Consider the following 109137-nt stretch of genomic DNA (forward strand, 5'->3'; position numbering starts at 1 on the left):
TAATCCAGAAGTGACACCTGTAGGCAGGCTGTGCTCCACTCCCAGGCGGAGTAGGGCTTGGGTTTTGTTTATTTTGCTTTTTGTTTTTTGGTTTTTTTTTTTGAGACAGGATTTCTCTGTGAAGCCCTGGCCGTCCTAGAACTCACTCTATAGACCAGGCTGGCCTCGAACTCACAGGGATTCCCCTGCCTCTGCTGGGATTAAAAGTATGAGCCACCACACCCAGCCAGAGTAGGGGTCCTGAAGCTTATATAGATTTAGTGACGTTTTAAATATTAAGAAAAATCTTTGTTTTGCAAATTTCCCCAATTGGAGCAGGAAGAACAAACTCCTGGTGGTATATATAGCTTGAAGCCTAAGGTGCACTCTTGGTCTCCTACAAAAATGATAATTCATCTGTCTGTGGTCAGTGACTGTCACTTCTGCAGAATGACCGCCTGGTGGCAGTAGGTTTACACAGACCCTTTTCATCTACTCACAACTCCAGAAAGTCACAGTTTTCCTCTAGCTGGCCCAGACCAACCCAACACATAAATCTGTGCTGTGATAAGGGACATAGGACTCTGTGAGCTTCTCTCTCAGGCTGCAGACGCTAGGAGATTGTTTTTAAATCTAGATAAAGAATGTTAATGGTGTGGGTGGTGGTGGTTTACATCTTTAATCCCAGTACTCCAGAGGCAGAGGCAGGTGGATCTCTGAGTTTGAGGCCAGGCTGGTCTACAGAGTGAGTGCCAGGACAGGCTCTAAAGCTATGCAGAGAAACCCTGTCTCAAAAAACCAAATAACTAAATAACTAAAAAACGAAATAAATACAAATTTAAAGAATGTTAATGGGGGGAGTTCCGGACAGGCTGCTGGATCCCAGCTATCCCTGGGAGGTGTTGCTGAGCAGGTAGGCTCTTCCTGTTCTTCACAAGGTTGTATCCACGTGGGGAGACTGGATTTTATCACCTGTCCTCTGTAGTGATATTGTTTCTGTTTTAACAAATAAAGCTTGCCTGAAGATCAGAGTGCAGAGCTAAGCCACGAGTGGCCAGGAGTGGTGGCGCACATCTTTAATCCCAGAATTCTGGAGGCAGAGGCAGAGGCAGAGGCAGAGGCAGAAGGATCTCTGTTAGTTCAAGGCCATTCTGGGCTTCACAAGATTGAACCTGTCTAAAAGAGAAACGGGGCTCCCAAGTGCTGGGATCCCATGCCTTTAATCCTAGCACTATGGAGGTGGGGAGAGAGGAGTGGTATGGTTGGGTGGAGAGAGGAGTATAAGGCAGAAGGAGACAGGAGCTCAGTGAAGTCTGAAGTTTGGTAGAGACAGTTGCAGTCTGAGGATGAAGCTAATCAATTCTGTGATTGATCTGTGGTAGATCACTTAATTTTTTTTTTTACCTGTAGAGTGGTTATTGGGCAAGATCAACTCCGCCCATGAAAACACCTGACTGTCAGCCTGGAGCCCCAGATCTGACTTGCTAACAAACTGAACCTCCCTGGGCACTTTGAACAACTCAAAGTTGTTGATTTAATTAGTGTGGAGCACAGGAATTTTGAAAAAGCATTTGGGAAGTAGTAGCCTAACACCATGGCTCCCAAACTCTAGTGTGTATAGAAATCACAGTTGCTTGGTTACATCCTTAATTTCTGATGCAGAAGGTCTGGAATAGGGCATTTCATTTTTAAAGTTTTTTTTTTTTTTTTTTTTTTTTGGTTTTTCGAGACAGGGTTTCTCTGTGGCTTTGGAGCCTCTCCTGGAACTAGCTCTGTAGACCAGGCTGGTCTCGAACTCCCAGAGATCCATCTGCCTCTGCCTCCCGAGTGCTGGGATTAAAGGCGTGTGCCACCATCGCCCGGCCATTTTTAAAGTTTTAATTTAAAAATATGCACATATGTATATAGAGATGTCAGAAGTGAGCTTCAGATCTGCTATTACAGGCAGTTGGGAGTTGCCTGGTGTAGGGTCTGGGTCTTGAACTTGGTTCCTTTCAGGGCCAGTGTGAGCTTAGCCACTCCGTGAGAACAAGCATTTCTGTTAAGCTCGCAGCCCTCTACAGCTTCCCTTCAGTAAGGCACAGCTCTAAGATATTGCTGAATAACTGGCCTGAGGCTGGAAGAGAATCTTAGTTTCCTTAGTACAGCATGTCAGTGTCTCAGGGATGCCACCATACCAAACTACCTGTATCTGCTCCGTCAAGACAGGACCCTGATGGAAGGGCATGGGGGGCTGTTGTTTTTTACCCTAGTGTGAAAAAGTGAAATTGAGGGAAAGAGGAACACCCTTGGCAGGATGAACCTGAGTTCAGAACAAGAAAGACGAGCTGTTACATTCCAGAAGGAAGCCTTTGGCTCCACACAAGGTAGAATTTTAAACCTTAAGAATTGCCTGCTCTGAAGACAGCAGGTATCATTTCCTCTTTCAGAAGCCAGAGTCCTGTCCCTGCCTGTGTAGAGGTGAAAGGGAGTCCCGCTGAGTTGGGGGCACAGGAAGTTGAGATACTTCTAGAGGAAGACGGTCGTGGTCCCTCTCAGGTGGGAGATGCAAGCCTCTAGGGTGTACATCTTGGAACCTCCAGTCGGTCGGCCGTCGTCGTTAATCCAGAAGCTTTTAATGCAGGGAGGCACGGCGTGACGCTTTTGCAACAGGCCGGGTTTCTCAACGCTGTTCTGTTGCCTATCAGCAAGCGGTTTTTTTGTGTGGCAAAGAGGAAGAAAGGAGCAGCGCTAGGCAAAGCCGGCAGGTCGCACAGGCAGCAGATGTCATCTCCTGAGGCGGTGTGCAGGAAGCCTGAGTCCTATGGACCCTAGAAACAACCCTGAGGGTTAACCGGGAGGGGGTTGGGGGAGTGGAGGGTGGTAGCGTGTGTGGGGGCCGTGAAGGCAGGTGGCCCAAGGATTTGGCACTTCTCCAGAGGCCAAAACCTATCCCCTGAGGAGGGAAAAGGAGGGAGGGTCCAGCCCACATCGCCAGCCACATCAGAGCACCAAGAGAACACCAAGTCTTTATTACCGGAATTCCTATGAAACGGCTCCAAGGAAAAAAAAACCACACACAAGAGGGAAAAAAATAACAAAGTGACACACACACAGACCTACAGCTTTCTCTTCGTGCGCGCCTGGCGCTGGAGCAGGGAAGGCCCAGACGCGTCTGGAGCACAGTCTAGCCGCCCGGGGCTCATGGTGGGCGGGAAGGCGTCCTTCTCTTCAGGGGTCACAGGACTGGCTCTGTGCCAGAGCGGTCTCCCACCCCCACCCCGTCCTGCCTACTTTCCAAACTTGGTCACTCTGTGTGCACCGCTCTCCCGAGCCCGGGGAAGCTCGACCAGTAGCAGGTTCCGTTTCCTACCAGTCCCTAGCAGCCCCCGACACCCAAGCATCGGATCCCATTCTCAACCAGGTCCCCGCGCCTCCCCGGACTTCCCAACTTTCTCTAAAGGTCAGCGAGTTCCCAGATCATAGAACGAGTGGTACACAATTGCGACCACCACCCCCTTAGCAGTGGTTGGTGCCGACTGAGAGTTCCTAGAATCACCAGTGTTCTTCGGGTCAGCTCTGGTTCTCCACCCGAGGCACCCAGCTAGTTCCTGTCCTAGGTGCTTCCCCAGGCTGCTAGCCTCTGCAACGTGCGCTTCAGCCTACACACACCTTCTCAGTCGGGGTCACCCTCCCTCCAGCACCTCCCTGCCTTACAAAACAGCAGGACCAGTCCAGCCCCTGAGGAGCCCCACTGTGATGTAAATCAAGATTACCCGCTTTGGTCTTCAGCCAAAGGAAAGACCAAGCTTAGAGAGAGTCCTCCAGCTCCGGGGTCACCCTCCCCATCCCTGCTGGGTCAAGAGGAGGCTGCTGGAGGTGACAGCCAGCCCTTAATAAGAAGCAGCCCTGTAAGCTAGACCCCGGCAAGGCCACAGCGTCCAGAGTTCTGTGCAGGTCCGGGCCAAGAGTCAGCAGTTCCATCCAAGGCTGAGATGTCGGAGACCTTTAGAAAGAAAGGCGGGGAGGGGGGGGGTGTGGGGGGGGATGGGATAGGGGACAGATCAGACCCGTTGTGGCACGCCAGGAGTGATGGGAAAGAGAAGCAGGAAAGCCCTCTTTTCAGGCCCAAGGGGCCTCCGGATCGGTCATTTTGCCAGTTCCTTAACTGCAACCTTGACGCTTCCTGGGACCTTTCTTTTTCCCTTTTTCTTTTTCTTCTTCTTCTTCTTTTTTTTAACGTGAGGGGTGGTTCCTGTATTTCTGCTCATCCTCGACAGAGGAGCCAGATTACAAACCAGGTTGTGGTTAGCTGCTGTCTCTAAGGTTCCAGGTCCCTCCTCCAATCACAAGCAACTCTGAAAGTCCGAAGTCCCTTGGAAAGTGGCAGTGTCTGGGCTGGACTGTGGCCGAAGAAGCCTGGGCGCTGGTACGCAAGCACCATCTGTCTCAGCTGCAGCTGGAGGGCACTGCTGTTCCCCTGGTTTCCTCCACCCGGTCAGAGCATCTCTGGCAAGGTGACGCTGCTGGCACCTGGGGAGTAGGGAAAACGGGTGACGTTTTCATTAAAGGAGCTCTCTGGTCTTTCCCTGCCACTGGTTCCTGGAGAATATGAGGCACCTCCTCCTTTCTCCAGAGATTCTAGATCATGCTGGAACTCTGGTTAGGATCACACCCATTGCTCAACGGCAGATCTCGTTAGTGGGGTGCGTGTGTGTGTGTGCGTGTGTGTGTGTGTGTGTGTGCGTGCGCAGCTACACTAAGGAAGAAGACCTAACGGGGCAGAAAGGTAATCCCAGGCTAGAATTTGGTGGGCCTCACCAAGCTGAGTTCCTAAGAGTTTTTTTGCTCAGAAGACCCATGAGAAAAGCACGGGAGAAGTGGGACCACAGCGATGTGCAGTGACGGGCTTAGCTGGTGGGGCAAGGAAGACATGCATGCTAAATTTGTCAAGACTGTGATGGGAAAAGCTAGAAGGCAGGAGAAGGCAGGGAGGCGAGAATGGCTTGCAGTGAAAGACCACGGGATGCAGCAGGGACCCAGCAGAGCTGGTAGAGCAGTTACTATGAAGAGGACAGTTGTGCGTTTAGAACAGGAAGGGGGAAGACTGAAAAGGGTTGGGGGGCAGAGCAATGAACAGGCAGAGGGAGAGGTACGAGTGACAGCCTCCTAGGAGGGAGGAAAAAGAACCAGGACTCTTGAGGTCACAGGCAAGCCAGGAAGAGTTTCAGCCCAAACCTGGGCAGAGCATGTGGAAGGGAGCACCGGAATGCACCACAGGCCCTGGACCTGGACGGTGACCTCCTCGGTTAGGTCCCTTTCCAGGGGGGCGGCCACTCTTCCTTAGATGCAGGATCTCGGGTTTTACAGTGGGGAGCTGAGAGGGAAAATGCTGGAGATGCGAAAATGATGAGAAAGTTCTGAGTTGGAATGGCTTTGAGAAGTGCACCTTTCTCCTGGGGACCAGTGGGATGCAAGAATGGGTGGGAGTGGGGGTGTTTCCTTAGCTCCTCTTCCTTGGTTATCCCAGAAAAGTAGGAAGCTGGGGTGCAGGTGTGTGGGTGAGGAAAGCCCAGGGAAACATGGAGAGAGCTGAAGAGAGGATGGCGAGAAAAGGAAGAGTGTGGTGCCTGCATCTGCTGCCCCTGCCCTCTGTGGCCTTGGCTTGGCTCGCTGCCGGAACTATCATAAGAGGGGCTTCTGTTCCTCCATGGTTGGACATGGGCCAGACCTGACAGAGGACAGCTCAGGAAAGCCTAGAAGATGCTGAGCACTGAGCCCAGGACAGCAGCCGGGCAAACAAAGTAGGTGGGTGGGTGGGCAGTTCTTCATTGGGGGGTGGAGCACCTGCAGAGGGACAGGCATGCCTCCTTTCTGCAGGAGATGCTCGCATTTTCTGTGTATGTCCCCCACTCCAGGAGAGTACATAGGGAGACAGGAGGAAAGGCAAGCTACCCTGAGGCTCCAGATAGAAGCAGCCATTCCAGGGGCTATTTCCAGACCCCTGACCATCAAACCTGAGCAGGGCGCTGAACACAGGACTGCATGTGCATGACCGCATGCTTCTTACACCACCCTCTTAATATTCACTATGGGTCCCAGAACGCCCTCTCAACAGGGCTGCAAACTATTCAAGGTCAAAGCTGATTTGGTTTTCCTGTTCAGGGCATCTGTGATGATGATGATGATGATGATGATGATGATGATCTTGATTCAGGCAGGTGTGATTATTGTTTGTCAAATTAATAAATAAGCAAGTTTTTAAAAGCACAAAAGCCAAGTGTGATACAGCAAGTCCGTACTCCTGGCATTGGAAAGTGGAGACAGAAGGATCTGAAGTTCAAAGTGAGCCTCATCTACACAGCCAATGCATTCAAGGGTAGCAGGGTTACAAAAAAATATGTATGGATTCTTGGGAGGACACATGGTGGGTTCGCCAAGCTGTCCCTTCGCCCAAGCTGCCCCTGAGAGCTGTGCCCCAAGCCTTACCTCTTACTGTCCTTCTCTTAGGGCCTCTTCCACCTTAGGTACCTCCTGCCGCCTTCCCCGGAAGTCTTCATCTGAAAGGCAAAGGGAAGCTGCCTCATCTTCCACCCTGCAGAACCTCACCTGGGCCTGTCCCCAGACTGTTCCTTAGCGTGGATCCTGATGCTCAGGTAGCAGTATGTGGGTGTGGTGAGAGAGGCAAAAGGTGCTGTCTTGACTCTACCACTGAACTCAGCCTGAGGCCTTGGACAGGTCTTACCCTGCTTGGGTCTCAGTTTTCTCATCTATCAAATGGGATAGGGACAATGGACTCAGTTTTCCCATCTATCAAATGGGATAGGGACGATGGACCATTCGGATGACCTCTAAGACTTTCTAGTCCTTGTATCTGGTGTCTCCTGACCCTCCTTTTTTTTTTCTTCTAGACGGATTTCCCTATGTAGCTGTGGTTATCCTGGAACTCACTCTATAGATTAGGCTGGCTTCAAACTCAGAGATTCACCTGCCTCTGCCTCCCGAGTGCTGGGATTAAAGGCGTGTGCTATCGCCTGACTCTTTAAGAGTGTGGTGATGGGAGTTCATCCATGGGTGGCCTAGCGAGATCTTTTGACCCCTGTGGCCTTTGGGAGGGACTGAGTAAAAGGTTCAAGGCTCTCAGACTAAAGCTTTCTTCCTTTCTTTCTTTTTCCTTTCTTTTCTTTTTTTACACAGAGATAGAGTTTCTCTGTGTAGCCCTGGCTGTCCTGGAACACACTCTGTAGACCAGGTAGGCACTGAATTGTTAGAGATCTGCCTGTTTCTGCCTCTTGAGTGCAGAGACTAAAGGTGTGAGCCATCACCACCTGGCTAGACTGGAATTTTCTAACTTGTGGTTGTCCGTGTATGAGGCTTGCCTCTTTGTGCCCCATTCCCTAAAGAACACTCCCTAGGAACAGCACCTGGCTCGCTGGCCATCCCTTCAGAGACTACGGGTAGGGAGGGGCATTGTGTGCACCACACAGCAAAAGTTCACATTTCTGTGGGTTACCTGCCTGCCAACCCTTAACATGTCTCCCAGACTGAGCGTCCCCTTGCTGAACATTAAACACTAAGGACCTCCTCTCAAAAGGTCACCCATCACAAGGAAGTCAGAGCTGAAGGCTCCCCGCCCTGCCTCACCATAAGCATGGCCTTCCACGTCATCCAGGAGGTTGGCTGTCGATGCAGCAGCTCCCAGCCTGCCAGCCCGTTCAGGAAAACTCCCCCAGAGAGGAACGGGAACTGTCACTGCTCGTCCAAAACTGTGCTGTCCTGCCAGGCCACCAGCCTCAAGAGGCTTCTACCATCCCTCTGTCCCCAAACTGCGTAACACTGCCCCTTTCAGGTCCCACTCCTGGGATCCACCAAGCACCCAGCCAGACCCTAACCTCCTTAGTCTTCCCCCATCTCTAGGGACGGAGAGTGACATTCTCCCCGCTCCCCTTTGGTTACTCAGCTTTCACTGTCTTGGGCCCCATTGTTGGCTAAGCATGGATGGGAGCTTGGATGAAGACAGGGAAACACCTTTTCACTTGAAGAACCAAAAGTGAGAAAGCAGGCTTCTAGAGACAGGGCTGCCGGGCACCTGGGAACCAGTTCAACTAGCAAAATGAGGGAAAGGTTTGCTGCTTTCAAGGGGAGGGCTACTGTTTTCCCCCAACATGCAGATGGCTCAAGGTCAAAATCAAAGAAGTCACAGGAATCATCGGAAGGACAGTGTCCAGGGAGCTGATGATGGGGTGTCCTGGTTTGCAAAATGAGGAAGGGAAGCTACAAAGCCAGATCGCACTCCCCAGGAAGGTCCAGTTTCAGGGGGTCCATTCGGGACCTCCATCACCCTTCCTAGCAGTCATCACCCCATCCCGGTGCCAAGCAGAAGGATACGACTGAAGCTTCGGCAAGTGTCTCCTCTTTGACTTCCTCATTTTGGTCTTCTCAGAGAAAGCTCGCGCGAGTTCAAACAGCTTCCTACGCGTGGCTGGGGCAGAGAGACTTGTGAGCCCTTCATGCTCCAGACAGCCAGAGCGTCAGATGGCTTCCCGCCAGGTTTGGGGGCAGCCAGGGCAGCACCAGGCCCCTTGGGTGGGGACTGGGAAGAGGAAAGTGACAGGAACTGCAGACACCGTGCCACCTAAGGAGCAAGTGTGCCATCCCAGGTCGGCCTCCAGGGGCAGCACAGGCCACCACTAGCCAAGTACACAGCCTGCTTCCAGTCCAAGATCCGGGTATTCCTTCCAGAGAGGCGAGAGCCACAGATCTTGGCTTTCTTTCCCGCCGGCTGCCAAGGCCTTCCCGCCCCTCCCCAGCCACCTCCACAGTTGGTCCTAGGATTTCCATGACTCATCGGAAATTTTTTCCCTGAAATAAAACCTTGAAAGTATCCCAGCCTCATTCCTACTGGTTATGGGTCTCTGAGATCGGAAAGGGGATTATGACGAGAAGCAGACGGTGGGAAGAGGTCTCCTGTACCCCCAAATGTCTCCCATTCCCACAGAAAGCAGACTCGGTCAGGCTCCTATCTCAGCCAAGCCCTCACACCACAGAGAACGTGAACACTGACACACATTATTTTGCAGCAGACAGCTGGCTCAAGAGGATTTAAACTTAATTTGTCCCCAGACTCAGCTGCAGAATAAAGTAAGGCAGGAAGGCTGAGGGAGTTAGCCTGTGATTAAAATGTCACCCAAGTTCACCAAAAGTCAATAGCATTAAAAATCCTCAGGGGTGGGGGCCCCTTGCCTCTCATGAGGCCACAGGGCCTGCCTCAAGAGAGCTGGGACAGGGAGGGGACGGGAGCAGGACTCACATTTTCCCATGTGTTTCAACTTGTCCCTGAATAAGGCATCTTCTGACACAGTGGGGTTGGTGTCACTGGTTCCTGGAAGGAGGAGACACCTGCTGAGGGACCAGGCCCATTGGGTCTCTGAGGTCCCACTAAGAGAGAGAGAGAATGAGCAGCTGCCATGGCCCCGGGAAAGCCGATGAGTTGGTGCCTCTCCATGGTTGTTTAGGTCTGTCCTTTCACTACAGGACAGGCTTCTTCCCTAGCCCCTGGAGTTTAAAGCGAGTTGCAAGAGTACTTCCTTCTTGCAAGATGCATTTTCCTCTTCTGAGCCAATGGGGGCAGTCTTAACTGCTGCGAGTGTGGGAAGGCAGCTGGCAGAAGGTTTCGACTTCTGTGAACAATCCCATACTCTCAAAGTCATGGTGGTAGTTTGAAAGGAGCTGGGTGGGGAAGATGCACATCACGGAAATCTCTAGGGATTGCACACCAGGCTTCTGCACCCAGAGCGGGGCAGAACACAGTGTTAAGCACTTGCCAGCCCATCTGTGCTGTGCTGGCCCTCCGTGCATCCTAACTCCGGTGGGAGGGAAGCAGAAAGGACACAGAGCCAAGAATTCCGGGGAGATCTCGGCCTCCTTCTAGGTTCAGCTGCTCCGTTATTCCCTCCCAGATGTTGAACAGGAACAGAGCAGGGCTCAGCCAAGGGTCAGAACCCAGTGAAGCTCCTGAAGGGAGCGTCTAACTCTCTCCTCACTGTGTGAGTCTCTCTTGCCATTCATCTGCTGCCCACCACCCTGTAACTTGGCTCATCCTGAGTCACCTTGGCTGCTAGGTCCCCTTTGAGTCACCCTGATGTGGCTCAGCAGCCCCAGTGTCCTTCATTAATTTGGGATCAAGGACAAGAAGCTCTGTAAAACTCCCAGACGAACATCTGGTGGGGCCTAAGCTCCTGGCCTCTCGCTTATGAACCAGTTCTATGGGATTGTCTCTCTCTGAGCGGGGATTAGCAGGACGCCTTACCCTTCTGCTCCTGCCTTCCCGGCTCAGCTCTAGGATGGAGGTTCTGCTCCCAGAAAAACGGCTGAGCCTTTTTGTATATGTACATGGGGAGAGGGCAGTAACCGGTCAGGGATCCAGGGGCCAAGTACTAAAGCAGGGCCTCTGTTCCCACTCCCAACCTCAGCTCAGCTAGAGTCTGTGCATCAAGCCGTATTGACACTCGCCTTGGAGGAAGCCATGGGGTAGTCTGACATGAGTTCGGGGTGGGGGTGGGGAAGGCAGTTATATTAGGGACTGCAAACCGGGCTTCTCTGGCCTTCCTGAGGCAGTTCTTGCTGAACCACCTAGAATTCAATGCTCAGAATTTCTTTTCCTCACCTATGGCACGGCAGGGGTCTGAGCAGGCAGTCCTCAGTCACTTAAGTGAATGAATGAGCCCTTCCCAGACTAATGTCACCCTCTTCCTCTCCACACACCAGATACGGTCAACACAGGTGTCTTGCCTTTGCTGGTTTGCTATTAGGCAGTAAGCCTCATTGGGCCAAACCTCATCAGACTCCAAGGCCTCCCTATTCTCAGTTGCTATTAAGGGACATTACATGATTCAGTGTGTCCTCTGGTAGCTCAAGATCCGGAAATAGTTGGAAGGTCAGCCAGCCTGTGGTGACCGACAGCTCCCAGGACAGAAGGACCTAGGGACACTTACTGAAGGGGATATCTCACCTCACAGGAGGCCTCCCATCTGGTCTGTTGAGGGGCCTCAGATCCCACCCTTGGTCTGTTTTTTTTTTGTTTTTTTTTTGGTTTTTCGAGACAGGGTTTCTCTGTGGCTTTGGAGCCTGTCCTGGAACTAGCTCTGTAGACCAGGCTGGTCTCGAACTCACAGAGATCCGCCTGCCTCTGCCTCCTGAGTACTGGGATTAAAGGCGTGCGCCACCACCGCCCGGCCTGGTCTGTTTCTTCTTCCTACCCCTAAACTCTCAAAACTGAAGGTAAAGTTGGGATGTGGGCCCACTGAGCCCACCAGGTTCTCTCTCAGGAAAGCAAGCTTACCTGGGACAGAGGAGGGAAGGGCGAAGTCATTTCCAACAGCCACATTGCTGGATCTGGATGTCCGGGATTCATGCTTCAATCGATCTGCAAAAGGATATGGTTTCTATCAGGGAAGTGAGCTCCAGGGCACCCAGGGGCACACTGGAGGCTGCTGGAGGCTGAGCCCCCGAAGCACACATAAATCACACACACACACACACACACACACACACACACACACACACACACTATGTAAGCACAGTGTCTATCAGCTCCTGAAGAACTTGTGATAATAGAAACAACTGCCTAACAAGCATCTGCGATGTTGGGATGTCAGAACTAGCAGCTTCCCGAGAGTCCAAACCTATTTTATTCTATTGCTTTAGGGTTTCAAGATGGAGCCTAGGCTCTCTTGGAACTCCCGGTTCTCCTGCCTCAGCCTCCTTAATGCTGGGGTTGCAGGTGTGCAGCTGTGTGCCCAGCCAAGTCTCGTTTGTGCCACCTGTGTGTCTGCTCTCTCCAGCCCAACACCCTGGCGGGACAACTTGTTCCATCCTTCCCAAACATATCAGACTCCCTCCTTCCCTCCGCCCCCTCCTTCTGTGACCTTTACAGGTCTGCTTCTGCAGCCCTGTCTCCAAACCCTACCTCAGAATAAAAGGCAGCCAGGTTGGGGACCAGGGTAACCCACCCATAGATCATGCAAATACTCTGCTCTCACCTCTTCCATTCAGGAAGCCTCCCATCCTGGCACCCACGGAGCCAGTCACCCTGTTCGCAGGGCTCAAGACATGGTACCTCCGTCTGTGGCTAGAGGTTGGTGGGAATGCAAGGCAGCATTCCTTCCTGGCATCCAAGCCAAGGCTAATGCAGGGCAGAGGAGAAGGCCCCGGTGGGCACACCCCTCTTCCTCTGAGTTCCCAGGTGTTCCCAAACCCCCATGGCTGAACCCTGGGGCTCCTACATGGCTCAGAAAGGGCTACACTTATGCAGGTCAGAAAGCACCTGGCATGGTGGCCTTCAGCACAACCCTCTCCTGAGGCCTGAGGCCACTGCCCACATCACTCTCTTCTTTGGTGGTGAGGCTTGGTGCCTACCTCTCTCCAGTGCGAGGAGAAAGTCACGGTTGCGCTGTAGTTCCTTCATGAACTCCTCATTCTGCAGGAAGAGGGCAATCCTCTCGTCCTCCAGGTACTGCTTCCAGCGGCTGTCCTGGTCGCAGACACCGGGTCCTGGCACTGGAGGTAGGCCTCCCTCTCCACCCATAGGCTTGGAAGCCCCAGGGTGACCCTGAGGAAGAGCGAGCATACAGATCACCTGCTTAAATCCATGCACGCCTGTAGACACATGTGTGCTTTCCCAGAATCCTCCAGCCCCACCCTGGAGTCCCCTCCTCCCAATAGGATCCAGTTATTGGTGCAAACTCACTGGAACAACTCAGAACTGTCTCCGCAGGAAAAAAAAAAGCAGGGAGGACATGAAAAGGACTCCCCCCCCCCCGAATCCAGGGCCACCTTGTTCCCTCTTCTGGAACCCAAATCATCTTGAGAAGCGATATGCGAAGAGTTCAACCACCGTCCGCAGACTCCCAGTCCCATACTGCTCCCTTCATCGGCTGCATGTCTCCTCCAGCAGGGGCACCTTCCCGGAGGAGTCCTGGACCCCACCATTGGCTACCCCATTTTTCTCCCTCCAGCTTGAAGCTTCCTCAGGCTGCCACCTTCCCTGGGCCACCTAACCCTAACCCTAACCATCGGGCCAGATGAGAAGCAAGGCCATGGGTTCATTTCTCTTTCCTTAGAAACTTGATTCAACAAAAGCGGCTCAGCCAGGGCTTGGAAACCAGGAAGCAAATCCGGCTGACATTGAGTGTGTAGCGCAGATGAGACACTCGACGGGCAGGCAGGCGTGGGGATCTGAGGGCGACCGGTTACCTGAATGCTGTCCATCTGTTGGGGCAGGATTCGGAGAAAGTCATCAGGAAGGTTGCCCAGCAGGGGTGGGTTCCAGTTCCTGTAGCGACTCTGGCTTGCAGGTTGTCCAGAGCCTAGGACATCAATCCTGGGGGGTGGAAGGTGAGGAGAGCAAGGAGCTGTCAGGCCTTGAGCCACAGCTCTGTGGGCCTGTCAGGGGTTCTCAGGTAGTCGGAGGTCTAACTCAGAGCATCCTGCGCCCACGCTGCGTTCAGAACAAAGGTATAGGCCTTGTATTCTGCTGGGTGAGGGAAATGGCATACCAAGAAGGAAGGCGGCCAGGCCAGGAGCAGTGGGGACCTCTTTGTCTCCTGCTCTGCTTTCCTTATCTCCTCAGCCTTGGCCTTGGGCTGCTTCCCTGTCACTCGGTGCCTCTGGTGCAAATATCAGTGTTGTGGATTTAGATACAACTTTATGAATATACCGACAGACTGGGGTGGGGGCCATATGTTTCTGTGCCTGTGTCCCTAACAGCTGGCACAATGCTGGACTATTAAGTAGCAGATATTCCTCCCACTCCACCCAACAGCAGACGAATAGCTTGCCAACAGCCCATCCTGTCTTTGGTTTGTTGGGGAAGGGAGCTCCCAAGATTCCTGGACAATAGAGCAGATCTGAGTTCCCATTCTGGCTCAACTACAGTCAGCAAAGGGTGGGGGACATTGGGAAAACCCCAATTCAGGCCTCTGGTGCTTCATTACCAAATCTAGACCTTGCTGACCTCCTTCCAAGGTACTGGGTGCTCCCCTACCCCCCATGAGCTGCAGCGTGGACTGCTGGGAGGCCAGGGTTACATTCTTGTTTCCAAGGGGTCTATGGGACCTCTTCTTATGCAAGGTGTGCCTGTGTCAGGAGAGGAACAAGGCTTGGCTTCTCTGACCCCCGGGCTCCATCTCTAAGCCCAGGACTGAAGGAAGCCTGGAGCTGGGCCAGGAGTTCCACAGCTCCTCAGCAGCCTGCTGCGTGGCAACCGCAGGACACGTGTCCTGCTGAATCAGGGAAATGACACACGGAGAAGGCAGGCGGCTGGGGGTGGTGGGGGCCATGCTGGGCTCAGCCTGGCTTTGATTTGGCCTCCAGCTTCAGGAATCCCTCCACCCCCTCACTGGAGGGGAGCCTTTCCGTCTGCTGCTAACTTGTGGAAATAACTTCCTTTCCTTTTCTATTTTGGGCTGGTGGCCCGGTGGGTATGAGGGGAGGGCGGGGGCAGGAGCAGACGGATAACCAGCTGCTAAGTGCTAGGGGGAGCTCAGCTCGCTGCTTGAAGACATACAAGGATCCCCAGAGAGGCGCCCGCAGGGGAACCCAGGACGCTCATTCCTAGGCCAGGTTTCCTCTGCAATGCTCTGCCACTTAAGGCCCTGTCCCAAGTTCTGTTTTCCTCCCAGGGCCCATCTGTCATTCTCACAGACACCACTTCCAGCCACAATGGGAGAAGGCTTATCCAGGCTTCCTTAGGGGTGAAGTGGACACCCCAACTCAGTCACACCTGGAAGCTACCCAAGATGGCTGCAGAGGGAGTTCAAAGCCTGACCAAGACCCTCCAGCCATTGTTTCTGGGATGCCCACGGGGTAGGGGCTTACACAGGGAGACCTCTTCTCCTGGGGTTTCCCCGGCTTCTGGACAAGGGTCCTGGAGAAAGAACCCCACTCAGCCTTCCCCAAGTGCTGGGATGAAGTCACCTTCAGCAGCAGGCGGATGGCCCGCCTCGGCAGCCCAGCCACTCTATTGTGGTTGGAAAGGAATGTCAGAAATGAACTTTAAGGCAAAACTTCCGAGGCTGCAATTTCAACACAAAAGCAGCAGGCGGCCTGTGTGGAGGGGTCTCTCCTGGACTTCGGAGACTCAGGCAGATGAAGCCAAGGACTCAGTAGGGGAGGGGGAAGGAGACAGAGGCCAAGAAGATCTTCAGAGACTGAGCCTCTGGAGCCCCAAAACTAGAACTTCAAACATAGGTTGGGGGTGGGGGTGCACTTACCACAGCATGTTGGACCTGGCTGGGAAGGATTTCATAAATAGGCTTTTCCAAAAGAGTTTGTTTGTTTGTTTGTTTGTTTGGTGTGTGTGTGTGTTTGAGGCCATGTCTTAGATAGCAAATTTCTGGGCTCCCATGTGGTTCCCCTAAATTCTGATCTACAGGGGAGGGTCCCAGAAGACAAGCAACACACCACACACAGAGACAGACAGACAGACAGACAGACACACATGCATGCATGAATAAATAAATAAATGTGGTTAAAGGGATCTAGGTCCTTGGGACTCAATGCTATGGCTTGGGTCTGCCATGTCCCCACAGGCTTGTATGTTTGAACACCTGGTCTCCAGCTGGTGGCACAGCTTTGGGAAGTTATGGACTCTCCAGGTGGGATCTGGATGTGGAAGCAGGTCACTCGGGGCAGGCTTGGAAGGTTCCACCTGCCTCTGGCTCCGGGCCAGTCCTTTCTGCTTCCTGATGCACGGTGATGTGAAGACCCACGCCCCTGCTGCCCTCTTGCTGACAGGACTGCTCTACCACACCCTCCCTGCCATCCTGGGATAAAACCCCTCTCAAACCACGAGCAGAAGTAAATCTTTCCTCTCTCAGCTCCTCTCCTTCAAGCATTTTGTCACAGCAAACACAAAGGAAACACTGGAAACAGCAACAAAACAGAAGCCACAGGAAAGTCACTGACCCCTGAGCTCAGTACGCTTCCACAGGTGTGGCCTCCAGGTCAGTCTCACCCAGGCACCTAACTCCCACCTCCTAGCCTGCACCCCCTGTACCAAGGTGATAGGTCCCTGCTGTGTCCTGTCCCTCACCAGATGGATGACATCTGTCCTGCCCAGCTAACCTTCCAGCCTCTCAGCTCCCTAAGCCATAGCCTGATTCCTCAGCAGGGAGCTGATGGCATAGTATGAAGAGCCTTGAGGTCACACCCCAGCTCTGAGCCTTGGATCAGCATCTTCATCTATGAAACGGGTGACGGCAGTGTTCACCACATAAATCGCCAGGTAAAGAGCCACGGCAGCCTCTGGCCTTTGAAGGGTATGTGGCAAATGGCAGCTGTTCTTACTGGTTTCCAAGTTCCCCACTACCACTGTTCTGGGGTTCCTAAGATGCCTAGAATCAAGGAGATCACTACAGCAAGTCCCTATTATATCATCCCCTCCTGCCCAGTCTGTCATTCTAAGAAATGGCAGCTTCCGGGACAAAGTGACCACACCTAGGCTCTAGCAGCCACCAAACCCAGGGCCCAGAAAAGCAAGCACCTCACATACAGTGGACACTGCTGGCAGCTAGCTTCATTGTAAGCTTCTAAATCACAAGAATCTCGAAGCTGAGACAGTCTCTGGGGACCTTGCAGTCCACTCTCCTGTCTCCAGTCAGGAAACCAGCCCAGAAAAAGATGCATCTTCACATCGCTTTAAAACCTCTCAGCATCACCAGCCCAGGGGTGACTGATGGCTTCTGGGGGTGCTGGGCTGGGAGGGATTCTGGGGTTCATCTTGCCTCAGCAAGAGACAGCACAATGATTAATTTCTAATGTGTCCATGGGCCGGGGAAGAGAAGGGACTGTACGATATTTCATGAGCTCATCTCCCTATCCTGCCTCTCCCTTGATTACACATTCCAAGAAGCTGGAAGCTGAACCATAGTTAATTAACTGTGTCCGCTAGGCATAGGCTGCTACGCCAACTTTTTACATGGGATCCAAACTTGGGTCCCTGTGTTTACTCTGCAGGTACTTGACAGACAGACAGACAGCCATCTCCCTAGCCTTCCACTTGACTTTTAGGAGGGTTTCCTCACCGAACCTGGAACCTACTGATTGGTTAAACCAGCTGGCTACTGAAATCCAGGGATCTGCCTATCCCTGCTGCTCTAGCTTTGGTGTTCCAGATGTGTGCTGCTGTGCCCTGCTTTTATGTGTAGAGGGCTAGGAATTCAATCCCAGGCCTCTATGCTTAGAGCTATTTCTCGAGCCCCTCATTGCTGAAGTTTTGAAAGTTCTCCCTGGTGTCTGGATAAAATGTACCTTGCCATGGTAGAAGTCTGCTGTGGGGGAAGCCACTTTCCCACGGTGTTTAATACAACCCCAACCCCTGTCTCCATCTCTGCGTGCTGTGCTCTGAGGTCAAATGGATTCTCACCGGGGAGGTGGAGTTGGAGGAGCCATCGGGTAAGGTCTGTCGAACACATGCATGTGGTAAGCCGGTGGTGAGTACACAGGCGGAGGCTCTTCCTCAGAGCTATCCGGCTCCAGAGTCCTTTCCAAGATCTGAACCAGAGACAACAGAGAGATACATAGTAATAATTATTGACGATGATATTAATAACCTATCCTTGAAGCTCAGTGACATTCAGATGAGACCAGGTACGGGCGAGTTTTGTGCATTGATGCCAGAAGTTGTTTCTTCGCAATCCCAGCCTCAGGTACTACTAACACTAACGTGTGGCTCCCACGGCCCCTCAGTTATACTCGGGAAAGAAGACAACATGCAGCCTCAACAGCCTCAAAGGATGATTTATGGCAGCGGCACCTACCCGGGCAGTGCTCAAGAGCAGCAAAATGAACACAGGGTGGAAGAAAGAGACAGTGAGGGTGGGGAGCTGGGGAAGGCGGGCCTGTGGGAGAGGTTTATCGCGCTTGGTGCCCAGCGCGTGTACTGCAACACCTCCCTGGGCTGCACCCTTGAGACCAGTGTCCTCTGGACAGCTGTGCTATTATCTGATGATGACATCATTCATATCTCCTCCTCTGTACTTCCGCATCTGTCATCTGAACCCTACCAGTCTAGCAAGTGAAATCCCATTTTACGGAGGAGGAAATTCAGGCCCGAGTGTGTCTTAGTCTTATTTGTTTTGTGGTTGCCTGAGATTGAACCCGGAGCCTCATACACATGAGGCAATTGCTCCACCACTGAGCCACAGCCCAACTCTTTTCACCTTGAATTTCTTTTTTTCTTTCTTCCTTCCTTTCTTTCTTGTTTATTTTTGGGGGGGTTGTTTTTTGCTGTTTTCATTTTTTGGGTTTGTTTTTTTTTTTTTGAGACAGGGTTTCTCTGTAGTTTTGGAGTCTGTCCTGGACCTCTGTAGACCAGGCTGCCCTTGTACTTACAGAGATCTCCCTGCCTCTGCCTCCCAAGTGCTGGGATTAAGCCACCACTACCTGGCTTTTACCTTGGATTTTGAAATAGGGGCCCACTATGCTGCCCTTGCTGGTCTCCAACCTGTTTCCTTACTTCTGGGGAGGTGTGAACAAGAGAGGATGCCAACGACAGGCCTAAGAAGTGATCCTGCCCAAGTCTAGGAGTTACTGAGAGGGAGCGACACCTCCCCCAACAGCTGTATCACCTTCATAGAGTCCCTGATTCAGCAAACCTCTTATGGACTCCAGCGTCTCTAACCAGCTGCAACTGGAGCAGAAAAGCAGACAGCTGGTGCAGGAGGGCGTGGCTAAGAGCTTAGGTGCCGGTTTGCTAGTGACCCTCCCTGCCTTCTGTGAGGGGACAGGCCCAAGCTTGCTGCTGTGAGCTGCTCTAAGATGGTAATGGCACCACATGGGCACCACATCGCCACAGAGAGGACAGCAGCCCTCAACACTTCTGACCCTCCTGCCCCAGCCTGCTGAGGGGCTCAGATTACAGGCCCTGTGCGGCTAAGTCTGGTTAAGTAAAATGACAAAATCACTTGCCGGCTTTAGATAGGAATCTACAACATGGACGGGGTCTCCACAGTCGCGACCTCCCCTCAGGCAGTCTGCACACCCAGCCTAGTTTTCTCACTGCCCCTCTAGACCCTTCTCTTTACCCAGGAGGCAGGAAGCAGGGCAGAGAAAGGTCCAGGGTAGGGCATGGCTGAGTTCCTAATATCCGGTAGATATGAATCTGCCCCCAGAGGCATCTGGGCAGAGCTCTGTCTCCCGGCCACACACCGTGCCCCACCCTGGCCTCACAGCTCTGTTCCCACTTTCTCAGAGACCAAAGAACCTGAAAGGGGCTCAGGAGGCCCTAACTGACTCAGCCCCTGACTCCTCCAGCCCCATCTGAACTCTGAGTTTGTAGAAGCTGTGTCTCTCTCTGCTTCTGTCCACCCAGGTTCCACAGACACATCTGAGCCCTAGGCCAGCCGTGCCCAGCACAGGGAGGCTGGCAGGGATGCCCTGGTAGAGAGCGTGCACTTGTCCTGGTAGTGACTGTGCACACGCACTCAGTGCTCTGCACGCCAGCCTGACCCTAGGAGGCACCCGCCCTGGAATGCGGGCTCTTTCCTGTGAGGCGGAAAGTATTTAAACAGATGCTTCTGCAGAAAAAAAGAAGAATGAGGCCGCCTGGCTGGCTAGGCCACCATGCTGCTCACCCCACATCCTATCAGGAAGGAGAGAGATGCCAGGGAAAGGGAATGGTGCGAAGAATGGGTCCTGGTCCCTGGTGACTGACTCCCTGTTGCCTAGTACAGAAGGTGCCAGCCAAGATCCCAGGGTGCCCAGAGGACTCGCTGCCTCCCTCAGCCACACGCCCCCGTTTCCCACAGTTCTTGGCTCTGAGGGACAGGGTCCAGGCTAAACTTGGTCTGGTGGGAGGGAGAGGAGAGTTCTGTGGGTTTCCTCTGAACTGTGCCATGCGCCCAGACTCAAGGATGGCAGGGATGTGGGCAGCCCCTGTGTGCTAGAGTGCAGCTTCCTGGAGCAACAAACCTAGCCTCAAGAGAGGATTGTGTCAACAGTGGGGAGAAGGCAGGTGGTGGGCAGGTCAGCTCCAGAGATCTGTAGTCCCAGAGAAAGAACCCCAGCATCCTCCTGCCCCCGCTCCATCTTCCCAACCACAGGAGCTTGTTCTGGCTCTAGAGGTGTTGGAGGTTCTGTGGCCTCCTGGCCTAACGCACTGTGGGAGATGGATGCCTGCCAGTTGTTCCGGAGGCTAGTAGGGAGGCAGGGTCTGGCCATTTATCTGACAGGAGCTGTTTCTCTGTGACAAGGATACCCCCTGGGCCAGCCCACCATCCATCAGCCTCTAGAGAGGGGGGCTTTTTCCAGTCAGCAGTTATTGTCATTCTGACTGCGGCTCATAAATTTTCTGCAGCACTTTACGCTGGCTCAGGAGCTGCCTGCTGATGGGCCCAGGCAGGGCTCCAAAGGTGGGGGCTGGGAGAGAGCCAAGGAGAGCTGAGAAGGGGTTCGACTGGGACAACAGACTGCTTGGGAACAGAAGTGCAGCACGGGACGGATGCCTGGGGCTGAAGAAGCCTTGCAGAGGCTTGCGATGCCACGGGCACTGTGGGCAAGGCAGGAAACGCCCCGCCTGCCAGACCTCCAGCACCAACAGGACCATAGAGAGTCAAAGCATGCAGGGAACTTCCAGCTCACACTGAAAGAATGCACCTACACGTGCACCATGCACACCTCCTTTCAACGAGAAGGGTCTGGATTTTCCAGTGCTCTCCCCGTTGACCGATGCAGACAGGTCAAAGGGGTGTAAGACAGAGGAAAAGGTGACAGAAAGCTGTGCAAGGACAGCATCAATAGGGCTGGGGAGGTGGCTCGGTCAGTAAAGGGCTTGCCACACAAGCTTGGGGACTTGGGTTCAATATACAGCACCTGTGTTAGAAGCTGGACTGGGGTTCACACTAGTAAAGCCAGTGCAGGGGATGCGGAGTAAAACAGTAATTCTCCCTGCAGCTTCCCAGTCGGCCAGTCTTGCCTAATTAGAGAGAGACTCTGCCTCCCAAAACCAAGGGAGCTGGCTTCTGAGGATTAACATCCGAATCAATCTCTGGCTTATATGTACGTTCGTGCGCGCGTGCGCGCGCACACACACACACACACACACACACACACACACACGTATATACATACATACTCTCACACACACACACAACATCTCATTGCAAAACTTCCCCTTGTACCTGCTATCTGCCTGGGGAGAGCATACCACACTGACACAAATCATTGTTACCCCTACAGCTTCTCCTCCATGGAGCGAGAATCCTAGAAACATTCACTAAAGAGGGAAGAGGGAAGTAGGAGGAGCAAGAAGGCCAGGTCCTGAAGTCGAATCTGGTCCAGAGTTCTTATGTAAACAAAGGTGCCGGTTCTCATCAAGTTTGAGAAACAGAAAAGATGTATTTCTGAAGCAGCTGAGATACCCGGCACAGTATGGACTGTGGGAACAGTGGGATTCAGCTGGGCCTGGTGGAGCGCGCTTGCCATTCCGGCAAGAGAATGGAGAGTTCACGGTCTGCCTAGACTCCAGAGCAAGCACAAAACTCACCTGGATTGCACAGAGAGAGCTTATGTAAAAAGAAGGCTGGGGAGTGGCTGGGAGACAGAGGGCTTGCACGGCATGTATGAGGTAGGTTCTGGGTTCAACCCTCAGGATGGGAAAGAACAGAGTGGAGCGTGTTCCCATCTTCTGGTTCTTGTTTCATCCATGGCTCTTGTACTAACTGCATGCCTCACCCTTTGCCCTGAGAACTTCATGTCCTTTTAGGCTAGGGGTTAGCTGGACACTGAACTCCTGAATGAGGCCATAGAAAACCGGCTATTCCCCAAGGGTGGGGTGGGCCTTGATTCACTGTGGTTGGATGTGCCCTCCACCCTGGGAACGGCTCCCTCCTTATGAGGATCTGAGGACGAGCTGACAAAGGCCGGCCTCACTCTGCAAGCACCCCCAGCTCCCAGTCTGTAGTGGCGCTCCCCAACTCTTCTGAGTGGAGGGTGTGGCCAGCCTTACTGATCACTCGCCCTCTCTCTGGTCCTGGAGCCAGGACATCTTTTCCCTGCCCTTGGTGTGAGTCTCTCCTCTGCTCCTGCTTCTCTCATTCTGGTCCAACTCCTGTCTCCAATCCACACTAGCCCGGGAGCTCCAAAAACATTGTCTGATTTGGTTGGCTAAGGTGATACTCTACCATTCAAGAGCCTTTCTTGAAAAATATACACCAGAGACTTCAGGCTTGGAACTGAGGGGTCAGGTGTTGGAGTGGAACCTACATACCTACATTTTTCTTTTTTTTTTTTTAAATATTTATTTATTATGTATACAATATTCTGTCTGTATGCCTGAAGGCCAGAAGAGGGCGCCAGACCTCTTTACAGATGGTTGTGAGCCACCATGTGGTTGCTGGGAATTGAACTCAGGACCTTTGGAAGAGCAGGCAATGCTCTTAACCACTGAGCCATCTCTCCAGCCCTACATTTTTCTTTTCTTTTTTTCTTTTTGTTTGTTTTATGAGACAGAATTTCTCTGTGTAGCTTTGACTGTCCCGGAACTTACTCTGTAGACCAGGCTGGCCTCAAACTCTCAGAGATCTGCGTGCCTCTGCCTCTGGGATTAAAGGCATGTGCCACCACCACCCAGCTTTGTTTTTTTGTTTTTTGATACAGGGTTTCTCTGTATCTTCGGGGCCTGTCCTGGAACTAGCTCTTGTAGACCAGGTTGGCCTTGAACTCACAGGGATCTTTACCTACATTTTAAACGAGCACCTTCCTTAGTTCGGGGGTCTTGTCCTATCCCTTAGCATACCAATGGGTAGGTACTTGCTTGCTGGGTGTTTGTTAAACTACTGCATGGTTGCTACCCATATTATAGGTCACTGCCTGATCAAAAGTCTCAAGAGAGATAATTGCTGGTTAGAAGCCAGCTGCCCTACCACCCCCTCCGGGGAGGGGGTTAACCCAGAGCCGCTAAGAGAGACTGAACCACTATTGGTGGTGAATTGTCTAACCGTGCCTCTACCTCTGGTGGGATGCTGTCCTCCGAGTCCGAGCTGTCCTCATAGGTGCTGCCACCACCCGCCTCCAGGTTCATCTGCAACAGCTGGTCGATGGTGGCGTCCACGGCGCCGCTGTTGGCACGCAGCACGCACTCAATGATGTCGTAGTCCATGTTGGGGAACATCGTCTTGAAGTCGTCCATGGCCTGGTTGAACTCGAGGCGGCGCACCTGGCGGGCCGGCCGGCTGTTGTTGAGCTCTTGGGGAGCTGCGCTGCCATCCCCGGCCCCAGCTCCGGCCCCGGCCCCGGCCCCGGCCCCGGTCCCGGTCCCGGTCCCAGTCCCGCGAGCCCCGGTGGCTCCGCCACCGCCGCCGCCGCTGCCGCTGCTACTCCTGCGGAACAGGCTGGTCATCTTGTGGAGCCGCTGTGGGACAATGTTTCTGACAAGCTAAGAAACCGTAGGCGGGGGGTCCCTCTGTCAGCCACTTGCTTGCTCCACAGGCTCAGAAGACTTACTCCTGTGCTTCCTGCGTCCACAAGGACGCCTGTCGGGAATGCACGGTCCAGGCTAGGGGACAGGGGCCGGAGTGGTGGCGGCATGCGGACCTTGGTCAGGCTGTGGCTGTACCGCAGATCATCCACATCCTCAAGTCATCCTGCCACAGGGGGCTGCAACTGCGCTGATGGCGTCACCTGTAAAGAGGGACAGAGTCAGAAGTAGAAGCAAACATACTTGAAGTCTTTAGTGGTGGGCTGTTAGGAAACGAGGTGCCACCTACCCCGCCTAGGGAGACCTGCTTCACTCTGTTTTCTCTCTCTAGCTGTCATATCTAGCCTAGTTTGGGTGCTGGGGAAGAGCCTAGGTCTTTGTGCTTACTAAGCATGCTAACAGGTAAATAAATAAGCCTATGAAAAAACATATATGTATTCTTTCCTATTCATTTCTTTGTTTTGTTTTTATTTTTGTTACTTTGAGTTAGGGTCTCATCTAGCCAATATTGACTTCAAATTTGACATGTGGCTGAGGCCAGTCTTGAACTCTTAATCCCCCTGTCTCTCCTTTCACTATCCTACCTCAGACTCCCGAGGGACAGGATTACAGGCACAAATACCATCATACGCAGCTTCCCGAAACTGTCTCGAGGAACCCTATATGTCTAGGTTTTATTCATATTCCATCTCAAACCAAGTTCCCTGATGCAGTCAACCTAGCTGGTACCCAAGGTTAGCACGAGGTTATGCATAGACAGGCCTGAAAGTCAAGCATGCTTAGGAACTGAAATCTACCACAGAACACCACTCAGCCCTCTCAGCGGAGCACTGAGATGGTCACCAAGGTGATGTCGCTGTAAGTGTAGACAAAGGCGGGAGTACAGTGTCTGAAATCCTTTGGTAAGGGGCTGAGGATCAGCTCGCGGGTGGAGTGCTTGCCTGGCATGCACAAAGCCTCTCAGTTCACTCCCTGAAACTGAATAAAACCTGGCCTGGTGGAGAATGTGGAATAATCCCAGCACTTGGGAGGCACTGACCAGAGGATTGGGAGTTTTTGGCCAGCCTGAACTAGAGAACTCGTCTCCCCAAACCAAAGCCTGCAGCCAGTGAGATAGCTCAGTGGATAAGGGGTTGCCACCAAGCCTGGTGACCTGAGTTCAACCCCTGGGACCTCTGTGCTAGAAGGAGACAATTGACTCCCACAAATTGTTCTCTGACCGACCCCCCTCTCTCACACACAAATCTGGCTCTGACTGTCTCCATTTTATCCCAAGATTGAGTCCAACAGCTTGTAGGAAGGTCGCAAGGTCTCATTCTGCAGCCCTGCTGACCTCAAGCTCACAATTTCTCCGCCCCTGCTCCCCAGTACAGTGCTACCGCATGCAGCTCCTCTAAAGGTATTCTCGAGCTCGAGGAGCCAAATGCAAGCCTCTTTTTTATTCTCCAGGATGGGAGCCAGGGCCTTGACTGCGGATAGAGAAACTGTCATGTGAGCAAATCCTCGTCACACTCGGAGAGCAGACACACACTGACTGTTATGAAGGGAAAGACAGGATCAGAGGGGAGTAGGGAAGGTGCGGTAGCGGAGGCCACCCCCTTGGGATGAGAAGGCCATCAGTGCCATTAATGTTACTACTTCAGGTCAGATCTCATACTCTGGAAGTGGTTTCAAGTATCTATCACATTGAGTTCCAAACATCTTGCACCCTCTCTTTCCTCAAGAGAATATGAGCATTCTCAAGGAGCCCTATTCTGGTGTCTGCCTATTTCCAGAGAGGTGGATTAGGCACAATTTAAAACATTTTTTAAAATTATATTTATTTTGTGGTAAGGGGTGCACAATGTGCTATAGCATGCATGTGGAGGTCCAAGGACCAACTTGTGAGATTAGTTAGCTTTCTCCTTCCATCCTGTGGGCCCTGGGTGCAAACTCAAGTCATCAATCTTGTCTGTAAGTGCCTTCATCTGGTGAGCCATCTTGCTAGCTTTTTGTCCATTTGGCTTTTGTTGGTATGGTTGTTGTTGTTTGGCTGGTTGGTTTTTTTGAGACAGGGTTTCTCTAGCTTTGGCTGTCCTGGAACTCACTCTGTAGGCTGGCCTTGAACTCATAGAGATCTGCCTGCCTCTGCCTCATGCTGGGTACATTTGTGTTTAAAGACAGGTTCATGTAGTCCAGGCTAGCCTTGAACTCACTATGTAGTTAAGGATGGTCTCAAACTCCTGAGCCTCCTGCCATCACCATCCAAGTGCTGGAATTACAACCATGTACCACTATGCCGAGCTAGGAGATGAATTCGGAAGTGGAAAATTACAGGCACACAGGTTCTGAATAGCTAGCGGACACTGAAGTCCCTTTCTGTCCTGAAAGAACTTACTTAATGAGATCATGTGCCCACATCATGTGTAGGCATTGGATCCTCGTACAAGCTACCATGCGTGAGCTTGCTTTACCATGTGATTAAACCATAAATTCCACTATGCCGTTACTTTTATCTACTTATCGACACAGTGTAGGCATCTTCCCACATCACAACACACATGTTACATACTTGAGCAGTGGCTGGTCAACTGAGAGAACCATGATTTACCATCCCACTCCTTTACTTCCTGGTTGCCCAGAAGAGCAAGTCATAGCCAGGGAGGCCAAAGCCATGACACAAGGAGAAAGAAGGGTAGCCTCGGGTGTTCAGTCTGGGGCTTTGGTTATGAGGATGAGCCCAAGACAATTGCCACATATGTGTGGCTTCCTGCTGCAACACCCAAGCCCCCCTCCCTTCCTGCCCTCCCCTCCAATAGGAGGTGTGAGGCAGCTCGGTGGTTCCATTAGGAGTGCTCCACTCTGGAGGCCTCTAACCTCTGGGCCTCCAGGCCCCAGAAGCCAAGACTCCGATGTCATTACACATAGGGTCAGAGGCTCTGGTTAAGGCCCTTGAGAGTATAGCCACCATCACCCCGCCCCTAGTGTAATTCAGCTGAAAGATTAGAGGCCAGGCTTGTCACTCTGCCAAGGGCAACTCCATGAAGAAAGAAGCCAGGGCCTGGTCCACAAAGAGAAAGAAGAAAAAAGATGAGTTTACATCCATCCTATGAACTCCTTCACACGGGTCCCTTGGGTGCTGGGTCTCTGAGTGTTGAGACACACTAAAAGGCCTTCTAGAATCAACTGTAGGCTCTTGTGGGAATGTCTGTCCCTCTCTTGCTAATGAGACAAACTAGCTTTCAGCCTGTGCCAAAATGTGGCAGTCTGCTCCATGAGGCTGAAGTAGGGGTGCATGCCTATACTGGCCTATTGGAGGAGGGAGGCTATGCAGGTTCTCTCCCAGTCCCCTGGCTATCAACCCAAGAATCCCTCCAGATCACTGAAGGATATGCGGATTCTCCTAGCACAGGCCGGCTCCTGAAGCCTAGGGAGCAGGAGACACCCCAGTTCAGGTGACCACCTAAAACTGTCCCCCCAACTGTACCCTCCAAATACAGTTGAAGAGTAGCTCAAGAATATGGAATGAGCAACAGAAACGCCTAGATCTTTCCACCAAAGCAGCTCTGTGGGTTTGGAGAAAGTGGTTCAGAAATAGGAAGCCAGGGAAACAGGATTTGATGGACAGCCAAGACTCAGAGACTACTGGCAGCCAGGCTGTTAGGACTAGCACCACATAGGGTCTAGGTTTTCAGTGGATTGCCCTCTCAGCTCCTTGTTAAACTTAAGCCAGCCTGAGGCCAGGGCTGAGGTAGCAGCCTGGGGAAAGACTCACCAGATCAGGCTGCCTTTTGTAGTAAACCCTGCTTAAATGAAAAGCAGTTTAAAACTCATGGGGGTCATGAACTTGTGAGGGGCACTTTTGCACGTCACCTTTGTCAAAGCCCCTTTTACCTTTATTACAACTTTCCAGTCCTACCATTTTATAATTCTCCAATTCCTACCATTTTATAATGGTAGGAACGAATTCAGAGAAGTCAAGTAACTTGCCCAAAACCACACAGCTAGTGGGTAGGAAGAAAAACCAGAATTAGCATCCCACCTCCAAAGAACTAAAATGCCAAGTAAGGTTTGCAGGGCTGCAAGCCAAGGAGCCCGAGAAATGCAGTCATGTGTGCCCGGGCTTAGGACATTCCATCAAAGGAAACATGACCCAGACAGCACAGGGGAGGTCTTTCGGCACTGTCCCAGACCTGGCTAGGTGACCTTGGAGAGAGCAGGACGCCTCTGTGAACCCACTGCTAGTGTGGGCATGAAAACAGGAAGGGAAGTCCTGATGAGCTTGTGGTGGAGGAAGTGAATCAAACTCGCCAGGCCCGTTAGACCTCTCCCTGAGCGAATGGGTGTGGGTAACCTCAGGACCTGGAAGCAGAAACTCCATACCTGTCCTCCCCCAGGACCCAGGGAGCCAGGCCCAAGGCAGCCTGCTGCCAACCGCCAATTGAAGTGAGAGAGGCTTCAAGCCCTGAGTCACTTGGAGCCTGGCCCAGGGAGGTAGGCAGACTGCCCCAGTGTGGCTTACCCAGCCTTGTCCAAGGTCAACTCAGACAGCCTCCTGCCTTAAGAAGGCCTGTTCCTGAAGGCTATGGCCTGCTCTGCACTAGGGGTGAGACAGTCTGAGGACCAGAGGGGCTGGGCTCACAGCCGACCCCAGGAAGGTCATGTGACTTGGGAAAGGGATTTCAGGTTTCTGGACCTCAGCTTCCTCGCTGGCAGAAGCAGTGTGTACACTGAGGGATGCCGGGGTGGGACTTCAATGGGTTCCCAGGTTAGAGGAAGTCCCTGCGGGGACAGGCTGGGGTGGTCTGGTCACAGGCCTTGGGTACCCCATGCTATACTTGCTTCCTGAGTAAATTCTGCATGCTGGCTTCTGCTCTTGAATTTCCTACAGGCATTCCCTCCACCCCACACCTATACAACTTACTATGGCCTCCACTAGGTGCCCACCAGCACCTCTGACAGAGCGTCAGTCCAACCCAGACTGTGTCTATGTGCCACCTCTGCCCAACCAGCTTCATGGGTGAGGTCGAAGCTTTGGGAACATCTTTAAGAACATATCCTTACGCTGTCCATTCGATCTACAGCAATCCCTACCTTCTTTGCCTTTAAACGGTCCCTCAGGACATGGTTGCTTCTCACCCCTTGCCACCTCCCTGCCTCTCCGTAGACTGCATGTTAAGGTGGTACGGCTTTCCTTATCTCCAAAGTCCCTGGTGGCTAGTCCTCAGGCCATACCCCAGAGTTTCACTATGGCCCAGCAGGCCCCTTGTGCTCCTGCCATCAAATGCGTATATATGGAGCTCAGTTGGTGGGGCGCTTGTCTGTCATGCAGAAGGCCCTGGGTTCCATCCATGGCACTGGACAAAGCAGGTGTGGTGGTGCACACTTGCAATCCCAGCACTCAGGAGGGAAAGGGAGGCGGGAGGAACAAAACTTCAAGGTCATCCTCATAGCAAGTTCAAAGCCAGCGCGGGACACAAGAGACCCTGTCTCAGGAAGGAAAAGAAAATGTGCACATGTATGTCCACAGGTACACGCCCACAGGGAGACACAGGTAGACACTGACCCGGACAGCGGCCTTGAGCAAGCCACGTGCTTGTCACTCCACGAGCAAGCCTACCCTCTTCTCCAGGGCCTCGGGCTCTTAGGACCCACTGTGTTGCCATCCCACAAAGCCCCCACAGTGCCTTTTCTCCCTTCCTTCTGGTCCCTGCTGCAGCATTATCAGGGGAGCAGCTCTGCAGACCACTCGGTCCTCCACAGTTCCTTGACCTTTGCCCTGCTTCGCCATCCTCTGTCACAAACGCCATATATGGTCCACTTGTCAGTGAGCGTCTTCTCTACTAGACCAGAGCTCCCAAGGGTGGCCTTGCTGTATCTGGTGTGGAGTCCCTGCTGCCGCAGCGGCAGCAGCCAGCACGGTCAGCCTGTGCTAGCTAAGTGGGCAAGCAGAGAAGCAACCAGTGGAGGAACACGAGAACAAACAGTGGGCGTTTAAATCCCTTTCTCCTCCGCTTTCTTATTCCCCGTTGCAAACAACAAGGCCCAGAGGGAGGCTCTATGACCCCATTTCCCAGACGGAGTGACTGAAGCTAAGATGCTTCCTTTCTTGTCTCCTAAGCTCTCTCTGCCTGTCTTCAGGGCTATCTCTTTGGCACACAATTCTGATGGCTACACCCATGCCAGCTCCAGGGGTCAGAGGACAGTCCCACTCCCATGGCTGACTTGATTTGCATTTTCCCCCAAGCAGGCACAGGGTCAGCCTTTCTTGTGGGGGTTAGAACTGGAGACCCCAGGAGGAAGAACGAGGCTGTGAAGCCAGCACTTTCTTCTGCCTCTCTGGGAAGAAAGGGAGGGATCACCCCAAATCAGCTCTGTCCCCACCTACCCCAGACTTCCTCTCTAGTCCTGGCTGAGGAATCTGGAATTTCTGGTCTACCCTTAAGGGCCTCTTTTTCGCTCAGGAACTGAGTTCAGTCCAGTGACACCACCAGGCCAGGCCACTAGGTGGTGTCCCAGGGCCCAGGCCACAGCAGTCCCGGGAAAGGGCTAACCGCAGCTGCCCTCCCAGAACCTTGTTGTGCCCTGCCCCCCACCCTGGGGCTGCCTGCAGGACAGCAGAGCCACCCGATAGCACAGGCATCTTAGAAATGAGGGGGGGGTAATGTGTGGCAGGCGAGACGCCAGCCACTTTCTATGCTCTGACCTCAGCGGATGGAATTAATCCACTCAGGCGTCTTGTCCTCCAGTGCCCACCCGGACTAGGGACCCTGTGCAGCCAAGTGCTGTGGCAGAAACTCAAGGCAAACCATCAAACCCGAAGGGTGACATCTGTTTTCTGCCCACCCGGGAGGGGAAGCAGGACTCAGGCTGACTGCCTCAGCGAGACTCCTGGATACCAGGGCCAGAGGGGTCAGAATGAGGTCATGTGTAAACGTGGCTAAGTCCCGGGGAAACCTCAAGAGGGTGAGGCGGTGTGAACCGAGAAGCTGCTGGGCCCCCTGGGCAGCTGCATCCTCACCCAATTGTCACCTCGGACACCGTGGGGGTGGGTGCAGGGCAGTCTGCCGAGTTCTAAAGCTTCTGAACTGAAGAGGCCCAAAAAGAGAGAAGCGGGAGGTGGGCGAGCAAGAGGCAGAAGCTACCGGGGGTGTGTGAGCGTGCGCGGCCAAGCACCCTGGGGAGGAGGGGCAGCGCTGACAGAGCCGCCTTGTCCTCCAGCCCCTGCACAGACTTGTTTTCTTCCCAAGCTATTAATGTCGCTGCAGCTTCAAAAGCCGGGTGACCTTTAAATGCCGAGCCTTCTGCTCCAGCCCAAGGCTCGGAAACGGCTTAATGGATGGATGCTCGGCCCCAACGGTCACAGCTGCTGGGACGACAACAAAGCCTGCCTCATTCCCAGAGCCCCCAGTACTGCGGGGCAGTCACACCTGTGCCCATTCTTTAACCCTGGCACAGTAACCGCAGCAAGAGGCCAGGTTGGACGCGGGAGGAAGAGGGAAACCCGGTGGGGGGGTGGGAAGGGAACGACACTTGCCACGCCCTGCTGTGTGACCAGGGTTGGCCCTTCATCTCTCTGTGTTAACTCATTTCTCTTTCGCCTGTTAAACATGAGGATTTTTGAAAGAGGGCTGGAGGGGCTGGGGGTTGGGGGAGTGAGAGGGTGTGGTGGGTCCAGGAGAGATGGCTCAGCAGTTAAGCCTGCTTGCTGCTCTTGCAGAGGACCAGAGTTGAGTTTCCCAGCACCCAGTGGCTGGCTCACAAGCGCTTGGAACTCCAGCTCCAAGGGATCCAAATTCCTGGCCTCTGTGGGCACCTGCACAAGCAAGGTATACACACAGGTACATGCACACACACATATACCCATAAATAAAAATAAATTTAAAGAAGGAATAAAAAGAAAGAAAATAAAGGAACTCCGAAACTCGTTGCTACAAAGACCCATGGTTTCCAGGCTAGACAGCTAGCAGGGGTGAGGAACTGGAGGTCCCTACCCACAGGGCTACACAAGGCAGAGCTCCTCTACATCCACATGGATTTAAGGGGCTCTGGAAGGCTAGGGCATTGGAAAGAGTTTTTGCTGTTGCTTTGTTTTGTTTTTAAACTCTTTAAAACATATGAAGAAGACACGTGGAGGAGAACAAGCAGGGGGAGGGAGAGCTTTTCCTTTCCCTCATTCTTCCCTCTCCGGCGTCGACATTAGTAGCCAAATGGACATGCCAATGAGGCACCAGGGCAAAAGGTTCCAGAGGAGGTTAATGGCCCTCCCCCACGGGAAGATCTGGCCCTAGATCCTCGGTCCTTAGGACACCATCCTTCATCTCGGTCCTGACACTTAGTTGCCATAAAAGGCGCCCTGAGGAGTCCAACTCTGCTTCCAACTGTGATAATTGCAGATGAAGATCCCCAGGCCTTCATACCAATCCAGTTCCGGTGCTCAGCTCATGCGTGCCTCATACCTGGAATCCCAGGAGGATGCTAAATGTTCAAAGCCAGCATGTGCTACTCTGGGAGAACTCAGTACCAAAACATAAAACAGAAGTGCCTGTGGGGAGTGCCTTTAATCCTGGCACTCAGAGACAGAGGCAGGAGGATCTCTGTGAGTTCAAGACCAGCCTGGTCTAAATGTGAAACCTTGTCCCAGAAATAAAGAAAGAAAGAAATAGGGCCAATGAGATAGCTCAGTGCAGTACAAGTCCAGGCTCTTGCCACCACTCCTAATATCCTGAGTCCTGTCCCAGGAAGCCACACGTGAGAAGCAGACTGATTTCCACGGGTTGTCCTCTGACCTCCACATGTGCTTTGGTGAACTATAGCACACAAACAGTAAAAATAAATTAAGTGTAATAAAAAATGTATTTTTAAAGTCAGCCGTCAGTGTTCACACCTGCAATCCCAACGGCTAAGGTTGAATCAGGCAGACGTCTGTGTGCATTCAAGGACAACCTGGTCTACATAGTAAAGTGACAGGCCAGCCAGGGCTACATAGTGAGACCCCGTGTCAAAATCATGATAATGGCAACATAGCCACAATGACTGGCTCCCGCTGCCTGAGCCTCTTTCCTCACCGGGCACCATGGCAAGGGCCTCATGTGTCTTAATGCCCCTTCGTGCTCTCGGCAGGCCTAAGCAGTGTGTGCTCTCCAACGGTAGGGTGGTAGGGTTACACAGAGTGTGAGCACTTGTTCAAGGTCACACGGCTAAGTGGCCACGCTGAAATCTGAAGCCACACTGTCCGATTTCAGATTCAACACAACATCCGTCAGGCTAGAGAGCAACTCTGTGTTCCCTGGCACAGGCCACAGACCGGGCACACAGCAAGTACTCCGGAACTGGGGGTGGCACAGAATCCTAGGAGGCAAGCTAGCCCTGGAGGAGCTGAGGAGAGCAAATGGGGGGTCTTCCAGCTCTGAAATAGTGCTCAGCTCCAGGGATCAAGGAAAGAGAAGCCTGCAGTAAAGTTTCACCCCGAAGAACAGAAAGCTTGGAAAAAAACAGTTTCCTTACAAAGCCCGTGTTCCCCATCCCACCAACGTTGTCAAGTTGCCCGAGTAACAGGCTGTTTAGTACCAAAATCTGGGCGGGCTATGGAATATTTCCACAACAATTTTTCCTTCTATCAACAAACCCCACCAGCTCCGGCAAGAGTTCAACTTAGGGCTGGGGAGATGAAACCTCATTGGGTAGAGAGGGGCTGCTCCCCACTCCACCCAAGGAACTAGCAGGAACATGTGTGTGTCTGAGATCAAATCAAACAGTCCAAATCCAGACCTGGAGAAGGGGCCACCAGGAGCTCAGGTGCAGGGCCGGGAAGCTAGGCCAGTGTCAGGAGTGAGCTCACACTGGCGTTGGTCCAACAGCTTGGACAGAGAGGGACCAGCTCCCCTGCCGGTTTTCCCACTGGTGGAATCTGCAAGGTCTTATAGCAGGAGCCGTCTCTACAGTCAGCTCAGCCCCTCACAATTTAGCCTGGAAAACTAAGGCCAAGTCACGTAAGATCCGCTGGGGTGCTCAACTCGAGATGGCAGAGGAAAGGCCAAGGAATGACAACCTCAACCCCTGCCTCCACTGGACACATTGATGTGCATTGTGCCTCTACCCACAGAGTCGTGAATCCCACACCTCTGTGGAGTGTTCCTATGCTTTAGTTTGTACCTATGCCCCATACGGACAGAAAGCCGAGCCTTGCAGTCATGGGACAACAGAGGATTGGACCTACTCTTCCAGGAGGAAGCTGGTGACGGATGTGAGGGTATGTCATCACCAGCCACAGAGACGTCATGAGATACTAGTCAATCTTAAGCAAAACCAGGGCATTTTGATAGGTCTCTTTTTGCTGAAGACTTAACGGCACAACGAAAGGCGCCCACAAGTTTAGTCGGAACCACTACAGTGTGCTGTGGGCGGGGTTGGGAAGGTGAATGTGTACACGTGTGTACTGAGAGGGACAGGGAGCTGTAGGGTTTTTTTTTTTAATATACTTTCAAAATGTTTGCTCACGTTCATTTATAAGCTTGAAAATAAGCCAGCAGCCCAAAGAACATCAAAAGCCTAGCTGCGTCCGTAATTTTTCAGGTTCACTGTGTGTATGTACATTGTCTACAATGACCAGCAACCACTCGGGCCTGACAGGCACATGCTCTGTCAGGGAGCCATAATCCTGGCCCCCTGAGTTGTCTTTTGATAGTTATGATACCAGCATCTATAATTACTCGCTGCAGGCTTGCTAAGCACCTGGTAGCCATTACTCTACCCATCTTATAGGTAAGGAGACAAGCTCAGAGAGGTTGACTGACTTACATTGGATCACACAGTGGCGGGCTAAGAATCTGAATCAGCGGTCTCGTCCCAAAGGCCATATTTTGTTGTCTCTAACCTGCTCTATAAACTGAAGATGACCTTAAATTTCTCATCACCCTGCCTTCCCCTCTTAAATGCTGGGGTTATAGGTGTGTACGACCACTCCCATTTTACACGGGGATGAATGAACTTAGGACTTCCCGCGTGGTAGACAACACTCGACCAACTGAGCCGCCCCTATACTGTCTTTCTAATGAACAGAAAACAATAGCGCCTGATGCGGTGGCTCACGCCTTTAATCCAGCACTCAGGAGGAAGAGGTAGGTGGATCAGTCTCTGAGCTGGAGGCCAGCCTGGTCTACAGAGCGAGTTCCAGGACAGCCAGAGCTACACAGAGAAACCCTGTCTCAAAATACAAAAGAAAAAAAATTCAAGCAGCCTAGAGTTTGTCTGTCCAGCTTTAAGAATGCCAGGCTTTAGACTCCCCACCAGTCTTATTTGCTGGCATTACTTGGGCAGACTTTCTTCTGGAAGAGTTTGAGTTCCCCACTCCCATCATGCATTTCCCCCTCTGCCCCAACCCTGGTTAGGGACCCATGCATTCCTAGCAGAGGACAGCAAGGGAAAAATGAAGGCCCTAGTGGGCAATGGGGTGCACGGGTCCCCAACAGTGAGGAAGCAGGACCTTGGCTTGAGGGCCTGACGTGGTTGGCGGCTACTGAGCTGAGCTGGAATAGGAGACCAGAGAACAGAGTCAGTAAGCGTATAAGTCCAGCATGGGTGCAGCAGATCTGGGCTCTGCAGCTGTCTGCGTGACTTGCTTCTCGCAGCAATTCTGTAAAGCAAGGAGACCTACACCTCTCAGGTGGGCCTCCGGAGCAGGACTCCTGGTGAACTTGGTAGGCGTAGGGCTGACATAAACCCTGCATGCTCCAAAGCCACACAGCTGGGACAGAGCCAGAGACAGCTTGTGATCTTGGGTCCAGTCCAGCCCTGCAGTAGAACTGTGTGTAGCACAAAGGCCTCAGGCTGGGGGAACCTGCAGCCCTGTGTGTGTGTGTGTGTGTGTGTGTGTGTGTGTGTGTGTGTGTCTGAGCCCATAGTCCCTCTGCCTAGAACTGGACCCCAGAGAAGTCTGTAAAGTGTGAATAACTGGAAAAGTACCTCAGCCTGGGTGGCCTAGCCTTTCTAAGACAGGAGGTTGGCTCCCAGGGAGCCTGCCCTCTGATAGGGGGTTAGGGTCAGGGCAGGGGTTCAGGCTCTGGGAGGTAGCATACAGGCTTCCAGGCACTTTCAGAAAATACTGCATAGGCAGCCCAGGAATGACAGGCCAGGCTGAGGAACTGAGGCTAAGAGAGGGGTGGCTGAACTTCAAAGGAGCAGGCAGCAGCTGCAGCAGAGAGGGACACACACACACACACACACACACACACACACACACACACCCTAGCCGGGACACCGTCAGAAATTCCACCCAGAGAGGCCCAGCACAGATGGCTGATGGGATTGTCAGAGCAAGCGCCTGCTTCTTTTCCAGCCGCTGGCTGCTCTGGCTCCTGTGGGCCCCCTCCCCCACCCGGCCAACTTTCCTCCCTCCACAGTTTAGCGGTTGCAGGACTCAGATTCCATAGTTAGGGGAACCCAGCATCCCTCCCCACCAGATAGCCTCAATCACCCCCAACACACACATAACGCTGAAGTCCCTCTGGTCACAAAGGGAGTGGCCACCTCACGGGATCACCTTTAGAAGGTACAAGTGGTTGAAGGCCAGAATGTACTAACTGAAGAGATGGGACTCAGGTCCTTAGACTCCTGAGCCAGGGCTCCCCTGGACACATTCCGTCTCCCTCCGACATACAGCTCCTGGGCCCGGGTGTGCTAACAAGTTCTTGTTCATTGCTACATTCTCCAGTGCACTTAAGCCGAGTCCCATGCTTATTCCAGGCCAGCAGTCACAGACAGACACCCTCTTCACTTTTTAAACCCTTCTCACCCAACCCAGGTATGCAGTCTGCTTCTCTTCTCACCCAGCTCTGAAGCTGGTTTGAAATATACCCCTTGGGTACCACTAGCTCTAGTACTCCCCAATGCCCTGCAAGGCTTTCCCTTCACAAGACTGATGGCGGGGCCACCTGAGGACCCAGAATCCACCCCCCCCCGGCATCCCCTCCCCCAGCAGCCATCTGTGCCTGCCATGTTTATAGCATTGGTGGGGTCAGGCTGACCTGACTCGGGGTGGAACTGGCAGAACCAGGCAGTGGCATGCCCAGCCAAGGCTCCACTTACAGCCTGCAAGCCCAGCGCCTGGCAGGACTGTAGGGTAGGGCCTCGGGCCAGCTGGGCTTTTAGTTCTGTCTCTCAAAGTTAATAGTCAGGGAAGGGGTGGGTAATAATCAGGGAAGGGGTGGGCCCTCTGGTGGGCCCTCCCAGGAGTTCCTTAACCAAGGGTCTTGACCTCTCCAACTTCCAGAAAACAAAGAGCAAGGGTCCCTATTTGATCAGAGGGCTGAAACCCCCTGGGATGTATGGATGGGGGTGGGGACTGCATCAGAGCCAGGGAAAGACACCATGTGCTAGGGACAGACCATAGTGACACCTCTGAGCCAGAAGAACCAGGATATTTTCATCACAGACCCAGAACCCCTTTCCCTCTGCTGTAGCAGTCAATAAGAGCTCACTGGTCTTTAGCAGCAGTCTGACCTCACCCACACTCAGCAATTACTCATGTTCCAGAACCTGTCCGTGAATGCCTGCTTGGCAGACCTTCCTGACACATCCTGTCATCTGATGCTCGTGCCAATGGATCCAATAGATCATGACCTTGCACTTCAGTCTTGGCATTTTTCACAGGTAGGAACAGTGAGTCAGGTGTGCGCTACAAGTTGTCCAGAACTGGGCCACATCTAACCACAGGGCAGAAAAGAGACAGCGAAGTCTCCTAGCACTCTGGTCTCCTGCAGTATGCTTTGAAGCCAGACATGGGGCTGGTGCGATTGTTCAGTCGGTAGAGTACTTACCTAGCATCCATAGAACCTCAAGGCCCCAAGCTTAAGCCTCAGTATTTCATAAAACAGGTATGGTGATGCATACCTGTATTACCGACACTATAGAAGTAGAAGCAGGAGAATTAAAAGTTCAAAACCATCCTAAGTTACATAGCAATTCAAGGCCTGGCTGACATGAAACCTTGTCTCAAAACAGGCTAAATAATGAAATGACTACAGCTTGGCTCAGCCTTTCACCTCCTGAACTGACTACATCTCTGGCTTCAGAGGATGCACAGTGCCGTCCTACAGGCCTGGGAAGCAAATACATTTGTGTTCTAGTAGCATCAGCAGATAGTATGACATGCACGGGCATCAGGTGTCCCTAGTGGTTTGCTAAGAACACATCCTCCACCCTGCTATTAAATCAGAACTGCTGGGAATATGTGTCCAGGGGACCCGCATTTCCAAGCTCCAGGTCATTCTGGTCCAGTCATGTGGCACTGTCTTAAAGGGAGATGTAGTTTGGAGGCATGAATGCTAATTTTAACTTCATCACTAAGTAGCCAAGTGACCTCAGGTTGGACCTCCTTTTGGAACTTCGGGTTAGTGTGGAAATGGACGAGGAAGACCGTGTGAACCTAAGAGCCCTCTTCCCTCCCTGTGCATCTCCGTGGGCTCTGGGAGCCCAGATGGCTCACATGTGTAGGAAGTGAGTGTGGAGGACTATTAGGTCAACATACATTGAGGGCTCATTACAAAGAGTTCCTGTCTGGTTGATTTAGGAAAATCTGCAGAAACGGCTTATCTCTGGCTCCAAGCCCTAAACAAATGGCTTTTGGATTATCCACACCCTCTCTCTCCTCCCCTGAACATCTATTTTCTTCATTCCAGCTCCAGCCCAGAGCCAACCAGGATTCTGTAAACACTGGGTCCGCACACCTGGGCTAAGTCAACAGTCATCAAACAAAAGCACTGCCAAATCGCTCCACAAGCCCAGACTTGTACAGGCTCTATCTCTCGTGGGAAGCAGCAGTCTAGGGTGTGTGGACAAGAGGTTCTCCCTAGCTCAGGACAAAACCAGGGTGCTGAGAATACAAATAGGTTTCAAGGTTATCCAGATATCACAGAGATGGGTTGAGGAGCGGCCAGCAGCTCTTAGAACCTTCCAGAAGGAGCAAGCCATTTCTCAGTCCTTGAAACCTTTCATAATTAGCATCAAAAATAGGAGGTAGGAAGCTGGGTGTGGTGGCCCATGCCTTTAATCCCAGAACTCAGAAGAAGACAGAACTCCATGAGTTCAAGGTTAGCCTCACTTAATTGGAGCGTTCTAGGCCAGCCAGGGCTACAGAGTAAGCCCCTGTCTCAAACAAACAAACCAAAACAGCAGCAAAACACCCACAGTGTAGAGGCTGGGAAGATGGCTCAGCTGGCAAAGTGGTGGCTCTGCAAGAATGAGGCGTGGACTTTGAGTCTCAGAGTCTAATTTTTGCAGCCAGGTGTAATGGCTCACACCTTTAATCCCAGCACCTGGGAGGTAGAGCCTGGCTACAGAGAGAAAGAGAGAGAGTTCCAGAACAGCCCAGGGATACTCAGAGAAACCCTGTCTCAAAAAAAAAAAAAAAGTTCAGTGTTGGGCATGTGATTGTAATCCTCGTACTGGGCTAGCGTAGACCCTTGGGCTCGCTGACAGGCTAGGCTAGCATGGTTAGTGAGGTCCAGTTCAGTGGAAGACCTTGTCTCAAAACAAAACGAAAAACAGATTGACACCTGACTTTCGCCTGGCTTCCATGAGCTATACACACACACACACACACACACACACACGAGAGAGAGAGCTAACACTATATATCCAGCTGGTGATCAAACACTGCTTAGATGTCCACTCCTCATGAATCCTTAACCGAGCAGCTGTGGGGATTACCAGAGCTGTGTGGTGAACAGAGGAAGGCCCTGAGTGTGTGAAGTTGTCAGTGGATGTGAGTTGTTGACGTGAGTCAGCCAAGTCAAAGGCCAAAGCCTCAAACTCAAGGGAAACCGGCAAAGCCTCCCTGTCCCCTGAGGCTCAGAGGGATAAAGCTGTCCTCTGATCCAAGTGGGGATGTTGATGAGAGTGTGTGGAAAAAAAAAATGTCTACCATAGCTTTCTTCTCCACGCTGCCTACTAGGGCCTAAAGACTGCACCTACCAAGCTAAGCTAAGCCTGCCTCCTCTATTCAGTTAGAAGCAATGACTCTGCTTCCCTCTTCATCTGGATGTAATAAACACGCAGAGCTTCCAGGGTGCTGGGGCTTCTCCATCAGAAGCACACACAGTTGACTACGAGGCAGACTTCAGACTTCCACTACTTTCACCTGTGGTAAACCTGCACAAACAAAATGACTAAAGGGGGAGGGGCTGCAAAGAAGGCGCAGATGTTAAAGGCATAGGCTGCTCTTACAGAGGACCTGAGTTCAGTTCCCAGCACCCACATCAGGTGGATCACCACAGCTGTAACTGCAACTGCAGGGAACCCAACACCTTTGGCTTCAGGCACCCGAAATCCTGTGCACAATACCCATACACAGACACACACATATGCCTGTGCACAATATCCATACGCAGACACACACATATGCCTGTGCACAATACCCATACACAGACATACATACACATACGCCTGTGCACAATACCCATACACAGACATACATACACATATGCCTGTGCACAATACCCATACACAGACATACACACACATACGCCTGTGCACAATACCCATACGCAGACACACATACACAGATGCCTGTGCATATGCCCATACAAGACACACACATATGCCTGTGCACAATACCCAGACACAGACACACATACACAGATGCCTGTGCATATGCCCATACAAGACACACACATATGCCTGTGCACAATACCCAGACACAGACACACATACACATACGCCTGTGCACAATACCCAGACACAGACACACATACACATACGCCTGTGCACAATACCCAGACACAGACACACATACACAGATGCCTGTGCACATGCCCATACAAGACACACACATACTCCTGTGCACATGCCCATACAAGACACACACATACTCCTGTGCACATGCCCATACACAGACATACCTACACATACACCTGTGCACATGCCCATACACAGAGACACACACACACGCAATTAAAACAGCTAAAGGGAAGAACAAATGTGAAGAAAATGAAATGGGAACCAACTAAACTTCCACAGTGAGAAACACCTGTGGATTATACCAAGATCTGCTGAGCCTTGTCATTTAAGAAAGCCAAAGTAAATCAGGCATGGTGGTGCACGCCTTTAATCCTAGTACTCAGGAGGCAAAGGCAGGAAGGAGGATCTCTGTGAGTTCGAGGCCAGCCTGGTCTACAATGAGAGTTCAGGCTAGCTAGGACTGTTACACAGAGAAACCCTGTCTCAGAAAATAACAAAAAAAGAAAAAGAAAGAAAAAAAGAAAAGAAAAGAAAGAAAGAGAGAAAGAAATCCAGAGTGAATCATTTGCACTTGGGGAAACTGAGGCACATGGTAATTCAACAGTTTGCCTAAGGTCTCACAGCCAGGAAGCAACCAATCAGGATTCTGCCCCAAATCTTACACTCCTGCTTAAAATAATTGAAACTCTGTATCTCTGCCTGGGGTGAAGGAGAGGTGGGGGACACTGGCCCAGGAGGGCTGAACACATGCAGTAACCTGGCAACCGTGTCTCCTCCAGTCCTCTGAGAGGGGAGGGAGCAGAGGCCCGATGAGCACGAGCGTTCCAGCTCACAAGCTAGTGGGCCATTTCTGCCACCGAGGTCCCAGGCTCTCGCACTCTCTGAAGCAGGGCCTCCCCGCCCTGCCCTGGGCCCTCTACCTATTACTATTGTAGTCACATTTCCACCCCTGGCAGGGCAAGTCAGGCGAGGCAAGAGGAAGTGGCCACACTTGAAAATCATTAACACAGGCAAGGCTAAGCTGAGGGCCTTTGTTCTTGAGCAAGGACTGTATAGCATTTTGCTTTCAGAAAGGAGGAGCTGAGAGGGTGTGGCAGGCTCAGAGTTGCACAACCAAAACACAGGTCCCCTGTGAAAGTTGGCACAGACAAGCCACCTTTAAAATACAGACAAGCCTGGCACGGTGGCATCCACTGCTAATCCCAGCGGGAAGAGGCCATGTGGATCATGAGTCTAACTAAGGCCAGCCTGGGCTATATTGTGAAATCCCATTTCGAAAAGGCCAAGGGTAAGGAGCGTAGCTGTGTGTAGAAAGCTTGCCTGGAACACACACTGTACACTGGCTCTGGTCCCCCGGACCGACAAAGTAAACAAAAAACAAAACCAGAAAGCGCAAGCAAGCCATGGGGCCTAGTATGTACAAAGCAGATGCAGGGACAGAGCTAGTGTACAAATCAGGCCAACTCTAAAACTTTTTAAACCAGAGAGGCTTCAGTAAAGGGTAGCATCAGGGCTCCCACGACAGGGAGGTCAAGCCCACATTAGAAGGCAGGGTCTTGAGCCAACAGCATGAAGGAGCAGGCATTTGAGAGTTGTAGGAGAGCCCCCGCACACCGGGTCTGTGTCCAGGCATCCCTAAAGAGGGCATTCCTCTCCCAAACCGTGCAGGTCTCACACTCTGTCCCCTTCCGGTTCTCAGATGAGAGGAAAACACCCAGCAGAGTCCTCCTCACTAGCATCAGCAGCCCTGGAACTGCACCCGGGGCTGTAACTGTTCCCGGGAGTCACATCTGCACTGGGTGGGCCCTGGTGAATGCCTGGGACACCTGTATTTAGAAGAAGTTGGCAGGAGAATCAGGAGTTCAAGGTAGTCTCCACTACAAATCAAGTTCCAGGCTAGCCTGAGCTACTTAACACCTTGACCAAGAGGAGGAAGAAGTGGAGAAAACAGCAAAAGGTCCTTGAGACCCACGTGATAAAAAGGAAACCAACTCCCAATGCCCAAAAGTTGTCCTCCTGACCACACATGTGCCCAGGCATATCCCTACCGCTGCTCCCCAAAGCCACTGAACACACAGTAAATAAATAAATATAATAATAATAATCAAATTCTTTTTTTTAAAAAAAAAGCAACAATATAAACTACAAAGTCGCATGTGCATCTCAGGCCATCAGCCCTGGTACGAAAGGCATGAGGTGTCGTTAATCCTGAGGAGGGAGGAAGGGAGGGAAGGAATGTGGTTACCAGGGAGAAAAGTCAGTGAACAAGGGGGAAAATCCGTTCTTAAAATGCAATGCAAACATTAAAAAGACAGGCTTCACTAGGGCAGGGTGGTGCATGCTTGCAATCACAGCTACACAGCAAGTTCCAGGGCAGCCTGGATTACATGAAATCCTGTCTCAGACAAACTTTGAGACAGTCCCATAAACCCTTGAACCACAACAGCCCACAAGCCCTAGGGAATGGCCACCCATTTCCCCACTCCCCACTCCACCTTGCAGGGTTCCCAGTGGGTAAAGCCTTCCCTCTGCTTCTGCCTACCCCTCATCAGAGCTTAACCCTAGGGACCTGATGGAGAGAGACCCTTGCTTTGGCGATGACAAAATAGAAGGCTCTGTAGGGCGCTGCCTTCCTTTAGGGTAGGTTCCTAACGCTCTCAGATACCACACCCCTCCTTTTAGCCACCCCCATCCTCCCACTCTGCTCCCTGGAATCTGCTGGGTGGTAGTAAAGGAGAACAGTCCGTAGGCTTGTTTAGGGACACTCTTCTCTGGGCACTCTGGTCACCCAGCGTGAGCTGGCCACCCACCAGGTCCCAGTCACCCCCCCTCAAAGTGGCTGTGTTTGGAAAGGGCTTTCCGGGGCAGGAAGCAATAAACAGAGTCAAAGGGCCAAGACGCAGGGGCTGATTACTCCGTTTATGGGTTTTCCAGGCCTCTGTGTCCTCTCTCCCAGCAGCTGCCCCGGGCTCTGCAGAGAAAGGTACTGGCAAAAGACTGGCTGGGTCTTGGCTTCTCAGGTGGCCTTTTGCCAGGCCCAACTAGGTCTTGCTAAGCATGTGACTCTGTGCCACAGGGGCCCCCTAAGCCACCATAGTGAATGCCCTTCCCCCAATACTACTAGAGCCTAGAGTGAGAATAACTACAGCTTCACACACACTTGTGTTTGTCTGCACTCTGACACACACACACACACACACACACACACACACACACACCAGCCTGCAGCTCGCCTCCCCACTCAGTCTGAGTGGGCTGACCTGTCTGCCAACTTCCCAGGGCTAGGTGGGTGGCCCTCCTGCACAAGGGAACTCGCAGCTCTGCTTACTTGAGCAATTTGGGAGACACTGAGGCCAGGGGAAGGTGGCTTTGGGATCCCAGCTTCCAGCGCAAGGCTCAACTGACGGCATTCCCCACACAGACTGCAATCTGGCAGAGTATGTGTAAGCAGAGAGGGCATCAACTTCTTATGTCTCACTGGCAGAAAGTGGATAAATAACAAGGGGTGCTGCCACATAAGGCCACCTTGACTTTTTTAAACTTTTATTTATCTAATTGTTTTGTTTTGTTTTTTGAGACAGGGTTTTTCTGTACTAAAGCCCTGGCTGTCCCGGAACTTGCTTTGTAGATCAGGTTGGCCTCAAACTCACAGAAATCTACCTGCCTCTGTATCCGGCGTGCTGGGATTAAAGGTGTGCTCCACGACTTTTTTAAAAAAAAATTTTAATACAGATCCTCAGGTAGCCCAGGCTAGCTTCAAATTGGCTATGCAGCTGAAGGATCTAAACTGATCCTCCTCCTTCCATCGACTGAGAGCTGGGGTCAGAGGCTTGTGCCATCGCACCAGGCTCCTTGCATTATTTCTGTAGTTTAAAAGGGCTTTAAAATATTAAATGCGGCATTAGTAGGAATATAAAATGGTTCTGGATGCTGAAAAAATTGGTATAGCCTCAAAAAGTGGAAAACAGGATTCCCATGTGATTCAGTCATTCTGCTCATGGATATCTATACAAAAGACCTGAAACAGGGAATAACAGGATTGATACCACCATTGTTCATGATAGCCCACAGGTGGAAACAGCTCAAGTGTCCATCAAATGAGTAAACAAAGGGTAGTAGTACACACACACACACACACACACACGTATATACACACACACACATATACACATACACACACATACACACACAATGGGACATTACTCAACTAGAGAGAGATTTTGATAAATGCTATAAAATGGATGAACCTTGAAATATAATGTTAAATAAAATAAGACAGACCTGAAGGACAAATGGTATACGGTTTGTCTCCTATGAAATGCTTAGATCAGGCAAAATCAGAGGTTTCTGGGTCTCAGGGCCTGGGACTTTCTAATGAGCACACGGAGCTCTTTGAATAACGATCGGGTTCTGGCAGTGGTAGTGACTCCACGACAGAGTAAGGACTAAATGCCATGGAGCTGTGGTTAATGGGGCTGGGCGTGCAGCTCAGAGAGCAAGTGCTTGCCTAGCATGCATGAGGCCCTGGGTTCAATCCCCAGCATGTGTGTGTCAGGATACACACCTGCAATCTCACTACACGGAAAGTGAAGGCTGGAGGATAACAAGTTGGAGGTGATCCTCAGCTGCCCTGCATGTTTGAGGCCAGCCTCGGCTATATGAGCCCTAACTCAGCACAGAAGAGACAAGGGGTCAGAGAGATAAAGTCAGAGGGATAAAGTTGCCTGTGGCCAAGCCTAACTCTCTGCGTTTGAACATGGAATCCACATAATGGAAGGAAAGAACTGATTCTTGCAAGCTGTTCTCTGACCTGCACATGCTTTCAAACACACACATGTACACACACACACACACACATCAATATAATTTAATTTTTAAAGTTAAAGTGGAAATGTTTGTATTGTGTATGTTTTACACACAGAAAGAGGTGAACCCTATATACTCAGGTGGAATGAAACGGTAAGTTTTAGAGGGCAGGGAACCGGGGCGGAAGGGGACACTGCTTGGGCAATTCAGAAAGAGCAATTGGCACACAGGAAATCCTGGCTAACACAGAGGGGCTCTGTCTCCATCTGCACAGAGTGGCCTGGGATACAATGGCACTCCTGTTGCTGAGGTCTCTTCACATGGCCTGCAGAGTCCCACATGCCACCAGGCCGGGGGAGGCAGAAGTGAAGGGGTACTTCCTGGACATTTACGATTGTTGGGATGTGAGACACTGGGAGACTTAACATTTGTGTGCAGGAAAAGGAAGCTTGTATCTGAGAGCCTTGGGCAGAGGGACAATCTGACATGGGAAGGAAAGGGCAAAGCCTGAGAGACATCGGGGAGTCCACCTGGAGGCTGTGGCAGTGGCACAAACTACTCCTACTCAGAGGAAGGATGGCAGAATGTTGCCAGGCTCAGGCATGGGAAAGGAGGGGGATGCAGAATAAGAGGAAAGCTTGGTGAATACAGACTCTCCCCACTGCTCGAGTGGCAGCCTGTGAAGCCCACTGTGGAGTGGAAATATGTCACAAACACACTTCATACACCTTCCAGACATCACAGCGCTGCAGGCCTTGAATGAACTCAGATCAATTATGTTAGCCTATGGCTGGCAAAGGAATCTGGCACAGAGGCCGCTTGTACTGAGTGTTGACAACCTCGTGAAATGTGGTGAAACTGAGGCACAGACCCGCTGTGTGGGTACAATTTCACCCCATCTTGAACTTGAAAAGTCCACAGTGGAACCGTAAGTCGGCTTGTCTGTACCCCAATGTACCTCCAGTCACCTGCCCCCCGCCCCCCGTCTTGCTCTAATACTTACACATCTAGGCTGGGTGGTGATGGTGTATGCCTATAATCCCAGCACTTGGGAGGCAGAGGCAGAGGCAGGTGGATCTCAGTGAGTTAGAAGTCAGCCTGGTTTACAAAGTGAGTTTCAGGACAGCCAGGACTGTTAGACAGAGAAACCCTGTCTTAAAAAATTAAAGTAAAACAAACAAACAAACAAACAAATCTTACCCATCTATAAAACATGAGGGTGAGCTGCCCTCTCCCCTCTCAGTCTCGCAGCAAACTTTCAGCAGGGCTGAGCACTGCGATGGCTGGGCCTCCCACAAGCGCCCTGTCACCACCAATCATGGACTGACGCTGGTTCCTCTTTCCTAGAGGGGATGTGTGAGGGAGCCTGGGCTCGCCCGAATGGGATGCCACACTCTGAGGCCGGGACTGCACAAGGAAGACTTGCTGGAGCACGGCTTCCTGCTTGCTTATCTCCACCACACGCGGACAAGGGAAAGTATGTGGTGGGGGGCGTTTGTGGTCGGTGGCAGCTCTGCTTCACTTGAGATAAGATTTCAACAGTCAACATTTTTTTCCAGACAGGGTTTCTCTGTGCAATCCTAAAGGCATGTGCCATCACAGCCCGGTTCTTTTTTTTTTTAAATGACTTATTTTTTGTTTTATCATTATGTGCATTGGTGTTTTCCCTTCCTGTATGTCTGTGTGAGGGTGCTGGATCCCTGGAACTGGAGTGACAGACAGTTGTGAGCTGCCATGTGGTTGATAAGAATTGAACCTGGGTCCTCTGGAAGAGCAGCCAGTGCTCTTAACCACTGAGCCATCCTCTAGCTCTCAACAGTGAACTTTCATAAAGAGACAGAGCATGGAGAGCGTCCTGTCGTTCTAGGCAACATTTGTTCCTCTGTGTGTGTATGTGTATGCACGCATGCGTGCATATGTATACATATGTGTGCAAGCACACATAAGAGGAGAGCAAGCAGTGTTGGAAGATTTCTGGCACAATCCTATGGCCTTCTAAGAAACCCACTTCTAGAACTTTCCTAGCCAAAAAGGTAGTAGTCACTTGTCACGTGTGGCAATAAACATTGCCCAACCCAGTTCTCTGTGTGTGTGTGTTATGCACATGTGTGAATGTGTGTGTGCTCACATGTGTGCACATGCCTGCGGAGGCTCATGGTTGATATCAGGTCTTTCCTTGGCACTTTCCACACATTCCAGTAAGTTCTGTCACTTGAACACAGAGCTTGCTGGATCAGTCTAGTCTACCAAGGCAGATACCGCATGTCTCTGCCTCCCAAGCTCTGGGATTTATATCCAGCATTTATGTGGGTGCTAGAGATTTGAACTCTGCTTCTCACGCTTCTGCTGACACCCTTGAGGTCAACGGCCATCGTGCTGAACGGTACATACGTTAGGGTTAGGGCATTTCCACAGGGTGTTCCATCAGGCAGCCTTGTTCTAAAACCTATGGGAAAACCCAACTCTATGAATGAAGCCTTCATTTAATCTATCTGCAAGTAATCTATCCCAATTAACAGGGCAGATAGTGGTCTATGGGTAGCTATTTCCAAAAGAGGAGCCTTCCTGTCCTCTGTGTCCTTTGGCCACCGGTGGCCCTAGCCTCATCCTGGCTCCTAGGAAACCCGACACCCAGGCAGAGGGAAGCAGAAGCCCAGAGGAAGTCTGAAATTCAGAAAAGGCCTTCCAGCTAGCCTTAGGTAGGTGGGGAGAAGTTGTCTTAGTACCGTCAAGACTCCCCCACTGTCCCTCTCCTGGGAGTGTTGGACACGGCCCTGCCTTCTCAGTGCAACAGAAAGGAAAGAATCAGAGAAAATGGACAGTTGGGGCCGGCAGATGATGGTGGGGTGTGTGCTTAAACACACACACACGAACACACACAAGCTGCCCAAGGAACCCATGATCAAGAGAAGGAAATGAAGGCAAAGAAGTTTCAACAACACAGACCATAACTGGGTGTGTCGTCCTATATTTGACCAGAGAAGGGGGGAGGGGTGTGGCACTCATATACCCAAGGGGCCATTGTCACCTTCCAGTGGTGTCCATCCCAGACATCACTACCCTCATCTCACCGGTCTCCTTGAGAACTTCCCCCTCTGAGTCAGCGCAGCTCTCTGGCATCAGCTTTTCTCACCAGCTGGTCTCAGCTTAGCCTGAATGTCAACCCAACTGACCTATAAATCTGCATTTTTCATGCTAGTAATAGATTGTGGCGTGGGCGGATGAGGGGACAACACACTAAACGTCAGCACAAGGGATTATAAAGACCCTGTGAGCCTGGCTCTACGCATGGATTTGAGCAGGCTTCTTTTTCACTTTTTTTTTTCTTTTTTGATTTTTTTTGAGACAGGGTTTCTCTGCATAGCCCTTGCTGTTCTGGAACTCAATCTGTAGACCAGACTGGCCTCAAACTCATAGAAATCTGCCTACTTCTATCTCTTGAGTGCTGGGACTAAAGGTCTATACCACCACCGTCCTGCTTAAGAACATGTTTATTAATGTTTATTATGATGATGTACATATGTTATGGAACACAAGTAGCACTCAGAGAACAACTTCTCAAAGTCAGTTCTCTCCCACTTGTGGGCTGGGGACTCAAACTCAGGTTGTCAGGCTTGGTGGCAACACTTTCTGATCTACTTCACCAGCCTATGAGCGAACTTGACAGCCCTCAACCTTTCAAAAAAATTAAATAGAGAAAACTGGGGGGAAAAACATAAGCCATAATGAATAAGGCAAACACCTTGTAACTACCTATGTCAAGAAACATAGCTGCATGAGCTGGAGAAATAGCTCAGTGGTTAAGAGCACTGGCTAAGGGGGCTGGAGCGATGGCTCAGCGGTTAAGAGCATTGCCTGCTCTTCCAAAGGTTCAATTCCAAGCAACCACGTGGTGGCTCACAACCATCTGTAATGGGGTCTGGTACCCTCTTCTGGCCTGCAGGCATACACGTAGAAAGAATATTGTATACACAATAAATAAATGAAAAAAAACGAGCACTGGCTAAGCTTCCAGAGGACCCAAGTTCAATTCCCAGCACCCACATGGTAGCTCACAACCATCTGTAACTCCAGTTTCAAGGGATCCAGTGTCTTCTTCTGGCCTCTTTGGATATTGCATGCATCTGGTACACAGGCACATAGATGCAGGCAAAATACTCATACACAGAAAAAAAAATCTTAGAAAAGAAACAAAACTACAGCTGCTCCCAAGCCCTCTGCATGCATCACAACGTGGCTCCTGACAGGCCTGCACTTACCACTCCAACGTGCACCTCAGGGTGCAATTCCTTTTGTCTGTTCCTTTTCTTTGGGGAGGGTATAGGGAGAAAACTATATTTTAGTCTTTCCATTGGTTGCCTTGTTTATTTGTTTCTTTGCTTGCTTGCTTGAGATAGGGTCACCTTTAGGCCAGATTATCTCTGAACACGAGAAGTAGCTAAGACTGACCTTGAACTCCTGAGCCTCCTATACCTCTGTCTTGCAAGTGCTAGGATCACCACATGGTGGGTGTCAACTTCATTGCTTGTTTTGAAGTCCACTTTAATTTGCTGCTTCCCCTCCATCTCTTTTTATCCCTTTAATTTGTCTGTTGAGGAGCCTGGCTGCTGAGCTTTGTCCCTACCCCTCCTCGAGCCTGAAGTTCAGGAGACCATCTTGGATCTGGTCCCCGGCACTACCACAGATAACTAGCCAAATAAAGTGGTAAATAAATAAAGTAACACAGTAAATAACATTTAAAATGTGTTAAGTAGAAATTTCTTTCTTCCCAGAGAGCAAGCATTACAGAACATGAGTTATGGCAGCTACAGAAAACACTCTGTGAAAATCTTCCCACCCTCAGTCCTACACACACACACACACACACACCTGTGGCCTGAGACACGGGTGTGGGTACCCATCAACAAACACACACAGTTGTGGTCATACATTATGTAACCACAGTGAGGGTTAGCGCTGGTTATGGACTCCACTGTTCCCCAGCTAAGCCACCCTGCACTAGGGGACAGGATTTACGAGCAAACATTAAAGGAGAACAGATGTCTAGGCAAATGGGAACAGTGGCTGGGACGACACAGGCCTGGGTCTAACTAAAGAGAGGAAAGAAAACCACGACTCCTAATCAAAAGGCAGTAGATATCTAAGTAGACCTGGCCCCAATTCTTCACACATCTGGGGCCTCACGCCCTCAGGCCTTCTGCCCAGTGAAATTTTAAGCAGGCGGAGGAGACCAGATTCCAGGAGACAGGTGGGTTTCTCCTAGACCTTGGACAACTTTCAATTCTCATGACTGAGTTTCACTATCTGCTAATATTTCTTACTAAGGCTGAAAAATAGTAAAATCAAAGCGTAGAGGAACAAGGATTCCCTTTGGTAGAAAAAAAGAAGAAGAGATTAAAACATAAGCAACAGCCCTTAGCGGACTGAGACAAGAAGAGGACAGGTAGGACTGGAGAATCGGCTCAGTGGTTATGAGCACATATTGTTCCTGCTGAGGACCCAGGTTTGGTTCCTGACACCCACACAGTGACTCATAACCATGTGTAACTCCAGTTCCAGGGCATCCAGTGCCTACTGACCTTTGTGGGCGCCAGACACACACACACACGATGCGCAGGCATGCACGCAGGAGCATACACACACAAGAAAATAAATAATATGAGCACAAGTTCAAGGCTTGCTTCGGCTTAATAGTAATACTCTGTCTCAAAACAAAACAGAAGTACAAGGCCACCTCTGGTCTATAGATTGAGTTCTAGGACAGCCAGGGCTACACAGAGAAACCCTGCTTTGAAAAAAAAAAAAGAAAGAAAGAAAGGAAGGAAGGAAGGAAGGAAGGAAGGAAGGAAGGGAAAAGAGAAAAAAGAAGGGGCTAGAAAAATGGCCCAGTGGTTAAGAGCACTTGTTCTTTCAGAGGACCCGGGTTATATTCAAAGCACCCACATAGTGGCTTACAACTGTCTATAACTCCAGTTCCAGGAGATCCACGCCCTCTTCTGACCTCCACAAGCACCAGGTACACTCAGACTGTACAGACATACATGCAAGCAAAACACTTATACAGTTAAAAATAAATAAATCTGACCGGATGGTGGAGGTGCATGCCTTTAATCTCAGCACTTGGGAGGCAGAGGCAGGCGGATCTCTGTGAGTTCGAGGCCAACATGGTCTACAGAGCTAGTTCCAAGACAGGATCCAAAGCTACAGAGAAACCCTGTCCTGAAAAACACACAAAATAAATAAAGAAATAAATATATATTTCCAAAATCATAAAAAATAAAACATCTACAACAATAGCTAAGGTAGGGGGCATCCTGACAAGTTCAAAATCAACCTCAGCTACACGGTGAATTGTAGGCCAGCCTGGGTTACAGCCTGAGACCCTACATCAAAACAAATAGACAAAAAAGATAACGATGTCCAAAAAGTAAAAGAAACTCCGAGGGATTGGACAGGAAGCCCCATCAGTATATTCAAGATAAAATCCTAACACTCAACAGGTCTCTCCTGACTAGAAAGGGAATCAGAATCTTCTAGTACACTCATTCCTGCCCTGAAGGTCCCAATTAAGTCAAATAACTTGGGGAGTATTCCAGGCCACACTAGCTAAGAGATAGCAGCAGAGGATGAGGCCCTACCTGGCCTTTCTAGTACCTGAAGTTGTCCCTATGCCTAAGGGGCTTTACCCAGGAGAGGATGGAAAAAACAAAAATAAGAAAGCAAGAGGTCTCAGTGGCATAAAAGGCAGGAAATAAATCTACTCAGACTCCGATGGCGTAATTGAAAACGGACCATATGCCAGGCTCTTGGCAAGGTGCATCTCACAGCCTTTATTTGATTTTCACAACAGCCCGATGAGGCAGCTACTGTTTTCCTTGTTTAACCAACAGGAAACTCAGACGTGGGGAGGAGAGCCGCCGAGGAGGCAGCCCTCAAACACTGGCTGTGCTTGGCAAAGGCTGAGGAGAGATTGCCCGGTCTTTGAGGGAAGCCTGGAGGATTCTCACTCCTTATTAGCTCTCTTTCTAAAGGATGGAACAAAATAAAAAGGATTTCAGCTAGACTCCAGAAGAGATGTTAAAGGGCCGAGTTTATTTCCCAGGATAGACCTGGGAAAGCTGCTGCTTCAAGTGGCCATTCTTCAGGCAATGGGTGACTTGATTTTTTTTTTTTTTTGAGTTAGAGTTTCTCTGTATAACAGCCCTGGCTGTTTTGGAAACTCACTTTGTAGACCAGGCTAGCCTCGAACTCACTGAGATCCATCTACCTCCAACTCCCAAGTGCTGGGATTTTAAGGCGTGCAACACCAGCACCGGGAGGTTTTCACTACCTGCCCCACTTAGAGGTCTCTTCAGGCAACATGGCCCCACCTCCAATCTCAAGGGAGGCTTTTGAACAATGCAAAATCTGAGGTCACATGTATCCTTTGCTAAACTTAACAAGCAGATGGTCTGAGGTTAGATATTAAAATGAAGTCTTTTTAGAATAATAAGGCAGGGTTTCCCGAGGTTACTGGAACTGCATCAAAATTAGCACCTGACTTCCTACTAAAAGTGGACGCGACCATTGCACCTGTTGGGTGGTGACGTTCACCACAGGGACACAGCAAGGACAGGCAGGCAAGCAGCTCAAGTAGAAAGCTGGAAGCTACCCCTCGGGAGCCCCTGACTGCTGCCTGCCCCTGCTTGAAACACTGGGGGACACAAAGCAGACCCTGGCTACCCAGTAGCACTTGAGCCATGGCCTGGAACAGAAGGTTCCCCGACAGGCTGTCATCAGTAGAGAAGACAGAACACTCTGGGCGGGCAGGGGTGAGGCAGAAGCTGTATTTTAACCAAGACGCTCCTCTGGAGAGACGTTCCCATTTTGAGTATCACTAGTTCAAAGCAAACATAGAATTTACTAGAAAAGGAGACAAAACCGGCAGCTGCCCAGATGTGGGTTTTCCTAAGGGCAAATGCAGCCCCACTACAGAAAGTTTTACTTTCTCCCCGGCTCCAAGCTTCTCCAAAGTCTTCGGAGCCAAGACCTAGAAAGGTCAAAGGCTTTGCCCTCGAGGTCACACCAAAGAAACAGAGCTGGTGCCAGCAAGCTGACCCCTACTCAGGAACCCACCCCAGGTGGCCAGCAGCTGCCTCTGAGAATAGGGAGAGCTTGGGGGGAGGGAGAACACATTTATGAGTCACTACACACCCTACTGCAACCTGATGGCCTCTGGAGGCCGAAAAGAGGCTGTCTGGACGAGGCAGCAGTCACCCTGTGGGGAAGCTTGGCTAGAAGACTGATCCCTGCCCCCCCAGGCCACCACAAGGCTCCCTGTCAGTCCCTGTGATGAGCCCACCGCCCCCTTTGATCCCAAAGAGGGGAGGAGGTGGGGAGCATTGATTCACCCAAAGCAAAAGCAACACAAAGGCTGCACCTGTTTCCATGGAGACGCGATTGACTAAGCAAAGGAACAAAACACAGAGCAAGAAACACAAGCCCGTCACCACCTTCCGGGCCAGCATGATCGATGTTGGCGGGCCAGTGCCCCGACAGGAAGGCAGCGGAAGGATGAAAGGTGACGGCAGATCCAGAAGCTCACGGGGAGCCCTTTCAGTTAGCCCTAGAGGGCCCCAAGGCAAACAAACTGTCCGCCCGGCCCTGACTCCTGAGAAAAACCTGTAGAGAAATCCCAAGTGAGAGTTTCTTCGCTTCACAAAGGAATTCCTGGAAACAACGTGGCAGGGGTGGGAGGCTGAAGCTTTTTTTCTGCCTCATTACTTACTTCTGAGGGGCCGGGAGGGACTGAGGGAGTAACTTCCAGTAGCAAGCTTATAAGAAAAGAGGGCAAAATACCCAAGGGAAGCGTGCAGAAGGGGATCCCAGGACTGCGCTCATCAAACACCTGCTTGGAGAGGCCCACGTGAGGATATGACAGGAAGGACACAGGGAACAAAGAACAGAGGAAGCAGCAGGTGTCTGAGGACCATGAGGGATGCAAGGACACACACTCTCAGAGCCATTAGGCGGAGAGGAAATGTGGGGAACAGTCTCATCTCCCCACGGACAAGGACATTAAGCTTGAAATTCCCTCAAAATGTGGAGGTCGGAGGATGCCAACAGTACGATTAGCGAACAGCAAAGGTTCTGACCCCGTCACAGGAGTCCTTGGTTTGCGCTCTGCTCTCTCTGTCTCTCTCTGTCTCTCTCTGTCTCTCTCTCTCTCTCTCTCTCTGTGTGTGTGTGTGTGTGTGTTGGCCACAGGCCACTCTTCACCATACTTTCTGAACCTGGAAATGGTTGGAGTGACTGACCAGCAAGCTCCCGGGGTCCTCTTCCCCATCCAGCACTGGGTCCACAGGGGCACACCATACCCAGCCGTCTATGTGGGTGCTGGGGATCTGAAGCCGGGTCCTCCTGCTGGTGTGGCAAGCACTTTACCAACCAAGCCCTCGTCCCTGCCCTTGGGCTTGCTTTTGATGTCCGGCAGATGAACATGCTAAGCACCCATTTCTCACATGTGGTCATGTTGGGAAGAAGACAAAGCTAGGTGCCAACCTGTCCTTGGAGATTTCCCCAGGACTCCAAAGAGCTGGGCATTTTCCTGTCTATAATCCCTACCGGGAACGAAAACTAAGGACAGCAACAAAAGCATTCCCTGAGCATGCTGTCTGGGCCAGCCGCGAAGGAACCACTGATTCCCTCGCCCTCTTCGCCATCCCACGAGGGAGCCATTACCCTCTCCCTTTATTAACAGAGAAGTAGGCAGAGGGAGGAGAGAAATGCGTCACGCGCCTGGCAAGAGGCGAAGCCCGTCCTCAAACACAGCTCTGCCCAGCTGCAGGGCCTGTGAACAATTACCAGCCCCACACCTGCCCCGCATCTGCCACATCGGCCCCATTCAAGAGACCATGGACCAGCACAGGCGGAGGCAGAAGAGGGACTCAGAAGCCAGGCTCTTTATCCCTGCCCACAAAGCACCTATCCACGTTGTTCCCGTTCGAGGCTTTAGTTTGTCACTCTATAGCCTGGATATATCACTATAGGGTGAGGGGATTGTTAGGAATAATCTTAATACCAGCCTCTCTGATGCAAATAATTCCAACCAGACCAAATTAGACCAAATAGAAGATGCCCGGGTGGCTGGGAGAGAATGGAGGGGGGGCACACAAAACCCGAAGACCACGTGTTCCTTTTTTGGGTGGCAGCCTAAATAGCCAATGGGAGTGGTCCTGACCCTCCCTGGGGAGGGGTCAGCGCTTGGTGGGCGTTCCCCAGGGTGGAGTCCCGACCTAGGCAACTCCCAGGGGGAGGGGCTTCCAAAGATGGATGCTGGGTATTACAGAGATGAACACGTGACTCATGTCCAAGGTGTCAACCAGGCAGTGAGTAGAAAAGAGGAATGAGTCCCAGGTCCCTCAGCAAACCTTCCCAGAGACCACAGCTCAGGACTTGACAGAGCAATTGCTCACAGCGCAAACATCTAAGTGACATCCCCAGCACTCAAGTTCAATGATCTTCCCACCAAGAAGAGGAACCCATGGGGGGAACCTGGTGACTCCCAAGGATGCTCAGATAAGCATGGCTCCTAGGGTACCAATTTCTACCTGTTGTCTTTCCTGCTGTACACCATCTCACCCATCACCTGTCTCAAGAGACAGGCACAGAAGCCTATCCTACAGGGGAGTCCCAGGGAGACAGAGTGTTCTTAGGACTCAGAAGGATGCTGGCTGTATTTTCTGTGTATCTTATCTAACCACCTTCTTATTTCAGTTAAACTTGGGAAGCGAGGACTCTGACCCAAGGACATTTGACTAACAAAATCCCTTTAATAAAGACATTGAGGGACTGGGGAAACTGCTCAGTCAGTAAAAATGTTTGCCTTGAGAACATGATGACCCAAGTTCAATTCCCTGAATATTCTCTCTCTCTCTCTCTCTCTCTCTTTCTCCCTCTCTCTCTCCCTCTCTCTCACACACACGTGAAAATTCTGTCTAAAAAAAAAAAAGGTGGCCAGCCCCTGAGAATGACACGCAAGGTTATCCTTTGCCCTCCACATGCACTGATACACACACATACACAACAATAACAATGAAAATGGAGTCAGACTTGCTCTGGCTGGCCTCACCATGAGATCCAACCACTCTAGGGACTCTAGGGATTGGACCAAAATACATTTTTTTTTGTTTTTTTAGAGACAAGGCTTCTCTGTAGCTTTTGTGCCTGTCCTGGAACTAGTTCTTGTAAACCAGTTCTCGAACTCATAGAGATCTGCCTGCCTCTGCCTCCCAAGTGCTGGGATTAAAGGCATGTGCCACCATCGCCTGGCTCAAAATACACCTTAATTAAGAACCTGGCATATAGCCAGGAGGTGATGACACACACTCTTAATCTCAATACTTAGGAGGCAGAGGCAGAGGGATCTTTGAGTTCAAGGCCAGCCTGGTCTACAGAGTGAATTCCAGGACAGCCAGGGCTACCCAGAGAAAACCCTGTCTCAAAAACAAAACAAACATAAAGAGAACATGGCATGCAAGAAGTCCGCTTAAAGTTATGACACACTTTTAAATATTTAACGGATTCATGGGTTTTACAAGTCTTGACAGGTGTGGGACTGACCACACAGTTTGGAATCTGCCAATCTTCTCTGAAGGCATGCTGAAGAACGCTAGCTCCATGTAACAAACCCACTCTATGTGGGCACAGCTGCCTAGAGAAGGCAGCTGCAAACACCAGCCCTGGGCATGGGTATATGTTTGCTCCCAGGCTTCTTAGTATGTGGATGTGGCTAACTCAACATCTCTGGACCTGTTTCCCCATAGGAGCATGAATATAAGGCCTTACAAGGGACATTCAACCTTCTAATGGTGACGATGGCAATGACCTTAAAGGAACAATGGAGGGTGTATCATTACAGACAGCCCCAAAGAGTAGCTAACCAGCAAGCATTTTCTGTTTAGCCTGTACCATTTTATGGTATGTATCTCTAGACTATATTAATAACTAATATTTATTGAGCCAGGCACTAAGTGCTTCACAGACCTTGCTTAGTTCATTTTGTTTTCAAAGTGACTCACACAGCAGGTGTCATTCTTACTCCCAATTCAGAGGGACCTCGCGGGGCTTGCGTAGCACACTTAGCTAGCAACTAAGGGCCCAGTGTGTTTGAGTCCACAGCCCAAGCTGTCAAAACCCTCCCTACTCACACCACAGCCCTCAGCCAGCAGTATGGGTATCCGGAACAAAGCAGGGTTCCAGGACTAAATCCAAGTTTACTGGCCTTTAGCAGACTCTGAGGGCTGGAGACGCACTGCTAGGAAGCCAGCTGGTTAACCATCCCGGCTTTATCTTGTTGAAGGTAACATTAGAATATTTGCTTTTCTCTATGCAAACACACACAGCTGGCAACAAAATCAAGGAGATAGTTAGGGATTATAACTTTAAAAGATCCATCAGCAACACATCTAAAATGCAAAAAAGGGGGGGGGGTTCGGAAGACCACATTGACTGTCATCAATGGTTTCCTCTGAGGAGTGGGAAGGGATAGGGGAAAGGGTCAGAGGGGCTTACAGTTGTCTTTTCTCTTTCTTTCTTTCTTTCTTTCTTTCTTTCTTTCTTTTTCTTTTCTTTTCTTTTGCAACAGGATCTACATAGCCTAGGCTGCCCTGGAATTCACTATAAATTGACCAAGCTGACTTTAGAGAGACTCATCTGCCTCTGCAACCCTACTGCTGGAATTAAGAGTATGTACCACCACACCTGACATATTGAATTTTAAATGAAAATTATATAGTTGTGTCTTGATGACAGGATTAAAAAGAACGCATATTGTTTATTTATTTATTGCTTATTTTTTGAGATGGGGCCCTGGTGGACCTTGAACTCTTTTGGGGGGCGGGAGCTTGAACTCTTAATCTTTCTGCCTTCACCTCTTGAGTTTTGGGATTATAACATGCTCCATGACCAACAGAAATCATGATTTTGTTGTTGTTGTTGTTGTTGTTGGTTTTGAGACAGAGTCTCTCTATGAAGTTCTGGCTATTCTGGAGCTTGCTATGAAGTTCACTTTGGCCTTGGACTCAGAGAGATCTGCTTGCCTCTGTCTCCTGAGTATTGGGATTAAGGGCATGCCACACCATACCAGGCAGAAAACATGTTTTAAAATCCAGGTTCAGGATGGAGTATATCAGCCGGCGGGATGGCTCAGCAGTTAAGAGCACTCGCTGGCTGCTCCTCCAGAGGAACTCGGTTCTATCCCCAACACCCACCCAGCAACTCAGAACCATCTGTAACTCAGCCCTTTTCTGGCCTCCTAGTGCACCAGATACATACACGTTACACAGACATACACGCTGGTAAAATATCCACACACATAAAAATAAAATACAAGTTTATATCACTGCAAATTGGCTATATTTTTTCTCTCCAAGGTCGTGAGAAAGGGGGTTACTGTGCTCCAAGCCAGAAGCTCAGGATTCAGGGCCAAGTTCTGCCCCTACCTTGCTGTGGGGCCGTTTACTCTGTTAGAGAGAGGAATTGTCTATGCCCGCTTTCAGCTGCACGGGGTGGTGCAGAGACCAATAACGTGGTAAGAGGCACACACCAACCCTTCAAACTGCATACAATGTGCAGTACAAGAGACAAGTGTCCTCCTCCTCCTACAACAACAACAACAATGGCGGGGGGGGGCATCCGAGCAAACAGTGACAGGCTTACCTTCACAAGTCCCATCCTTTATGCACAGATACCTCACGGCTTTACGTGGAGGACAGACTAGAGCAACCGGGACTTAGATTCTGTGAGAGCACTAGGCAGATTCTCAACCCTCAAATGACATGAGAAATCAGATTAGGAGCCGGGAGGTGGCGGCTCATACCTTTAATGCAAGCACTCGGGAGGCAGAGGCAGGCGGACCTAAGGAAAGGCAAGTTTTCAGTGTTGGGTCCATTTCCTTCGTGTTCCACATCTGGCCTGTCTGCAGGCTCACAGTTGCTCAGAGGTTCTGTTTTTGGGTTTGGCCACCATCTCTGACACTGCTCCCTAGCTACAACAAGCAGGTGACATGATGCCAGTGCCTGAGGGTTAGCTCCCTCTGGCTAATGCTTTGTTCTTTATTTCTCATCTTAGAACTCAGATTAGTGTAGTTTATCTTCTGGGGATGCTATGGTCTCAAATAAGAACAGGGAGAACTCAGTTCCTTTGGAGGCTTGAAATGGGGATGACAGAAAAGAATGCAGTTCTTTGTGTGTATGCAGTAGGAGCTTAATACAGCACCGCCACCCTCGTGGTTTTCCAAAGGCAGATGTCTACAGCAATTCTCTGGCATGGGTACACGTTAGAATCACCTAGGAACATTTTACTAACACCCCCACCTCCTACCCCCCCCACCCCACACTCCTTTCTTTTGCTATTCCTCTTTGTAAAAATCACATTATTTATTTTGCATGTGGTGATGGTGTCACGGCCCATAAGTCGAGGACAGAGGACAATCTGCAGAAGGAGTTGGTTCTCTCTTTTTATCATGCGGGTCCTTCAGGTTACATTCAAGTTGTCTAGCTTGGTGGCAGGGGCCTTTACCCATTAGCTACCTTGTAGGCCCTGGCCTTGATATCCTGATATCGCTGCCTCTACTTCCCAAGTGTTCAGCTTAGAAGCGAGCACACCACATCTGACTTTCCCTCTCTTTAATACCAATGCCAGACCTTAGCCTTTCTCAGAAGATGAGTGTGGTCCTAGGAAAGCAGTACACTTCTGAAATGCAATCTGGATGATTCTGATTTGCGCCCATGGCTGAGAACTGTGGTCCACATCAGCTTTCCCGTTCTGAACGGGAATCCTCTTGGTGTCTTCCCAGGGTGCAGGTTCTGAGTCAGTAAGTTTGGTGTGAAGCCTGGGATTCAGCATTTCCAATTATTCCCAAGGTGGTGCTATGCAGCTGGTCCATGGCTCCAGGATAGTCCCCCAAACTGCAGGCAACGGGTAGAAGGCTAGAAAGCTTATAGCATCTGCCTCCTCTGCAATCTTGCAGGCCTGCTCTGCCCAGCTAGGCAGGAAACATTACCTCCTAGAAGCAGTCAACTACATGACCTCAGATGGGGCCACAAAGAACCAAAGCTTGTCCCCAGATGACTCTGTCTTTGACTTCCTGTTGGCTTTTTGGCCACAAGTGTGGTCACAAAGCCATACCAGCAAACAAGTAGTGACTGTACTCTGTGTTCATAAAGTCTCCTTTCTCAAGAGAGCAACGGAGCATCGGAGGGAAGGGACTTGGTTACTTCCACTTGGATGAGTGGGGTGGAAACCATGGCCTGGCTTGGCAGGACGTCCCAGCCACAAGAAGCTGGAATGATGGTACCTCCAGCCAGCCAGGGCCCCTCCTGCCAGCCCAGCGCAAAAGCTGGCTGCCTGGAACTGGTCTGCTGAAGACACAGCTGAGAAGTCGCTCTGAACTAAGAGTAGCAGTGCTCAGGAGGCAGAGGCAAGTGGATCTCTGAGTTCGAGGCCAGCCTGGTCTATGATAGTGGGTTCCAGGACAGCCAGAACTACATAGTGAGACCCTGTCTTGGAAAAGAAAGAGAGGGAGAGAGGGAGAGAGAGAGAGAGACAGAGACAGAGACAGAGACAGAGACAGACAGACAGAGAGACAGAGAGAGGAAGCATGAACTTCTAAGACCACTAAACACTGAAAATCCAGCCCAGGGCAGACAGCTTTACAGAAATACTTAAATACTTTCATTTGATTTTCACATCAACTTTGCCAGTCTGAAACCTCTGTTTTCATATACACACGAGGAAACTGAGGTTCAAGTAGTAAGTAACAAGGGATCTTACACAGGACAGAGCCAAGATGAAATTTAACCCTGTTCAATTCCTCCTACACCAATATATTGCTACTCAAAACTTTAAATCTCTCTGTGACTGAATTTATTGATTCACTGGAGCAGAGAAGAAAAGGAAAAAGTATATAGAATTCAACAAATAGAAGGGGCTTATCATTATTATTATTAAACATCATCACCCTCGAGTGCAATTAAGAGAAAAACCAGGTATCTATTTGTTGAAGATCCTCACTCGGGGCAGTTTCCAGTAGCCCACTTTCTCTAGACCAGTGGTTCTCCACTTCCCTAATGCTGCAACCCTTTAAGACAGTTCCTCATGCTGTGGTGACCCCCAATCATAAAATTATTCTAAATGCTGCTTCATAACTGTAATTTTGCTACTGTTAAGAATTGTAAATATCAGCTACATCACCCTTTTGGGGTCACTACCCACAGGTTAAGAAAGATGAGCAACACCTGGAGACTCCAAAGTGTCTTTGGAAGCAGAGCCAAAGCACCCAACAGCTCAAGGAAGGCTATGGAGCAAGGCAGAGCACTATGCACCTGGCACCTAGGCACCATGCCAGGCTCATGGCTGAAAATGAGGTGGGCTCAATCCATGAGCTGATGGACCTCACAGCCACCCTGAACTTGAGCCCCAATACTCCATCCCTGAACAAGCCACAAGAAGCTTCCACAGGAAGAAGTGTGTCTGAGTTTTTAGGCTATAGAGCTGAGAGCTGACACCAGAAACTCCTGTCCCAGCCATATACCCTCTTGCCTAGAACCTTGGCAAGAAGGGACTTTGACAAAGGGTTCGGTCCTACATGAATATGATACCCATAGAACCCAACTTTTACTCTGTGAAATTCTGAGGCTTAAAGTAAAGATGAGTTAGGAGCCAATCGTAAGCAAGGGCCTAGTCATAGGATAAAAGATTTTACAGCCATTAGAATAATGTTTTAAAAACTATTCCAGGGCCAGCAAGATGGCTCAGTGGGTAAAGGCGCTTGCCACCAAACTTAAAGACCTGAGTTTGATTCCTGGAGCCCACATAGTGGAAGGAGACAACCCACTACTGCTGCCAAGTTGTTCTCTGACTTCTACAGTAATCCCATGCCATGCATACACAGAAATAAATATATAGATAAATGTTTTAACATTTTAGCTATGCAGTGTTTTCTGGCTTTTCTTTAAAGCCTACTCACTACACAGGGCTAAGCAGCATCCTAACTATCCCAGCTAAGGCCTGCTGGGATACTCCAACCCCCAGGCAGTTGTCCACAGCAGGGGGCTGGGCAGCAAGGGTCTGAGGCCTGTTGAGATACCCTCCCAAGGCCCTGAAACTCTCCAGAGAACAACAGAGAGCTGTCCCTTTTCAAGCTCTCTCAAAGAGTTTGGTGAAAGACTTGTTGCCCAACAGTGCGATCAGGTGCTTTGCCCCAGGCAGAGGCTGAAGGCCCTCCACTGCAATGGGATATAAGAGACAAATTCCACTCTACAGGGCCTAAAGATCTCTTGGGGACACATCCATGTGAGTGGGAAAGACAGGTCCCCAAGCCATTTGCAAATGTGAGGGAGAAACAAGCTCAGAAGATCAGGAAGTCCAACAGCTGTCTCCAGGGAGTCTCAATGTGGGGCCTGGGCCTCCTCAGGGAGGCCTGATATTGTCAGTAAAGAGAATCGTGGGCCCCATGCTCTTGGGGGTCTGCATGCTAGCCTGTGGCTGCTCTGGAACAGTGGGAGGTCTACATGGAGCTTGGGGGCTTGCGGTTCCTCTGGTTCCTCTGACTTCATGTTTCCATCACAGAGTCAGGAGTCTGTGCCTGGGGCCAGGTTAGGAGTCTTTGGATCATGGGGAGGCTGGAGAATTTCTTTCCTGAGATTTAAAAAGACCTGAGTGGCTGGTCTGGATAGTCCCTGGAGTGAGAAAAAGGTAATGTCCTGGTCCCTTGAAGCTGGGGAGGAGCAAAGATAAGTTCCTGCCAGCTAGCGCACACCTACACTCCCAATGCTAGAAAAGCACAGGGAGGAGTAAGAAGACTGGACATTCAATACCAGGCTGTGAGAATAACATCTACATTGAGGAAGAAGGAACAAATAAGACTAAGGATGTCCAACAAAGCATCAAGAAACCATGTTTCATATTTACCTAAAAGTATATGTAATACCTGTAAGTGTATGCTATATTCATGCATACATAGCTTAACTGAAGTTATGCCACCTGGGCTGACAATGCTCCTCTCAAGAGTCAACTACCTAACAAAAGCTCCAGTACCAGGCATGAGAAACCCCCCAACTCAAGCTGTTGGTCAGGGTAATCCAAGTGACTCCTAAAACAATGAAGGCTATTGATATTGCCCTAGGTCGCCTCTCAAAGGTTGAAGATAAGTCCCTGGGCTGAGCATATCACACAGACACAGGATGCAAGCTGGATCTACCCTGAAAGTTTCTTTTCTGTAGTCTATCTGGTATTTCATAATACCAGAAGGTGCTAAGTGAGCGGCCAAGGTTAGGAGCCATCAAGAGTGTTATTATCCAGCTGTAATGCCTATGAACCACAACAATGACCAGCATGTCAAGACAGCCCTAAACATGCAATAGTGGTGCTCATGTCTGGGCAGAAACCAATAGCTATCAAATTGGACTAAAGCCTCCTCAATAGGAGGAAACTCATGCTTGGTACTAGAAACCTAGCAATTACCCCAAGTTAATGACGTCACGGATCTTAGAGGGGAACCTATTACTGCCACTTTACTGGACCAGCAAAATTCCTAACTACACTCTACAACCTCCCTTATACCACAGGTAAGTGTGGCTGTCACCCTGCATCAAGGAACTCTCTCTTTACAGCGAGACCATTACAGAAAACCACAACTGGTCATAATGCAAAGATCAACTTATCATGGGGATCCTAACCCTAACAGATACACCAGCAACACTTGCTCCTGCACCTAAGGTTCAGGGAAAATCATGGAAGAGATGGTGAAAAGAGTCGAAGAGCCAGGACCAGGAAGTCTGCAGTGAGATAGCATCTCTTAGAATCAACAGCCAAGCTACATTGTTTAAACCTCAACAACATGGCTACCTAAATAAGACCCGAACAATGTCAATACCAATATACATGCTAACTCAGATGAGGAAAGTTTCATAGGGCTCCATCTCTAGACAAAGAACTGCAGGCAACTAATGCCTGTGGAGAAAGATAATTAGTCTCTTCCCAGGGATGAGCCCCCTGATTGGCTACACAATACCAAGCAGTTAGCACTGAAATCATATACACACAAGCAACACCAAACAGATTCAGCAGGTTGTATATATATGTGTGTGTGTGTATAACAATAATAATCAAAGGAAAAAAGAAGCCATTACTTTGGGAGGACTGGGCGTGTGGCATGGGAAGGGTCAGAGGGAAGAAAGAAAAGTGGGAAAGTAATGTAATTATATCTTAATTAATCCCCCAAAAGAGCGCAAAAAAAACGGTGATAAAAGTTAGTTCTCGGCCGAGCGGTGGTGGTGCATCCCTTTAATCCCAGCACTTGGGAGGCAGAGGCAGGCGGATCTCTGTGAGTCTGAGACCAGCCTGGGCTACAAGAACTAGTTCCAGGACAGGCTTTAAAGCTATAGAGAAACCCTGTCTCAAAAAAAAAAAGTCAGTTCTCTAGAAGGTCCTTCCTGATGCCACCAAGGGTATCCTATGGGATGGTTCTTTCCAGGACATGTTTAATGAGATCCTGAGAAAAACTGAACTGCCCACACTCACAAAGCCAAAGAGGCAGGCAAGAGAAAGCACACTGGGCTTCAGCCTGTGCTGCATAGGAGGACCCTACCTCAAGCCCCATCCCCCACCCATCTCATACACACTGGCCTGGGAGGCAGAGCTAGAAGTCCCCTTTCCCAAACTCTTTTATCACTCCGATGAAACACTGTGACCCCCATCCCATCTGCCACATCAATACAGATCTGAGAAAAAAATAGACTGCACTTTTAAAAACTACTAAATTATAAACAAACCAAAGGTGCTACAGATTGCGGAGTGTCATTACAAAATAGGGCTGCAGGGTGGTGGTGGCACACGCCTTTAGTCCCAGCACTTGGGAGGCAGAGGCAGGAAGATTTCTGAGTTTGGGGCCAGCAGGTCTACAGAATGAATTCTAGGACAGCCAGGGCTACACTGAGAAACCTTGCCTTGAAAACAAACAAACAAACAAATAAAGTGGGGGCCTTCAGGACTATATACAAATTAGAAGCTAAACCACCTGGCTTCCCAAAGTACTTGGCACACAGCAGAAATAGAGCTGGCTGGGGCTGTGGGGAGTAGAGAAATAGGCCAAGAGGCTACTGTGCCCAGGGCCCCCAGGATGGGGAAAGGCAGACACAAAACCAATGAGATCAGGGAAGAAGCAAGGCAGCCAGAATCCCACGTCCCTGGGAATGAGGCTGAGATGAAAAAAGAGGCACAGCTGGGAGAGACGCGTGAGAACAGACCTACAATTGTTCTTGGGACAGCCGGCCAGGATCCACCCGGTGCTGGCACTGCCACGTTGTGCCTTAATGTAATTAAGGATCCAGTGGGGGCTGATGTTTGGAATTTTTTTACTCTGGCCCATCTCGTAGCGCAGCGGAGAGGGTGCAGGGCTGGGAGAAGGGAGACAATAGGTTTCCACAGCTCAGCTACAAGAGACAGAGAGGCCTGGGCAGCAAGGGTTCAAGTCCATAGTCTGGGGCACTTGAGAGGTAACTCAGCCTTTTCTGCACTGTTCCCTAAAGCCCTCTTGCCACTGTCCCGACCACGGTTAACACCCTACTCAGAACTGCAGAGAGCAGAGAGCCCGGGAGAGCAGAGGAACCAGAGTCCATAAGGAGAGCAGCGGCTTCTCCTCGGGTGAGGCTTGCCTCCTCCTCACCCCTCTGTGTTGGGTGTCTAGTCTTGGGGAAGCTCCAGAGGTAAGGATTTCGACATTCAGAGCAAAGAAACAACAGTAGTGGACTAACTGGGCAAGAGCAGAGTGTCTAGAGGGCAGAGCGACCTGCTCCCCCTCCCAGTTTCCCAGAGGTATGGCAAGGATATTGCTTCCCCATCCACCCGAAGGAGAGCCTGAGAGGTTCACTGCGGCCCAAGGACTTGTGGCTCTGCACAGGTCAAACAAGTCCCTGCTACCACTCAGAATCGGGAGTCATTCTGTAGCTAAATAGGAAGTCTTACAGGGCAAGCATTTTTATTTTTATTTTATGTGTACAGGTATTTTGCCTGTATATGTGTCTGTATACCATGTGTGTGCCTGGTCCCATGGAGGCCAGAAGAGGATACTGGATTCTCTGGAACGAGTTACAGACATTGTAAGCTACCATGTGTGTTCTGGGAATGGAATCCGGGTCCTCAGGCAAGCAGCCAAGGCCAGAAGCTAACTGATGAGCCACCTCTCCAGCCGCAAGGAAGGCCAGCCTTACAGATGGGGGGACATGGAGCTTAGACAGTGTAGGTAACTATACCCAAGGTCAACAAGCCAGCAAGGCACATTCAGCTGGGAATCTGCCCTCTATGACCTGAAGAAAGTGTTTATTAACATGGGAAGAGAAGGAACCAACAAGTAGAGAGGAAGGATACAGACCCTAGCACCTGGCCCTTCACCCCACTGCCTCCTAAGAGCCTCTCGGATGCATACCGGATAGCAGGGACAAGAGTTGTACCGCTTATAACACTATGGAAAGGCTAGGGTGGTTTCTGTTAGTCTCCTGTGAAATTGGATGTGCAGTTTAACCTATCCGTGTGTACACAGACTTTTCAACATGTCAAGGGATAATCAGAGTTCTCTTTAGATGACCAACAACGGACCTGGAGACGTAGCCGTGTGTACAGTGCTTACAAAGCTTGCACACAGCTCTGAGTTCCGCCCCAGCCCTGTGAAATCACACAAAACAAGCAAAATAATGGCGCTGAAGTTACCAAAGGGGTCTGGGACCAGAAACAACATGGAGAACCTGAGGGGGCCTGGGCTGGTGGGACAGCTCAGTGGTTAAAAGCACTCAGCACAGCTGGGCCTGGTGGCACATGCCTTCATTTCAAGACTGAGATAGGCAGCCCCCTGAGTCCGAGGCCAGCCTGGTCTACAGAGTGAGTTCCAGGACAATCAGGGCACTCACTGCAACAGGCTTGGTTACCTGAATTTGTCACCCAGATCCCGTGGGAGAAGAAGAGAACAAACTCTTGAAAGTTGTCTTCAGACCCACCCACATGCACACACATATACGTACACACACAATAATAATAAATTAGTAAGTAAAAAAATTAAGAACCAAATGGTCAATGAGGAAACACTCCAGACCACTCCAGATCTGACCTGAGTTAAATTCTCTACCTTTTCACCACACCTCCTTGCTCAAGTATAACCAAGAACGCAGACTGAAATTTTCTAGAAAGAGAGCGCATGCCGGCAGCTTGAAAGTCAGGGGCAACTAACTAGGCACTGAGAATCCAGCTTGCTTGGGAGATAGGATCTAGGACACACTGTGGGTGGAGAAGAGCAGGGTTAACAGCTGGTCCTGTGGGATAGAGAATTTCATACACCGTATTTATTGCTTCGTCCCACCACTTAAACATGTTCTAACATTGTCTGCATTCTGCGCTCAGGTTCTGCTTGGATCTTCATAGTGACAGTCATCACCAAGAGCCCCAAACTATCAGAAACGAACATTTGATGCCCAAGATTATCAAGTGTGAATCCTGCGTGCTCTTTTCTTTTAAATGGCTCACCAGCCTTTGAGAGCGGGCCATTGTTAGCACCAGTTCAGAGACGACAAAAGTGAAGTCAGATGGAATTGCCCAGGAACAGCAATGCATGGCAGTGCCGGGATCCAACCCTAAAGCCAAATAAGAAGGAAGTGGGGGAGGATTAAACCCTTCCAGCAGGTTCACATTCCACAACATCCGAGCGTGCGCCTCTCAGAACAGCTTGGTTGCTGTCAGGCTTGCACAGACTGGCCTGCTCACTGGTCTCTGAACAAATGAATAGAGAAGAAACAAGTTGTCCTTCACCTGAGACAATCAGAGTATCCAGGTTTAAAAACATTCTACAAAGCAAGGGATGTAAAAAAATAATGCTCGGATAAGGCTTGGGTTTCTCAGTCTCTTAGACTTGTGCAAATGAACTGTCTTCTTAAAAGCGAATGACTCCAATGTCCAAGGTGTGCCTGAGGCCTCATTTCTAACCAGGAGATGCCCATTTCAGTACAGCTATCTGCACACCTGACTTCCAGCATCAAGGCTCTTCCTGCAGCTGGGCGGTGTGTGCACACCTTTCGTCCCAGCGCTCGGAAGCAGACAGGCAGATCTGTGAGTTCAAAGCCAGCCTGGTCTACAGAGTTTCAGCACAGCCAGAGCTAACAGGGAAAGACCCTTTCTTGGAAAACAAAAACAAAAACAAACAAACAAAAGCCTTCCCTGCACCTGTATCCTAGGGCCCAGAGGCTGGTGCTGGGAACTCCACATGACTATGAGTGCCTGTAGTCACTCATCCTGGCTCCCAAAGAGCAGAAGGCCTTAGCACTGGCTGTGGCTCACAGGCAGTTCTTACAGAACACCTCTACCAATCCAGGCTGAGCCTGAGATACCCAGGGACCCTTTCTTCCCCTAATGGCAGAAACCACGGTCTTTCTGTCCTAAGTGCTTGAGGGAAAACAAAGAAAAGTGGAATACATTCATAGGAATGAATATCAGTGCGAGGCATTCACTTATGGGGTGGGACTGAGGAGCAGGGCTGGGCTTATGCGATCTCATGCCCACTTCCGAGGTTCCAGACTACAGCTAAGTCTGAGAGCCAGGCCCATGAGAACAACTGCTCACACACTTTTTACTTAAGAAATGAAAAAAAATTCACATTTCACATCTTCTGTGAGACCTAAGAAATCTAATTAAGCGCTAGAAGCCTCAGAGGCAGGGGCGGTGCTGTGCTGAAAACAGGAGGACAGAAATCACCTCTGTGACCATTCCTGCCACCGGAAAGCGCCGTAAGCAGCCAAGTAATTCCAAACAGAATGACCCCTTCCTCAGGTGGCCCTCCCGGCGGCACCTGCTGGAGTCCCTGGAGATTCCTGACAGTAGATGCCTCTCTCAGAGCCAGCATCTGTCTCTCTTAATTCAGTCTACAGCACAAGAGCTGAACCTGATGGTGAAGGCTGAGGCAGCAGGATGACAAGTTCAAAACCAGCCCTGGGCCAACTTAATGAGCGTTTGCTTCAAAACAAGAGGTTAAGAAACTGGGCTACGGATGCCGGTTAGTGGCAGAGCACTTGCCTGTGTGTGAGAAGCCCTGAGTTCAACCTAGTTAACTTAGAGCAATAGAACAAAGGATTTATGAAATGGGAAACTGGCAGTTCGAGGGATTCCCATTCATTCAGAAGGTTCACGCGCTTACTCAAAATACAGATGGAGCAGTGGCAGGTGCCAGGCCATGTCAAGGCAGCTACAAAACACCAATGGTAGATGAGGGGGTAAATGACAGGAGGGTCATATAGCCGTTAACTCAGACAAGGTCACTGGAGCCAGAACGTGAGTTTCTGGGCAGTGACTCTCACAAAGGCATGGGCTTAGGAGAGATCAGCTAAAGGGACCGTACCTTTGGTGATGATAGTGACTAACTAGGGCCCCTTCACCCACAGCCACAAAGGGTCAGGAAGGACTGAGAGTCAGACACACAATGCACACACAGGAGCGAGGGCTTAACGTTCTCAACTAAAAGTCTTCTCAAGAAGGCACAAAGCCAGGTCCAGGGAGCACCAGGCTGGAATCTTCTGGATCTCAGGTGACTCCCCTCGACCCTTTGAGAGAGCAAATCCCATTGCCCCCACTCCAAACTCCCCCCCCCACCGCTGTGTGCTGCCCCTACACAATGCCCCTCCCCCCACTTTCCTCTCCACAAATTCTGCTTGAAACAGCTCCAGAAGGTCTGATCCAGTCGCTACAGCAGTCCTCAATCTTGTCGTAGGAGGCTGTCTTCTATAGCGGAAGACATTTAACAGCAACCCTAGCCTCTAGGCACCAGTTTCAATGTACCCTTTCTGCAAACCGGAACCACCAAAAATGACTCCAAACACTGACAGTGTTTCCTGAGAGGCAAAATTGTCCCCATTTGGTACCCACGGCACTAGAGGAATGGTCCTCAACCCTGGGTGCACATGGGAAATCCTTCACAGCCAGGCATGGTGGCTCATGCCTAAAAATCATAGCTCTGGGAGGCTGAGATAGGAGTATTGTTGTAAGTCAAGGCCAGCACAGGCTACAAAGCAAAACTCTGTCTCAAAAACACAAAACACTGGGCAGCAGGATGGCTGGAGGTGTGTGTGTGTGTGTGTGTGTGTGTGTGTGTGTGTGTGTGTGTGAAAGCACTCGCTGCCAAATCTGAAGACCTAAGTTTCAGAACCCACCTGCTGGAAGGAGGGAACCGACTCCAAAGTTGTCTACTAATTTCTGTATGTGCTCAAGTCTGCACACACACACACACACACACACACACACAATCTTTTTTTAAAAAAAACAGCAAAAATCTCAGCTGAGCCCTGCCCATACCAGCAGAATATGATATTCTAATGGATAGCAAGTTGGATGGAGGGCTGCTGAAAAAAGCCACTCTCTGATGGCTTAGGCTTCTCAGCTGAACAATTCCCACAACCAGCAGGAAAGTCCGTCACTTCCTTGTCCCCAATGCTCTTCTAATGTGTTTTTAGTTCCTCCATCAAACCAAGTCACCTCTGATATAAGAATGACATCATCTGGGGCTGGAGAGATGGCTCAGTGGTTAAGGGCATTGCCTGCTCTTTCAAAGGTCCTGAGTTCAATTCCCAGCCTCCACATGGTGGCTCACAACCATCTGTAATAAGGTCTGGTGCCCTCTTCTGGCCTGCAGGCATTCACACAGATAGACTATTGTATACATAACAAATAAATAGATATTTTTAATAAATAAATAAACAAATAAATGACATCAGCGTTTCCCCTACCCACAAAGCTTTAGGTCAGTGGTTTTCAATCTGTGGGTCTTGACCTTTGGGGGTCACATATCAGATATCCTGCATATCAGATATTTGCATTACTATTCATAACAGAAGCAAAATTACAGTTATGAAGTAGCAACAAGATCGCTACACCATGAGGAACTGTATTAAAGGGTCCTAGCCTTGGGATGACTGAGAACCACAGCTTTGGGAAGTAGTTTTTAGTTTATGCTCACCAAAACCGTTTGGAAAGTTCATGAGTTCCTTCCACCTTAACCCCAGCTGAGGAAGCCCCTTTATATGGCACCAGTTCACCCAATTCAGCAACACAACAAGCAAGAATCACCAAGGGAGAGGTGACAGAAGAAGTGGAGACCCTTCATGCTTTCCTGAGTGGGTCGAATGAACAGAGTCTCTATCAAGGCGTCTCATGTTCCGGGATCGCCAGGCTCTGACCGGACCTGGAAGGCGGGCATGGGGTTCATCAGTGGTGAGCTCTAGCAGGATGCTGCTTCCTCAGGCTGGCAGCGACTCGAGAACAAGCGACAGTCCCCGTCGTCATCTTCCTGAGCTCGCTTTCAGGCTAGCATCTGCCTACACCTTCCTCAAGGAACCCCTGAAGGACCAGAGAGAGCGGCCAGCACAGGTGCCCCAGATATAATGGAGTCTGCCTTCTGTCCAACTCTTTACACACACACCCGAGCTACCCCGCCCGCCAGAACAGGATACGGAGGGCTGCTGAACCGAGGGAGGGTGTTAGATATGGACTTTATCAGTGTGTTCTCATTAACTCACTCATTCATGCCAGGTGTATTTTCTAAAGCCCCATACAACCTGTGTGGCATAGGACAGACAGGACAGCCGTCCTGATTTTTTTTTTTTAGCCTTCCTGATCTTTACATATGAGGAGCGTAATGATAAAACATGAAAGGGGGAATTCTGGAACTGAGCCCCCCTTAAAAGCCCACAAAGTCCTATGATCAACTGTTGCACTAAATCCATTCACTAATACAAAAGAATACAAACTGCCAAGGTCACCTTATATTTGGTGACTAGTTTAGTGTCTCTCTCTTTCTCCCTCTCCTTCCTCCTCCTCTCATTTCTCTCCAACCCCCTTGTAGCCTAAGTTTGTTTTACTCTCTAAGTAGCCAGTGATGCTCTTGAGCTTCTGAGCCTCCTGCCTTTACCTCCCCAGTTCTGGCATAACATATATGCATGTTATAACATGCTTTGCTGGGACTCAAACCCAGGACATTGTGTATGCTAGGCAGCCTATCAATAGAGCTACCTCCCCAGCTCCAGGGTTCTGAAACGTCACATATTTGATGCTTAACTAAGAATCTGCTTAGGTGGCCCTGGCTAGCTTGATGAAATCAGTGTAGGGTTTTCCACACCAAGGCGCCCAGTGTGGCAGCGACTTTCCTCCCTCCCCTCAACTGCACAGACAGCTGTTGCCTGGAAACCGGGCACACTCCTCTGCTCACTCTTCCTTTCTTTCTTCAGAAGCAGGGCTGGAAACTGTGGCCTCCTGGGGGGGGGGAAATGCCTGGGGCCAGGGCAAAGGGGGTAGGGGGCAGGGGTGTCATCTCCTTACAGGCCGGCCAACTCTGTCCTCTCTGTCTTCCCTTTCCTCCCTAGGTCTCAAAGGCCCAGCAAACTAAAAGGCTCCCACAGCGAACAAGGCCCCCTTTGAAAGCCTGTGTTTGCCTGGGGCCGCCTGCAGACAAGGGTTGCCATGGCCACTGTGCACCTTTGCCAGCCAAGCCAAGGCAGGCCCAGAAGAGCAGCCTGAGGTACCAGGCACCCCATCTCTAACCTCTTCTAGGGGTTCAAATATCCTCAAACGCACCTGTCCAGGCCCCTATGGCCACTGGAAGTAGATTTTTAAGGCCCCTCTAAACCAGAGGTTCTCAATATCAGAAGGTTCTCAATATCCCCAATGCTGTGATCCTTTAATACAGTTCCTCATGACCCCCAACCATAAAATTATTTTTGTTGCTACTTCATAACTACAATTTTGCTACTGTTATGAGTAGTAATGTAAATATCTGATATGTAGGATATCTGATATAGGACCTTGGTGAAGGGGTCACAACCCACAGGTTAAGAATTTCTGTTCTAGACTGAAAATCTAATATTGGAAGGAATCAGCAGATTGAGGCCCCTCCCTAAGACACCAGCAGAAACATGGGGTGGGGGGCGCTTGGAGTCACCTTGCCGAGGAGCCTCTTGCCAGGGCCGGACGCCTCAGGAACCGCCCTGCCTCCTAGGCTAGCTCCTGGCTGGGCTGCTAATGGAAATGACTTATTTATGTAATTCATTATCACTAGGGCCTGGATCCAAGAGAGATGGGTGGAGGCGAGGCCTCAGCTGTTGAGGGAGGAAAGGAGGGGCTGTCCTAGGCCTCAGTCTGGACCTGGCAGCCAGAGAGCTGTTAGAAACTGCAGGGACCCAAGGACAAAGGCAACGAGGAAAGGGGACAAGGCTGGACATTGTAAGCTCTGTGGGGTGAGCGGAGCGGGAGACTAGCTCTGTCCCTGGAGAAGCCAACAGGAGCTGGGGCCTAGAGCACTTTTGCCTTTAAACTGCTAAGTGGTCCAAAGGGCCTCTTCTTTTTCTTCTTTAAAAACGAACAAACAAAACAAAACTCAGCAGCTTCAAGACAGAAAGTTCTCGTGTCCAATAGGAGGCCCAAGCTCGAAGTAGCATCCCTCATACACCCAACCCAGGATGGAAGGGAAGAGCCTAGAAACTTCCAGAATTCTGTGGAGTTGTCCCTAAGGCCCATCATGTAAGCCCCAGGAGAGTAGCAGGGAAGTGGATGAGGAGTGGAAGAACAGGCGGCTAGAGCTGGCTCCTGACTGGGGCAGGGGCTCCACCCTGGATGACAGGCCTGAGCGAAAGGAAGACCTCCATCCACAGCCTCTAAGAGACCCAGGCTGCCTCCGTCAGTCTCTCCACTCCTCTGCTCCTTCCCCAGCTCCCACCCGCTCAGGGGTTCTCCCCTCTGCTTCCCTGCAAACAGACGCCACACTAATTCCCACTCAAAGGCTCTGAGTGTTTTACTACCACTACACCTGGCTACAGGCCCTGGAATTGGTCCTGGTCTTCCTCCACCGCCCCCTCCCTTCCTCCCTCTGCTCCATTTCCCTGTCTCTCTCCAGGATATCTGATATCAGGCTGGAACTCTTCACATAGAGGAGGATGTATGACCCTGAACTTCCAATCCTCTTGCCCCCACCTCCCCGGTGATGGGTTTTCCTTGGTGCTGGGGGGAGGGGCTCAGACTCGGGGACTTAGGCATGTTAGACAAGAACTCTCCTAGGCAAGCTACATCCCTAGCTCCATGGCCTTGGTGGCCTTGGTTTCTAATAATACTATTAATGTTTCGCCGAGCACCCATTTCCTGTGATCTCACAATACCCCTGTGAGGAGGGGAGGAAACAGCGGCCCTTAGGAAATCTGCTCAGGTCACATCGCCAGCAAGTGAAGAACAAGGGTCCAGACACAGCTGTCCAGTTCAGATTTCCCCCTCTTGCTATACAAATGCTCACACACGGAGTCCTCAGAGCACAGAGCAAAGCAAGCCGTGGAGGGGTGAGAGGCTTTGCTTCTAGGTACACAGCCAGCTGGGGTAGTATAGGGACAGGGACCAAAGTGCTAAATCCAGACCAACATCTTCTCCCCGTCACGGCACCACAGAAGCAGCTGTGTTTATGTAGGGGGAGAGATGCACATTTGCTTTCTGTTTTACAAGGTTATGATCCAGTGGCCTATAAACCTGGCTTCCCTCCAGCGATGGCCTGGCTGGCCCAAGCTACCCCCCCCCCATCCTGTTTCATGACCATCCAACAAACAGTTCCCATGCCTTAACCAGGACTTCCTAGTTCTATCCTACAGCATCATTAACCTACCCATGCCCATTACGGCAGTGTAATCTCCCAAGGTTTCCAGCAAGGTCCCACCATCCCATCACGCCGGCTCAGAGTTAAATGGTCCCTCTCAGTTCTCAGAGCTGTCTTTCAGAAATCATCCAACCCACCTGATCCAAACTGGGCCAAGAAGTGAGTCTGGCATGTTTCTCAAGTACGTTCCCAGCTGATGTGCCCACTGTGAGGATGCCTCCAACTCAATTCATAAAGGAAAAGCCTCAGTGATATGGGGGTGCCATAGGATCATGTTCACGAGCCTCCGCTGATTGGACCAGCAGAAGGCTGACCCACATAAATCAATTAGATGCTTCCCCCGGGAATTTATTTGATTCAACAATCAAATACTATCTGCTCTCTGGGTACTAGAAAGAGGGTGAGTATATCTGAGAACCAGGAGCCCGTGATAGCAAATGTACATTCACAAAAGCAGGGGCATCCAGCAGGCGTGCCAGGCAGGAGCTCCTGGGAGGACAGCTGTGTTTCCTGCTCTCAGTGCCTCAGTTGTCCCATGACGTCAGAGAACCCTGTTCCTTGCACTCAGTGGAGTCTGAACCAAGACAGACTGGTCTTACTATTCCCACCCCCTGCACAGATAAGACATGGCATTGGTAAATAACTATCACAAGGCCACCATGTCACTATGCAGTTGTTAAAAGCCCTCCCGTGGGACTCCCCTTCAATGCTATCTCCCACCTCCTTCCTGGGCCTAGGTAGCAGGTGTTCTCCTTTGTCTAAGTAAAACCACAGTGAGTGGGCAAGCACCTCAGCCAGAGGAACACTGACAGACTACACCCATGACAGGAATATAAAAGTCTGTCCTTTGGAAGCTAAAGACAGTCCTTTGTCCCTCTCCCTTTCCAGCTTCCCATGCCACCTGACCAGCTCTAGCCAGTGAAATGAGAACAGAGGTAACAGGCCAGGTGTGGTGGTACATGCCTCTATCCCAGCACTTCAGAGACCAAAGCAGAAGAGCCAAGGGTTCCAGCCCAGCCTGGGGCCCCGGGCCATACCTCAATAACACAACAAGGTCTGAGCTTAGCAAGAAAAGCATGCTCACACACACACAAACACAATGAATACACACACACACACAAAAAAAAAAAAACCACGGAGCTGGACAGTGGTAGTTAACGCCTTTAATCTCAGCACTTAGGAGGCAGAAGAAGGTGGAACTCTGATTTGGAGGCCAACCTGGCCTACACAGTAAGTTCCACGAGAGGCAGGGATACATAGCAGACAGACCTGTTTCAACAAAAAGAAAAACAAAAATCCACACCTCAATTGTGTCAAGCCACTGGATGTCAGGGTTTGGTTATCCCTGTGATATAGTCTGAGGCATGAAGTGCCGGCCTGGGCCCTCTGGCACATCTATCTTCCATGGTATGCTGTGTAACATCAATTGTATAACATACATTTGTCTAACAAGTATTGGCACACCAATACTAGGCACCGCGCTGGGCATAGCTGCAAAAGTTAGGAGCAAAGCAAACACATACAACAGCTACCCAGAAGGCCCCCCACATCTGATGACCCACAGGCCCTGCTTGGGACTCAAAGAAACAGCTTTCCAGGTGCAAAAATCAATCTCCCACCCAGTCCCTGGCTACATGGAGCCTCAGACAAGCTCGAGGCAGAGTGTCCCAGTGAGGAACTTCTGGAGCATGGCTGCTAAGCGACAGTTCACACTGGGTTTTCACTCCCTGGGCTCCACCTACTTCCCTTTGCCAGTCCAGGGCCGTGGCCACAGACCACAGCACCTCGCTTGTCCCCGAAGCACAGAAGGGAAGGGGAAAGCACCAGGGAGGACGCATCCGAAAGAGAGCAGGCGGCTACAGGAAATAGAAGCAGCAAGATGTAGCTTATCTGTCTCCACCCTCCTCTGCAGAGAAGTAGTTTCCTCTGGAATCCTCTCCTGGCTTCATACAAAGTGGAAAAGTCGCCAGCATCTGAGCTTTTCTCCCCCTGTCCCAGCTAGCCGAGCACTGACCATGGCCATCGTCACTCTCTTGGGTATCTGGCTCTCGGTGTTTTTTGTCATGCCAAAGGCAGGTTGAGAAGAAAGACACTTAGGCAGAGTGGTTATATACAGTTACACAGGCTGTTCACAGCATGAAGTGCCCAGCCAGAGGGGCAAAGAGTGTTGGAATCCAGCCCACTGTCTGCTTACCAAGCTGTGGACCCTAAGGAAAGACACCTTCTTCCTACCTGACCCAAAGGTATCTGCCAGGGCTTGGTGATGAATCCAAGGGAATTCACTGTATGAACACTCTGTGTATGTTTGACACATATCACAATAAATGTTTCAACCGAGGGGCAAGGGTGTATGTAGCTCAGAGGTGTAGCTCTCACAGCACACTCAAGTCCTGGGTTCAATCCCCACTAGTGCATAAACCAGGCTAGTAGCACAAGCCTGAATCCCAAAGATTCTTGATAGTTCTTAGAAGTTCAGTGCCATCCTGGGCTGCATAATGAGTCTGAGGTCAGCCTGGGTCACCTAAGACCCTATCTCAAAAAGTCAAATAAACCAGGCATGGTGGTACACATGGTACACATCTTTAATCTCAGCACTTGGGAGGCAGAGAGGCAGGTGGATCTCTGGGGGGTTGACTTGGAGGCCAGCCTGGTCTAACACAGCAAGTTCTAGGGTGACCAGAGCTATAGAGAAAGACCTTGTCTCAAAAACAAAGAAAGAAAGAAAGAAAGAAAGAAAGAAAGAAAGAAAGAAAGAAAGAGAGAAAGAGAGAAAGAGAGAAAGAGAGAGAGAGAGAGAGAGGGAGGGAGGGAGGGAGGGAGGGAGGGAGGGAAGGGAGGGGAAGGGAGGGGAAGGGAGGGAGGGAGAGAGGGAGGGAGAGAGGGAGGGAGGGAGGGAGGGAGGGTAGAAGGAAGGAAGGAACAAAAAACAAATAAATATGTAATTAAACTAAAAACTCAAACAAACAAAATTCCACCCGGAAAGTAGGTGTGATGCTGGACAAGTCACTGCCTCTTTGCCTCAGTTCCCACAGCCAAAGGCCAGCAATCCCTGGCCATAGGTAGACATAAGAACTACACTAAACTGTAAGAGCAGAAATGTCTGAGCAGAGGTCTCCACAGCAGCTACTGCTGGCTTTGGACAGGAAGGAAGCAGAGGCAAATGGAACACAGAGACACTGTCAAGAGAAGCGAGTGCTTTGGGAAATGTGTGACCAGAAGCAAAAGGAACTTTGTCTGCAAATGGAACCACCCTGCTGATGTTCCTAAACATCTGGGAGTTCTCGTGTACCCTTCACTCTCTTCCTGAGCGCCCTTCATAGTCCCTAAGGGATCTCAGCCACAGTCTGAGGTAAGGTCATAGGTCAATGGTTCCGTAGATAGGAAAAGAATGGCTCAGAACAGGATGTGGCCCCCTAGGCTCCCACAGCCAGATTACAGTCTGGGCGGGACACACGCAAAAGGCTGGCAGCTGGTGTCTGAAAGAGAACAACACATCTCCAGGACAGCCCAGGGAACTAGTACAGAAGGGCTCTGCTGCCTTCAGAGGCAAGGGATAAGGGTCATTCATATCCCAGAAGGTCAAAACTATTTTTCCATTGTCTAGCCTTAGGGCATGATTTTTTTTTCTAGTACTGAGTTGAACTTTGGGCTTTCCTTACAGGCATTATTTATAGGATGAATTTGTAAACTGATATCTTCAAAACGACCATTATTGTGTTGAAGTTCACTGATTCTTTACGTGTGTGTGTGTGTGTGTGTGTGTGTGTGTGTGTGCGCGCGCGCATGTATGTGGAGGCCAGAAGACAACCTTGGGTACTGTTCCTCAGGGGTTTGTCTACTTTTGATGTTTTTGAGACAAGGTTTCTCTGTATAACAGTCCTAGCTGTCCTGGAACTCACTTTGTAGACCAGGCTGGCCTTGAACTCACAGAGATCCGCCTACCTCTGCCTCCTGAGTGCTGGGATTAAAGGCATGTGCCACCACTGCTCCCTGCTTACTTAACCCCCCCCCCCCACTAAGACAGGGTTCCTCACTTGATCTGGAGCTTACGAGGCAGTGGAGGCTGGCAAGCCCCAGGGATCCTCCAGCCTCTACCTACCTAGGTCTGAGATTACAAATACTTGCCACCATGCTTGGCTTATTTTTTTCTGAGCCAGGTTCTTGCTACATAGCCTAGGATGACCTGGAATTCACAGAGATCTGTCTGTCTCGGCTTCCCAAGTATTGGGATAAATGTGCCATCATCCCTGACTATTTTTTGCTCTTGTTTCATCTTATTTTATTTTACGTATGTGAATGTTCCAGCTCCATGTATACCCGTGTAGCACATGTGTGCCTGCTGCCTTGGAAGTTAGAAGAAGGCACTGGACCTCCTAGAACCTGAGTCATGGATGGTTGTGAGAGCCATCATACGGATGCCGGGTACTGAACACAAGTCCTTTGCAAGAGCAACAAACCCTCTTAACTGATGAGCCATCTCTTCAGCCCTTATTTTGGTTTTTGAGCCCTAACTCTTTTATATGTGGATTCTGGGGATCAAACCCAAATCCTCTGGATGAATCATCTTCCCTGCCCTAGTTCTTTATTTTTAATCACACTCTATCTCTCTCTCTCTAAGGCCTTAGGGTCTCAGGACCCCATCAGGTCATAGAGGGCCAATGGTAGCAACAGGAAGCTGAGAGCCCTTCCAAAGCTTCCGTAGGGACTTCACCCCCGTCAGGAGCCATCAAGGCCTAGGCATCTGTTTAGGGTCAGGCAGACACAGTTTCTGGCTTCAGTCAAAGGCCATGCCACTGGAACTCTCTCCTTTCCAGCACAAAACCTAACAGGATGATTCATTCCCTTATTAAATCAACTCAGAAGAAAAGGGAAGTCATCTACGTCCCCGGTCCTCTGTCCACTGGACACAGTTGCTCCATGACTCAGCACCTAAGGGCACTGACCATCCCTGATTCACCTTTCCTTCCTTGAAAAATCCACTGTTCCTGGCGGTTCACTAAACCCTGACAGCCACGCAGCTGGGCTGGCTCTTTTTAAAGACGGGTTTCCAAATACAGAGCCATGGAGGGGGAAGGGGGAACATGTGGATCTTAAACCTACAGGGGTGCAATCCCTCTTCTCAGAGAGTAAAAAGGTACCTCTATACAAAAATGGCCCTCCTTTGTCCTTGCAGAATTGCCTCAGCTCTGTCCCAAACTTAGAAACAGCTATTTCCCCAGAATGCCACAGCAACAGCCTCCCCAGGCCTCCCAGCAGCTCGAGCTGAACACTTAATCTGCTGCGAGGTTCAGTTTATCCCTCCCTCAACTCAAGGAAGAATCTGAGCACTGTTCCGTGACCAAGTACCCTGGTGAGTCAGGTACAGACCCAGCGGCTGCTTTTTGAGTTCAAGTCCCACCTCCCTGACTAACTAGGGTGATAACCTTCTGTGCCTCAGTTTTCCTCTTACGTAAACTAAAAACAATCCAGTCTGCTGGGGCTAAAGATATGGTTCAACAGGTAACAGTGCCTGCCACACAGGCCTGAAAACAGGAGTCGGGTCCCTGGAAGTGATATTTTTGTTTTGTTTTTGTTTTTTTTGGTTTTGGTTTTTTGGGGTTTTTTTTTTTTTGGTTGTTGTTGGTTTGTTTTATGTTTGTTTGTTTGTTTGTTGGGGGTTTTTTGGTTGGTTTTTCCAGACAGGGTTTCTCTGTATAGCTTTGGAGCCTGTCCTGGAACTCACTCTGTAGACCAAGCTGGCTTCAAACAAACCCACAGAGATCCATCTGCCTCTGTCTCCCGAGTGCTAGGATTAAAGGCATGCGCCAACACGGCCTGGCGGAACTGATGTTTTAAAAAGCCAGAAAGATGCCTTAAATCAGTGATCTTACATTCTGAGACCCTACCGTCACCAAGGTGAAAGGCGAGAACCACAGGAAAAGTTGTCCTCTGACCTCCACACTCATGCCAGGACACATGGGCATGTGCGCACATGTGCACACACACACACAAAACAAACCTTTAATAATAATAATAACAACACACTCTCTCTTTTAGGGTTGAATAAATACAGTAAGACTCCAATAGGCATATAGCAAATCTGGCTGGTATCATTGAACCATCACAAAAGTCCTGTGTGACACGAATTGTTAAGTCTACTTCTATTTGACAGGTAAGTTCTACAACTATTTGCTGTCGTGGAGAAAATAATCCATTAGACCTGAGTCTAGTGGCATGGGCCTTATAATAGAGCAACTCATGAGAGGAAGGAAGACCTCAAGTTCAAGGCCTGCATGGGCTACAGAGTGAACTGAAGGCTGGCCTTCATGCTTTAGTGAGATCTAGGCTCAGAATAGAAAGTATAAGGACGGGTGGAAACAAGGCTCAGTAGTAGGGCACTATCAAGGGCAAAGCCCAAGTACATAGGAGCTGGGTATGGTGGCTCACGTCTATATTCCTAGCATGTAGATCAGGCTGGGCTCAAACTCAGAGATCCACTTGCCTGTCCCTCCCAAGTGCTGGGACTAAAGCCTTTCCACCAGGCCTGGCAAGATCCTGTCTCCAAACAAAACAAAAGATAAAAAGAAAGACAGGAAGAAGAGGAAAGTACAAAATTAAAAAGTGAAGTGACCCAGTGAGAACAGCAATGTCCTTATACAGCAGAGCTCCAACAGGATAGTAGTGTGCACACTCAAAACTCCCCTGTTTTAACATATTCCTTCTTCCTGTTGGGGAAACCCGAGATATCCCATGGATCAACACCAGAAGCCAGTTTCCACTCCAGTCCCAGAAAGGCAGTGAGCATCTCTAAGGAGTGATGTGGGACTTGCCAAACAAAATTAATTTCTGTTCTTTTTCATATTCCAGGAAAAACACTCCAATCACCCTTCGGGAGAGAGTGCCACCTACCAATACGTGACAACGATGACTCAAGCCTGGGGACCATACCAGCTTTCACTGTGTTTCAGACTCCCTTGGGAGGTTCCTAGGCTGTCAGCAATTTTACAAAAGGTCAGCGCAAGTCATTTGGGAAGCATTTGAGTAGGCCTGATCTCACACAAATGCACGCCCTGCCAAATATTTTTAAACACATCTGCACACTGTCTTCACCCTTGGTGCAAAGCAAGCAAGCGACAGGGGCATTTCCCCTGACGCTCCAAGTCCTGCCTTGCCACTTCTGCTGCTGGTGCTTCCAGTTTGAGAAGAACTCAATGACGACATCTCCACACAGCCCCCACTTCCCAGCAGAAGCAAGGAATCCGGTGAAACCTCTAAATGCCAGTCAATGGTGTGTGTGTGGAAAGAAATGATCTAAACACAAGCATGTCCTCGGGACCCAGGTCCGACCATATCTAGCAAAGAGCTGAAGCCAGGTCTTGAGCTCAGCTGTCAACACAGCTCTGTCATACACTTTTCTTGAACTTCAAGGCTGAGCCGGCTCACGGTTAGTTGCTGGGATAGAAATCGTTTTCTTCAGTGGTGCAGCCGCTGCTTAGCTGTCCATGCTCTGGTAAACCACCCCCCCACACACACACACACATACACACAACCAAACTCTTGCTAGCAATCCCGATGAAATTCAGTGAGTCAATAAAATCAAAAGAAGTGAAAGTAGGAGGAGCATTTGTTGGTAAGAAGAGGCTCAGAGGATGCGGGGAGAAGGGAAACAAGAGAATGGGGGTATAAATATGATCTAAATATATTCTATGTATGTATGAAATTGCTGATAAATAAATTTTTTGTTGTTTTGTTTTCCAAGACAGGGTTTCTCTGTGTAATGCTGGCTGTCCTGGAACTCGCTCTGTAGACCAGGCTGGCCTCGAATTCAGAGATCTGCCTGCCTCTGCCTCTGCCTCCCCAGTGCTGGGATTAAAGGCATGAACCATCACACCCGACTGGTGAATAAATTAAAAACAATTTTTTTTTCTCCAGAGAAATTGGATTTGGTCCCCAGCACCCACACCAGGCAGCTTACAGAGCAGGCTGAGATGAAAAGAGCCAGAACTAGTAACAGCTCAGTACTGGAGACCTGGCTACTACAACAATAATAGCAGTATTTATGGAGAACATCCACTGTGGTAAACACCAGGTTAAGGATTTAGCAGGTATCTGATTCTCAACAACAATCATTAAGAATTTTATTATGGGGGGTTAGCAAGAAACTTAGTTCTAGAAAAATTCCCAGGAATCCACAAAGATGACCCTAGCTAAGACCCTAAGCAATAGAGAGGGTGCCTGAACTGGCCTTGCCCTGTAGTCAGGCTGATGATTATCTTAAATATCACCATAGAACCTTTGTCTAACAACAGATGGAAGTATAGACAGAGACCAACATCGGAACACTGGACTGAACTTCCAAGGTCCAGTTGAAAAGCGGAGGAGGGAGAGTATGAGCAAGGAAATCAAGACCATGAGGGGTTCACTCACTGAGACAATGTGCCTGAGCTAATGGGAGCTCACCAACTCCAACTGGACTGGGAATGAACAAGCATGGATCTGAATGTGGTTGACAGTGGAACAGACTGAGGGGCCAATAACAATGGCACTGGGATTTGTCACTACTGCATGTACTGGCTTTTGGGGATCCTATTCTCTTTGGATGTATACCTTGCTCAATCTGGATGTAGTGGTGAGTGCCTTGGACTTTCCACAGGGCAGGGTGCCTTGCCCTCTCTTTAGATTGGAGGGGGTGAGGGGAGGGTGTGTGGAGGGAGTGGGAGGGAAGTAGGAGGAGGGGAGGAAGTGGGAATTTGGATTGGTATTTTTTTTAAGTAATAAAATAAAATAATAATAATAATTTAAAAAATAATATTATTATGGGGTCTAGAGAGATGGCTCAGTGGGTTAAGAGTACCAACTGCTCTCCAAGCACCCACATGACAGCTCACAACTATCTGTAACTGCAGTTCCAGGACACCTGACACCCATGGCAAAACACCAAAGCACATTTAAAGAAGAAAAAGAAAGAATACTATTACTCTCAGCTAGCCACTGGTAGCACACCTTTAATCCCACCCAGCATTTTGGAGGCAGAGGCAAGTGGATCTCTGAGTTCGAGGCCAGCCTGGTCTACATACCACATGCAAGTCTGGTGTCCATAGAGCCCAGAAGAGGGTATCAGATCCCCTGGAACTGTTATAGAGTTAGAGATGGTTGTGAACCAACATGTGGTTGCTGGGAATTGGACAAGAGTCCTCTGGAAGACCAGATAGTGCTCTTAACCACCTTGTGGGTGCTGGGAATTGGACAAGAGTCCTCTGGAAGACCAGATAGTGCTCTTAACAACTGAGCCATCTCTCCAGACCAAAACACCACTGAAGAGAGGAACCCAAGGCTTCATGCATGCTACCAAAACACTCAGTCAACTGAGTTATATCCAGGGGTCTTAACCAATATCATTCAACTTTTCAATGCACGTAATGACCTGGGATCACAAGTTCCTCTAGGAGAAGACAGTAATCTTCAAGATCCTCTATGCCTTTAAAGTTTGGGTTTCTCGTTTGAAAATAAAATAAACATTGGATAGCTTACCATCCCAGCCCTTTGGAACTTGGGAGGCAGAGGCAAGCAGATCTGTAAACTCAAGGCCAGCCTGGTCTACAAGGAGAATTCCAGAACAGCAAAGGTTACACAGAAAAACCTTGTCTCAAAAAACCAAAAAAAAAGAAAGAAAGAAAGAAAGAAAGAAAGAAAGAAAGAAAGAAAGAAAAAGGGTCGGGCGATGGTGGTGCACGCCTTTAATCCCAGCACTCGGGAGGCAGAGGCAGGCGGATCGCTGTGAGTTCGAGACCAGCCTGGTCTACAGAGCTAGTTCCAGGACAGGCTCCAAAGCCACAGAGAAACCCTGTCTCGAAAAACAAAAAAAAAAAGAAAAAAAAAGAAAGAAAGGAAGAAAGAAAGAAAGAAAGAAAGAAAGAAAGAAAGAAAGAAAGAAAGAAAAGGAAACGAACACATGTCTTTGAAGAATCAAATGAATAAAATGCAGTTGGGTCTGCTGGCACACACCTTTAATCCCAACACAGGAGACACAGGTAGACAGATCTGAGTTTGAAGACAGCCTGGTCTCCAGAGCAAGTTCCAGGACAGCCAGAGCTACATAGAAAGAAACTCTATCTCGAAGGTGGAAAAAAAGAAAAAGAAAAATGGAATGCAGGGTGTTATAACTTGCTAAGAGGGACAAGAACCTCTATGTATGCCTCACCCAGAGTGAGTCTGACGAAACCTCTGACTTCCTAGGGTAATGATGTGCTGTGAAACTGCCCCGCTGGCCCCAAACTGTCTTGGGAAAATTGACAGCTTGAGGTCTCAGAGGCTCGCCAGCCTGCAAAGGTCTGCAAATCTGCAACAATTAGTTCTTCAACAGGCTTTTGCCATTTTTTTTTAAAAAAGCCAGTCAAACGAAAGAAAATGTTACCATAGGTTAGTTACATTTGTTCTTGCCAGGAGCTCACTATACAGCCCAGACAGGCTTCAAATTTATCAGACTCCTTCCTGAGTGCTGGAGGATTACAGGTTTGCACTATGTCCCAGGAGGGGTGATCTCTCTCTCTCTCTCTCTCTCTCTCTCTCTCTCTCTCTCTCTCTCTCTCTCTCTCTCTCTTTCTCTCTCTCCTCTCTCTCCCTCTCTCAGCTTAGAGAAATGGATGTTAGGAGGCTGTACTGCTCTTCCAGATAACAGCTCCAGGGAAGTCAACTACTTTTCTCCTCCAAGAAACTTGCACACATGTGATGCACATACATACACTCAGGCACACACACACAAATAAAATAAATCTTTAAAAATTATTTTAAAAAAACATGTATAGGGGCTGAAGGCCCTAGGCTTGGTTCCCAGCACCTACACAGCACATGGTGGCTCACAAGTGACCAGAACTCTAGCTGAGAGGATCTGATGCCCTCTTATGACCTCCAAGGGCACATGCACATATGGTGTGCATACATACATACATGCAGGTTAATATTCATACACATAAAAGAAATGAACCTAAGAAAACTGTGTGGGGAAGGGTGATAGCATGTCACGTGCGTGTCCTTGAGGCCAGAAGAATGAGTCAGATTCCCCTGGAGCTACTGTTAGAGGTGGCTCTGAGCCACCTGACATAGGTGTTGGGAATCGGGTTCTCTGGAGGAACAGAGAGCACTCTTCTCTGCTGATCCATCTCTACAGGCCCGAAGGGTCTCATCTTAAGGACGCGTTTGACCTTGGAGCATGCTTAGTTTACTTTCCCCATCTGCTTGTGGGAGAGCTACCTCACTCAGGTAATCTGTGGGTGAGACTTCCCTCGGCCTACGTCTAGGACCGTCTTCTCTTATAACGTACCATGAAGACCTGCACATATATCTTCATCTGCTGCCTCCACCCCCCATCACTGCCTCCAGCTGAGTCTCCAGTCACTCAACTGCTGCTTTCTAACGCCACCTCAGGTTCACCTCTCTTCCCTGCTCAGCCCAGGAATCCCCTGTCCACCTACCTTGTCACTTGGGTACACAGACAACAGTGGAACTCCCTCCCTGCTGCCTCCTCCCTTGACTCTCAGCAGCACCCGGCCCCTGGTACAGCCTGGAACTGAAACCAATCTCAGACCCGAACAAAGTGAAATCACTTCCTGAGCTTGGCCGCCCGACACAACCACAGAGCATCTTTGCCCAAGCAAAGCTCCAAATCCCAGCTTTGGAAAAAGCAAAGCTCTTAACTGCTGAGCCATCTCTCCAGCCCTGTTTTTAAAAAAATTTACTTAAATTGTGTGTGTGCAAGTACGTGCTCGCGTGTACACACAAGTATAGGTGTTTACGGAGGCCAGAGGCATCAGATCTCCCCGGAGCTGTAGTTTCGGGTGTTGATAAGCTGCCCAACATGGTTGCAAGAGCACTAAGCATTCTTAACAGCCGAGCCATATCCCCATCCCATTTTCTCTTCTGAGACAGAATCTCACTATATACTCCAGGCGGTCCTTGAACTCAAGATTTTCTGAGTGCTGGAATTACAGGCATGTACCACCATGTCTGCCTGAGATAAACTCTGGCTGTCCTGGCACTCACTATGTAGACCAGGCTGGGCTCAAACTCACAAAGATCCCTCTGCTTCTGTCTCCCGAGTGCTGGGATTGAAGGCATGTGCCACCACCGCCTGTCTGATTTATTCTTTTTTTTTTTTTTGGATTTTTGAGACAGGGTTTCTCTGTAGCTTTTTAGTTCCTGTCCTGGAACTAGCTCTTGTAGACCAGGCTGGCCTCAAACTCACAGAGATCCGCCTGCCTCTGCCTCCCGAGTGCTGGGATTAAAGGCGTGCGCCACCACCGCCCAGCCTGATTTATTCTTAATAGAGTTCCTCTTGACAGCAAGCCTGTTTTCTTCTGAGACTTATGTAGCTATCTTGATAAAGTGTTGAGATTGTCATAACACATTTTCCCTAAATGTTAAAGTCTTTTATATTTGGAGTAGGGGGCAGGAAAAAATCATAATAAATGAACATGTCCGCACTTGACCATCTTTAGAAGAACTATGTATTTTGAGAAAACTCCCCAGATGTACTTTGCTAACCTTGCTCTTGCCCTTCAGCCTATCACGACCCTTTTTCTGTCAGTGGGAGGGATCATGAAATGATTGTCCTGTAGGTCCAGCAAGTAAATGGTCAAAGAGAACAAACTTGGATCACCTACTGTTTGTTCATTCTTTCTGCAGTGTTTCCTGGGGGCCCCTGTGTCTGCCCGGAGCTCGCGCAGGGGCTGAAGCCGATAACCCAGGAACTCCAAGGACAACCATCTTCTGAATAGACCTGACGCTCTCTGTAGCCAGTATCTGACAAGTGTTACTTCCGGGTTTCCTGCCACTTTTCCCAAGGCTTTGGGTCACTCCCACAGAGCATCTCCGCAGCACGGACCCAGGGCATGAGTTCCAGCTGCTGAGCAGGTAGGATTGATGTTTTGGCTCTAAATTCATGGACAGGCTACCTTCTGTCACTCAGCACTCTCCAGTGATTCCACAGGACAAGGTGAGGTTAAGCCAGATTTGAGCAGCCTTCCATCTCAAAAATCCCAGTTTCATGCTTCTGTCCAGAGCAGGCATGGACCTCTCGGGGCCGCCACTTCAGCTTCCTGTCTGCAGATGGAACTTCTTAAACCACAAAGACAAATGAATCTTGTTCCCATTTCCAAAGCCTTTTGGGTTGGGTGGGGGCATTTTCCTCTGCTCCCATGAGTCACTTTTCTTGCTCATTATGGCATATCTGGAACATCCTCCCTATATCCTCCTCTGGTCTCCCCTCTGTAGTTTAAACATATTCACCTCTAGTCCTCTGTCCAATGAACAGCTGTGTTCTGAGCAACAAAGCTTGCAAGACTTCTACCTCTGTAGTGTGCTCGCTGAAGGCATTACAAGACATGGCTAATGCTTAGCTATTAAAACCCATAAAAACCTGGCTGGAGAGATGGTTCAGTGGTTAAAACACTGGTTGCTCTTCCAGAGGATCTAGGATTGGTTTCCAGCACCTACATGGTGGCTAACAATCATCTGTAACTCCAGTTCCAAGGAATATAAGACCCTCTTTTGGACTCTGTGAGCAGGTAAGCATGTGGTATATCAACATACATGCAAGTAAAAACAACCATACACATAAAGATATAAAGATAAATAACCAAAAACACACATGCAAAAAAGCAGTCAGGCACGGTGACATATGTCTATAATCCCAACACTTTAAGGGCAGAGAAGAGGCAGAGGCAAAAGGATTACCATGAGTCTGAGGCCTGGCTTAGGCTACAGAGTACATTCCAGGCCAACTTGATCTACAAAATGAGGCTATGTCTCAGAAAAAAAAATGAAATTTAGCATGGTAGCTCATGTCTATATTCCCAGCACAGGGAGGCTGAGGCAGGAAGACTGTCAAGACTTCAAGGCCTGCCTAGTCCAATATAGCAAGTTTCACGTCAGCTTGGGCTAGAACGGGACAGTCCCAAAAATAACAACAACACACAAAACTCAACGACAAAAGCAAACCCAATGCATCCAGCAAGCAACCCCACTGCAGAGTTCCTGCCTCACCCTGGCAAAGATGTCACAAGATCCTAAAACCCAAACCCTTTTCACATGCCCACAGGCCAGTCCCAGGGCTATGCTAACCCCACAGAATAGGAACACACAGTCTTCTGGGACCAGATCAAGTGCCTGGAAGGCAGATGTCACCTTTAGCCTCACTCCACTCAAGTCTCCTCCCCCAAGAAGGCCTGTCAGCTCAAGCATGTCTTCCGACTGGCAATTACCCCCTTCTTCAGGGTTTCATATTTTCTTTTCTTTTTTTTTTTTTTTGGTTTTTCGAGACAGGGTTTCTCTGTGGCTTTGGAGCCTGTCCTGGAACTAGCTCTGTAGACCAGGCTGGTCTCGAACTCACAGAGATCTGCCTGCCTCTGCCTCCCAAGTGCTGGGATTAAAGGCGTGTGCCACCACCGCCCGGCCAGGGTTTCATATTTTCGTTCCACAGGGCAAGGGCTTCATCATATTCTACCCCTGAAATACACCCCTGATCCCAGCGTTTCATCTTGTCACAGCCCCTGCCAGGGTGACCAGAATGCTAGACTAATATGTTCATCTTATTATTAGATACTATACTACGGGCCTCTTGAGGGCAGGGCCAGGCCTTGGTGAGGCCTCGGCAGACTGTCTGGCTAGCAGTTCTTAACAGACTACAGGACCCATTCCAGTGACACTGGCCTCTGCATTGGCAGACCCTGAGTACAGCCCCTATTCTCCCACCTCGACCAACTAAACAGGGAGCTACTGAGGATGTCTCCAAGGGTGTGAGCCTGCAACCAGGCTCCCTCAGCCCACTTCTAGCTCCTCTGCTTTGAGATACTTGACCTCGGGTGTGTTATTAAGCCTCTTGCTACCTCTTAGGTCTATTTCCTCACCTGAAAAATGAATGTCAGCTCGTAGGGTCTCGTGAGGAAATAAGGACCCCTAACTACTGAGCATACAACGGGGTGAAGGGATAACTCAGTAGTTAAGAGCAACCAAGCATCCATATGGTAGCTCACAACTACACATAACTACACATGTGTTCCAGGGACATATATACATGTGACTAAAACATTCATACATATAAAATAAATGACTCTTTTTTTAAAAAAAAATCTTTTTTTAAAAAGGATACATCCCATCAAGCAGAAGCAGGTAGATATCTGAGTTTGAGGCCAGCCTCGTCTACAAAGCAAATTCCAGGCCAGCCAGGGCTAAACAGTGAAACCCTGTCTCAAACAAACAAACAAAAACAAAACACATCTGAGTTGACTTCTTGACGGGGTAAGAGATTACATTTTTACTCACGTGTGTGCGCGTTCGTGAGTGTGTGTAAAAGCAAGAGCTTTTACCCTCCATACCGTATCTCTAGCCCCCGTGCCTCTTCCTCCACAGGAAGCCTTTTGCTGTTGCCTTCCACACCATTCCACTCTCCACTGCCCACCCTGCCACACCCTCACTAGGTGCCTTGTCCCTGTGAACCAACACTAGCATTAAAAGACAAGCCATTCAGCCGTGCCACTGCCCATAGCCCACAGGGCAAGCTCTGAGAGAATAGGTTAGAGCTGATTCCACAGCAAAGCGGCTAACACTGAGTGGTTTGACCCATTCTCTATCTCCCTGACATTTCAGCAACTCCATACCTCCACCATTGTCCCTTCCCTACAACGCCTCATCTGCCGCAGCCTCTACAGTTTTAACCAAAGATTCTTTCCTTAGTAACAAGTATCAGAACTGCCGAGCCCACATTCAGAAATAATAGCAACAGTTTCTATGAAAGGAACCTAGCGCATATGTGAGACCTCCTCCGATGCCTTCTAAGAATGAGATGCTGAAGCATTTACAAGGCTTCAGAGGAAGATCCAGAGCCTCCTGGGAATGCCTAAGTAAGTGCTGGGGATCCGTAAGCTCTGGTGCTAGGGGCAAAGTCCTGGATTCAAATTCCAGTACCACAAAACCAACAAACCACAAAGACGCATTGGTGGAAGTGGGCATAAAAATGGCTTGACTGGCCAGGCTTTGGTGGCGCACGCCTTTAATTCCAGCACTAGGGAGGCAGAGGCAGGCAGATCTCTGTGACTTTGAGGTGAGCCTGGTCTACAGAGAGAGTTCTAGGACAGGCTCCAAAGCTACACAGAGAAACCCTATCTTGAAAAAACAAATGAATGAATGAATGAATAAATAAATAAATAAATACCACTGGTATCCAACCAAGAACTTTCTAAAGACCTTTGACACAGTAGAAAAGTGGTGGCTGTGTTTCTCAAGAAGGGAGTTATGAAGCCGGGTGATGGTGGCACACACACGCCTATAATCCCAACATTCGGGAGGTAGAGGCAGGCGGATCTCAGTGAGTTTGAGGCCAGCCTGGTCTATAGGAGCTAGTTCCAGGACAGGCTCTAAAGAGGGGAGTTATGTTCCCAAGCAATTACTCCATCTATTGTTTATGAATGGTTTTATTTTATTTTTTAATCTTTTTTTTTTTGAGACAGGGTCTAACCTAGCCCAGGCTGGGTTTTACACTCTCTCCGAGTAGCCAGTGATGACCTTGAACTTCTGCTCCAGTTGCCTCCTCCTCCCCAGGCCTTGGGTGACAGGCGTCTGCCACTGTGTTCAGTTTAGGGGCTGGGGATTGAATCTTGGGCTTTGTGCAAACTAGACAAGTGTTCTAGCCATCCATGAACTGAGCTACATCCCAGCTCGTGGCTTCTTGTGAAGACGAGAACTTTAGCTGCTCTCTTAAGAAGGATTGATTGCACTGTTCCTGCACATGAGAGGTATTTCTGGGAGGCTGGAAGCAAAGAGGATCCGACAGCAGAGCGGCCAGTGCAGCTAACCTCTTGAGTTCATCAACATCTGGAAGCCAGAACTTCAGCCGAAAGATAAATCCTGGCCACAAGGGTAGGTGAACCCTGCCACAAGAGCCTTGAAGGCCCCCAAGGAGACTTCCAACTCCCATATCAGGGACTGCTAGGCCTCAGTCATTTTGGGGCTCTAGACCCAACGGTTATTTGTCACATGGGCAGGAGCCAGCAAGCCACAGGCACCACCTGCTCCACTCACCTGGCGTGGTCAGAGGTGAGCCTCGTGCCCAAGGCTCTAGGAAATTCTCTGCTCTGTTGCTTAGTAACAGAGCAGAGTGACTTTGGGGAACTCTGAAGGAAAAAAACAGATGTAAGAGGTGCTGCATGCCAAACATTTTCCTCACTGGGTTGCATGGAGTGGGGTGGGTGCAGGCTAGGTCTGTGGAGTCAGAACTTCTTATCACACTAAGAACAATCTGAAGACCCTTGCTGCCACACACACACACACAAAAAGCCATTGTCGTATTTTATGTGGTGGGAGTTCCATTTCTAAGCAGTGTTGCTGCATTTATTGCTTATGACAAGCAATGCTAGTGACATCATTAAAAGGCCATTCAATCACTCTGGTCCATCAGAGGTGGTGTGAGCCAATGGAAAACTTCTCAGTACTGAGGCAGGTAAGTCTGACATGGAAGACCCTGGACTCACCCAGATCCCAAGTAGGTATAGATGAACACCACCCGGCACCCTGGCGCTCAGGAAGTCATGGAGAAGAAAAGCAGGGCTGCCCTCTTTGGGGCAGCACAGGAGATGAGCCCCAGTGGCCTGTCTGCTCTCCACTTGCATTCTGAAGTCCATGATACGGAAGGCCCTGCAGCTACCCAGATTGCTTTCCTGGGCAAATGTGCTCCAAGGTTTCCCCAGAAGGAGCTTGCACACTGAACACTCTCCATAAGGCTCTTCAACCTCATGTCCCTAAAGCGAACAGGGGTCCCCAAAAGACTCGCCTCCTACACCCACCCCACACTTGTCCTTTGTTTTTCTCTCATTCAATAGCCCTGGTGCCCCAACACAGTGCCTAGGGTCTCCACACCTCACAGACAGCAAACTCTGTCATGGAAGAATGGCCACCTCAATTGCCCCTGTCCTCTAGCAAACTGGAGGGATCTGGGAGCTGGGCAAGAGCTTCCAGGTCTCCATGGCCACAAATTCAAAGCGGCATGAGAAAGGACCTCATAAGAGTTCTGCTTTGGGCGTCCTGGGATTATTTACTAACTAGACACAAAGAAGGAATCTGTTCCAAAATGCCTGGAGTAGACCACAAACTCTAGCCTAGTTCCAAGGGGGGTATATTAGCCCTCTGGCAGTGCGTGAGGATGCACCAGCACCTGGGCCTGTTTGGGAAGTGCAGTTAGGGTATAGCTTTCGCCAGATCCCAAAGAGGCCCTTGGTTTAACTCACTGGCCTGGTTTCCCCGCTCCCTCATCCCCGTTGTTGTCTCACCAGCCCTGAGCTATGGCCCACCCTCCAGTCTCTGTTTCCTTGTCCCCCTTTCTTTCCAGCAGCAGCAGAGAGCAAACAGGGGATTTCCAACCCAACCCTATTGGATGCAACAACCTCTAGCGGCCCAAGCCAGCGGCACAAAGGTGCCACTTCACAGGTGATCCAGCAGGGACCACACTTAACAATGAAACGATATCCATAAGGAGAGTACTAGTATCCGTCACCTCCTTCGTCACCTCCTTCGAGCAGCCTGGCTAATTTCATCAGCCGATAAAGAAGGGGGTGAGGGGAAGGAAGCGCCCAGAACCCTTTCTCCTGGGCCAGGTGGCTCAGGGTGTTGCAAGATAAGCTAGAGAAAAAGTGTATATCCCGTATATCCCGGGTTTCAGGCTACCCGAGGAACAGGTGGAGATCAAGACACATGATCTTCTACCCCAACATCATCCCTAGGGTGTCTCATCACTATACTGCAATTATCCCCTCATCCTCCATTCTCACAATAAACAAATAAGGGAAATCTAAAATCTTTCTCCCTTAAAACACCCTCCCCTGGAATTTCATAGCAGTATAAATTACTTGGAGCTAAAACTTTATTTTTAAGGGGAGAAGATAGACAAGCCCGTGCTGGGGTGCAAGGCAATTACTCAAGGAGAAAACCGAGGAATAAAGGCAAGCCCCGGCCCCCTGGAGCTCAGAGCCCCAGGCACTTAGAGTCCGAGGGGCGGGGGAGCAGGGGCGGGGACAGTGCATTCTGAACTTTCCCCAGCCGGGTCGCGGAGAGATGTAGCTCCCAGGGGACCGGGTGGGACCTGAAAAGGCTGAGCCGACCGGTGACCACGGCGGGAGCAGGAAGCGAGCCTCCCCTCCCCCTAAAAGGAGTTCAGCTCCCAGCCTGGGCCCCCGCCTCGCCATCGCCATTCAGCCTGCGCCCCCCGCCGCGGCGAAGCTGGGAGGGTGTCCACACAAAGCGGGGAACCGGGGAGCGGAGACCCGGGAGGAGCAGGCTCCCCAGGCCTTGCGTCCCTTCCCCGCGGCGCCGGCCGGTGACCACCCCTCCGATTGTGGCCCCGGTGCCGCACGCCCCCTGCGTCCAGGGCCGGAGGACGAGGCGGGCAGCTGGGGAGAGAGGGCCACCCGGATCTGCCGCGGAGGCGCGGGCTCCCGGGAAGCCGTGGCCACTGCGCGAGGACTCAAACTCACGACGGCCCGGCCCTGGCGGCCGCGCCTCGGCGATGCTCCCGGGGAAGGTGGGGCCGCCGGGCCGGGGTGGAGCGCGGCACCCACGAGCTCGCGGTAGGGGCGGCGAGAGCGAATCGGGGTCTTACCGAGCACCGCACTCGCGTCCGCTCCCGCGGGCCGCTGGGGCCGGGCGGCGGGGGAGGGGCGCGGTCCCTCGGTGGCGGCGGTGGCGGCGGCTGCGGGCCCGGCTCGGTGGCGCGGCGGCGCGGCTGGGCGCCGGGAGGCGGAGAAAGCGAGGCGAGGCCGGCTTCCTAGCGGCGGGCTGCGAGAAATGCAGCTGTCCCTGCGCGGCTGCCGGCGAGGCCACAAGTGGGGCCGCACGGGGAGGAGCGGGGCTGCGCGCGCCCGGGGCCCAGGCTGCGGCACCCCCAGACCCTCTTCCCCAGACCGGGAAGCAGAAGTAGGGATCAGGAGGCCAACGCGATTGCGGGGGGCATGGGGAAAAGGCATCTGGGGAACATTAGGACAAGCTCCTGCGTGCATTTCCGCGCCATCTGCTCTGACCGCTCCGCTAGAGGACCGGAGAGACTGAATGGGGAGTCTCGGATCTTCCCTTTATGGCCGGGTGAGGTTATGCCAACTTGGGGACCACCGTAAGAAGTTGTTTAGGTTAGGAGACCTGAGATCTGGGAACGAGGGGGACCTAAACTCAAGGCTGGCCTGAGAGGTTGCAGACACATACCAGGAGCCCCGAGTGAGGGTGGCAGAAAGCGCAGGAACCTCTGGGGGCCTTGAGACACCAGGAGTGTGGGGTAGTGGCGGCTCTGTGGAGTTAAAGCTCAAGCAAGAAGATAAAATCTAATATCGAGACCAGAAGAGATGGTGGAGTGGGGGCGGGAAATCAAAGTGATGGCCCTGCCCATTCACCTAGCCGTCACTACCCACCTATCATTCTTACCCAACATTCCCCCGTCACTTGAGGGGCTTTTGAGCCTGGACAAGGGTTTTCATTAACTGTTTAATAAATAAATGGTCGATCAGCTTTGGTTGTTTTTCCACGTGGCTTGGTTTTGTGCGCTAATTTGGAGATGAAAAGAGGGGACCGAGGGAATGACTAGCAAGCTCTGCTTTGAAGTGGAGCTACCTAGGGGGAATCAAAAGAGGATAAAGGTCAAATCGTTAAGATCTCGGCCTGCAACACCTTATGGAGAATTAACTAACCTCTACTACTGGAAAAGCTTGCCCACTTGAGTGTGGAGCCCTGGAAATAGCCCCGTTCCTCTGAAGGCTTGCAATCAGCAAGCTTCGCTGAGAAGGCTCAACATGCTCACCCACAGGAACATCTGATGGTAAAAACCACAAACCAAGGCCCCAGATGCGAATGTGTTTCCATCATTTGCATGTCAAGGGTAATTTCTTCAGCAAGGTGGAATCGGAGGATACCCTGAGAGAAATCTCACCTCTGAGAATCTTTTTGTCCCTTCTGTTCATGCTCCTTCACCTGATTTTAGGGAACCCTCAAACTCAAAACCACGAGCCGGTTCCTAGACCCCAGGTTAAAGATTCTGAATCTCGAGTGCTCTGCTGACTCTGGGTTGTGGCCGAGAGCACAGGACTTATCCTCTTGACCCATAAAGTCTGGTGATGCCTTCGAGTATGTCACCTTATACTACAGTGTTAAGTTCATCTGTCACTTTTCTGCTTACTGGCACAGTCTTCCTCTAATTTGTCCTGGTCGCTTTGACATTTCAGGAGTTGGGGCATGGGGAGCTCCCAGTCTGGAGATTTTCCAGTTTTGCACATGCCTCTGGATGGCTCGTAAAATGTTTAAACATATTTTCCTTAAAGCTGTTAACAAAGCCAGTCGTTGTGATGGACAGTCCTCCCTGTCTGTGGACTTTTACTAATGTCCTCTTCTTTTGAGTCAGTCTTGGAAGCTTTTTCTCAGCAGCGCCCCTCACCCCCCCCCCACACTTTCTGCTTCTCATACCCCAGAGCAACCTCAATCACCCATACCACTAGAGCATAGAGGCCCAGGCCAGGTCTCTCGCCTGCGACCCAGTCCCTCATATCTGCTGTCTGCCTAGGGTCCTCAGTAGCAGGTCCTTTGAACACTTCATAGGGGTTAGCAGCCCCTCAAAGCCACACCTCCCTCATCTGAATACCACCTGGGGCACAGAGGTTAACCATCCCAGCCCCTACCCACTTTTTCCTGGGCATTCTGTTGGTTTCCAGCTATAGTTCATTCCGCCTTCCCTTTCCCCTCCTTCCTTCCCCCAGCTCCTGTCCCCCCCGCCCTCCCCCCAGCCCCTGTGCTCTGCACTTCTCAGCTGGAGGGAGAGACCCCTTTTGCTTTCTAGCCAAACCTCCTGCTTTGGGAGACTCTACTAATTCTTTCTTTCCACCACTCCCCTTCCCTTGCTTCAAGCCTACCAACCGTGCGAGATGCCCCCTTTCAAACGAATCAAGTCCCAATCCTGCGCTGCCCACAAGTCACTGCCCTGATAGTGTCTTCCCATTCACAGCGGACTCCCTCTAGAACGGAGACACACGTCTCTTTCCTTTTCTCCAGCCTCATTCTAGCTTTGGTTTCCTGTGGTCTGGCCTTCTTCCCCAGTCATCCCAGGAGCTTCCCTCAGTGGAGGCCCTGGCAGGCACCTGGTTGTCTAAACCCATGAACCTCCTGTTCACCCCTCTTCTTGGCTCTGATGCAGCCCCAGATGCAATTCAGTCTTCTCTGAGATCACTCCCACCCGACGGATTCCCACCTACCCCCACATTTCTCTCCAGCAGCCTTCTCTGGCACTCGGTTCCTTCCCGCTCAGCTGTGCTCACAGAGGTTAAGAGAGCAGAACTTCACCAACCCTCAGGGTGTCTTTGACAGGCAGCATGACTTTAGGCCAGGCGCTTAACTCTTTCTGTGCCTCATTTCCTTTCCTTGTATCAACTAAGGTCTACTTCACTTTATTTTATTGTATGTATTTGGATGTTTTGCCTGCATGTTTGTCTGTGCACCACATGTGTGCCTAAAGAGGGCATCAGATACCCTGGAACTGGAGTTAGAAATGGTTGTGGGCCACCCTGTGGGCACTGGGAAGCAAACCCAGGTCCTCTGGAAGAACAACCAGTTCCCTTAACCACAGAGCCATCTCTCCAGCCCCTCTCATTTACTTCAAAGGGCTGTGGTGAGGCGCAATAAGCCCACGCATTCTGAAGTACACAGAACCGCTCTTGGCATGCTACCTGTTCAGTAACTGCTAGTGTTGGTATAAATACATTCCTTCGTCTGCTCTCAGGAGAACTTGGTGTGCTGGCTAGTTTTATGTCAACTTGACATAAGCTAGAGTTATCAAGGAGGAGGGAGCCTTACTTGAGAAAATGTCTTCTTAATATCGACCTGTAAGCAAGACTATAGAACATTTTCTAAACTGGTGATTTATGTGGGAGGACCTTGCCAATAGCGCATGGGCCATCCCTGGGCTGGTGGTCCTGGATTCTAAAAGCAAGCTAAGCAAGCCTTGAAGAGCAAGTCAAAAAGCATGCGCACGCGCACACACACACACACACACACACACACACACACACACACACACACACACACACACTATGGCCTCTGCATCAGCTCCTGCCTCCAGGTTCTGGCCCTGTTTGAGTTTCTGCCCTGACTTCTATAATGTGGAAGTGTCAGCCAAATCAACCCTTTCCTCTCCAAGTTGCTTTTGGTTCTTCACAGCAACAGTAACCCTAACTAGGATGCTGGGTAAATGACCTGCCTGTCCCTGCACCTCTCTCTTCTTGAGTCTGCTGTATAGAATGCAGAGCTGCTATTGGACGGACTGTATACCATGGTCACTTACTTCCCTTTCAGATATAGTCAGCATCCCTCCATTTTCCTTTGCCAAAGTTTCTGTCCTGGATAAAGACACATCTCATTCACTGAGCTATGAATTCACAGGCAACCCCAACTGTAATCTCAGGGCTTTCTACTTTCTGAATTTATTTGAAATATCCTTGCTCTGCCCTGGTTCAGACTTTGCCACCAGGGCTCTGCCCATCAACCATCCTCCCCAGTGCTAGCAACTGCTATTCTGAAGCTAGATTTGGTAGTGTTCCCTGTTGAAAGCGGTAGGTAGCTCCCCATCCCTCGGAGAATAAAATTTAACTCTGCTCCAGTTCAGATCTGGAATGCTATCCAAAAGCCTCTGTATGAAAACCTTGGTCCCTAGTGTTAGCATATTTAGGAGGTGGGGCATGGTGAAGTCTTCCCATGACCTTAAAGAGGATAATGGTGCCTGGCCCCTCCCTCTTCTCTTTCACTCCCCATGCAGAGGATGAACAGTTTTGCCCTACTCCTGCCCCTGCCATGATGTATTGCCTTATCACAGGCCCTAAAGCAATGGGGCACATTGTTCATGGACTGTGTGTTAGTCAGTGCTCTCTAGAGCAAGACTTCTTAAACTCTTGACTTCCTAAACTTTATGACTTCTTAAACTCCTTTTTGCTCGAGAAATTTTTTACATGACTTTAAGTATGTAGCTGTATAAAATAGTTACACAAATCAAATGTTTACTGTTAATAACTAATAAAATATTTTTAAAATGATTTTTGGTATGCATATAATTTTTACCATTTGTTAAAGGTAAAAGCAAATTTGCACACTAATGAGATCTATGTACTTGATTGTCTTTACATAAAACATTAAATCTTAGCTGGATATTTGACATTGCAGGCAGTAGAGCATCTTCAATGGTTTTCAGATTTGGTATATTGATTTTATAATCATCAATGCTGAGAACATCACTCCGGATAAATACATAGTAAAACTTGGTAAGGTATGTGTGGGACCATTTCAAAAACTGCTGGAATCTATTCTAATCCCTAGCCAAAATTCACTTAACAATTTTTTGAGACGGGGTCTCAACTATGTACCCCTGGCTGTCCCCAAATCACTATGTAGATAAGGCTGACCTCAAACTCACAGAGATCCATCTACTTCTGCCTCATGAGTGCTGGAATTAAGGGCCTGTGCCACACTATTCCTGGCTTCATTTAATACCCTTTATGAAAGTCAAGTCAGCAGCACAAACAGCAATTTTAAAAATCAAACACTAACAAATACAATAATTTGATCCATGCTGGGGAATGGCTATGGGGAAATATTAAAATTCCGTGTTTTCTATAATTAAACTGTTTTGTTGCTGGGCAGTGGTTGCAAATGCCTTTAATCCCAGTATGCGGGAGGCAGAGCCCAGAGCTCTGTGAGTTCAAGTCTATCTAGCTTGGTCCACAAAGTGAGTTCTAGGACAGTCAGAGCTACACACAGAAAAACCCTGTCTCAAAACATCCTCCCCTAAAAAAAAAACCTGTTTTGCTTCTATAAAAGCAGAAAGCTTTGCAAATATATTGAAAATACTGCAATTCATAACATATAATAGGCTAGAATTTGAGCCAGGGTGTTTCTGTCAGTGTTACCCTAATTTTTTTTGTGATGTGGTGGCATGTGTAATGTAAAATGTGTGTGTTGTATGTTCAGAACCAAGTCTACAGTGAAGCCATGGATGCAACATGGATGCATGCTGTCAGAAAAAAATCCCAAGTTCATTGAGCTTTGATTTCAAATTAATTTGGGGTCATTTTGCATTCAGAAGCCTTTTACTCTTGCCAAATGACTTTTTAGCCCTCACATTCAGTTAAGTAACCCAGTCTGGGGCTGTGACCTACAGTGTCGGAAGTGGGCTCTAGAGGAACAGGATCAATAGAATATGTATATCTATTACTATATATTATGTAACATTTCATAAAAGGGGATTTATAAGCAGGGCATGTTGGTGCATGTCTTTAAACCCAGCCCTCAGGATGCAGATGGATCTTGGAGTGTGAGACCAGCTCTCTCTACATAGTGAGTTCCAGAACTCCTTGAGAGATACACATCAATGTCCCTTGACCCAAAACCACCATCACTGACTGAAACCTGGTAAACTGAGTCAAAGTTAACCTTCCCTTTGTAAGGTGATTGTATTAGGTATTTGTTCCGAGAACAGAAGGCTGACCCCACCATAGAGAAGCTCTTTGCAGGTGTCTTTCTGCTGTTCCCCTTCCTGTCCTCATCCCACCCACCAGCCTGTGCTGGAACCAACTCCCGATGCTTGCTGCTCCCTAGAACAGCAGGGCGGCGGGTGGGGATGGTAGGAGCCTTTTCCTAGACTCTGCCCATGCTCAGCTCAGGCCACTGGGGGTCTCTTTCATTCTGCACTGTGAGGATGAGGCTGATGGACAGTTGTTGCCTGGCAGCAGGGCTCCAAGGGAAGACAGTATGCTTCACCCGTTGGCTTCCTCTAGCTCAGGGCTAACGTCGAGACACTGACAGTGCACAAGAGCAAGCCGCTGTGGCTTCAGAAGTGAACGTGTTGTCCTCACCCCCAGGAGACCCGTTCCTCCTAGCACCACCAAAGACATTAACAAAACCTGTGGTCGGACAGAAGGGGATGTAACCACTTGGCCATTTGGGCAATTCCATGTGCTTCTACAGTTGGAAGAAACTAAAGGAGACGTGTCAAGCACTGGTGACATCACTTGATTTGAATCATAGAAGCAGTATCTAAAAAAAGGAAGGGCGGGTGAGGGGAACTAAGTCTTTTAGGAAATAACTGGAAGGGTACTAATCTCACCTCTGAGAAGTACCCCAAGAGCTGTCCTTGAACCCAGCTAGACAGCCTAGATGGGGAAAGCCCAGCAGCAGTGTAGCTGGTTTCTGCAGAGTTCCTGAGAGGTAGGGGATGTGTCTACCTCTGTCCCTCCCGGACCACCAGCCTGGCAAGTCCCCAAGAGAGAGTAACTGTTCACCTAAGAACAAACTCTTTTTGTTTTGGAGACAGGGTTTCTTTGTGTAGCCCTGGTTGTCCTGGAACTCATTATATAGACCAGGCTGGTTTAGAGCTCACAGAGATCCACCTGCCTCTGCCTCTGAGTACTGAAATCGAAGTTGTGTGTTATCATTTCCGAATTTTTTGGTTTTTGAGGCAGATCTCCCTCACATTTTTTGGTTTTGAACTCACAGAGTCCGGTTGCCTCTGCTTTCTGAGTGCTGGAATTGAAGTCACGTGACACCATGCCTGGCTCAGAAATAACTTCTTTTTCTTTTTAAGACAGAGTTTCTCTGTAGCTTTGGCACCTGTCCTGGAACTTGCTTTGTAAACTAGGTTGGCTTCCAAATCACAGAAATCCGCCTGTCTCTGCCTCCTGAGTGCTGGGATTAAAGGTGTGCGCTACCACCGCCCGGCAGGAATAACTTCTTAATGGGTGCATGAGGCATAACTAGCTTTGGAGGTTTTCTCCTAAAATTTAGTTAGTTAGCTAGTTAGTTAGTTAGTTGGTTGGTTAGTTAGTTAGTTTTGTGTCCCTGTGAGAGAATAGGTCACATGGGAATAGGCGTCTCAGAGGACAGAAGAGGGTACCAGTTCCCTTGCAGCTGATTACAAAAGGTTATAAGCTGTCAAAAGCCACCCAATGTGGGTGCCAGGAACTAAATTCCAGTTCTATGGAACAGAAGTAAGTGCTCTTAACCACTAAGCCATCTTTCCAGTTCCAAGACATGCCTTCTTTGGTCTGACAAAAACCTTGTGCTTTTGTATTGCTTGGGAACAAAGCTAACCCCCTGGGTTCTTCCCCTCTGCACACAGGCTGTCCAGTTAGTCCTCTGCAAAGCCTGGGGGTGGAGATTAGTATTAGATGAGGAAGCCGATGTAACCATTAAAACTGGGCTCAGAGTGTGTTTAATGGCTAGAACATTCTGATCTAATATTTTGAAAGAAAAATGCACAAAAGACTCACTGCAAGATGACCCCTCATTCTCTTCTAGTTAGCTCTAAACACAACAGAGAAGACTAGCAACTCACAGTCCTCCTGCCTCAGCTTCCCGAGTGCTGGGGTTACAGGCCATGGCTTTAACATACATTTAACTTTTCTTCTTCCCCTGCCTGCACCCCTATAGAATCTCACCATGAAGCCCTAGCTATTCTAGAATTGCTATGCAGACCAGGTTCACCTCCAACTCACAGAAATCCACCTGCCTCTGCCTACCAAGTGCTAGAATTAAAGGCATGCATCATCACTGCCCAGCTTTTGTTTTGATTTTTTTTTTTAAGGTAGGGTTTCTCTGTGTAACAGTCCTGACTATTCTGGAACTTGCTTTGTAGACCAGACTGGCCTCGAACTCACAAAGACCCACCTGCCTCTGCTTCCAAGAGCCAGGATTAAAGATATGTGCTGCCACTGCCTGGCAAACATACAGCGTTAGTATAATATTAGAGGCATATGAGGAGACCTCAGACAACAACAAAAACCAAGTCATCACTATTAAAAGAAAGGAGAATAAACCTAAATAAAATTTTCTCTATAATTGTATTTTTATTCTTTAAGACAAGGTCTTGTGTAGCCTAGACTGGCATCAAACTTAATATGTGGTCAAGGATGATATTGAACTTCTCTATTTTTATTTTTAATTAACGATTTATTTATTTAGTTTTAGTTTTTGTTTTTTTGTGGGTTTTTTTTGTGTGTGTGTGGTTTTTCGAGACAGAGTTCCTCTGTAGCTTTGGAGCCTGTTCTGGAACTAGCTCTTGTAGACCAGGCTGGCCTCAAACTCACAGAGATCCACCTGCCTCTGCCTCCGGAGTGCTGGGATTAAGGCGTGTGCCACTGCTGCAGGGCTAGTTTGGTTTTTTCAAGACAGGGTTTTTCTGTGTATAGCCCTGGCTGTCCTGTAACTTATTGTATAGACCATGGTCTCGAACTCACAGAGTTTACTGACTCTGCCTCCCAAGTGCTGGGATTAAAGGCGCGCGCCACCACCGCCCAGCAATTTGGTTATTTTTATTGAATATGCATTTGGGTTTTTTTTTTTTTGGTTTTTCGAGACAGGGTTTCTCTGTGGTTTTGGAGCCTGTCCTGGAACTAGCTCTGTAGACCAGACTGGTCTCGAACTCACAGAGATCCTCCTGCCTCTGCCTCCCGAGTGCTGGAATTAAAGGCGTGTGCCACCACCGCCCGGCCTGCATTTGGTTTTTGCCTGCATGTATGTCTGTGTGACGGTGTTAGATCCCCTGGAACTGGAGCTAAAGACAGCTGTGAGCTGTGCTGTGGGTACTGGGATTCTACCGGGATCCTCGGAAAGAGTAGCCAGTGCCCTTAACTGCTGAGCCATCTCTTCAGCCCCAGCCTTGAACTTCCGCCATTCCTGCTTCAGCATCCTCAGTGTAGGAATTATAGATGTGTCCCATCACACCAGACCCGTATCCATGCTTGCAGGGCACTGTCCCAAATAAGCCACGCCTCTAGGCCCTCTATAGTTATGTTTTAACATAGGCTGTTTCAACTCGGTTCACGCCCACTTTTGTTCCATTCTCATTTGCCCACTCTGAGACCCCAGAGACGAAAAGCCTGCAGCCCTTCCTCACTGACATTCTCACTAACTATAAGGGGAAGGCAGCCGTGAAGTAGCTGGTAGCTAATACCACAAAGTGTATGCCGCTTGATGACACATGGCACGCATATCTGTGGAGGGCACAGGAAGGAAGTGGTTAGCTATGCTGGGGGGAGGTCCGAGGAGGGCTCCTTAGAAGCTTTGACATACAGCTGAGCCTTGGAAGACCAAAAAAGGACTAAGTAGGCGTGAGAGTATTTCCATCCCGTGCACGACGTGAGTAAAGGCGTAGGGGAGAGTGACTGGGGACCTTTGATTACAAGCGAGCCTGCACTCTGGTTAGATGGCACATGGGGTGGACGGCGTGCGTGCGTCGGGGGTGGTGAACATCAAAGTCGATCTGGAAACGTTCAGAGAGCGTGACAGGGAATGGCCTCGAACTCGGAACCAAGGATTGACTGTTGATCTGGTGCGGATGAGGCATTTCTTTTGAAGAAGAGGAAGAATTTAAAATTAACAGGAATTGGCCAGGCAGTGGTGGCATATGCCTTTAGTCCCAGCACTTGGGAGGCAGAGAGGCAGGAGGATCTCTGTGTTTGAGGCCAGCCTGGTCTACAAAGCAAGTTCCAGGACAGCTAGGGTTACACAGAGAAACCCTGTCTTGAACAAATAATATATATAATAATAATATATATTATATATATATATCATGAATTTTTACTCTGACTTTCCTGATGACACTAAGAGCTAAGACAATGAGGTCCCCTACCTCAGTTAGGCAAGCCAACTAGGAGACAAGCATTTGCTACAAATAATTCACAGATTCAAGAGGAAAGCTGCGGGTCCTCTGGGTGAGGAGGTTCTGCCTGACTTGTGCATCCTGAGCCCGCTCTCCTCCCCCAGGGTATTAGTGGCAAAGTGCTGGTCAGGCCAAGGTCCAGGTGAATCTTTGCTGTACCGCCTCCTTTCTGAGTGATGCAGCCTCGATTTCTTTCTTTTTCATTTAAATATTTTTAAAGATTTATTTATATTTCACGTGTGTTGGTATTTTGCCTGCAAGCAGGTGTGTACCTAGAACTGGAGTTACAGACAATTGTGAGCTGCCGTGTAGGTGCTGGGAATTGATCCCAGGGCCTCTGGAAGAGCAGTCAGTGCTCTTAACCACTGAGTCGTCTCTCCAGGCCTGACTCTGTTTTCATAATCTCTAAAATGGCAAAGAGGATACCTCTGTCTCAGTAGCTTGGAAATATGAATTGCGAGGGATAAGGTTTTGGTTTCTTTTCTTTTTCTTTTTTTTTTTTTTTTTTTTTGGTTTTTTCGAGACAGGGTTTCTCTGTGGCTTTGGAGCCTGTCCTGGAACTAGCTCTGTAGACCAGGCTGGTCTCGAACTCACAGAGATCCGCCTGCATCTGCCTCCCGAGTGCTGGGATTAAAGGCGTGCGCCACCATCGCCCAGCTTGGTTTCTTTTCTAAGGGCTTTTAAATTTTCATTTATTTATTGTGTGTGTGCATATACGTGTTTGTATGACTGAGCACCTTACATGTATGTGTGTCATGACGACTATGTGGAGGTCAAAGGCCAATTTTAGCCATCTTGCTGGTCCTGATGTTTCTTGAACATTTACAGTGTAGCTGGCTCCATTTTAAGCACTTTGGCATATGTAAATTAATCTCCAGGGGGAAAAAAGCTCTGTCAGTCTTTACAGAGAGGGAACTGAGATACAGGGAGATCAAATCAGTCATCTGAAATCCAAGAGCAAGGTAGACTTGTACCCAACTCCAGAACCCAGCCCTGCGCTGCACCCCTGCTGATAACAACAGCAACATGAAGAACAAGCACACAAAGCTTTCATGCTGGCCACCACATGGGTAACTCGCTGTTCAACGACTGGAAGTAGGTGCCACCAACGTTGTCAACAACAGATGCCTGTTTTGCTTATTGTTATTCTTACTCTGCGGAAGAATATTCAAGGTGCTCCTTGGTTACACAGCAAATTTGAGGCCAGCCTGAGGTACATGAGACCATGTCTCAGAAAAAAGGAAAGAGAGGGGGTGGGGAGGGAGGGAGGGACAGAGGGAAGGAAGGAAGGAAGGAAGGAAGGAAGGAAGGAAGGAAGGAAGGAAGGAAGGAAAGAAGGAAGGAAAGAAGGAAGGAAGGAAGAAGGAGAAAGACAGAGGAGAGTGGAGTGGGTGAATGAACATCCCTGCATGAGACTTGGCGAGCAGCTGCTGCAGGTACTGTGTCATTCTGGGGGAAGGAGCCTTCCTTCTTAGAGGGAAACAGATGTCTCCCATTCTCTCTTCCTGGTCCTTCCTCACTGGCCCTTGAGCACGAGTGGGAGTGGAGAAAATGTCTTATTCTTTTGTGGAAGAGCCTCACTTAGGTTGTCCAACATCGTTCCAAAGCAGCGGGTGCTTGAGCAAGGGCTTTGAGGGAGGGCTTGCTCATCAGGCAGTTCTTAAAAGAAACCAAAGCAGAGACAGGAATGAAGGTAACTCTGCCAGTGACAGAGGAATTTCTGGGAGCTTGAGGCCGGTCTGGACGACACAGTGGGGGTCAGCTAAGGCTGAATTGTGAGACCCTAGAGATGGGGGCAGTTAGAAGAGAAATAGAGGAGAGAGAAACCCTCTCCTTCCTGAGTCAGAGCTAAGTCTCTTGGGATAGGAGAACCCCGACAAGATGGCAGAGCTGGGGTCCCAGGGTCCTCAGCAGCCCCCACATCTAGCCTGCAGGGCTTGCTCCTTTTGCTCCAGGGCACAGTTCAAGTCTGTTGGCTAGAAGGGCTGTGTCACATTACTGGTGACAGTCAGTATGGAGGAGTTGCCCTCCCACCTGAGGAGCCTGGAAGGAGGAGGAGGAGCACTGATTCATTACGTGTGGATCCTGGATGAGTGTTTTCTTCTAATTGCTTCCCCCTCCCGAGTGATGGGATCACAGACAGACGCACCACCACAAGCGGGCTCTTCCTTGCTGTCTCGTGCAGAGATGCCTCACTCATTATGGTAAAGACTGAATCAAACCAATGTGTGTGAATCCAGGGAGAAATCCCGAGGAAGGGTAGGAGCTTGAACAGCCCTATCCTGTAGGCGGCCACAGAAGTGTGTCTGCTCCACCTTGATGAAAGGTCAGAGAATTTAAGCCTTCTCTTGCTCTTTCAGACAAGAGGTTTGACTTAAGTTGTGGCTGCAGACAAGATACTTTGATCCAGAGAGTGGTTACTTGGTGTTTTGGGTACTGAGATGGCACAGAAGTGGATCCACTCCACTTTGACCAAAGATCAGAGAATTCAAGCCTGTTCCTGCTCCTTCAAGGATATGACAGGAGGTTTGACCCAGGATGCTCGATCTAAGGTGTGGTTGTTGCACATCCTGCCTAAACAAACAGAATGTTTAACTCAGGATGTAGTAGCTTGATGTTTCAGGTATTGAAACAGGTAATGACTCTGTTTGTTCTTTGTAGCATGGTAAAGCAGTCTTTTGCTCTCCTTTCCCTTCTTTTGGACTGGGGTATATAAGCATATGGAAAAGAAATGTGGGGGAATTCAGTATCCACTGGATTGCCCTCAGGGTTCTCCTCCATGTCTCTGTTCCTTTTTTTCATATCTCTGTTCCTCCTATTTAATATTTCTAATCTACATGCTCCACCCTGAAACATAAGAACCCCTTCGAGGAAGGACCCCGACAGATATTGCCCCAACATGGGGCCTCAACTCTAACAACCCCCTCACAATGCTTATTAATTGTGGGAAGAGAGAAAGAGAGACAGAGAAGAGAGAGAGAACTAGGAAGTACTCCATTAGAATTAATGCCAGCTCTGTGGGTCAGAGGGACATCTGTGCTTTCAGATGTGATGCCCTGAGGACATTGCAATGAAGCATTCCAGGTAACAGTGAGAAATGTCATGAGGAAATGTCAAGCAAACACAAAATGAGGAACCTTCAAATGAAAGAAAAAGGATAAGGCAGGAGTATCTTTAAAAAAAAATTTATATGTATTGGTATTGAGTCTGCACATATGCCTGTGTATGACATGCATGCCTGATTTCCACTAACATCAGAGGAGAGCATTGGATTTCCTGGAACTAAAGTTACAGGTAGTTGCGAGCTGCCAAGTGGGTGCTGGGAATTGAACCAAGGTCCTCTGGAAGAGCAGCCAGCATTCTTAACCACTGAATCACCACGGGGGTCTGGAGTTTGTGCCTTTTAAAATGTCAGCTATATAAGATGTAACGTGTGGAGTAAAGAGGGTATATTGATTATTCATATCTTTGCTGTAATCAAACACCTGCAAAAAGCAACTTCCGGGGAGGTAAGGTGACAAGTAAAACACTAACTACAGACCTAGACCAGTTTTATCTAATCAAATATAAAATGTTTAGCACAAGGCATGATACAGAGTATGGGACCTCAAACTCAAAGATTGTATGTGTATGGGTGTTTTGCACGAATGTTTGTTTGCCTACTGCCCTTGCTGTTCCTCACCACTGACCTTCTGGAACTGGTGATACCGACAGTTGTTAAGTGCCACACGAGTTCTGGGTATCGGACCCACGTTCTTTGGAGAAACCGCCAGAGCTCTTAACTGCTGAGCCACCTCTCCAGCACCTAGAACCTCAAATCCCCATCTTCACCTAGTTTTGCTTTTGTTTGGGCCATGCTGGGCATCGAACCAGATACGTAGTTCGCGTCGTGGGCAAGTGCTCTCTGCACTGAACTACACTGCCAGTCCTCTCCCTTTTACCACGATTTGGGCGGGACTATTATCCAACCTCATCTCAGGAATGAGAAAATCTGGTGAAAGACACGTAGGAAAAGCAACCCGTTGAAGATAGCTTGAATCGTGGTGGGAGGGCTTCAGGCTAAATCCGGAGAGAACCAAGAGGCCAGGAAACAGGCGGTGTCTGTCTCGGTATAGAGCATCTTTCTGGGGGAGGTATTCCATCTCCCCTTACTGCATCCCCACCTTTACTGCATCCTCTGAAAGGGAAAGCTCTCCTGATTAATCCCACCCTCCCGAACATCAGTCTCTCTCTCTCTTTCTTTTTTTTTTAGGGAGAGAAGCCATATAGCTTTCTAAACCAGTGGTTCTCAATCTGTGGGTCGCGACCCCCTTTGGCAAACTTCAATCTCCAAAAAGATTTACATTATGATTCATAATGTAACGATGTAACTGTAATTTACAGTAGCAAAATTACAGTTATGAAGTAGAAACAAAAATAATTTTATGGTTGGAGGGTCACCACAACACAAGGAACTGTATTAAAGGGTCACAGCATAGGAAGGTTGAGCAACCATGGTTCTAGACCCTCTTACTCCTGAGGCCGTTCCACCCCTCCTAGGATGTCCTGGACACACTATGCAAGGCAAATGCGGCGTTGTCATGGCTGCAGCAGGCCAGGCTTAGCGTTCTCTGCCTGCACCTTTGGCTTAATCTACTTTGCGGGTCTCTCAGCGGCTTCCAGACCTCTCTCTCTCTCTCTCTCTCTCTCTCTCTCTCTCTCTCTCTCTCTCTCTCTCTCTCTCTCTCTCTCTCTCTCTCTCTCTCTCTCTCTCTCTCTCTCTCCCTGGAACTGGATGCCAGGGTTGTGGGG

The 109137-nt window shown here is 49.9% G+C and overlaps 1 protein-coding gene across 1 annotated transcript; it reads right to left on the reverse strand.

Moving 5' to 3' along the window:
- Nucleotides 1-2969: 2969 nt before the first annotated feature.
- Nucleotides 2970-94404, reverse strand: Cuedc1 (CUE domain containing 1). Its single transcript, XM_075991158.1, has 11 exons — nt 94273-94404; nt 22967-23637; nt 17384-17511; nt 13213-13339; nt 12376-12568; nt 11300-11383; nt 9269-9340; nt 8347-8440; nt 7603-7661; nt 6448-6518; nt 2970-4491 (listed from the first exon to the last, which is right to left on the reverse strand). The coding sequence occupies exons 2-10, from the start codon at nt 23354-23356 to the stop codon at nt 6451-6453; spliced, it is 1215 nt and encodes a 404-aa protein (XP_075847273.1). The 5' UTR covers nt 23357-23637; nt 94273-94404; the 3' UTR covers nt 2970-4491; nt 6448-6450.
- Nucleotides 94405-109137: the final 14733 nt, after the last annotated feature.

Source organism: Microtus pennsylvanicus, chromosome 11, assembly GCF_037038515.1.
Source record: "Microtus pennsylvanicus isolate mMicPen1 chromosome 11, mMicPen1.hap1, whole genome shotgun sequence".
In the NCBI taxonomy this organism is placed as follows: domain Eukaryota; kingdom Metazoa; phylum Chordata; class Mammalia; order Rodentia; family Cricetidae; genus Microtus; species Microtus pennsylvanicus.

What these genes read in the sequence shown, in the direction of transcription:
- Cuedc1 (XM_075991158.1), bottom strand. Translation starts at nt 23,356, where the DNA reads ATGACCAGCCTGTTCCGCAGGAGTAGCAGCGGCAGCGGCGGCGGCGGT. An exon ending in AACAGATGGACAGCATTCAG is followed by an intron (nt 12,569 to 13,212) that starts GTAACCGGTCGC and finishes GCTCTTCCTCAG; the next exon opens with GGTCACCCTGGGGCTTCCAA. An exon ending in CACTTGCCGAAGCTTCAGTC is followed by an intron (nt 7,662 to 8,346) that starts GTATCCTTCTGC and finishes ACGGGCTGGCAG; the next exon opens with GCTGGGAGCTGCTGCATCGA.